General features: G+C 33.6%; 3 protein-coding genes across 4 annotated transcripts; 1 reads left to right on the forward strand and 2 right to left on the reverse strand.

The window, feature by feature from the left end:
- The first annotated feature begins 21,803 nt into the window (after positions 1-21,803).
- Positions 21,804-27,238, forward strand: LOC114757815 (spindle and kinetochore-associated protein 1 homolog). 2 transcript variants are annotated; one of them, XM_028946916.1, is made up of 9 exons: positions 21,804-21,918; positions 22,022-22,146; positions 22,922-23,034; positions 23,112-23,190; positions 24,247-24,314; positions 25,363-25,468; positions 25,547-25,576; positions 25,749-25,862; positions 26,842-27,238. In XM_028946916.1, the coding sequence occupies exons 1-9, from the start codon at positions 21,822-21,824 to the stop codon at positions 26,917-26,919; spliced, it is 810 nt and encodes a 269-aa protein (XP_028802749.1). In that variant the 5' UTR covers positions 21,804-21,821; the 3' UTR covers positions 26,920-27,238. The 2 variants fall into 2 exon arrangements, with proteins under 2 accessions (XP_028802749.1, XP_028802750.1); XM_028946917.1 differs by lacking the exon at positions 26,842-27,238 and having other exon boundaries at positions 25,547-25,655; positions 25,749-25,816.
- A 2,612-nt stretch (positions 27,239-29,850) lies between these two features.
- Positions 29,851-31,500, reverse strand: LOC114757814 (hydroquinone glucosyltransferase-like). The gene has a single exon (XM_028946915.1). The coding sequence runs from the start codon at positions 31,431-31,433 to the stop codon at positions 29,970-29,972; it is 1,464 nt and encodes a 487-aa protein (XP_028802748.1). The 5' UTR covers positions 31,434-31,500; the 3' UTR covers positions 29,851-29,969.
- An 8,612-nt stretch (positions 31,501-40,112) lies between these two features.
- Positions 40,113-112,230, reverse strand: LOC114757810 (uncharacterized). Its single transcript, XM_028946911.1, has 8 exons — positions 112,145-112,230; positions 41,886-41,939; positions 40,881-41,255; positions 40,733-40,771; positions 40,584-40,622; positions 40,435-40,473; positions 40,243-40,324; positions 40,113-40,181 (listed from the first exon to the last, which is right to left on the reverse strand). The coding sequence occupies exons 1-8, from the start codon at positions 112,228-112,230 to the stop codon at positions 40,113-40,115; spliced, it is 783 nt and encodes a 260-aa protein (XP_028802744.1).
- Between the last annotated feature and the right edge of the window lie 31,949 nt (positions 112,231-144,179).

Genomic DNA, 144,179 nt, shown 5'->3' on the forward strand with positions numbered 1-144,179 from the left:
GTCAGTATGTAGATGACACCTTATGGTACCGGGTAGTACTAGAGACACTACCTACTACTCAGGTTTGGCAGACCCAGATTTGACAGCTCTGCAAATCCTCTATGCCCAGTGATTTTGATCAGCTACTAGACGACCTAGAACTTTTTGTAGTTACCCTGTTTCCCTCTTCCTCTGGTGGGTTGTAAATATAGGATGAATATGTACTATGCTAACTGTGGTGGGCTGTGACCTTATTTTTTGTTAACCGTGCCGTTATATATATAACTGAAAAGGTAATACAAATAGTGTTTATGTAAATTGATGATTCTCTTCCTCTTGTGGTTGAGACGAAAACAAAATGTAAGAGGAAGACGAGGATTAAGAGATAGGAGACCTAGTACAAGGGGAGAGTCGTCAAGACCCCCTGTTGATCTAATTGAATAGATAATAGAAAGGTTAGAGGAATAGCAAAGGAATATGGCTGAGATACAAGCTACACAAGTTAGGCAAGAACAAGAGAGAGATGCTGCTATAGCTATTGTGGTAGCGACAACACTGGCATAGTTATAGGAGTCTAGGTAAGGAATAGTCGGGACAGCCCAACCCATACCACCACAGCAACCACAGGAAACTGCTCCTGTGAGAGGTCAACCTGCTGTAAAACCTGATATCCTACAGCAGTGGATTGCTGAGTTCGATAAACACAACCCTCCTGCTTTCGAGGGAATTTTTGATGTGCAAGTAGCCGAGGATTGGATAACCTGGCTAGAAAATATTTTTAACATTCTAGAATGTTTGTCTGAGATGAAGGCTCAGATAGCAATATACAAGCTAGAAGGGGAAGCAGACAGATGGTGGAAGAACACCAAGTTAGTCCTTCAGGCCAACAACACCCCGATTAGTTGGAAGGTGTTCAAGGACCAATTCTTCTTAAAATATTTTCCCCGATCTGTGAGGGACAAGAAAGAAGCAGAGTTCCTTATTATAAGGCAAGTAGTAAATGAACCCTTCGATGAGTACCTGGTGAGGTATATCAAGTTGTCAAGGTACTCCACTTATCTCCAGCACATGAATAACGAGCACTGGTTCACAGAGAAGATGATTAGGGGGCTGAAACCAGAGTTGAGAGAGAAGGTGGCCCCAAGACAGCTAGAAGTTTTGAACAAGGCAGTGAAAGTCTGTCGTATCACCGAGAATAGCCAGAATCATGCTGAGCTCGCTAGAGCAACCCCACAAGCCGAGAAGCCAAGGGTAAAAACGGGTCAGGAAGTTACTTCTTTCGGTAGCCAGAAGAGAAGGAGATTTAACTAGAACAAAAGGTCGAGGCGGGGAGCCCGACGAGGAGGCGCAGAGAATGTCCACTGGGGAGTGGAGAATGTTCGCCAAGGAAAGGAATGTGAATGTTATGACCGTAACCATGGAGACAGGCTGTGCATGATGGGTCAAAGCATGTGCTTTAGGTGCGGATGACCTGGACACTTTGCTAGGGAGTGCTCGTAAGGTGCCGATAGCATGGGAAGACCTCAGGCACAGGGTAGGGTGTTAGTCCTTAATTAAGTTGTCAAGGTACTCCACTTTATCACAATGCAAGTTGTTCTAATGCATAACAAGCCACCACAAACATCCAACCTTCATGATCATGGAGATTGTTATTATGTATAATGAGACACTGCAGAAGTTGCTCTTAATTAGAAGTAAGAGGTCAATATTTTTAAGTTAATTTTGTTGATTATACAATATTCACACAAGAATTCAAATTAACATTAGTAATGGATAAGAAGTAATAATAGAATATATAAAACTTGAATTTGGATGTAATGTGCTCAACCACAAAATTCCATAGATATAATGAAAGAAAGAAAGAAAATCTAGTTAGATGGATTTGTTTATTTATTATATCTCATTATGATAAAAGAAAGATATACAAGACTGGTTATAAATCACTTACATGCATTCTTCACATTGCTTTTAAAGATGGTATTGTTGTTTCTAATAAATGCTTCTCAAGTGATAGCATACCAAGAAGACCATAATATGGGGATCCTAAAGCCCAAGAAAAGCTCATCCAATTGCTCATTCAGTTAGAGGCCCAACCAGCCCTTCAAAGTGTTCAAAGAATTTGTAGGTTCAAAATGCTTAATGGAGAAGGAAATGGATCATTGCTTGGATAATGATATGGATAATTACAAATACAAAGCTTGAAGTGACATGTGATAGGCCACTCCTAAAGCCACCACGGCATATGAGTCATTGGAGTATGAATACTTGGACCTTAAGAAAAACAATAGCACGTTCTAAGAGCCCACAAGGAGAATTTAAAGCCAATTCCCATGTTATTAAAGGCCCAACACAATTATATGTGCATGGAGGAGTTCATTAGAGCTATAATCTTTTAAATTGGGGCCCAGATGCATTGTGTTATGGACCATGGGAGTTCTAGAACGTGATTTACCCATATTTAAGCCCAAATAGATGTCTAAAAGGCCCTACATGCTTATGAACGTTAATAGCATTTATAAAGATCCATTTGAAAGATCAAAGAAGAGTTGAGAAGCATCAAGAGTAATCTTATATGAAATTAAATAAGGCTTTATTTGTTTTAATTAGTTTCCTATTTTACAGTTTTCTATTTCGTATTGATTGCTTCTTGAAGGCAAAGACTTACCTAATCTGTATTTCATTAATTAGTAGAGTTAAATAAGATCCTTCTTATTAATGATGGGATCCTTTTAGATAGTGTGTGATCTAGATTATTCTATCTTGACAAGCAAGTTAGAGTATTCTAGAAGGTCTTTTGATTTTCCTAATGTTAATGTATTTTCGCATCTATTTTTGATGCATTTTATTTAGTTAGTGTTTTAGGCTCTAATAGCTTATAATGGGCTTTTAGGGCTTAGGTTGCTAATTAGGGTTTTGATACTAGGGTTTTCAAAAGTCTTAGTTTATAAATAATTCCATGTGTACTCTTTTTAGAGGGAGATGATTTAAATGATTAATAATATGAGAATTTTATTTCTTTCTCTTTGTGTGAGCATTGCTTGCATCCTCATATTCTCATAAGAACACTCAACAGTATCAAGGGAGGAATCATCCTTGTGGTGTTTTCATGGCTAGGGTTATAAGAGACAAGTTCTCTTAAGGTCCTACCTCGATTATTTGTCCGATTCATTGTGTTTAGAGTTATAAGAGGAAGGTTCTCTTGGAGTCTCATTCCATCCAATGCTTGTTTCTAGCAGGTCTATTACATCCCTTAATATCATCAAGTTTCAAAGTAATTGATATGCTTGACTTACACGTATTATTCAGATTGCTTTGAACAAGGAAATGATTATGAACCTTAAACACTTGTTCATATTTTTACTCTATTTATTTCCATAACAAAGGTAAAAGGCATGTATTAATCCAAATTTGGGAGACATAGAAGGGGCATGACTTAGGAGAGGTAACTCACATAATATGAACTAATGAAAATTCTTCATCAGCTTGTAGTCCAATATACTAGAAATAAGAGGGGGAACAAATATAAAATCAAATAAGATTGTATCAAATTTTCATGCTAATATCAGTTGTTCTAGTGGCCTGATTGTCCCACTAAAGAAGTATACACTGATAAAATATTAACAACAAAGTGATATCCCTTCATGAAGTTTTTATGAGTGCAAAAAGAAATGGAGGTTTTTGTTATACTTCAAAAACATTGTATTTGTATTGGCATGTCCGTTTAATTAACAGTAGTTAATAATAATTCAAAGGTAATTGTAGGGTAAGAAAAGGTAAGGCTATAATGGCTATTCATTTGAGGACATGTATGTAAGCTTATTGTGATCCAAACTAAAACAGTTCTACTCATCTTTCATCCTAGCACTATCTTTATACTCTTATTCTATTCCTCTTTTCATCTACGCCTTATTTAACCACAAACATGAACATTATATTAGGCTATTGACATTTGCCAAGGTGTAGTGAAAAATTGGTGCACAACCAATTTGGTAATGGAGACAGTAGTACTGAGTTAAAGTTAAGTTAAACTAGAATATTCCAGAATACAAAAAACAAAATATTGAGATGATACAAAATGAAGTGATAGACTACTCACGATGACAATGAATACCAGGACACTTTCAATGACTTTGGTGATGGTCTTCTTTGCAACTAATCTAGCGACAAGGATGACTTCAACTCGAGTAACAAAAGGAGATTTAATTTGAGGTTGTGAAGAGTGAAATAGTCAACATAACAGGGTTCCAAATTTCTTTTTAGTGATTTTTGTATCTTCATTAGCAAGGGCATGATAGTCTATTTATTTTTTTTATTACTACAATCAAGTCCCTTTGGGACTCTAGTACAATTAGCAAGTTTCAAGGGACCTTTATATGGTATTTTGTCTTTCATGGGATCTTGGTGTCATTTTCCTAATAAAAAATAGGTTGATGAAAAATATTACATTTGGTTGAATAAAAATAGCTTTGAAAATTAAGTAATTTTACCATATTACCCTTAGTAAAATAATATAATATTATTAAATAAAAATATGCTTTTTAATTAAAATGACCCCATATTGTAGCCCTTGTGGTTAACATTTGCCATTGAGATATCCCTTTGGGAGTCGATGATCAAGGATGATGATCAAGAATGAGTAGTCCTGGGATAAGTTTGAGATATAAGAGCCTTCTTAGGTTAGTCAACTGGCATAGAAAGAGTACCTTTGACTATTCTATAAACACCTTGATGTTAACTGGATCAAGCCTGATTTTGCCTATCAATAAAAGAAAAAAAAATAACGGTAAGAGTGAGGAGGTGAGAGCTGTAAGTCCTAAACAATATACATTCAGGCAAGCTAAACATGAAATGAGAATATGAAAGAAATGAGATAGGCTTGTAAGGTAAAGATGAGAATGACAGTGTGTATCGAAAGCACCTAATAAAGGCAGTGTTAGAGGAACATGAAATGCCATGTTATAGTGAAATATCATGAAGATAGATATACTGTTACGGAATTATTATGAAAGAATGTGCCTAAATCATAGAAAGAATACAAGCAATGACGATAAAATGCTTAAATGTGAGGACTATACTCATGTAAATGACAAAAAAGTATAGAATAATGGGACGAATAAACACAAATCCAGGATCAAAACTTGGTAATGAAGCACAATAAAAAGTTGAGAAGGCTAAAGTTGAGTATATGTGGAGATATTCTCCTTAGTTAACCTCTCATTAAGGGTAAGAATAGAAGTTTGACCTGGAAATTTTGAGGACGAAATTTCTTTTGAGAGGGGGAGAGTTGTAACATCTGAATTTTGGGCGTAGAAATACCAAAATTAGCCTAAATAGGTTGGCTACCAAACTTCTTTTAGCAAGAGTTCCAGAAGTTCCTTGGAATGACAAGAAGATTCCCAGGGGCTAAATTACAAAGTAAGAGTTTTTTAAGACCACATGACAGGTAAATTAGAGACCTCAATAAAGCCTCAGACTGAATTGGAGATGATTAAGGGCTAAAGGTTGTGAAGAAAACCTCAATGAGATGATTCTTAAGGCTAAACCCAAGCAGGAACCTAATTGTAAATTAGGAAAGTTTCGGGTTGGAAAGGGTAGTAATGGAAGATACGCTTGAAAATTTCACAAAAATTTCAAAAAAATCTAGAAAAAGGGAAAATGAGGTTTTGATGCCTGCATAGGATTAAAAATGACAAAAATATCCCTGGAGCAAATTGATGAAATTCCTAGGGCTTTGCTAATTCAAAATATTAGTTGAAATTGAATAATTTAAAACATGAGGAGGCCTTAGATAATTAGAGATTAAAAATGAGGTTTTGAGGACTGTATGGGATTTAAAATGACAAAAATATCCCTTGAGCAAATTGATGAAATTCCTAGGGCTTTGGCTAATTCTAAATATTACCTAAAATTGAATTATTTAAAATATGAGGAGGGCTAAGATAATTGGAGAAAAATAAGAAAGAATACTTGAAGACTTATCACAGGTTTTAAAAATGATTTTGTCTCTAGAAAGTAAAGAGGTTAGCTTTAAAAGAATTTCAAATCTATTTATGCACTATCTGTGAAAAGTCAAAATAAACAGTATGTGGGTTAACTTTTGACTTGAAAAAAATTATAAAAATTTCCTATGATAAAAAAGTAGTATTAGCACTAAGAGACAAATTCTCAGAGTCATAGGCCGATAGAAAGAATTAGGTCAATGTTTACTATGAAATAAATATTATTAAATGTTTTAATGAAAGAACAAATGGAAGAATACTACTCCCTCTTTAGGCATGTCATATGATTTCATGTGAAGTTAATTGAGATGAGAAAAAAGTGCTAGAATATGCCCCAAGGTTACTAGGTAAGTCAAGACCCGAAAAAGTACTCGATACAATGCAGAATGGCTAAGATAGGTAGAGGAATAGTTAGGGGCTGCATTTTGCATGAATTCCTCCCTATTTTAATGACAAAATGATGAAGGGACATGGATGGAATAATACGAATTTTCAAGGGGCATGTTTGAAGGAAATGGAATTATGTAATAAAATGTTACTTTTGATCACATATAGGATTATATGTCCCTTAAGATGGCATATGAGGTGGCTTTGGCATTGGTTATTGAGGACACTTAAGAGGGTTGTGCGGCAAAATCAAGAGGGAGGAATCATGAATGGTAGAGATCAAGCCACACACATAAGATCAAGGGCTAAGATTTAAGCAAATTTTTATAAATACTCCTTAACTCCTACATGGCCAAGATTTCTGGCCAACACAAGGAAAAGGGTGGGAGAAGCTGAAAATATGAAGCAAGAAAGGAGAAAAAGAAGATCAAAAGAGACCATACAAGATCAAGCTCCAAAACAAGGTATGTTCAGGTTTTTGATGTAGTTTCTATTAGCTTTATTGTTGTTGAGCTTGTTTATTGGTTTTGTTAGATTTTGGGATCTTGAAACCCTAAGGGGACATGCTCCATGAAATTGACAGGTTTACAGGAAGATGAAATTGATGTTAGAATAATGTTTAAAGGATTGAAAGGATGAGAATTATGTGGTTATTGTATGATTTATGAAAGATTTCATGGTTGTGTACCCAGGGATATATTTCGGCTAGAGCTAATTCCTAGGGCTAGAATTGGATTTTGATTATTTTGATACTTCCAATGTGTTTAAAATGAAAAATTGTGTGGGGTAAAGGTGAGAAAACAAGTTTAAAAGCATTGGAATTGAAAATGAAAATTTGAACCCTAAGACCTTATGTTTTGGCCAGATCAGTTTGAGTAGGGATAAGTTGGATTTTTTTTAATTTGAGTTTGAAAATGGATTCTACATGCAAAATTATATAGGAATAGCATTTGGGATTAATTTTAGATTGATTGGAAATAAAACTCAAAAGTTAAAGCTAAACTAGGTTCAAGAAAGAATTAAGGATGGAATGTGTTTGATATAGCCCAATTTTTACACATTTTATCCCACATTAATTTAGAATTTAAATGATAATTTTGAGTTTAATTGGATTTTTATGCATTATTGGATTAATTGGTTGATTTTTGGATTTTGCATAAAAATGGAGATTTTGGATTAAAAATATAGATATTTTGTGATTTCCTATTTTTGACTAGGAATTAATTTTTTTATTTCTTTGGAAACAAGTCTCATATTTTTAGAAAGATTATTTTTAAAAAGTTTTGCAATTTCTTGCCTAACTTTTGTGCATATTTGATATTTAATTTTTGATTATATTTTGATATAATCTACATTAACGGATGCACTTAAATTCTTATAGGTCAAGAAAGAGCATATAGGAAATCTAATGGTGCAAGATTGTTTCTTGGAATTCAAGCACTATCTAATAACTAATATCAAGTGGGTCAATTAATTACTAATGGGCTTAAGCTTTGGATTTATAAAAATTTTCTTTTCTCCCATTAAAATATTTTCCTTATTTGAGAGGACAATTCAACGCCATATATCCGATACATCCCCTCATATATTTGCTTGATTCGACGGTCACAAGAGAACAACACGTCCTTGACTTCCGAAACAATATTCCTCTAGTCTCACGTCTCTCATTTTCCATTTCATATTCATCCAACAATTATTCTCACCTCTCATCATCATCAATTAACGTCTTTTCCTTGGCCAAATTCTCATCTACACCTTATTGTTCATGGCTATGGCATCTAACAACTTTGAAGGAGGAGATATTTTGATGGCAGCTTAAGCTTATTTGGGAGGCAACTTGGGAGGAGCATGGAGGAGACTTGAGCCTTTGGCTAGCACTTGAAGACCATAAGGGAGTGATGTTCCATTTATCTTTTTAATTTAAGGACTTGAGATTATTTAGTTTTAAATAATTTTAAGTTGTAATTTTGTGAGACAATTTAGTTCTAGATTGCCATCTTTATGCTTGGATTTGATTGATATTTGGATTTTACTTGTGTTGAGACACTTGTTGGAATTTATGTTTAGAACCCTTGCATTGTTAATTGAATTTATAATTGAGTTTTCATTATGAGTTTAATTATCAATGTGGTTTGAATTGTAAAATTTGGATTCTTTTGCCTCTTAATTGTTTAATTAAGTTGGTTAATTTTCTGATTGTTTAATTGGATAATTTCAAACATAATTTTCAGAATTAATTGAGTTATTTTTCATTGGTTTTAATAAGCTTAATTAACTAACCTTATACTGTTATGAGTTCTCTAATAGTTTAAGAGTTTTTGAAATTGAGGGCTCCCTTTGTTTCAAGTAGGTAATTAAGTTTATTAATTCCACTCTCTTATCACTTCCCTTTGGTCTAATTAACTAATTAAGGTTATGAAGGTTAGATCCATGCAATCCTAAGTTGTCCCCTCTACCTTACTGAAGAGAACTTCTCAATTTTCACTTGTTAATTTTCTTTGCTCTTTAGTCAATTTTCTTCATTTATCATTTTAATTTCCTTTCTTCAACAAAAAAATCCCCCCAAAATTTACATTGCATTCATTTAGTTTAATTTAATTTTCATATAGATTTTAGGACATTTGCATCTTGCATTTAGAATTAGAATTTTGCATTTTAGTTTAGGTCCAATTTATTGCATTTTTTTTATCACCTAAATTTTTACCTAAAGAAACCCATAACTTGCTCCTTGGAAGTAGTGACCTAGGTCGATCCTAAACCACAAATCAATTAGGACCTAGTTTAATTGAGTACTTTAACGACAAAAGTATCATCAGATGTCATGGCTCTACTAAGCATATGGCATTATGTGTTGATATATTTAGGACCATGAAACATCAAGGAAAAAGAATAGTAAAAGTTGAGCAAGTAACCTCAAGGTTGGTAGCAAAAAAAAGCCAAAGAAGATAAAAGGAAGCTTAAAGTTACAAGATAGTGAACTTACCTTATTTGTGTACTTGAGATAGATGCATGTGTGTTGATGTTGCTTGATGATACTTTGATATATGCATGATAAAATGCTGCTCTGTTTCTTATACAATTCATGACCATGTATCTATGAAATATTGAGCATGAAAGTATAGCATTTTACAAGCATGAAAGCATGTCATTTTAATGCTAAGCATGTCATCCACCAAACAATTATCTTGTATATGTGTGGATAATTGTTTGCTACTGAGATTCTCCTAAATCTCACCCTCCCTTAACCACCCCTAATAGGTGATAATAAGCAAGCAAAAGAATGCATGAAGTGGAAGGAAGGAAAAAAGAAAAAGAATTAAGAAAATATATTATATTACATTGTGTAATTTATATGTTAATGTATAATGTGAATATGCTATTAATGTTCTGTGATGATAAATGAAGATGATGGCATATAAGATGGAACAGGGTGATGTATGGGAATGAATTATGCAATGTTGGCATGATTACAAGATAAAAAATAAATGAATATAAATTATTAATTCAAGTAAGGAGCATATATAAGTTGTCCCTAAATGAGCCACGAGATTGTGATAGAGTGAAAGTGAGACAAACAATGAAATATACCTATGAAATTTGCTTAAAGTACACATTTGGAGCTTTAAAACAAGTGGTAAATCACTTAAAATAGATGTGTGTACTAAAAGTTATGACTGCTCATAGTTAGAGTAAAGAAACTAGAAAGTATAGTTTTTTAACAAATGAATAATAAATTTTCACAAATTAACTATATGAATTGGCAAGGGTTATGTCCAAATTTATATTTTTTCCTGTAGAGAATTGAAATATCTCCAAAAATAATTTTATAGCACTCAATATGATTTTTTTAATTAGTTATGAATTTTCAAAATTGGACTAAAAATCTGAAATTTACCAATGAATAAATAGTAACCTAAGAAGCAAAATTTTAAAATTTCAATCTACGAACTTGTTTTGTGAACTGCTTGAAACGTAATGCTTCCAAACACGTATTAAAGAGGGTTTGAGAAGGATTTTTAATAAACCAACATTCCTATACCCATTTTTATAATCTTTTGAGCATATACTTCCTCCTATATTATTTTTTGCAACCCCCATTGCAAATATAAAAATTTCATATTTTTGAAAGTGCTAATACCACAAACAAACTCCAAATGCTACTCTCTCTCTATATATATATATATCATGTTCCCTCCTTTCCTTCCAACCGAAACCCAACGCCTAAAACCACTTAAACATGGAACCCAAAACCACCATCATGCAAGGCAACAACCTCTGTTTTGGCCAACCCAAAACAGAGCAGAGATCGCATATGCAATGATACCCACACCCTCACAAGCCCCAGATTTATATTTTGGTTGAGATTTTCCTATGATCACTTAGTTTTCTTTATTAAAACTAGATTTATTATTACCTTTACCACTCCAAACGTCCACCAATAAGGAAAAAGAAGATGCGCGAAGGATTAGGAGGCTCACCTTGACTGAAAACCAAGATTTACCACTCCAAACGTCCACCAATAAGGAAAAAGAAGATGCGCGAAGGATTAGGAGGCTCACCTTGACTGAAAACCAAGATTGCATGCACAATCTTCCCCTCCAATCACCTTTCTCCAGCGTTGCTTTTGGTTGTCTCTCAAACTCTCTCGGGTCCTCTCTTCTCACTTGATCGACAGAATGCAAATGAGGAAGGAGATGCATCTGATGGGTTGAGCAATGGGAGAGCACGTGCGGGATATGGGGCAGGAAATTTTCTGGCTAATTATGCCCCTCTAACAACTTACTTTCAACTTCATCCCTTCTTCATGCTTTTGAAACTATAAAACAAATTCAGAAATTAATCAATAATATTGTATATATTTTTTCTTTCTTGGTTTCTTTGACTCGTCAAATAATTTCTCCATAGTTTTCAAGTCAAAATTAACTCCTATATATATTTTTCTTGAATTTTTTAAGAAAATAATCCTTAATTTCATAAATTAATCCTTAACACATTATAAGAGTTTTATGCCTTACTTAGCTTTCCCAACTCATAAAATAATTATCCTAAAACTCTCAGTTCCAAAATGATCTTCTAGCTATTTTTTCTTGAATTTTCAAGCAAATAGGCCCTTTATCTCCTAAGATTAACTTTAAAATTATTTAAGTCATTTTTTGGAATAAAATTTTCTTTAAAACTTCTAAGCCCTCAAAATTAATATTCCATAATTTTTTCCATTTATTTAGGCTTTAAATAATTTAAATAATTTTTTTCTACTCTTCCTGAATGAGAAAATTCAGGATGTTACAACATGAAAAATCATATGAGAAAAACATATGGAAGTTATATTAAAAGAGGTGATGTAAAAATCCTAAAATTAAGGATCAAAGGAAAGACAAACATGAATCAAATAACATGGCATTCATTTACCACTAAAATTTTGTCAATACATTGGCTAGTTGTGAAAATTAGATGCCAAATTTGTCATTCATACTGAACCAAATTATCACTATCAAATGCAATATATATTATTGTCAATAGACATGAAATATACAAAACGGCCATATGCATGACTTGTCAATGAAGTTATAAGGAAGGCCATTGCTTTGTAATTAAATACAAAACAATTACTTCAAACTAAAATTCAAAGCTAGAACAGTGCAATTGGTGAGACCAAGAGCTTCAATAGCATCCTTTACGTTGGCTGTTGCTGCAGTATTTGGAAATTTTTGTTTCGGTTTCACAAGGCCCTGTATCAATTGGCAAAATGATTAAAATTCTAATGAAAGGTCAAGTGAAACTGGATAAATTTAGAAAGCATGAAAAGTCACCCAAAATATCTCATCGTCATCATCAATATCATTAGTCATGCAATTTGTTAACCTATGAACTTCAGCAATATGCTTAGTGCAGTGCTTCACTAAACTATCCAAAACTACTCAGGAACAACGATTATTAATGTTGAAATTGTGGCGTCATCAAGGCACCTGAAACTATGCCTTCCTTCAACTATATAGCACAAATTGGGTGTATAAGAATATTTAGAATTTATTCAACAATCAAATGGAAATATAGCACCCAAAAATGAGTTCAATCTCAATAATCTGAGGCACAAAAACATCATATAAAGAAGGCAAGTCACTGTTGTATAAACTAGGCAGGAAAATAGACCATCAACCATTTTTAATGAATTCCAAACATAACACATTCATTGAAGAACAACAAGGAAAGCTCCCACAAAGAGAAAACATTCTAAAACGAGGTAAAACTACTTATATTACAATTAGCTATCTTAACTTCTCAACTTGTACTCTATTTCCATCTACTTGTGGCCTTGCAGTGTTGGAGGAACCTTTACAACATAATATTCATCATATTGAGCATATTTAACTATTTGCTTTTAATCAAAATCCTCCTTTCCACATTTTAACAAACACTTGGAGTGCATCACTATTTAAACATTAGCATGAATCTTCAAAATCCTCCTCTTCAAAACATTTTATCAAACACTTTATGTGCATTCTAAAATTCAAATCACAGAATGAGTCCCAAGGTTCTTAAATCAATTGACAACATTCAGAAACCAATATATAAGACCATAAGGTTTCCAAATTTCATTCTCTACCAAGATTTAGATTAGAATGAATAATAATGCAAAATTTCAATCCCTCCCTTTGCTCTTTCAAAAATAAAAAATACAAGACAAAATTACCAACCCATAATAAGCTTTTCATTGACACATGCACATCTGTGATAGGAACAAGAATGAAGGAGGACGTAGATTGAGCATGATGGAAAATTTTCCAAAAACTTCCCTCCTCTAATTACTCTGCACATCGACGAAAAGGGGAGAATGGTGGGACTATAAAGCCTTTGAGACACTCTAATCCCAAAAGAAAAGTTTTAGTATTTGGATATCAATGGAAACTCTCTATTATCGCTTTAAAGAGGGGCAAAACTAATAGAGTAAAACAAGTCAAAATCATCGTCTTCTTCCAACAAAAACCATTTCTAGAGTTTTCCATGGAGACGGGATTCGATTAACATGGGAATAGGGCTCAGAGGAAAGTATGGAGGGTGTTGATTTTGCTACTCCTTGCTAGGGAATAGAGAGAGCATGATTTTGAAACGAAATAGGGCTTTTAGTGCATGATTTTCAATCACAAAAGGAAAGTTCTCAGCATCCAAATGTAACTGTCGCCCGGGGTCATAAGGTCCTTCTGGATTTCACTAAATTGCAACCAGGTCAACCAATTTTCTAGGAATTTTGTTGCTGTATTTTCTCTTTTACGAGACCTCAGTGCAATTTTTCTTTTTCATTCCAATGCCCATGGACCCTTAGGTTTTGATTATTTATTATTATGATGATATACTTAAAAAGTTATTTAATTATGATTTAGAATTTGAAGTGTTAAATCTATAGCGTTGGTGAGAAAAATTTGTATATTTTTTAAAGAAATATTTTGAGGTTAATCTTCAAACATTTAAAAATTAATAATGTGAATTTAGAAAAATATGAAACTTAGAAAAACATAAGAATAATAATTATATTAACAACTGATATAAATAATATCAACTAAATAATTTATTTTTTAAGATACAATAATATTTTTTCGCAAAAAGACAAAATAACATACATTAAAATATAAAAGATTTATAAAGTATCAAAGCAAATGAAACATAAACTACTGCGTAGACATTTTTTTCTGGGGCGATAATATTCAATTTATTTAACAAATTGATAAAACCAATACAAATAAAACTACCGAGTGATTTAGGACCAAATTGAAAGTTTAAAGTCTAAAATTAGAAACACATTACAGCACTCCTGCACAAACACATTACAAAAACTGATATAATAATAATGCTTGAAAAGGGTGGTCAATTGTTTAAATAAAAAAGATATTGACAAAAAAAAAATCATAATAACCCTTTAAGAAAATAAGATAATATTTATATCAAGTTTTTTATATCTATTATGTTAAGTTTTCTAATTAGACATGATCATGTGTCTTATTATCACAATACAATCGTTTAATTATAAATATACATAGAAAAAAATGACACATGACTATACATGATTAGAAAACTTGACATAATTAGAGCTGTCAATAAGGCCTGGCCCCTGATGGGCCAGGGCCTAAAAAAACTAACCCTTTTAAGCCTGCATGCTATAAATTTAGCATATTTTCAAAGCCTGAACCTTGACCACGCGGGCTCAGAGTTAGCCTGTGGGATTTTATGTCATTTTTTAAAATTTTAAACTTCTTTCAACCATTTTGAAATACAAAAAAATAAAACTTTAAATCTCCTATAATTCTTGATTCAAATAATAAATATTAGTAAAATAAAGTGTTAAATTATTCTTCAAATTGTTCAAAACTAATACAAATTAAACATGTCTATTAAAAAAACTCAAATCTTAACAAATTATCGTCCAAATAAAAAACTAAACTAAATGAAAATTTACACATAAAAAAAGATATAAATCAAGCAGCTAAACATGATTATTGTCTTCATCTTCATCACTGTTATCAAGATCAGCAATATTTGTCTATTCTTCACTACAAATAGACTCTTTTTTAGTAGCAAAAGTGTCAAAGTTTTCATCTTCATCACCATTATCTAAAGTAAAACCTTACAACTAATTATGAGCATATATGAGCGCCTCAACATTGGTTGGAAGAAGAAAATTTCTATACTTCGTTAGCACACCTGAACCAATGCTAAAAGCTGATTCACTAGCTACTGTAGTGATTGGAATGCTAAGAATATCAACTACTATTCTTGAAAGGATTGGAAATCGATTTTGATTGTTCTTCCACTAGTTCAATACATCTAAGTCTTTCCAATTATCAGGCTTAAGTACTAGTTCTTCCAAATAATTTTCTAATTCAGATTTGTCCATAAAAGATTGATCCATAATTATATAAATATCTTGATAATCCTATACCATTCAAAATTTCAAGTAAATATACTGCTATACTAGCTAAATAAAAATAAGCAAATTTAATTGACAAAAAATTTAAAGCATACATGCGTCAAATGCATCATCAAAGGAGAAGGTTGTTGAAATGCCTGAAGTGTGGGAAGAATGATGAGTTGTAAGTGTTGAAGCTTTAGAAGTTGATGTACCCCCATCTCCAAGATTAGTACACAATATCCCCATATTTTTATATTGATTAAAAATAAAATCTAACTTGCTCTTGATATTAGCAATCTTCTCATGGCAAATAAGAGAGTCAATCTTTGTATAGATATATTGTATTATATTAAATTTCCATTTAGGATCAAAAACCACTGCAAGTGCATGAATGACACTATAATTATACCAATACTTGTCAAACTTGTCTTTCATTCTTCTAACATCTCTTGAATGACAAGATCTTGATTCACCATATTTTCATCAAGCAACATCTTAACTTTTGATATTTGCATAAAATAAGAGTTTGTAGTTGGATATGATGACCCATAAATTAACCTTGTAATCTTCTCAAATGACCTTAAGGAATTACACATCGTCTCAACCTATATCATTCATCAGGTGATAAACCAAACTTATAATTTCTATCATTCAAAGCCAATGTTACAAAAGCACGACGACATTTAAACCCACTTTCAAGCATTGCATGAGTGGAGTTCCATCTAGTAGGCACATCTAATCGCAAGCCCATTGAAGTATCAATACCACCAACTTGTTCAACACATTGCTTGAATTGAGTCATCCTTGATTGAGATGCCTTCACATATTTAATACTCTCTCTAATATTATGAATAGCCAAACTTGTTACTTTCAAGCCCTCTTGAACTATCAGGTTAAGGATATGAGCACAACACCTCACATAAAAAAAAATTCCCTATTACAAATCAAGCTAAAGTTGTCTTGTAGAAGAAGCCTATCTTTTTAAAAAGTCTTGCATATTATCATTTGCAGATGCATTATCTAAAGTGATTGAAAATATTTTATTATCAATCCCTCATTCTATCGAGCGCTCATGGACTTTCCTAGCTAACTCTACCCTAGAATATGGAGGTTCCATTTTACAAAATGAAAGGATCTTACTATTTAGTTTCCACCTTTCATCTATAAAATGAGCTATCAAACATATATATCCTTCAGAAGTCACAACAATCCAACAATCAGATGTCAAACATATTCTACTTGGGATTCTTTGCAGTTTTTGTTTCAAAAGTTCTTTTTTTCCTTTTATGGAAGAATCTCATCACATCATCCACAACTGTATTTCTAGTAATGAGTCTCAGATCAGGATTAAATGTTGAAACTAATTCTTTAATTTGTCTATATTCAACAAATGAATAAGGAAGATCATGCTCAATTATGGTCATAGTTATAATCTTCCTAATATGCTTAGGATCAGTTTTTCTAGACCTAATATTGCTCTCTTTATCCATCATCATGATCCCTACATCATGGAATTTGTCTAGAACTTTGCAAGACTTGACATGCTGACCTAGATGCGAAGTTCCTTTAGACCCACCCATGGCTAATAAGGATTTACAACTATTACACTTTGCCTTAGGTATCCCATCAACATCAACCTTACTAAAATACTTCCAAATAGCAGATGTTAAACTTCTCTACCTTTTGAGCTTTGATTCACTTGTCTCTTCAAGTGATGCCTTATTTTGTGTTCTATCATCACTCATGGCTATGGGATTATTACTAGTCATATTGATTTCTTTACTTCTAGTTTGCGAGGAAGACATGCTGCCATCAAAGATCATACTAAAATAGTCAAATAAAGTAATATAAAATTCATTATAATATAAAACTATTGCATATTAATATATTACATTTTCATTTAAACTACTAAAATTTCTCCCTCTTGGCTTTTAATTCTTAAAAGCTATAAATATGTAATTAACTAATTATAAACTAGAGACAGAGCATGAGACAATAAGAATCATACTGAATTCAAGGATTCTGTAATAACAAACTTTGGGCACGTTGAGAGTTTGAGACGAATAGAACAAGAGCAAGAATGAGGTGTGAATATGTGGGAGAGAGTGAACTATAAATAGAATACAGGATATGGATAATTAAGGTTCTATCTATATAATATTTAGGATATCTTATTAAAATTATTTGAATAAGGATATTTGAAATATCTATTATATTAATTACGATTGATTTAGATATTTTATCTTTATCTTTCTTAATGTTGTTTTAAATAAAAAATGATATCTAAAATTAGCCAACTCTTCCTATCATTATCTTTTATATTAAGTTAGATTTAGATTTGAATTGGAATTTAAATTATTATTATCTATTATTTCCTAAAATCTAAAGTAGTGGGCTATTTAAATAATTTATTTATTTTTTTAAAAAAATAAATGGCTTAAAAAGGCTGGCCCTCAGCCCTCACGGGTTGGCCCTTTTAAGTCCAATTTCCTTCTGAATACCTTAAAATATAAGTCTGGCCCTTCACTTAAACGGACTTAAAAGGGCCGGCCTAATGAGTTTAGCCCGTTTTGACGACTCTAGACATAAAGGATACTATCTTCACTTCTTAATATAAGCACTAGATAACAAATATGCAAATATTAAAAAAATAGTTAAATTAAACATTTGTAATAAATTAATGCTATCTTTTTCAAAATACCCTTATTAATTATGTGCATTAAAACTACCTTTGATAAAAACACCTTATCATATGCAGTTATTATAGGCATTATTTAAGGGCAAAATGGATAAATAAGAGAGATAAAGTGGATTGATATATTATATTTAGGACTAAATTAAATATAACTAACTCTTATCTTAATGATTAAAGGCAGTATAGGAAGCCTGACTTAAATATTTTTTTAATAAAAAATATACTCGCCATGTAGGAATTAATTAGGAAGTTAGTTTGATATAAAACCTTAATTGATTTTATCTCTTATATTTATTTATTTTTTCTAAACTAATGTAGTGTACTTAATTAAATTATAATATTTGTATGGTCCTATTTATAAGTTACTTCATACATCTTTCACACAAATAAAAAAAAACTTTAAACTTTATTAACTCTCATTTAAAAGTCAACAATTTTCCAACTTTATCCCTATTTAATATACATTATATCTCATGTAAACTGTAACACCTTAATTTCTTACCTCTTTTCACATCAAATAGGAGCAATTGGAACCATTCAATAAGTCTTTAAGTTGGAAAATTTTAAATTTTAAAATAAACTTTCTTGGATTACTATTCATTGCAACCCTAAAAATTAGCAAAACTTTGAAAAATCATAACTAATTCTAAAAAAAATCAAAATGAGATGATTCCAAATTCTACTTAAAGCTTACAGAAAGCTATTTAGAGGAAAAATGTTTCCACATTGTGAATTCAACTCATGTCTGCCCAGTTTTCATGTCACTATGCATTGTTCATATAGTCAATTTTCTAATTTTCAAAATTTATGCCTAATTTTGGATAGACACAACTTTTTGTACAAAACTCTAATTTTAATGAATTAACACTCATTTTAAAGATAAAAATGAGATATATTGATAAGCCAAGTTTTATGATCAAATTCCTTCATTTGCTCAGAATCACATGGAGTCAAATATTGGTCCATTTTAGGTCAAATTCATGCTTTTCAATGTCAACTTGAAACAATTCTACCATAACAATTCAAGACATTCTTTTACCATAATTCATCATTTAAAAACCATTCTCTACTTATGTTACATACCATCAAATAGTCATCAAATCGTCAAAAATTATAATCATTACAACATTGTAACTTATTGTTCACGTAAGCATATTAATCCATTCCTCAAGCTAGGGCTAGTTCCTTGCCTTTTCCTTAAGCACTTGCAGCCCCCTAATGGTGTTAATTTGAGCATAAAGGAAGGTGAGATTTTATGAAAATCTCAGCAACAAAGAGTTACAATTACAATATCAATCAAGCAAGGCATGTCACATGTGATCTCACAAGGTATCAATCAACATTCATACCATGGAAAGGGAGCATTATACCATTCCAATAATCAACTCAATAATGCATATAAGCAAGGCATAAAATGCAAGGAGTTAAGAACATTACCATCTATCTGACTCTACCACACCATGTCATATAAACAAGGAATTATACATAGCAACAAACCAAGCAAGTTAACATCAAATTATAAGTTCTATGCCACCTCTTAATGCTCTTGATCAAATGGCCTAGCCTCTTGCTCTTGTCCTTGATCTCTCTCTTGCTCAACAATAATGCCTATTAAACAACAAGAATAATGGCATTCTAAATCAATTACATTATCCATTAAATACTTAACGCTAAAACCCTAACCCTTTAACCTTTATTTTAGGGTTTTTGTATTATCTTCTTTAACATAATTCCTATATACTTTTCCTCGATTACTTTTCATGTAGAATCCATATATGAATTTAGATTTATCAAAATCCAACTCTTTTCCTCACCTTTCATCTTGGCTGAGAGGTAGGTTTTAGGGTTCCAAAATTTCATTTTCAATTCTATGCTTCCAAACACATATTCTCCACATAACCCTACATAAATTTGCCTTCTAAACTCATTGGAAACATTAAAACAACAAAAATCAAACCCTAACATGGTGAACTAGCTCTGGTTCAACAATATTACATAATTACACAAGTTGAAATCTTTCAAATAAAGAGGTTTAATTACAATCAATTTACCATTTTCTATCCCCTAATCCATATATAAACTTAGAATCAATCATATTCCATCAATAGAAACCATCCTCAAGGTTTACCACCATCAAACTCCATCAAAACCATGTCTACAACTATCAATCTATAGAATATCATGGACTAGGAAGGATAGCCAAGCTTTTACCTTGATTTAGGACTTGAAACCATGTTGATTTGCCTTGTTCTTCTCCTCCTCCTTCTTCCTCCTTGCTTGGACGAATGGTCTACTCCTCCAAGCTCCAATGTTGGTTGAAAAAGTAACTAAAGAGAAGAGGAAGTGGTATATATAAACCTGGCCTTAAACAGTTACCATGCGGTAACCTAAATTATCATTTACTTTCACCACATCACACATCACTTCATCCTATCTCTTCATCCTCAAGAAAGTGACTAAAGAGAAGAGGAAGTGGTATATATAAACCTGGCCTTAAACAGTTACCATGCGGTAACCTAAATTATCATTTACTTTCACCACATCACACATCGCTTCATCCTATCTCTTCTTCCTCAAGATCACGCCACATACCCCCTTTAGGTGTCAAGAGACACATAAGTACACATGTGTAAAAATCTCTATTTTGATTCATAATTATAATCTTCTAATTTTATCCTTCAACAAAGTGTATTATTTCACTTAGGTCCTCTCCCTCCTTATTTGGCACCATCTTGACCAAAAAAATAAGGGAAAATTTTGCCCCACCAAGCTTATGGTTATTGCACTATATAATCTCATGATATCGGTTAAATTTTCTTGAATCCTGTTAAATTACTATCTCCAAAAATTTATTTCCTTAGGCTAATAGCTTCCTTTTGATGAGGAGAGGGTTCTATAATTTTCTTAGATTTTATTTTGCCTTATAACTCATTCAATTAAATTTTTCCTAAAATCATCCTTTTACCGATATAATTTAGCTTTAAATAATTTAAAGCTAACCTATGCATTTTCAGAGGTCGAGAATAATTTTAAAATTCATAATAACCTCTCAAATTTTTTTTTTAATTTTTCATAAATTATTGAGGCCACTATATATTTTAAATAATTTAATTTGGCCAATTTTGTTTTAATTAGCCAAAATTTCATGAAAATACAGAAAGTTTCATAATAAATTATTTTCATACTATTTTCATCTTTCATGCCTCAAATACTGTTTTTGGCCCTTCATTCTATTTTTTTTAATGATTTTTCAGAAATTTTCTAAAATTTTGGATACATTCCACTCTGTTCAATATTAATCGGATATTTTAAAAATGACAGTCTCGTCCCTGGTTTGGTTTTAGTTCAAAAGTTGTGCAGTCTATTTGTCTACTACCTTGCTTGATCCTTGGTCTATTTTATATTTCTCATTTCTAGGGTTAAAATTAATAGGATGTGATATAAACAAAATCAACACAATAATAAATGAAGGGTAAAATTGTACATCTATATAAATAATTTCTTTCAGTACCTTATAAATAGAACAAAAAACTGTCTTATTTTTTTGTCCTATAAATAGTACTAGAGGAATATAATATAGTATTATGTGATATTTAGGGAGATAATTAAGTAAAATTTTTCCATAGTCTTATCAAATTAATTAAATGCCTATTTCCAAGATACCAATAAACTTGAAAAATTTTGGTAAAAAAAAATGAACTTGAAAAATGGAACATTTTTTTTCCCATGAAAAAAAAAAGAAAGTGTTTTACTTTAGTCGCATTCCTGAACATTCCCGCCGAAGCTGATTGCAAGAGTTTAAATTACAGTCAGTCTGAAAAGAGTAACAGATGGGTCGAATTTGAATCACAGAGGAGAAATGGATGTGAAAAAAGCTGGGTCGTCTCTTGATTCGTTGATCTCTTCCTTCAACGCTCGGATTACCGAGCTTCAAGAGCTCGTAATTGGAAGAAACAGTGAGTGGTTCATTCACATTTCCTATAGTTGTGTGTTATTCGTTTTCCTTTTCTTTGAATAATGCATATATTTTACGCATTTTCTTATTTTTCATTTTTGTAGTGTATCCAGCGAGCAGTATCACCGATCTGTCGGCGGTGGATACTGCGCTGAAAACTCTGGAGCTTCAAGTGCAGGCCATCAAGGACCGGTTACGCGAAGAGGCAGAAGCTATTCCTAAAGCCAAGGCATCTCTACTTCTCACTCTGGTTTATTGACGGAATAGAAATAATTAGGGTTTGAATGAGACTATCTGTAAATATGATCAACTGAGGATAATCGTTTTCGCCATCAGGCATCGAATTTTCTTCGAATTTATCTTTTTCAACATATGCTTTAGATGCGCCTGTTTGTGGGATCGATTCTAGAACTCGGTTGACATTTTCTTTACTTTTTAATTGCTACTTTGAAGTGATGGGCCGAGAGCTCAGAGAAGCAGCACACTGCTTAATTGGATCTCGGTATTGCTTTTGATTAACTTCCTAAAAATGAGGAGAAATATTCATTGATGTAAATCTTGGAATAAGTGAGTCAACCTGCGTGCTATGATAGCATTAGTGACCGGGGAAAAAAACAAAAATTTGAAATATTTATTTCTTGATCTGTTCTGATAGTGATACAAGGAAAATTCATTTACCTAAATATTGCTTCATTTGGAGTTTATACTATTGGAGATTGAATTATTCCTCCAAAGCGGGTGTCAACCAAAAGTGAATGGAGCGCCGGAGCATAAAAGAACAAAGTAATCATAGTTCGTAAATGCACTATTTAACGGATTTTGCCTCTGATTAATCATTTTTCTTCCTATGGTTTGGAAAACAATAAAGCAAAAGGGATTATTTTGTTTAATTTGTGTTCTTTGCACTTCAATGTGGCAGAAGTCTGTAATTGAGTGACATTGATCAAATAGTTCCATGCTCTGAATTAATGACCACTACATTGGGTTTATCTACTTGATTGTAGAAACTCATCAACGCATCACTGAAGCAGCAAAAGAAATTGCAGAACATGTCTCTTCACGTTCCCTCACTTGTGCCAGATAGAGCAATAACGTCAAATTCGGAAACTAATAGATGGTAGCTGCATTTTTTCCTTTTTCTTATGATTTGTTAAAGTACATCTTACTTGAGGTCTCTAAAGTGTTGTTTGTCAGTTTATTTCCTGAAGTTTCTGGACAAGAGCCTGGAGTTGGGTCCCTAAAACTTGAAGAGGAGACTGCAGCATTACCTAAGGTAAATGAAATCTACTATTCCTATTTATAAAATGGGTTAATGACATAAGAAATAGTTGGTGCAAGATTGAAATATTTGGAGTGGTTGTTCAGTACCTCAAGTTGCCCCTACACTCTGGTGAAACCATTCTCTTTTCTTTCATAGTTCAAGAATGGTTTGTTTAAACACTCACATATACGTACAGGCATAAACACACGCATATCATGGCATAATGTGTATGCTGCTATGTCGTACATGATGTATGCTCTGTATGTATCTATCAGTTCTGTTGATGCTACTCCCATAACATTGAATAATATCAAATTAAATCAAACGAAAATAGGGAGTGGCTCAAATCAGTTCCACCTCTTGCAGTTTTTCACATCCAAAATGGTCCCTGTCCCTCATATTTCAAGACTCAGAAATTCTCAGTCTACATAAAATATGCCTTCTGCTTCGTTGTTCACATCAATTGTTTTATGTTATACTTCTACCTTCTTGTTTCTAATTACTGTTTGAGGCTAATCCATGGAACAACCATATTTTTCAGTTCCTTGTAAAAATCTTATTCGATGAGTAGCTTGAAATCCATAATTTACATTCGAAGAATGCATACCAATTTTATTCGTTGTTGCCTGCATAGGATTTTAAACTTGGTTATAGTCACTCTGACTTATTCATCTCACCGAGGGAACAGAACAACTATATGCATATGCAAGTGCTGTCCAATTGAAACGCATGACAGGAAATTATTATCAACATGAAATGTTAGAAACATAATTTTTTAACTACCACCTAATGTTTTAAGGCTTAAAGCTTTCTAATGGAACGAATTTGGACACAGTGGCAAAACCTCTTTGATGGCTTATGCATTTCTTTTCCACACTTCAATCCCCTCATCTATTCCCAAATATTATTAGTTCAAATTGCAAATATGCTCTTACTAATGCATGCCGTAATTTGTTCTTCCCTTTCTTATTACCATTTTGAAACTCTTTATTAACACGCTGTCTTTGCCTCTCCACTTGAAGTGAGATCTCATTTTTTTTTTTTGGTCTCGTTCTATCACCTTTTCAGGAGAAAAAGGGTCGAGGATCTCCACCATTGTGGCACATCACTGGAAGTGAACTAGATTCCTTGTCATCGTAAGTAACTAAGCTTATCTTTCATTCCGAAGTTTCAATTTTCAATACACCTTTGGTATGAATTCAGCCAGATAATATGTATATGCACCCTGTAAATGACTACTGATTTATATCTTCCACCATGATCGTAAAAATTAATGATTTGGCGTAATAATGGACTGTGAATAAAATAGCAAGAAAATGGCTGAGGAAAAAAAAAGTCTGTAGCAGTAATTTCTCTGATGTCCCTGGAACAGCCAAGGCCATTCCTTCATGCTTTCAGGGCGCTTGTTTCTTAAATTAATATTACTTTCAACACTCCGCAAGGATTGCAAGCTACATTGTTGTAAAATGTTGTCAAGAAGGGTATACTCCTGTTTACATTGGGGTCGGAAAGATCATAGAGCACCAGTGTATGTTTGGGATATTAGAGTATACTCCTGTATACATTGGGGTCCGAAAGATCATAGAGCACCAGTGTATGTTTGGGATATTAGAGGGGTAGGTAGAGATCCCAGAGAGTTTCCTGTGGGAACCATTTTGTTCTTGCATGGAGGCTTTTCAATTAGTCCTTGAATCCCTCGGAATCACCTTGAAAGGGTTGACCGCATAGTGAGACTACTATGCGAAGGGGGATTCAAACCCTCATGAGGACTGGGGACACGGTTTTTAATTAGTGGAGCAAAGTCCTTGGTGAAACTGTTGTACTACCTCAAGTCCTTAATATAAGACCTAGTTGATTAATTTGGAAAGATTAATAAAATTACTAAATTACTTTAAAATATTTATATTTAATATTTTTCTTCAAAATAATTTGCCTTACTTATAAAATGATATATAATATAATAATACACATAAATATTTTAGAGAGATCATGTAACATATGCTATAATTAAGTAATTTAATAACTTTTTTAATATTTTCAAATTAGTCAACTGGCTTTTGTATTAAGGATTGGAGGTAGCATGTTTTATTATATACATCTTCCATCTATTTTCATGATCATATATCTTGATGAAAGTAAAAATATGATTATCTCGATTTTGTGCCTAAATATCTGATAGTGCAGATACATGAGAGGTAGGCTTACTCTAGAAAAGGTGAATGCAGCAATTAATGATATGGCATCTTATGCTGAAGCAAATGCTCAACTTATTGTTGCCCCCAGAAAAAAGGTTGAGTTTCATTTTAGTTTTAAACTGTATTTGTCAAAATTTTCCATTGCACTGACAAATTTCTTTCTGGTGATGAAGTTGGCAGAAAATATTTTGGAGAAAGCCTTGGTGAGTGCAATATTAATTTCCATATCCCAACTCTACCTGAAGCAGTGGGCCAAGGGAAAAACCCACCTGAAACAATCATGTGCGGTTTCTAGGTCCATGCTTTGATGTTTTAACCATTGCAATTATGATTTGATTTATGCCAACTTTCAATTGTGATAAAAAAAAAATTCAGGAATTAAGAGATATTGCAGCTATGGAAGGAATAAAGGGGAAACACTTTTTCCTCGAGGCTGACATAAAAGGTCCAAATTTGAAGCTTGATAACACTGGAAAAGCAATTCTGACGGTGAATGTCTTGTCTCCATCCTGTGATTTTGTTGAAGATAAGCTTGTTTTGTAGCTAGCAAAATTATTTGAATGGGATTATCACGTGAATGTTGTGGAACTCTGATGGAACCTGCACTATAAGTATAGTCAACAGAACCAGTAAAATATGGAAAAAATCAATGTAGTGGTTGTTCAATGTTACAATGGAAGAAACAGACGAAAATGACAGCGGTGGCTGGATGATTCCCAAATATCTCTTTTCTACAGACTTGCTTACTTTTCCTGATTCGCCCTCCCTACTTCGCTAGATTCAGATTGGCTATTCTTCCTTTTTTCTCTTACCTTTAAGCCCATAAGCCTTGATGGTCTTGGTCCATAAAAGTCCTAATTTCTAGTTTCCATATATTTGAGGCTGAGTCGAGTCTAATACAGGGATCTAAAACTAACTAGAAACTGACGTGGACAAGTCTGCGTTTTTTACATGTTTATGCTTCGTAGGTCTTCTGTGTTTAATGCTAGACAATTTTGACATCATACTACCTCTGGTCCTAATTATAAGACCCAGTTGACTTATTTGAGGAGATTAAGGAAGCAAGTTGAGTTAGTTATTTGTCCTGAATAATTGTTGTCTTTCCTAAAAGATCCTTACTAATCAAGTGATTGACTAGAACTATTATTGTTAGAAGGGCTATTTTAGAAAAAAATATATAAATATGAGAGACAAAGTGGATTGGGGTCTTATAATTAGGACCAAACAAAAAGTCAAACGGGGTCTTATATTAAGGACCGGAGGTAGTATTAATCAAATGAGCTCAAGTTGATACTGCCAAATCTGATTGTTCTTTTAATTGTCATTATCCTCCCATCCCTCTACATATTTCAGTCTTTTCCAGGTAGATCTGCCTGTCATACCTGAATGTGGATCATTGGAAGTACTTAGTGGAATATGCTGTTATTTGAAAATAAATTTTATAAATGTGCTATTTGCCTTTATGCAGGTCCTTCGTCACCTTGGCCGTATCAGTGAGACTCGTATTGGGCATCATCGGGTCATTATTCTGCAGAAGCCACAGTAAAAGGTCTTGCTACTTCCATTAAACTTGTGTATGGATTTTGGGGGAAAAAAAAAGAAGAGAAAATAAGTGACATTAGACGGTTGCATAGATATCAAATTTGTTCAAATGTCTAGATACTTCGAAACAGAAGACGTTTGTTTGTGCAGCTAATCGCATCAAAAGCAATATTTGGGAATTTTGATGAGACCTACCCAAGTCGGTTTGAGCAGGGTAACAAAGATGTAACTAATGCAAGAACAATCTACAAGAAAGATTTATGTAAAATGCGAACAGTACAAAATCGCTTTCTTTAAGAAGGTTAAACAAGGTACTTACTTTTGCTTTCTTAGCTCTTTTAATTTATTTCTTTGCAGTTCTAACAGGAGATTAAGAAATAAGAAAACGGTAACTAGAGACTATCATAGTCATTAGATTTTAAAGACTGGACGAAAGGCTAACTTGATGAAGATTGGATACAATGAGCTTCTCAGTGGGAGCTCTCTTGTGTATCCGTCTATATATATACGTAGAGCCGGTAATACGGGTTGGGCTCACTGCCAGCTCGCCAAAAAAAGCGGGCTCGGGTTGGCGTTTTGCTAGCCTACCACGGTGTGGGCTACTCTAGTCCGTACTGCTTTTAGCCTGCGGATTGGCAGGCCAGCCTACTTTTTTTCTTCTGATTTTTTAATACATTAAATAATATAGTTAGAGGATTTTGACTTTCAAATTTCATATAGACATTACCTCATTTGTATCATTATATATATAATTAATTAAGCACTTTATATATATGTGTATGGTTATATAAAGAGCACCGTCCATTTTGTATTTTTATATCTATTTGTTGTTATTATACACGACTTCATAAGATTAGATGAACATGTAATTCTCATATAGTCATAAATACATATAAAAGATTTACTTAATTAATTTGGATAAGAAAACTAGTTAAATTAATTATTTATAAAAAAAATATATGTTAGTTTTTCCTAAATATCTTTTAAAATTATAAATTAATTCTCATATTTTTTTTTTATCATAACCCATTACTCAAGTTTAAGACTCGGAGCCTAATTTTAACATTTTAAACTAAGCCTAACTCATACTAATATAATAGATTTAAAAAAAAAAATTAGGCGAGTTGGCGGGCTGGTTCGAGCTACTTCGGTCAGCACCGCATTCGGCCTACATTGCGGTGGACTGGCCCGCATCCCCACTATCTCCACTGTTAGCCCGCTCTATGTATACATGTGTATGTATTATGTGTGTGCAAAACTTTTCGAGCCATGATTTTTCCATTATTTATATAATTCCAGATTTTGCTTTTAACAAGCTTAAAATCCATTTCAGCTCCGAAATAGCCTGAAATATGACATGGAAGTTTTGTTTTGGCTGAAAAAAGCATTAAGTTTGTAGTGTGTCCCTTGGGAAAGGTCACTTTACATGACATGTTCATTTACATATAATTCCAGGTTTTGCCTTTAACAAGCTTAAAATCTATTTCGTCACCGAAATAGTTCGAAATATGATACGGAAGTTTTACTTTGGCAGAAAAATGCATTAAGTTTGTAGTGGTGTGTCCCTTGGGAAAGGTCACTTTACATGACATGTTCATTTATATATAATGAGTTTAGAGCAAAATTAAAACAATCAAACATGTCATTGGTGTCCATTATCCCTCCAAGTACGGCCTTCTTTAATGCAAGCCTAATTCTTCGCCTTCAATCACACTAGCTAGCCCACTATCAATTGGGACTCTTAAACAATTGAGTGGTCTTGATGGATCTTACTTTAAAGCCCTATTGTCTTTAGGGTCTGAAACAAGTCAGTGGTCATTGAGCCTTCTACTTGCCTGCTGGGTCGCTGGATTTTTTGTCTTTTTTTGAGTGAATGTGTCACTAGAAATTAGATCGTGTTGTGGGATACCGCTTAGCGGCTTAGGATGCCACGGGGACAATTAATGCCGTGTGAGATGCCACTAGAAATGTCATATGGAATATCACTTTGGACTTCATTAGCTCTTTCTGTTTTTTTTTTTTTTAATTTTCTACAAATAAATACAAAAGCCGGAGCTTAAAATGTCAGTGATGCTATTAAGGCAATCTGTTGACTTTTTTACCAGTTATTGAACAGATCCTCTTAATTGTAGAAGTATGAATATATGAAAAATAAATATAAAGGTCATAACCAATTTTAATATGTGCTTTTGTGCCTCAAACAAGTTTTTCGATGGATGTTTTATTTAGAGCATTTTAATACATCATGTGCCTCGAATGATTTTGGCTATCGACTTTGCGTTTCAATAGTTAACTTAACAATTGTAATATTTTCCTTGTAAGCTATTGGTGGATTTTCTTTTTTCATCTTTGAAAAGAATGTTATCTTGATAAATAAGAAATTAAAATATTTATGTATAATCAAAGCATGGGTATTGAGAATAGAAATAAAAATGTTTAACAAGTTATCTAAATTCATATGTAACTTTATAATTAAACATACCCATTTTAGTAACTAACAATGACAATTAAAAAAAGCCATATTTCATAGATAAATTTATGATTCTACACAAGTATTTTAACAATTAATATTAACAAAATAAGTACCTCTAGAAAAATTTATAAATCCTAATTTACTCTGTAGGATTTTCTGAAAAAAATTTATAAGTGTTCATACATAAATTTACAAGTATATATATATATACACACACATTTTAATAATTAACAATAACAAAAATAATAAGTGTGATTAGAGAACTTAACTTATGAGAATAAGTAATTTGAACTAAATTTTATTCTTAAATATTTTATATTCTCTTATAAATGTTGATGTTATGAATAATATAAGAACTGATTATGAATTTAAAATCACAAAATCAAATTAGATATGCAGCCTTACCCAGATATATCTAAATACAAGCTTAATGTATTTTTATCAAAATAAAAATTTAGCCAAAAGTTAAACAGTTAATATGCAAAAAATTCAAAAATATCGTACTCATTAGAATTGGGACAAAAACTGAATGATTGAAAAGACACAAAAACAAAGATCCTTAACAAAAAAAAGGCGCAATTTCAATATTTCTGTTTTTGCCTCCAAAAAGTTTCAACTTGAATTTGATCAACAACTTGAGAAAGTGCCTTTGTAGAGGACCCATCCTTCTTCAAAGCAGAAGAAGCAGCATCTTTCAATTCCTCGATTCTTCTGCGAATCCCATTGCCTTCTTCTCTCCCCTCCATTAATCTTCTCACCATCTCAGCAATCTCCTCTTTCTCCACTATCCCTCTTTCATTCTCCTTTGGCCTCAAAGCTACCTTAAGCCCTTCTGTCAGCAAAACGGCGTTCATCTTCTGCTCTGCAAATAACGGCCACGTCATCATCGGCACCCCACACACAATGCTCTCCAGGATCGAATTCCAACCACAGTGTGTTAAGAACCCACCCGTTGAACTGTGTCTGAGAATCTCACTTTGTGGGGCCCACGATGACGCTACTAAACCTCGTTCTTTTGTTCTCTCTATGAATCCTGATGGCAAAAACTGCAATGAATCTTGTTTTTCGTCGCTCAAATAAGCAGAATTCGCTGATTCGCTTGGTTTTCTAACGACCCATAAGAACTTTTGACCACTCAATTCTAACCCCAAAGCTAACTCATTGAGCTGTTCCCCGCTCAGTGTCCCCCCACTTCCGAATGAAACATATAAAACAGATCGAGGGGTTTGATTTTCCAACCATTCCACACAACCCGACCCGTTTTCTGAAGTACTTGACCCGGCTTGAACAATCGGTCCGATGGGGAACACGTTTTGGAGAGCTGTTACTGTCCTGTGTTCCATTTCAAAGAAGGTGTTGACCAAGAAGCCATCGGCAAGAGGAAAGCGTTTACAACGTTGAAGGATAAGCTCGTAAGAGAGACTAGATCGATCTTGAAGATGCTCAGGAAGATCGAGACCGTTGATTGGAATACTACACCCCGGAAAGATCTCGATCGGATCCTTCAAATCTCTATACTCGCACGAAGTCTCTTGATCCAGCCTGGGCAAGTTCAAGAACAGAGAAAGCGTCATGGCGGAAGGAGGGAAGTACACGAAGGACAAGAGATCAAGCTCCTTGGCAATTTCAAGAACTTCATTAGCAAAAGGATCTGTGATTAATGCGACAAGTGGCGGTGGGGAAGACGGCGACGGCGACGACGAGCCGAAACGCAGCGATTTGAGGGCGTCGCAGAGAGAAGGAAGAGATCGAGAAACTGCGAGTTGGATCTGAACAGCAGGTGGGGGAGTACTGTTGTGTTGGGGATCGACAAGGTCGTGTTTGGAGATGGGAGGGAGGAAGATGCAGTGAATGGACGAAGGGAGAGTTTGAAGAATGGCGATGGTGGGATCAGGTGGAGAGTCAATGGTGGGAAAGATGCAGGTCACCTGTAAGTGAGGATGGAGATGAACTAGTCGTTTTGAGAATTGAAGAATGGAGGCTTGGTGGCTGAACGCTGGGATTGAGATGGCGGCGATGTGAATGGTTGGTTTGTGATGATCCATGGAATTAATAAGCAGTTAATATTATTTGCTTGAAATGGTTTGTGGAAGGAAGTCGTGTTAGCGTGTTTGGGTTTATATAGGCCATAGGCATTGCTTCAAAAGTTGGAGGGGAAAAAACACGCTTTTTTTTTTTTGGTACATAAGCACGACATTCTTGAATTGGAGATCCATGGAATTGGAATGTGAAGCAGCCTTTGATAGACTTTGTTTGAATAAAATGATTATAATTTGGACTTCCTGGACCGTCAATCACTGATGTTTTGATCACAGTAGAATTGAATTAACATATAAGAACTTATTAAAGATTGAATTTAGTTCTAAAGATAAGATATCAATGTTCTTTATTTCTAAAATTTATAATGTTTTTTTTTTCTGAAATATTGATGGCAAGGGTTCTCATTAAAAGATCGTTTTACTTTACATTATTAAAGATGGTAGTTTAAGAAAGTTAATACACATTTTAAACTTAACTAATTTATTTTAATATCTTTAAATTAGTTATATAGCTTTTACATTAAAGACGAGAGGTCATATTTAGAATATGAATTAAGTGCCCGACTTGTTATGATCATGTTACATCTATCTAATCATCCTCTGTTTTAAAATACAAATTAATCAGTGCCCTATAATTTGAGTTTGTATCTAATGGTGATATTTGTTGATGACGAATATATATAGTTCAGATCCTATGTAGGCGAAGATTCCAATTATTGTTAATGACGATGATATAGTTCGGGGTGATTTGTAAATATTTGTACAAGCTTTCTTAAATTTATGAGCATGATTCAGATTTTAGGTTAAATTTGTTAAATTTAATCATTATTGGGATTAGCATGAATTAATCGATCGATTGGAATATTTAATGTAATTTGTTTTTGACCAGGGATTTAATGTAGTTTTTTTAACTGATTAATCTTTTTATAATAAGAAGAAACTGAAGGATCGATTGGACACCAATCACGTTATGTATAGGAAACTCCCCGGTGAGGAAGGGTGTATGGCGAGAGAAGGGGGCGTAGAGAGACTGTTTTGCATACACTCGCCCAAAACTAAAACTCCCATATCTTATCCCATAATTCCCCTTACGGTTACTAGATAGTTTAAGAAAAAATACAAAAAAGGACCCTTAAAATAACAAAATTACAAAAATAAGTACTTGAATTAATAAAATTGCTCTTAAAAACCGGGTCTTAAATATAGATCATGAAATGTTAGGAAAAGTACCAGAATATTCCTCTTCTCTTTTTTTCCTTCACGCCATCTCTTTCTTCTCACCCGGAAGCTCTCGGCCATTGTCTTCCTCACCCCATCTCCTTCTCTTTCTTCCAATCCAGAAGCTCTCAACCATTGTCAGCGCACAAATACGTAGCTGAAGATTAAGCTCTTAAATATTGCAACAATTCCCCAGAGTAGCCCGACTACGTCTGAATTCCTCGCCTCTAATGGTTCACAGATTTTCCTGGTAATTATTGGCACCTGTCATAAACATCATAATTAACATGTTCGGCGTCATAAGCTTTCACAAACGAGGTAACATAAGAATGGAAAACCTCAGCGAGTTCAAGTTTCTCAAAGGTCAAACTTGTGCTGTCGATAGTTTTACCGAGAACTTTAAGTCCAAGCCGCATAACTTCCTCCCTTGTGATATCATCCTTGTAATCTTGCTTGAATATTGGCTATCCTGCCTGGTTATTTGCACCAATAGCTGCAGCTTTCCAACAACCATGATTTCCATAGGGTCACTCATGTAAAGTTGAAAGCCATAATTTTTGTCCCAGCCAGCAAAAAGAAATGAGACTCCAAATGGCCATGGACCACCGAGTTGTGTGTAACCTTGCTTAGTATCGCATAGACCTACAATTAGTAATTAAAAAAAAAAAAAAAGAACACAAACTTACCGATGGTATACCTAAGGAAACGGAGGTCAAAAGTGTTATCCTTTTAGTATCTAATTTGATTTAATTGAGATGCCTAAATTTCTGGCAAAGTAGGGCTAAGCGGAGCGAAAAGGGTTTTTTATGAGATGGCCGCAATGAAAACTATTAGCCCCACACTGGGAAAAACAATTAATAATACTAAATTGGTAATTTGACATTCACCACTTGTTATTTGGCATGCAAAAACTAAATAATACTAATTTATGCTAAAACTTAAGTTGTTGTAAATAGTTTTTCAAAACTATTTGGCATTCATGACTTGTTATTTGACATACTACATTTGTCATTAGCTAATGAAAATAATGTCATTTGTAGGTAAAATTTAAGTTAATATGAATTGCTTTTCATAACTTATTATTTCCCATACAATCATTAACTACCACATCTAGTAACTAACTAAGAACAACTCTATTAATACTTGTTATTTCAAACAAAAGCCTTGTTACTTCATTAACATTAGCTTGTTATTTCCAAACTTGAATTTGTTATTTTCAATTATGAATTTGTTATTTTCTATACAAAATTTGTCAATTTATATGACTCAATTTGTTATTCCCAATAACTCACCAAACTTGTTATTTCTAATTATGAACTTGTTATTTTCTATACAAAACTTGTTAATTCGTCTTACTCAACTTATTATTTTCAACTACTTAACAAACCTGTTATTTCTTATATAAAAACTTGTCAATTCATTATGCTCAACTTATCATTTCTAACAACTTACCAAACTTGTTATTTCCAATTATAAACTTATTATTTCCCATACAAAACTTGTCAATTCGTCTTACTCAACTTTTTATTCCTAACTATTTAGCAAACCTGTTATTTCCAATTATAAACTTGTTATTTTCTATATAAAACTTGTTGATTCGTCATACTCAAATTGTTATTCCCAACAACTTACTAAACTTATTGTTTCCAATTATAAATTTGTTATTTCCTATACAAAACTTGTTAATTTGTCTTACTCAGCTTGTTATTCCCAACCACTTAACAAATTTGTTATTTTCAATTATATAGTTATTATTTTCTATTATAAACATGTCAATTTCTCATATTTATATTGGTTTTTCCAATTACTTAACAAAGTTGATATTTCTATTACTAAACATGTTAAATCCCCATAGTGATGTTCTCATTTACTAGTGAATAGTGAGAGAAACATTTACGTAAATCCAATGAGAGAAAAAAACCATTTTGAAGTACCTTTTGTTATACAGGTGTTACCAATATTTTGCAAGCATCAATAAATAAGCACCCTTTTATCTTCTCAGGTTAGCAAAACTCAACTAAAGATCAAATAAGTTCATTTGACATTTCTCTTCCATATATGAATGGATGTGTTTGCCTTGATTACCAAACTGTCCAAAGAAACCACAAAAAAAGATGACGATGCGAGATTTCTTGGTAGCATTGCATCTATGTTCTACATCTATTTAGGATAAGGGTATTATCAATAATGTGGAATAAAATTAATGATATTGACAGCTTACTAATGTATGGCATCAGAATAGAGTTTAGATTTACGTCTAGATTTACTAATTATGTATGATAAAACAAAAAAATCTATCATACTCTACCATGATCAATCATGGGTCTGAAAGATGCCATCAAAGTTTGGTCATTCGAAGAAGTAGTTTCAGACTTTAAGTTTCTGTCAAATTTCTAAGGAAACAAGCTAGAGAATAAGGAAAAGCAATCATAACTTAAACAAAAAACAAACATGAAATTCTTAGCGGTAGTGGGGCAATATTTGCAAAGAGCTCCATCTTGTATCAACAATCTTTTCATAGAGGAAGAAGAGAGAATGAGAAAGTGGGAAGAGATGGGGTGGCATCGAAGAAGGGCTGGGGATGAGGAAGTGGGGTTAGGGGAGAAGGAGAGGAGAGGGAAAGAGAATGACGAAGAGAGAGAAAGGGAAAGAGAAGAAGAAAGGGAGAGGACGAGGTGGAACAAAGAAAAAAAGAAGAGGGTATCTTAGTCTTTTTCCTAACATTTTATAATTCATATTGAAGACCCGTTATCTGTCAGCAATTTTGTTCATTCAAGTGTTTATTTCATAATTTTGCTATTTCAAGAGTCTTTTTTACAATTTTTCCATAGTTTAATTAAATAAATTAATTTTTTTAATTTATCTTGGCAATTAAAAAAAAATATTCTCACCCATTTATTTAAATGGGCTTGAGCCTTAATCCAACAAAAATAAACTAGGTATAACTCAACATGTCATACTTATACTTCGTGAATTAGACTTCGTGAATTCAATTTCTTCCTCTTCCTACTTTTATACTAGGTGACATCTAACATTTATATCCAAACTCCACAAACAAACAAAAAATTGCTGAAATTGTTACATGGTAGAAAGTATTTACCAAAATACAATAATAAAAATCAACAAGTTTAAGATTTTTAAAGAAATCATTCATATAAATTATAAAAAAATAAGTTCTGCATTTGACACCTCTTTTTTAAATAAAAAAATTGAAATTGTTCAGCTTAAGAACAATTTTACCACCACAACAAAACTATCTTTTTCAGTAAAAATTACAAGTAAAAGTCCATTCCATTAATTGGTCCTCCTCCCTTCTAAATTTTGGAGAGAATTGCAATTGATTACCCCATCCCTTCTATATATTTTTTTTCATTTTTCCTTTATTTTAGGTTTCCTACCAAAAAAAAAGGGAAAATGACAGATAAAGCCACTCTAATATATACAATTCCAGTTTGGGTCCTGGAATTGTAGAAATGACAGATTGGGTCATTGACCCAATCTGTCATTTACATAATGAGGGCAAATGGACAAATTCGCCCTTATTTCAATTTTAAACAAGGACAAATTTGCGACGGCTGAGTGAAAATAGAAACAGAGCAAGAGGCGGGAAGCAACGAGACCGTGGAGGAAGCGATTTTTCTCTGTGAAGAAGGCAGATTTCAGGAAGGGAGAAAAGGGCTGCCAGTCGCATGTGGTAGAAGAAGCAAATCCGGTGGTAGAAGAAGAAGGGAAATTAGGGCATTGGCGCTCATTTCTTTCCTTCATTCAGTGGCTGTGAAAGAATTTATTCAGGTTCTCTCCGTTCATTTCTTTCTCGGCTCGAATAACATTGTTTCATTTCATTTGTAGTTAATCTGTTTTTCTGCGTATACTGTTATCGCGAGCGTTTGTTGATTCGGTTGGAAAAAATTTTGTTCCTGAAAAAATCTGAGAAAATGACACTAAGTTCTTTTAGCGGCAAGGTGGCGAGGTTGTTACAGAGGAAGTAATTTGAATATAGAGATTACAGAACTGATGTTGTGGGGATTCCGAACTTTTTCTGGCTATTGTTGATGAACTCACTCTTAAAGTGTTTTGATCATTACGAATGAGTTCTAATTTGCATTGTCTTGTGGGTATAATTTTTTCTGTTAAAGGTTGAACTATTTCGTTTGACATGAATATATATAATTGTTCAATTGCATCATTTTGCTTGGGCATCACTATTTTGGAAGTAGACAGACCCGTAGAACAGAGTATCTAAGGTCGTTCTTCTATGTCAAGCATGGCTGCTGAGTGAGGGTGGAGGGAAATAATGTATCCTTGATTATTAGAGTCCACTATTTCTATGCATGTTGCAAAAACAATCAGTTCAAGCAAAAAGATTGCTAATTGGGTCTGCTCCTTATTAAGTCATCGTAGATCATGTATTTGAATTGTTGAGGATTTATTTTTGTATCTGGAGCAAACGTCATTGAAATTGAACTGGTTTCCTGCATGTCTACAACTGGAGACGTTCGGTTTGTTCTCTTGTTATAGAAATGTTTGAAGGGATTAGGTGATGATGGTTGTTGATGAAAATTGATGGCTATTGCAGGATAACAAATATGTCAGCTGATGAACAAGGTCCATCTAAACCTGTGAGGAGCGGGTTGCTTCTGTTTAGAACTGAGTTTATGAATAAGTGTAAGAAGAAGTTCAAGAATGTGACCCAATGCACTAAAGCAGTGACAAAGGCATGGAAAGAACTGCCTGAATCAGAGAGACAAAGATATAAAGATGAGGCAAAGAAAACAAGGCCACCAAAGGCAACAACGAGCAACTACCAGCTTCCTTTTCATTGTCGTAGTGCACTAGGACAGTTCATTTCCTTGGCAGCGTATGTTAAGGACAACAAGGATCTGAAAGACGAGGTTCAAGCAATGGGGTTGTCAAGGTTGCTAGAGTTGAGACTTCGTAGACTCCCTCGAGACATTTGTGCTGCTATGATGCGTTCATATGATCCACCAACGCAGCAATTTCTCATTAGGGGAATGTCTAGAAAACTGGATGCAGTAGATGTGCAAATGCTCCTAGGCATACCCCATGTTGGGAGAAGGGAGGTGACATCTGAAGTTACTGAGGACGACCCTGCATTTATAAGCCTTAGGCTTAATTATTTCCAGAAGTCTTATACAGATATTTTGAAGGTGATAACATCTGGACAAAAGAAGGGTGATGAATTTAAAATGTTGTTTATGCTCCACACACTTGGAACTCTGTTATGCCCCACTTCTAGTGGAAGAGTAAGTGAGCGACTAATAAAGGTGGTGGCTGCAACAAAGGATTCATTTGTGGAATATGATTGGGCTACGTTTGTGGTGCAAGAGCTGTCGAAGGAGATGGAAGATTATTTGAGGGTTGTGAGGAAGCAGGATGGCAGCTGCAATGTTGGTGGATGCATATACCTGTTACTGGTATGCATTTTTTTTATTAGTTATTGTTTTGCCACTGTAACAGTGTTAATGTCATTTAATTGGTGATACAGCTATATTTGCTTGAGTATTTTCCTATAACTGAAAGTGCAAAGCATGACCACACTGAGGCCATATCATTCTGGACGGATAAGAGGGTCAACGAAATGAGTAATAAAGAAAGAAAGAGCCGTATTGGACTTCTCTATTCAGAAGGGCGTGCTAGAGTGCCTGATAATAAGGGAGGAAGCGAATCTGTACCTTATCTAGACCCGGTAAAGGCAACCTTGTTAAATAGTGATTTTGTTTATATTATTTAGTAATATGTCATGTTTACAAACTTCTGTAACCTTCTCAAATATTTTTGAAATAACAATACATACTGAAAATTTTTTTGGTTTCCTATAGGAGTTGAAGGATTTGCGTGAGAGGTTGGTGGGGATGATTAGAGAAAATAGCAACAAACTTGTGGCTATTGTTGACAATGAGCTGATGAAGGTACAGCTGGGAAGGGAGTACAGGCCGAAATCTAACAATAAAAGGCATGTACGGCCCCATGAGGAAGAACAACTTGAAGGTGAAGCTAATGGAGAAGATGATGGCGAGAAGGACAAGGATGGTGATGCAGAAGATGATGGCGAGAAGGACAAGGATGGTGATGCAGAAGATGATGGTGAGAAGGACAGGTATGGTGATGCAGAAGATGATGGTGCGAAGGACAGGGATGGTGATGGAGAAAATGAAGATTCTGAGCATGATATTGAGGAGGAAGAAGGTGAAGAGGAAGATATTGAACAAGTAGCATTGCAATTATCTCCTATCACCATCATTCACCCAGATGCTGAAGGAGGAGCATCGGATGAAGAGGAAGTACCGGACAAGGCAGAACAAGTAAGAAGATCGAAAAGGCCGATGAAGCCCGCCCCAAAACTACAGTCTCCCTGGGTTGTGCCAAAGGTTGTGAAGAGAACAAACCGGAAGATGGATGACAAGGAAAAATTTTTCATCACTGTCTCCAAAATGTGCAGTTCAGCTGATGGTGACAAGTAAGCCTTTTATTGCTATTAAATAAATGTGAATGAAACTTTTTGTGGCCTGTGTAAGCAAAATGACTACTTGATCTGCAGGAGGTTGGTTGAGTTGTATGACTTCCATGTAACTCGTGATGATCTAAGGTCATTGGGTGGAATGCATAGAGTTAGTAACCATGTAATGAAATCTCCACCTGATTAGCTATTGTGTATAACAGATGTTGTGCAAGCTGAAACTTAAAAATTTTCTCATGTGTCAAACAGGTCATGTCAATGGTGTGCCACATGCTGATGGGAGAAATAAAAGAGGGGGGTGGACAAGTTAGACGACACATATTTGATGCCTACTTGATGGTAAGATTGCTGTAATATTACTTAATTTCAGCAATAGTTTACGTCAATATGCTTATAGTGTCATATTTTGCAGTCCAAACTTTGTAGTCCAGGGTGGAGTGTTGCAGTGAGCAAGAAGGAACTACAAGAGGAACATGTTGGTTACAACATTGGGGATTGTGACTTGATTTTGGGACCAGCACTTGTAGACCAACACTGGTTCTGCTTTGTGCTGGAGCCGAAGGTCATGAACTTCTACGTGCTGGATTCACTGAACGTATATGTTAGTGGGCAGCCAAAGAAAAAGAACAAGCAGAAGGGAACAATTGTTGACGATATGGAAAAGTTCCACAACATCGATAATTATACAGGATGTCATATTAGATCTTGCACACTGTCTAACTTGCAAATTATCTTGGGCACTATGGACATGCTCATTAATGAATGTGGTGACACGAAGATATGGAACATTCTTCCCCAATGCACTTGCACATATTTTCCATGGACAACCTTCCACTTTGCAAATGACAGACATTCTCTCTTGCTGTTCCTCAAAAATTTAAGCTTAAAGTTATGTGCGATGCTAAACTTGTACAAATACTCCCTAAACAAACCAGCATGTGCAATTTTCTGCCCCACGCCTGTAAAAAGTTCCAACCATTTACTATAGTTCATCTCAGTAATTTGTGCCACTGCATTCCCTCCACTGGAGCTTGGGCCTTCATGCGGGCCATCACTGCCTACATGTGAGCCACTTGAGACTTGATAAGGAATGCATTCAGCAGTACTTTCATGACTCACATGCTCATAATCGTTTCCCAAACTGATATAAGATACAGCCATTTCCTGGCGTGACAATCCCAACCATCTTTCAATTTCGGATCTGCATACATAATAACTACAATTGTTAGCATATTGACAACATCTGTTCCTACATTCACTACATTATCACAGCAAATAGCAACTTACACCAGCAAAGATTTTTTTACTTACATTTGTGTATCAGTCATCTCATGTGGTTCTGTCTCAATTCTGCATGCACGATAACTACATTTGTTAGCATATTCACAACATCTGTTCTTACATTCACTACATTAGCACAGCAAATAGCAACTTACACCAGTAAAGATTTTTTTACTTACATTTGTGCATCAGTCATCTCATGTGGTTCTGTCTCAATTCTGCATGCACGATAACTACATTTGTTAGCATATTGACAACATTTGTTCTTACATTCACTACATTAGCACAGCAAATAGCAACTTACACCAGCAAAAAATTTTTTACTTACATTTGCGCATCAGTCATCTCATGTGGTTCTGTCTCAATTCTGCATACACGATAACTACAATTGTTAGCATATTAACAATATCTGTTCCCACATTAACTACATTAGCACAACAAATAACAACTTCAACCAGAAGAAATTTATAACTTACATTTCTTGATCATTGATTTTATGTCTTTCAGTCTCATTGCCTTTCAATGATACATACACATGCGCAATGATGTCATTATGCACAAAAAGATTTCTAACTCCGCTATCATCAACAAGATTAATTAATGTCCTCTCATCATACTTGACAGTATACTTCATGTCCCAACTGCTACCATCATAACCACTGCATTCTGATATAGTTGCCCTTAAATCTTCAAGTGTCATTCCATCTTTTATCGTTTCTGCATGTACTCTGCCTCCATGATATCTAACTTGACCTTCAGGACTAATAACAAATTCTCCATCTACATGAAAGTAACAAAATAATTCCTTCCCAGGAGTGGAGCCAATATTACAATTCATTGTGCAAGCCAAGCTGAAACAATTGAATAATCATTACGTTAGTTCACCGATAATGATATTTTCTCACTTCTTTAAATAAAGATAAATGACAGTACCTCTTCACTCATTAACAACTTTAGTTTATGCTTTCACACTTTAACATTAGCTATTAACTATAATATCTACCCTATCATAACTGTCATGCCTCAAACTTCAATGTCATGCAATCAGCTTCGACTTTCTCCCAAAAACAATCCTCCATTCCCCAACACTAATCACTGTAAACCCTACCAAAAAGCAACAAACCCCTATGGATAAATGCTTCAGCTCAGGCAAATAAAAATACGAACTTCACTATACCAACGAAACGCTATAAGTACGCATGCTTCGACCTTTGTACGTAACCCCATTTACTGTATCAGCTTCGTCGGAGAAAACGTTGATAGACCCATATTGATAAATGATCATGGTAGGGGATGAAAAGACGAAGATTGTGGTGCACAAAATTACTTCACTTGCTTTTTTCAACCTCATTTAGATTTCAAGACCAAGAACGTCTACCCAACCATACCCACAATCACAATACTTCAAAATGAAGAACAAAACCACCGTGATTAGACCCCAGGATGAATAGACGATAACTGTGGTGTGAGAAATTACTAACCTTGCTTGCTTCAACCACCTTCCAAGGTCCCACCGTCCAACGTTCTCCACCTTTCTGCATTATAATTCTACAGAGCCATAAGTGTCATCGACATTTCCTTGCTTCAGTATAATTCTTTTTGCTTTTACATCAGAAGGGCGAATTTGTCCATTTGCCCTCATTATACAAATGACAGATTGGGTCAATGACCCAATCTGTCATTTCTACAATTCCAGGACCCAAACTGGAATTGTATATATTGGAGTGGCTTTATCTGTCATTTTCCCAAAAAAAAATGTGAGGAAATTTTATAGAATGATTACTTTTTACAATGATAATTAAATTGAAAATAAATATATAAATTAAATTAAATAAATATAAAATCTACCCATATCTCTCTAGTCTGCAATTTAAGTTACTTTAATTAATTTATTAAGATAAAAAAAATGACAGTTAGCTCATTACATTTTTCTCAAATTGAATTTTCTTTTTCAGCTTTATCATATTAAATGATATTTTGAAGGAGAGAAAGAAAAGAGTCATATTTAGCATTAAATATACAGATGAAATTAACAAATAAGCATGAATTGTTTTCAAAATGGTGCCTATTCCTCTGGCCCTATATATAAAGCATTTTCAGTATATTTCACATAAACCAAGAAAAATGTTAAACTACATTAACTCTTCATTAAAATATAAAAAATTTTCAACTTTGCCCATAATTAATATATACATATTTCAAAAGAAATAATTATCTATATCATAATAAATGAAAGACATAATAGTACACTCCTATTAAAAATTTAATGAAGTAATTTATAAATAGGATTATGAAAAACTTTTTCTCCTTACCTTCTAAATATTGCAGACCGACAAATTCTACTAAGAGTGATTTAAGAAGCATCTTTAGTGGGATTATAGTGGAGTTTTTGTCCATGATCATTTCTCTCTAATACTCCGCTCTTCTCTCCTTGACTCATGTTTTTCCTTTGCGTTTCAGCTGCCGAAAAATGACCGACAACATTGGGAGATGGTGAACGTTTAAACTGGGATTATTAACCACGATTAATAATTTTTTTGGCACAAATTAATAATATTTTTTCACTAAGCACACGTATCTCTTTATTAGTAGAAATCTTCTTCAAGGTACTATCATGCATTAAATGTGAGCAAATTTTTTAGCAAGAATTTAAATCTTGGTTTAACGTGCAAATTAATAATTTTTTTTTTGCCACAAAATTTGATTCCACAAATATCTACCTTTCCTTATAACTTGGGGCAAGCAAATTGAACAACCGCTTCTGCAATTACTGATCATTAACCACGCCCTCGCCCTCATCAAATGGGCTTGGGCTTCATTTTTGTGACTTCTACTTTTATTGTAGGAATTTTGGGCCATTTCACGGCCTAACTAAAAATAAATTCCATAATTTATTCCCTAGGATATTTCTACAATATTTTAAAAGCCGAACTGAAAGTCGCACCAAAAAAGTTAGCGGATTACAGTTCAAACGGTTGAATTGGTCAAATCATTCAGTTCAATTGGTAACATAATTATTAATCTAAAAATAATGTTAAATATGGATAATAATACTATCTCCGGTTCTTAATATGAAAGTTAGTTGACTAATTTGAGTAGTTTAAGAAAGTTTATTAAGTTAGTTATTTGTCATAAATAGGTATCGTTTTTCATAGAATACTCTTGTTAATAATGTATATTAGCTAGAATTACCATTTGATGAAATTTTTAACATGTATAATTATTATAAAGACTACTTAAAAAATAAATAAATATGAGAGACAAAGTAAATTAAAATATTATATTTAGGATCAAACTAACTCTTATATTAAGGACTGAAGGTAGTATACATGTAAGAAATAAAATATCAAATTATTAGAATATTTTGAGAAATTTTTTTCTTGACAATTTTTAGAGAATTAAATAGTCTAATTATATATACAAATTTAAATTTATATTAGTCATTTAATATTTTGACAAAAAATATTTTACATAAAAATATGTAAATAAAATTTATATAAAAATAAAATTAAAAATATAAAAATTAAGATAAAAAAGAAAAATCGTAAATAAAAACCTTGAAATATAAATTGTAATTTGGGTTTTTTAATTCACAAAATTGTTGCTAAAGACCGAGTTTTAAATATGAATTATGAAATATTGGGGAAAAGATCAAAATACCCCATTTGATAAAAAAAAAAAAATTCTCTCATCATCTCTTTTTTCCTCTTCCTCTTCTCCCTCTCTTCCACTCCTCTCAGCTATTTAGCGTGGAAAATTGAGCCTGTGGCAGCATCAATCATTAGGTCTATTGGCTTTGCTTTTTAACTTGCATTTCTCTTGGCTTGCTTCATGTTTACCACCACAGGTACTACTAGTCGTTCTTAGAGTCAGTAATATGGGTTGCACCCATGGGTTCAACCCGCCAACCTGCCAAAAATGACAAGTTAGGGTTGGCTAAAAGCCAACCCGCCACTACCTTCAAAAATATAACCCGCACCGCCATAACCCGAACTCACGGGGGGTTGGGCCGACAACCTTGGGGCCAACCCGTGGGTTAACTCACCTTTTTTTTTAAAGAATAAATAATAAAGGCAAAAGTAAAGCAAAATTTCACTTAAAACTTCATTGGATAAAGAGGGTTATTCAATGTTGCTCATTGGTTTCATTGGAAAAAAATGTGTGAACTTGTGTATTATCATGTTAGGAAATTGGACAATCATATACTATTTGTATTTTATTGTGTTGTAATTTTTATTTGGATGTTTGTAATATTTTATATAATTTCTAGTGTTTTTATTTTTGATTATATATAACTACTAACATTTAAAAAAATAAGAAAATTTTTAAAATTTTTTAAAAAAAGCAAAAATAAAAATAAAAATTCTGGCGGGATGGGGCCAACCCATCTTGGTGGGTTAGGGTTGGCAAAATACCAACTCGCCAGAAAACGGGCCTTTTGAGCTTGCACCATGTAACTTGCAACCAGTCACGGGCCAACCCGCAACCCGTGGGTTGGCCCGTTTTACCAGCCCTAGTCGTTCTATGTAACACCTTACGTTTGCGACCTTATATTGTGTCAAGTTAAGATATTCGGAAGCGCAATTTAAGGTCACTGGGTTGAAAAATCTGAATTTGAAAATTTCTTTTCCCGCATTACTATTCATTGTAACCTTAAACTTGACATAACTTTGGAAAATCGTAACTAATTCTAGAAAAATCGAAATAAGGTCGTTCCAAGTCTCACTCGAAGCTCTTAACATCATATATCAAGGAAAAATGACCTCAGGTTCCACTTTAATCAGAAACGCATCCGTTTTTAATTTCGAAAAGTACTGTTTATTTGGTCATTTTTCTATTTTCCAGGATTTTTGCCTAACTTTGAACAGGCATAACTTCTTGTACAGAGATCCGATTGTGACGCTTTACCACTCATTTTAAAGGGAAAAATAAGATCTATTTTCATGCCAAATTTCAGGGAAAAAGTCAATCATTTGACCAGGGTCTTCGTTGGTCAAAGTTTGGTCAAATCTAGACCATTTTTATCCCCTTTTTCACTAATTCTAGCACCATTTCGTTTTTTACTATAAGCATACCATAACCACATATAAAGGTGCTCTACCATTAATATACATTCAAAAAGGTTATCATATCATGTGTTCATGATCAGAATATGCTTACATGGCTTGAAAGAGAAAGGTTCAAAACCGTATAATACAGTACATAACTAATAACTTTCTCAAGCCATGATTATTTCTTTTCCCTTATCCTTGGAAGTAGTGGCACCTAGAATATCATGTTGTAGGAGGAATGAGATTTCATAGAAATCCCAGTAGCATTGAACATACAACCATCAGGTTAACATGCATAAGATGTCATGCTACATGCAGTAAAATAACATTGCTAGTCTTTATGCCATGCCATAACCATTCTGTATCCATGTCATCATATCATAGAGCATATAATCATTCTGGTCAAAACTCAATCATGCAAGAGCCAAGGCATACATTGCAAGGAGTTCACATCATCTGGGCATAAACATTCTCATGGCACATAAACACACATAGCAGAAACACCAAATGCAGATCAACAAAATAATTGCAAGTTCACGCTACCTCAATTCCACGCTTAATGTTTCCTCCTTGTTCCCTTGCTTGAGATCCTCCTAGGTTTCCAGAAAATTGCCTATCAACCATACAGTAAGGGTATGGTAAATTCCATATCTAGTATACAATTCTTTCTCTATATAATGCTACCCTTGTGCCTTTCAATTTATAATTTCTGTATACCTTTCCTAATCCTTTGACTTTGGTTTGACCAAGCCTTAATCCTCAGTTAAGGTCTTGGAATTCTTCCTCAATCCATGATTAATCATGTTTTCTTGGTTAATCATTAACCCTTAATCCTTAATCCAATATTTAATTAAGGTCCTCAAGTCACATAGTCATTAGTACAACATAATCTTCTAAGATTAAGTCACTAATCCCTTATGGATTAACCATTAATCATTCTCTAATCAACATGATTAACCTTTAATCATTCCTTAATCAACATGATTAATCATGATTAATCATCCTTCAATTAGCATAACTAATCACTAATTACTAATTAATCAGGGTAGCTAACCTTAATTACTTACTAATCTTTAATCAAATAACATGATTAATCTTAGCTATCACTAAACCATAATTAATCAAGGTAACTAATCCTAATCTTCCTCAAATAAATAATTAACTAAAAATAATTAACACTTAGGGAGGTAAACGTACCTTAATTAGCTCTTAATCGGCGATTAGAGGTGTCTAACTTTGCTTTCTCCCTTTCTCTCTCTTCTTTCTTCCTTTCTCTCTCCTAGAACTCAAGAACACAACATTCCCTCTCATGCAAACCTCTTTGGCCGAATTGTTCATGAAAGGGGGTATTTATAGGCTTTGATTTTTCAAAATTCCAAAAATGCCCTTCGGGAAAAAGATGCGATCTCGGCCGTCCATTTTTTTCTACTTTACACATGGACAAATCTTAGGGCACACACCATAAGAAGTTGACACATGGATGGACACTTAATCACCATGTGATTTTCATGTGGAAATAAAATATTATTTTATTGTTTTGTCTCTTATTTCCCTTTATGCCCTTGAATAATTTGGAAAATTTCAACTTTGTCCTCCCCCTTTATTTTTGGCCAAAATATTACTCTAAATATTGGGAGAAAAATGACTCATCCGATATTCAGTGCAATCCATTGGTTATTTGTGTATTTTCGGTCCGATTTTCCAACAATCCTGTCCAATTTACTGTCACAAAATTTTGATTTCAACACCTCATTAAATTCCCCTCATTCCAAAGGTATTCCATGATTTTTCTCAAGTTTTACCTCCCTCTATAATTTTCTAAATTTTATTCCGTCAAAAATCACTATTCTACCGATAATAATTCGGTAATAAATATTCTTTAAGCTAACCTCTGCATATCCAAAGGTGGGAAGTAATTTTATAAATTAGGATAATATGTCATATAATTTATCCCTATTTTTCCTTGAATTTTTGAGGCCTCTATATATTTTAAATAATGGAAATTGGCTAATTTTTCCTTAATTAACCAAAAATTCCAATAATTACAAATAATTCCCTGATAAATTATTTTTAATCTTATATTCACCTTCTAGGCCTCAAACGTTATTCTGTATCCTCCTTTCTATTTTTCATGATTTTCTGGGAATTTTCAAGAATTTCGGACATTATTTCCAATACTGCCCTTTCTTAACCGATCTTTTCAAAAATGACCGTTATGTCCCTATCCTGATTTTTCTTCATAGCCTAGATCCTCTACCAGTCTTCTATACTATTTGGCCTTAGTCAATCACAAATCATTCATCAATTAGAATAAAATTATCAGGGTGTGACATTCTAGCTCTTTTTTTCTATTGGTTAAAATTGAGCCTATGTAGACTTGTTATTTGACATACTACACTTGTAATGTCTATATCCAGACTTGTTATTTAACATACTGCGCTTGTAATTTTCATATGTAGACTTGTTATTTGACATATCGCACTTATATTTTTATATCCAGACTTTTTATTTAATACAGTACACTTGTAATTTTTATATGTAGACTTATTATTTGACATACTACATTTGTAATTTTCATATCTAAACTTGCTATTTAACATACTATACTTATAATTTCTATATCCAGATTTGTTATTTGACTAAGAAACTTGTAATTTCATTACTAGACTTGTAATTTTCATATGAATACTTGTTATTTCACTTAGTGGAGTTGTAATTTTCATATCAATACTTGTTATTCCACTAACTAAACTTGAAGTTTAAATATATACATCCTAACTTATTATTATGCTGGCAAGGTTGAGAATTTCTTAGGACTGTCATGAGAAATAAATGACTAATGAAACATTCTTCCTTTAACCCCTTAGAGTATGCATTTGGAAGCGTTATAGTTCAAGCGATTCACAAAATAAGCCGGTAAATTTAATTTTGTGATTGGTTGTCGGGTTACTATTTACTGGTTAAATTCCATATTTTCAGTCCAACTTTGAGTAATCATAACTCTTAGCACGCACATCCGTTTTAAGTGATCTACCACTTGTTTTAAAGATCAGGATGTGTACTTTACTCATATCAAATTTTATGAGTAGAATCAATCATTTAGCTCACATCCACTTTGTTGCTAATTCGTGGCTCATTTAGGGACCTTCTATTCCCTTAGCTCAATTCAACATTTTCCAATAAATTCTTTCCTTATGATTTGCTATGCTATTTTTTTACATATAACATTACCATTCATCTTCTCACTTCATAAACTATTCCCATACATCATCATAGTCAATTACACATGCCATCATCATCATTTAACATCACATAACATAAGTGGCATGTTTATATCATACATTATCAAAGTGTATAATGTGATACAATAACTTTCTTCAATTGTTTTCCTCTTTCCTTGATTTCACTTCATGCATCCCTTGCTTGACATTATCACCTATTATGGTTGGTTAAGGAAGGGTGAGATTCGGAAGAATCTCAGTAGCAAACAGTAACCACCTAAACATACATGGCAAGCTTGACATTTATAACATGCTTGCAACTTGACATTTCACTACAAGAAAATGTAGAATTAGCAGCGGAACATTTCTAGCGGTTCAACAAAACCGCTAGAAATTCTAACATTTCTAGCGGTTTTTAGAAAAACCGCTGCAAATTACTGACGGTTTGACCATTGCCCGTACATTTCTAGCGGTTACCACCTAACCGCTAGAAATTTAGAGCTAGAAAATTTCCCGGGTTTTGGCGGGAACTTGGCGCCAAATTTGTAGCGTTTATTTTCTAGCGGTTCAGGCCAATAAACCGCTAGACACTGAAAATTTCTAGCAGTTGATGCATGAATCACTAGAAATATTTTTAATTCCCCGAGGAGTTTAGAAATTTCTAGCGGTTCGGGTAAAAACCGCTAGACTTTTCTAGCGGTTCGGGTAAAAACCGCTAGAAATTTCTAGTGGTTTTTACCCGAACCGCTAGAAATATCTGCCAATTCCCGAGGCACTTGTGACCGTTGGGATTTTCTAGCGGTTCTGTCCAAAACCGCTAGAAATTTCTAGCGGTTTTGTGGAAAACTGCTAGAAATTCTCGGTCTATATAACCCCCCCACTTTCACTTCTTCAATCGTTCTGGAAGCGAAGCTCTGCTGAATTTTCTCCACAAACATATTCGAGTTCTGATTCAGTTGCAGATCCTTATTTTCAGGTAAAAATAGTAATTTATTGATAAATAATTTTTATTTTATGTTTTATTTTATTTAATTTATTATGTTGTAGCTTATAAATAATTTTTCTTTTTATTTTATTTATAAATAGTTACTATTTGTTGTTATTAGGATGACTCGTCGGCACGGGAAAGACCTAGTTGATCCTGAGAGAGCTGGACCCAGTGAGGTTCATCATGATGCTGGTGAGCCATTCCCCAGCATTCATGACTATGATTTCAGCGAGGAGGATATCCTCAGTTTTATGGAGCAGGATGATGTTGAGCGGACTGAGGAGGCTCATTTTACTGGGGATGAGCAACCCCATGCTGATGCTGATGCTGCTGACGAGGAGGAGGAGGAGGAGCAGGATCAGGGGAATGAGTATCCCCAGGATGCGCAGCGTCCTGCTCCGAGACGTCAGGCTGGTTATGAGGTGGAATTTGTCGGTAAGTATTTATTTAACTTTTTAAAATTTTGATCAGTATTTAATTTATATAGAAATTGTATTAATTTATTGATATATAATTTATTTCTTAATTAAATTTTGCAGACACTGAGGGGAACAGGTCCTATTGGAGGCTGACAGCCAAAGAGCTGTCTATGATGACGAGCGGACGAGTGGTTGTGCCGCTCAATGAGTTGGGCCAACCGACGAAGAAAGGTGGCCAGTTGTACAACAAGTACGTGCGCCTCCTTGGTCAGCAGTGGACGCTGTTCCCCATCTACGTGCAGGACTGGAAGAAGATCACCTCAGACAAGAAGCAGCAAGGCTGGGAAATGATGAAGGTAATATAAAATTGTTATTTATAATTTTTTTAATTTAAATAAATGATTATATATTTTGTTTTCAAATAATTTAATTGTTTGATTATAATTTTTTATTTATTTAATTTGTTTGTTATTTATAATATTTTTAAAAGTAGTTAAATGAATATATATATTTTTTATTTAAATTATTTAAAAGTAGTTAAATGAAAAAAATTTGTTATTGATTTCATTAATTTATTACTTATAATAATTTTAAATTTAGTTGAGTAAAAATATTTTTTCATTTAAATTACTTAATTGTTTAATTATTATTTGTTTTTGATTAATTTATATTTTATTTATAATATTTTTAAATTAGTTAAAAACTAATTATTTGTTTTTGATTATTGAAATTGCTTAATTATTTGTTTATAATTTGTTATTTAGTTAATTTATTATTTTAATCATAGAGTAAATTTATTCTGGGGGAGGAGTTGAGGGTTGACACGATCAAGAGGCTTGGGATGGCATGGAAGAACAGGAGGGCCGACCTGTGGAGGGAGAAGAAAGGTGACGGGACGAGGCCCCTCCAGGAGATACTGGCAGATGTACCTGGTGGAGTCCCGGACCAAGACTGGTCCAGTTACGTCTATTTTAGGATGACGGCTGACCAGATGGTATGATAATGTTGTATTAATTATAATTTCTTTATTTTTTATCCGACTTGACTCATTTAATTTAATTTTTTTACATTTTGCTTCAGGCTCTTTCTAGGAGAAATGCTGGGAGCGTCAGGCATCAGACGATACGTCATAGGGCTGGATCCAGGAGCTTTGCGATCACTTATGACGAGATTGTGAGTACTTGAAATAAATTTATTAAATATGTATATGTATTTAATTTGTAACTAATTATTTCTTTGATTTCATTTACAGAGGGAAAAGATACGGCAGGAGCGGGGATACACGGCCACTTATGGCGAGATGTGGCCGATGGTGTATAGACCTCGAGACGGGCGTGCGTCGGATGAGGTTGAGGAGATAGCGGTAAGTAATAAATTAAATATTAATATAATATCACAGTGTAGATATCATTATATTATAATTAACTTCTTTATATTAATTTTGGTAGGCATGGATGACTCAGGTCGATTCCGAGTTGCGTGAGTCTCAGGGGTCTGCCTTGGATCCCACCGCCTCACTTTTAGCGGGTCGTGGCCGGCCGCAGCACCCTGGTCGAGTTAGCGGGCTTGGACTTGGACCTACACCGACTAGGTTGCCCCGCTCAAGTGGCGCTGGCCCTTCATATACTGCCGGGAGCTCTCATGCGAGTGCGAAGCGGCCGGGTTCCTCATCCTCAGAGGAATTGCGAGAGGAGCTCAGACAAGAGTTCGAGGCCAGGATGGAGGCCAGGATCGTGGAGCGTGATCGTCAGCTGCAGGAGCGTGATCATCAGCTGCAGGAGCGTGATCGTCAGCTCCAGACGCAGCTTGACCAGCTCTTGGCAGCTGCTACGGCTCTGCGTCATGTGGTGGTCAGTATAGCTCCAAACATCTTGATTCCTGAGATCCCCGACCTACACCTGCCACCAGTCCGGCCCCTACCCCCCCATCCGCCAGTCCAGTCCCAGCAGGTTGAGCGGCCTGCCCACCCCCAGCTGGAGGATCCAGCAGAGGATGATCACGATGATGCTGCTTCTGCCCCTCACCCATGATTTATCTTGCTTTCATTGTATGGGATTTTATTAGAATTTTGATTTTACGGTTTTATATACTATTTAGATATTTATTTAAATTTTATATTTATTTGTTTACTTTATTTATTTATTTCTATAATTTTATTTATGTCAAGTATTAATTAATATTGAAATATTTATTTATTTATTACAACATCAACATTACAATTTATTAAACACGTTAAACATGTTAATTAATCAAAATAATTCTATAATCATTTATTAATTTAATAAATATTTATTTTTGTAATGTTATTAATTTATTGTGTAGTATTTCTATTTAATATTTAAAAATAATATCATTTGTAGCGGTTCTAAAACCGTTAGAAAATTCAACTGAATTTTATTACATCGTGAAACTTTCTAGTGGTTTTATAAACCGCTAGAAAATTAGTAATTTTCTAGCGGTTTACAAAAAAACCGCTAGAAACTTACCTCATTTTCTAGCGGTTGATAAAAACCGCTAGAAAATTACCTAATTTTACGTAATTTTCTAGCGGTTTTATAACCGCTAGAAATTTCAAAACCGTTGGAGACAAAATTCCCGTTAAACCGCTATAAATTTGTAGCCAATATTTTGAATTTCTAGCGGTTAATAACCGCTGGAAAATGAAACTTTCTGTTAAAACCGCTACAAATTTGTAGCGGTTTTGTAACCGCTACAAAAAAATGACCGTTCCACCAGCCTCCTTTATAAGCTGAAGCACTCCAACTGAATTCCATTTTAACTTCTCTTTGAGCTTCCTGTGTCATATTTTCACGAAATTTGAGCATTATTAGTGATGGATAGGTCGTGGATCAACTTGCACCGGTCGACTCCGCAATACTTGGCTGGTCTAAACTATTTCTTGGATTTTGCTTTCGCCAATGCTGCCGTAAATGGTAAGATTCAGTGTCCCTGTCCTAAATGTAATTTCAAAAAGTGGCATCCTAAAGATATTGTTAGGGAACATTTAATCTTTAAGCCTTTTCCGCGAGAGTACGTATTTTGGCAACTACATGGGGAACGGCTAGATATGGGTGCTGAGTCAGTTCCAGTAGTTTCACGGATGGGAGTTCGAGTGGATGAAGCCGATGCCGTGAATGATGCTGTGCGTGATGCTTTTGGTGTTCACGAAAGCTCGAATCCCAACGAAGATGAAGTAGAGGGACCTCAACCGGAGTTTCTAAGAAACAAAACTGCTCGGGAATTTTTTGACCTCATGACCGAAGCTGACAAGCCTCTTTATTCTGGGTGCACAAAGTATTCGAAGTTGTCATTCTTGGTGAGGCTGTATCACATCAAATGCTTGTGCGGTATGACTGACAAGGCGATGTCCATGTTGCTGGAATTACTGGGAGATGCTTTCCCCCAAGCTGAATTCCCTCCATCTTTTTACGAAGCAAAAAAGATTATTAACAAGCTTGGCTTGAACTATAAGAAGATAGATGCATGCCCAAACGACTGTATGCTATACTGGGGAGATGATGCCAACAAAGAGATTTGTACGAGATGCAAGACGTCACGCTATAAGTCGGTACGGAAGGGCAAGAAGCAAAAGAAGAAACCGGCCAAAATTCTCAGGTATAAATTATTACAGCGTGTTACTTGTTCTGTCTCTAAATATTCGATATTTGAAATTCTTAAAACAATTGATTATGTCATCAATTTTTTTAAATTGAGTCAATATTTAGTATTTAAATATTCGGTATTTTAAATTTTTAATATATTATTTTCTTAGATACTTTCCTTTGAAACCACGGTTGCAAAGAATGTATATGTCATCAAAAATGGCTCAGCATATGAGGTGGCACGCACTGAGGAAAATCTAGATGGTAGGTTAAGGCACCCACGAGACTCGGAGGCGTGGAAAGCATTTGATGCGAAATTTTCAGACTTTGCCAATGATCCTAGAAATGTACGTCTTGCATTGGCAACCGATGGTTTCAATCCCTTCGGAAACATGAGCACAAGTTACAGTATCTGGCTGGTGGTGTTAATTCCATAAAATCTACCACCTTGGATGTGCATGAAGCAGAGCTCCTTTTTGCTTTCCATGATCATTCCTGGCAAGAAAGCACCAGGAAATGATATTGACGTATACCTGCAACCGTTGATACACGAATTGATCACCTATGGACGAATGGTGTTGAGGCATATGACTCACATGACAAGCAACTATTTAATCTCCGTGCAGCCTTGATGTGGACAATAAGTGATTTTCCTGGTTTGGGAACTTTGTCTGGCTGGAATGTTCATACTGGGTTGGCCTGTCTTGAGTGCAATTTTGATTCTGTGCCATGTCGCCTTCCACACAGTTGCAAGTGGTGCTTCATAGGACATCGATGGTTCCTTGATTCCAAGCACAGACTTAGATTGCAACGGATTCGCTTCGATGGGAAACAAGAGAAGAGAGATCCTCCTGTTACTTTGTCTGGTATGGATATTTTGCGGCAGTTAGAAGATGTTCATGTCGAGTTTGGTAAGAGTGTGGATCCCGAACGATTGGGACGACGATCTCGTGGGACATCTGATACGCAACCTATGCAATGGCGGAAGAGAAGCATATTTTTCACTCTTCCTTATTGGGAATCTAATTTGCTACGACACAGTTTGGATGTTATGCACATTGAAAAAAATGTGTGCGATAATGTGCTATATACGTTGCTCAATGAAGCTGGAAAGTCCAAAGACCATCTCGCAGCTAGAAAAGATTTACGGGCCTGGGGAATTCGTGAAGAGGCTTGGCCTGATGAAAACGACAAGTTTCAGCCAGCTAAATTCACCTTGACAAAGCATAACAAGGATATCTTCCTCTCGACGTTGAAGAACATAAAAGTACCAGATGGATATTCTAGCAACATCTCAAGGTGTATCGATCTGCAGGCTCGAAAGGTTACTGGGTTGAAAAGTCATGACTCTCATGTTCTTATGCAACAGTTACTTCCATTGGCCTTGAAAAACACACTTCCTTCTGATGTATCGGTGGTTTTGGTAGAATTATGTTCATTTTTCAAGAAGTTGTGTGCGAAGGTCTTGGTAGCGGAAGAGCTTGATCAGCTGCAAAATAAAATTATTCTTACACTTTGTCACTTGGAGATGATATTTCCTCCATCATTCTTTACTGTTATGGTTCACTTGACTGTCCACCTTGTTCGAGAAGCAAAGGTTGCTGGCCCAGTTCACTATCGATGGATGTACCCTATAGAGAGGTACTAGATTATCTTTTATTCCCGCCTCTTTAAATTTCACATTGTTCTTTCATTTACTCGTAATTATTAATGCAATTTTAACTTACAGGTACTTGGGAAAATTAAAATCATATGTTAGGAATAAGGCATGGCCTGAGGGGTCAATAGCAGAAGGTTATTCTGGAGATGAGGTCCTAACTTTCTGTTCGAGGTACTTTGATGACATGGAGACATCTTTTAACCGCCCGCGTCGCGTAGATGATTCTCCTCCTGGTCCTTCCACGTCAACTTTATTTCCTCCTGTTGGGAAACCAGTTGGAGGATATGAATTCTTCAGACTCACTCCTACAGAGAAACTCCAGGCACACAGACACGTTTTGATAAATTGCAGCCAAGTTGAACCCTTCATGCAGTAAGTATATATATCATATAAGCTCACTAGCTTTTACACTTTATATTTGTTTCTTACTGACTTTTCTAACAAATTACACTTTACTATAGTGAGTTTAGGAGTTATCTCAGGCGTCAGCTACGGGGCCGTGCGCGTTCTGCTGACATTGATAAAAGAGTCCACAAAGAGTTTCCCAGTTGGTTTACACGTCGAATATGTAATGACAACAGCCCATACACAGATGAATTCAAAGCTCTTTCTCTCAGTCCGTTAGACCATGCATGAAGGTTTACCACGTACAATGTCAACGGCTTCAAGTTCTGTACGGTTGGACGTGATCAGGGATTGCTCACACAAAACTCTGGAGTTTGCGGGACATTCGGAACGAGATGTTATGCTAGCAGTAGTGATGGCGATATGCGCTTTGGAGGCGTCACTTACTATGGAAAGCTAATTGACATTATTGAGTTGAGTTACCAGCTTTTCACCGTGACACTGTTCAAGTGCTCCTGGGCAAATACGACAACTTCACGGGGACTCGCTACTGACCATTTGGGCATCACCTTAGTTAATTTCTCTAGACTTATTCATACGGGGGCATCTGAAGATGATGAGCCATATATCCTTGCTTCTGAGGCACTCCAAATTTACTATGTCGAGGACGAGAAACATAAAGACTGGAATATGGTCGTTCACCTCAAGCCACGGGATCTTTATGATATGGGTGATGGTGACATTATTTACGACAGTGAACCCTTCCAACCCTCGAATTTTGAAGACTTCTTTCCTCAAGGAGATGATAATTTGCCAATTATCAGGTACACGTCTTTTCTTAAATTATTTAAATAATTAACTACTAATTACTAATTTTTTCCAAATACATTATAAATTTAACAAATTTTTTTAAAATGTGTCCTTTCAGGCCGGATGATGATGGAGAATAGCAGCATCCAAAATAAATTATTAAAAAAATTTTCCGTCCATAAATACATATGTATAAATTAAAATTCGTACAGTTTTTTTAAAAATAAAAAAAGTTTAATTTGTAGCGGTTAAATAACCGCTACAAATTTATTTCACAAAATTATAATTTGTCGCGTTATTAACCGCTACAAATACATATCTATAAATTAAAATTCGTTCAAATATTTAAAAATAAAAAAATTAAATTTGTAGCGGTTATTAACCGCTACAAATATATATCTATAAATTAAAATTCGTTCACATATTTAAAAATAAAAAAATTAAATTTGTAGCGATTATTAACCGCTACAAATATATATCTATAAATTAAAATTCGTTCAGCTTTTTAAAAATAAAAAAATTAAATTTGTAGCGGTTAATAACCGCTACAAATAAAACCGCTACAAAATACTAGCGGTTATATATACGCTAGAAAATGAATAACAGCTACAAAATGCAATGAAACGCTACAAAATCACCGCTACAAATGTGTCACTGATCTCTATAAATACCATATCTTCTCTACATTTATTTACTCCATCTCTTTTCTTTCCTCTCCTATTCTTCTTCATAATTCTCTCTTTTTTTCTTACTATCTCATATGGTGGTTTCTTTCTCTTTACTGTATGGTAAGTGAATTTTATTTTATAATTCATTGTATCTTTTATTTGTTTTTATTTAAAATTTACTAACATATTTATTTCTCCTTTTCTTTCAGATTTTTCTTCTCCACACTTGTCATGCCCTCCTCAACTGATTCAAATACTCCTCAACCTAACACTATAGGTTCAATATTACAAAATATATCATCTTCAATTCAACTATCTTATTAAATATTCAATTAAATTATCTTATTAAATTAAATTCACTTCTTTTGACACATTCATAATTTAATTACATATTGTTTATTACAAAATTTAAATATATAAAATGTAACATATAACTAATTATACAAATTAACAAAAATTCTTCAACATAATTTATTTAATGGTTTTTAAAATTATTATATGAAAAACCAAACATTTTTTTTTCTGGCATGGTAAACATTTCTAGCGGTTCTGAACCGCTAGAAATATTTCGTCAAATTTAAATTTTGTGCCAAAATTTCTAGCGGTTCAAACCGCTAGAAAATTTTTTTGCCGCCATTCCAGAAATTTAATTGGCGGGAAAATTTAATTTCCCAAACATTTCTAGCTGTTCTATAACCGTTAGAAATTTCCGCGCACTACTGAAATTATTTATTTCCCGGCAAAATTGATTTGGTTTAGCATGTTTCTAGCGGTTATAAAACCGCTAGAAATTTTATTCCGGGCACATTTTCTAGCGGTTTTATAACCGCTAGAAATGTTTTTCGTTTATATATTTTCTAGCGGTTATAAACCGCTAGAAAGTTTCTAACGTGTTGATCATAATGTGTAGCGGTTGCCATAACCGCTAAAATTTTTTTCTTGCGCCTGTTTTTCTAGCGGTTTTGTTAACCACTACAAATGTTATTTGTTGCGGTTAAAACCGCTAGAAATTTATCACTCTAACCGCTACAATTGACATATTTTTTTGTAGTGTTTCTATAACATAGTGACATGTTTGGAAATCATCACGCATTAATCATAAAACACATAGGCCTATGACACATTTTAAACATATTCACAATCACAATACATGAGTTCATAAAACCATATAAACACATAACATGTCATACATGCAAATAAATACCAAGCACATAAGAGTAGGGTAAAGTTTGCTAACTTGTGTCCTTAAGCTTTCTTCTTACTCTCTTTTTGTTTCCAACCATTAAAGTTGCTTGCTCAATCACATCTAAACCTTCTCTTGGATGCCTCAAGGTCCTAATCACATCCACAAGGGTCACATTACTCATCAGTACCAAGAATCACATAATATGGAAGACTTATATCCTTAAACTTAATCCCTTTTTCCTTAATTTATAATGTAGTGTTCTAGCTTTGTAAAAATTGTTCCCTTAGGCCAATCCTACACAATTTTGCCCAAAGAATCCAAATATGAGCTTAGATTCATCAAAATCCAATTCCTTCCCCTGGTTCTAGGCCAAAAACAAAATCTGCCACTAATTTTCAGTTTTGATTCCAATGCTTCCAACTTCATTCTTTCATCTTATCCCTACACAATTTTTCATTTTAAACACATTGGAAACATCAAAATCATCAAAATCAAATCCTAGGTACAAGAACCAGGTCTGGACGAAATAGTACTCAAGTTACACAATCATGAAATTCAACCAATTTCAGCATAAAACCACTTGATTCGTGTTCCTTCCAAGCCATTGAACATTAATCTGACATCAATTTCATCTCCCCTCACACTTAACAATTTCGTGCAGCACCTCTCCTAAGGGTTTCAAGCTCCCAAAAATCATTAAAATCCATAACCAAGCTCAACAACAATAAGAGTAGTGAAAACTACATCAAAAACCATGAACATACCTTGTTTAAGAGCTTGATCTTGCATGAGACTACTTGGCCTGTCTTTCTCTCTCTTCTTTCTCTCTTTAGAAACCATTTGCTAGAGCTTCCCCAAGGTTTTCATGGCTTAGGACGAAATGAGAGGGAGGGGAGGGGGTATTTATAGAAAATAAGACTGAATCTGGGTCGTTGATCTTAAAAATACATAGCTTGATCTGGACCGTCCATTTTCTCTTTTAATCTTATGGTGACAAGTGTCCCATGATATCATGCTTACCTCATCATGATGACATCATGCTTACATCATCAATCCACATGCTTCTAATCCAACCGTACACGTGCCATTCATTGACCGTACACGTGTCTTGCATCCAGCCGTACGCGTAATACCTTCTTTTCTCATCAAATCGTACACTTGTCTCTTCCATTTTCCTTCATCATTAAGGAATTAAAATAGGAAGGAAATTAATATAAATTCGTGCAAAATACCACCCTTAGGCATTCCTCTAACTATCTCCTCATTCTGTACCGTATAAGGTACTTTTTAAGGCTCTGACTTACCTGGAACCACTGGGACATGTTTTGATACTATTTTCTCTCCTCAAATAAATTTACATGGTATTATATAACATGCCCAAAGATAGAGTGATGCTCTTCCCTTGTTCTTCTATTAAAATAATTAAAATAATTAATAATATTTATTTCGGAGTGATCTTAACTGAATTCTTTCTACCGGTCTAAGATTCCGAAAATCTATCTCTAGGTACCAATACTATTTATTCATCACAAGGAATTCCTCTAATTCTTAAGTCAAAAGCCAACCTCTAAACATTTGACTTTGACTTTTCCCGGATGTAAATAAGCTTTAAATTCCATTAAAGCCAATCTCTTCACTTTTTGGGGACAGAATTATTTTTAAAACCTGTGATAATTCCTCAAGTATTCCCCCCTATTTTCTTCTAATTATTTGAGGCCTCCCTATACTTTAAATAATTCATTATCAATAATATTCAAAATCAGTCAAAACCCTGGGAATTCCACAATTTCCTTTTGGCGGCATTTTCATCATTTTTAGCCTAATATAGGCCTCTGAACCTTATTCCCATTTTTATGGAATTTTTTTGAAGTGTTTGAGCCTTAACCTATCATTTTGAAGTGTTTGAGCCTTAACCTATCATTTCCCATTTTTTAGGATTTTTTTGGGGATTTTCGGGCATAATTTCCATTTTTGCCTTTACTAGCCCAAAACTTTACGAAATTACAGTTTTGCCCCTGGTTGGCTTATCCTCAAAATTCACCTCATTGAGGCCTCCAACATAACTATTGGCCTACATTCATTTCTAGTTCTTATTTTTGGGCCTTGAGACTTCACTAGAGTCTCTAACTTTCTCTTTTCTCAGTCCCAGAAAACTTTTCATTTGCGATTTAGTCCCTGGGAATCCCTCTATCCTTCCAGGGAATCTCTGGGAGCTCTACCAAAAAGGATCTGGTAGCTTGCTCAATTCAGGCTAATTTTAGTACTTCTAGGGCTAGAATCCGGGATGTGACAACTAAGATGGGAGACCAAGAACTAGAGTTGGTAAAGTGGGCTGGCGGTGCAAATACAGGCCAGTCTATTGTGGTGCAGGTGCCAAGATGGGTTGGTAGGCTAGTGATAAAAAGCTATTATTATTGATATGAGTTGGGCTTAGTTTGAAATGTTAAAATTGGACTTGGAGTCTTGAATTTGAGTAGTCAGTTATAATAAAATAATGTGAAGATTAATTTATAATTTAAGAAGATATTTTAGAAAAAATAATACATATTTTTTAAAAATAATTAATTTAACTAGTTTTCTTATCCCAATTAATTAATTAGATCTTTTATGTGTATATATATAAGTATCACATGTTTATTTAATCTTATAAAGGCATGTATAGTAATGCAACAAATAGATGAAAAATAAAAGATGGATGATGCTCTTTATATAACTACACACATATATAAAAAGTACTTAATTATATATGAAATGATCTAAATGAGACAATGTCCATGTGAAATTTGAGAGTCAAAATCCTTCAACTATATTATATAACAACATGGAACATCTTTTTTTTTTTTTTTAAAATACGAGCTAGAGCTAGCTCGTGGCAGAGCGAACCCAGAATGGTGCGGGTTGGAGTAGCTCACACCTAGGCGGGTTGGCATTTTGCCAACTTAAGACAGGCCTAACCCGTATTACCGACTCTACCGAGAACTAAAAGGCAGGAATCACAATTCCAGAACATAAAAGTCTACTATTGTACTAGATGCCACTAATTTGGACACATAAAAAGGACTTGCAAAAATCCTAACCCATCTTAATGTGCACTTGTCACTGAATGTTGCAAAAAATGGTTGCTGTCAAATACATATTGGTTTTTTGTTGTGTCATATACTATTGATGTAATTTTCCATAGTAGTGTTGTAATTGTAGATTTGTTACATGATGATCTAGAAATGGTGGTATTTTGTTGATGGGTACAAGAATGTCCTCATTTTGTAATTATTAGTTGTTAATGGTAACAATGTAAATGTGTTACATTTTCTGAAGCACATAAAAAAGTTGTTGGATATCTTTAGTCTAAAGTTGTAATTTGGTATTGACAACTTGTTATTTGGCATATAAGATGAAACATCTTTTATTTAACCCCTCAGGATATGCATTTAGAAGTGTTACTGTCACATCCCAAAAATTTTCATCTAGCGATACTGGATCAAAAATTGGGATGGGGGTCAATGTAGGAACTAGACAGGGAGATGAAATAACTTTTGATATGAAACCCCAAAAAGGTGCGGACTAGTATTTTTGTAATTATCGGTGTAGGAAGGGCAAAACGGGAAAATTTGAGAAAAATTCTAGAAAATCCCCGAAAAATGAGAAAAGTGTAGAGTAGAGGTTTTGAAAACTTAGTTGAGGCCAAAAAGGTAGAATTTCGGTGAAAATGATTTATTATGGAATTTCCCGCAAACAAAGGTTTTTAGGAAATTATTGGAAAATTGAAGGAAAATAATTATTTTAATGGGTTAGAGGCCTCAATAAATTTGGGAGATTGATGAAAAATTAATCTAAATGTTTATTTGAATTTATAAAATTGATTTTAGGGCTTGGAAGCTCAAGAATTAATTTTAGAAAATTTATTTTCCCTCATATTTACCGATAAAGGCCTAATTGGAGAAAATTCAAAATAAATACCTAGAGGTGATGAAAAATTATGAAAATTTCCTGATCATATTCCCATATTAAAAGGTGAATTATCATGGAGAGAAATGAATTTTTGGAGGTCTGAAAAAATTATAGAATGTTACTAGTGAATAGTAACCGATAAAGTTTCCAATTGGTTTGAGATAGTGATTTGGTTTGTAGGCCATCTTTTTGGGCCAGTCCAAACCTTTTGTGGGGCCCAAATTGAGCTAATAAGGGTCCAATTTCGTGCACCTTCCAGGTTCCTCTATTTTTATTAAATAAAATGCAAAATTAAAGGATATTTGTGCAGAAAAATCTAGAGAAATGCCACATGGTGAGATCTGAAGTTTTGAGGCACTTGATGGCTGCCACATACACCTCCTTAGGTGTCTAATTTTATCTAAACCAGGGGGCAAGAGGGCAGATGGAATTTTTCTATAAATACCCCTTGAAAATAGATGAAAAATGCTAGAAAATTAGGAAAAATAAGGGAAATCTCTGCCACTGTTCATCCAGCCATCCTGCACAAAATTCTTGAGGATTTTTAGGCAAGAAATCATCCAACTTACTTCAAGGAAATACTAAGGTATGTCCAAGCATTAATATCTCTAAGTTTTACATTGATTAAACAAGGATTTTTGCTTGGGAAAATGCTGGAAATATGCTGGAAAATTTTGAGAAATTTAGTTGATGTGTGATGTTTATGGAAGGATAGAAACCTTAATAATCAAGTGGAATAAGGAAGATTAAGTGGTGTATGTATTGATTTTTGGATGAAATCAAAGTTAGGGTTTAAAGGAAGCAATTCGGTCAGCACTGTTCATGTAGATGCAATTTGATTTTGCTTGATTTGATGATTCCAATGGCTTTAAAACATGTTTTTGTGTAGGGATATGTTGTTGGAAAGTGTTTAAAATCATTGGAATCAAAAATGAAATTTTTGAAAGTTAAGAACCCCCTATTTGGCCAAGTAAATTTCATGGGGAAGGAGTATGAATTTTTAAAATCTGATTGCACCATTGGATTCCTCATGAGATGATTGATTTTAAAGGAGGAATCATATTGTTAAAAATCAAGGAAAAGGGGGGTGGAATTGTTGAATTAATGTTCAAGTATTGGAATTAAGGTTGTTTTGTGATTAATATGGCCTATGTTTATGCTTGGTTTAATAGGCATTGAGAGGAGGAATTATGGAGAAGCATTGCTTCTTGGAGGAATTAATTGGACAAGCTTTACAAAGATAGCTTTGAATTATAATTTGATTGTTTATCATGCTTGTTTAATGTGATGATGTTTGTTGCATGAATTGAGGAACTTATGTTGTGATCCTTGTGGATAGGATGACATTGGTTTATGCTTTGGCCAAAATACATTGAATTGTGTTAATGTGGAGTGTTGATGTTCCTCTCTTAGCATGATATTGGATATGATTTTATGTGGCTTGAAGATGTCTTAAAGTTATACAACATATCACATTTTAACTTGCTTGATTTACATGATCATTATAATTCATATGCTACTGGGATTTCTTTGAAATCTCATTCCCCCTATGTTAAATTATGTCTCAAATAGGGAATGATTCATCCGATGGCAAGGGCAAGGAAATGATTTTGGAATAGAGGAACATTATGGAAGTGATGCTATTATGTTATGTTGTGTAATATATTAATGAACTTTATGTTGAAAATGTAATGGATTATGAATGATATGTGATGTAAATTATATTTGTATGACATGCCCTTATGTTAAAATTATGAATGGTGCAATGTTAAAGGAGTGTAGGAAAGATAAAAATGAGAGATAAATTAAAGAAAGTGACATTGGGGGATAGAAATTCCCTAAAAAGTGTTAAACTTGTGGTACATAAAATAATAGGCAATTGTTAGAGTTTTGGCATGAAATTTTACAGGTAAATATATCTCATTTTTATCTTTAAAACAAGTGATAATTCATTAAATTTTGAGTTGTGTGCTAAGAGTTATGCCCTTCCAAAGTTGGGCAAAAATACTGGAAATTCAAAAATTTACCAAATAAACAGTATACTTTGACAAATTTTCTGGAATTATTTTGGATGGAATTGGACCTAATGACTATTTTTTCTCCATAGAACTCTTAGCAAGATTCATATAAAAATTAGAACCACATCTTTTTGATTTTTCTAGATTTAGTTGTGAATTTTCAAAGTTGACCTATTTTCAGATGAACAGTGTACGTATAGGATGAACAGTAAAATCCTGAATTTCAAAATTTTCATTCGGCAATGTTACGAAATGATTTATATTGGTTTCAATTAATGTATTATGGGTTATAAAGAGAGGTGTGATAGTTATAGTTCAAGCAATTCATAAAACAAGCTCATAAATTGAAACTCGCAATTGGCTCTCGGGTTACTATTCACTAGTTAAATTTCAGATTTTTGGTCCAACTTTAAAAAATCATAACTAATTATAGAAAAATTGTATTGAGATGATTCAAAATTTTATTTGAAGCTCTTTCAGTTCTCTATAGGGAAAAAATATAAAACTGGACTTAACCCTTTCCAATTCGTACAGTTTATTCGTTGAAGTTTATTGTTCATTTGGTCAAAACTGTGCATTTTAGTTTCTCTGCCCTAACTTTGATCAAGCATAACTCTTAACACACACATCCATTTTAGGTGATCTACCACTTGTTTTAAAGCTCAGGATGTGTACTTTAATCATACCAAATTTCACGGCAGAATAAATCATTTACCTTACTTACACTTTGTCACTATTTCGTGACTCCTTTAAAGATTCTTTATCTCCCTAACTTACATTAATAATTCATGATTAATTCTTTTCATGCATAGTACCATTCCATTCATGCATTAACCATTCCCATACACTATCTCATTCAGAAATACATGTCAATATCATACATTAACATACAAAATATACAATGTAATCTAATAAATTTTCTCAATTCTTTTCCTCTTTCCTTGCTTCCACTTCATGCATCCTTTGCTTAATCATTATTACCTATTATGGTTGGTTAAGGAAGGGTGAGATTTAGGAGAATCTCAATAGAAAACATTACCATCAATGCATGCAAGATGGATGCAAGTGTATAACATGCTTACTTCTAACATTTTCTCATGCTCAATGTTTCACATAAATATGCATGGCCATGGAAAACATCAATGAAACAGAGCATCATACTAGCATTAGCATCTCATATCATCATCAAACAATACAATGCATATCAACACACAAATATACACATCAAGCACATAAGAAAGGTAAATTCACTACCTCGTATCTTTAAGCTTTCTCCTTGTTCCCTTTTGTTTCCAACTATTAAGGTTGCCTGCTCAACCTTTACCATTTATCTTCCTCAATGTCTCATGGCCTTAAATGCATCAACAAATCATTTCCATTCATTCATTAGAGCTATGGTAATCAACAACATCAATACTTTGTTTTTCTTTGAGCTATATTGACTTCTAACTTTTGAGCTTGACTTCCAACCTTTCTAAAATTAATTCCACATGCTATTCCTACATAATTTTACATGTAGAATCTATTTTCAAGTTCAAAATAATCAAAATCAAACTCCTTCTCTATGAACTAGCCTTGAACGAAATATTACTCAAGTTACATAGTCATAAATTTCAACCAATTTCAATATAAAACCACTTGATTCTTGTTCCTTTCAAGTCTTTAAACATTATTCTAATATTAATTTCATCTTCCCTTATTCTTAAGAATTTCATGAAGCATGTCCTCTTAGGGTTTCAAGGTCCCAAAAACTATTAAAATCCATAACCAAGCTCAATAACAAGGGTAGTAAAAGCTACATCAAAAACCATGAACATACCCTGTTTTAGAGCTTGATCTTACATAGGGTCACTTGGCCTTTCTCTCTCCTTCTTCTTTTTCTCTCTAAAATTCATTTTACAAGATTTTTCTCATGGTTTCCTTGAGTTTAGGACAAAATAAGGGGGAGGGGGTATTTATAGAAAACAAGATTGAATCTTGGTCCTTGATCTTGAAAATATGTGGCTTAATCTTGACTGTCTATTTTTCTCTTTGTCTTGTGGTGACAAGTGTCCTCATGACACCATGCTTACACCATGCTTACATCATCAAATCACATGTCTTTAATCTAACTGTACACAAGTCTTGCATCCAACTATACACGTGTTTTACATCCAACCGTACATTTGTCTTTCATCTAATCATACACTTGTCTCTTCCATGTCCCTTCATCATGTTGGCATTAAGATAGGGAGAAAATTAATATAAAATTTGTTCAAAATACAACCTTTAGGTATTCCTCCACCTATCTTGCCATTCTGCACAGTATATGGTACTTTTTTGGGTCCTAACTTTCCTGGGACTATTGGGACATGTTATGGCACCATTTTCTCACTTTAAATAAATTCACATGGCATTATATAACATGACTAAAGAGAAAGTGATGTTCTTCCCTTGTCCTTCCATTAAGATAATTAATAATATTTATTTCAGAGTGAACTGGACTGAATTCTTTCTACTGGTCCACGACTTCGTGAATCTGTCTCTAGTACCAATACTATTTATTCATCACAGAAATTCTTCTAAGTTTTCTTAAGTAAAAAATGAATTGTCTAGTGGTTAACTTTGACTTTTTCCAGATAGTGTATAAATAGGCTTTAAATTCTATTAAAGCTAACCTCTTCGCTTTCTGGGGATGGAATTATCTTTGAAACTTGTGATAATTCTTCAAGTATTTTTCTCCATTTTTGTCCAATTATCTGAGGCCTCCCTATACATTAAATAATTCATTTTTCGATAATGTTCAAAATTAACTGAAACCCTTAGAATTCCACAAATTCCTTCTAAGGGAATTTTCATCATTTTTAGCCTTATACGGGCCTCTAGACTTTATTCCTATATTTCCGAAATTTTTCTAAGGTATTCATGCCTTAACCTACCATTTCCCATTTTCTGGGATTTTCTGGAATTTTTGGGCATAATTTCCATTTTTGCCTTTACCAGCTTAAAACTTTACAAAATTATGATTTTGCCCTTAGTTTGGCTTAACTCAAAATTCACCTCATTAAGGCCTCCAACATAATCTTTGGCCTATATTTCTCTCTATTTCTCATTCCTAGGCCCTGAAACCTAGTTCGAGTCTCTAACTTCCTTTTTTCTCAGTCCCAGAAAATTTTCCCTTTGCGATTTAGTCCTTAGAAATCTGTATGTCCTTCTAAGGAATCTCTGAGACCTCTGCCAAAAAAAGTCTAATAGCTTACCCATTTCAGGCTAATTCTGGTACTTCTAGGCCCAAAATTCAGGATGTGACATAAGACTTGTAATTGGCAACTAAAATATTTAAATAATGCCAATTTCTAGAATGTCCTCATTTTGTAATTTTCAGTTGTTAATGGTAACAATGTAAATGTGTTACATTTTATGAAGTACATAAAAAAGTTGTTGCATATCTTTAGTCTAAAGTTGTAATTTGGCATTGACAACTTGTTATTTGGCATATAAGACTTGTAATTGGCAACTAAAATATTTAAATAATGCCAATCTCTAGTACAATTTAAGTTAATATGAATAGTTTTTGATAACTTGTTATTTCTCTTACTACACTTGTTATCAACTAATCAAATATGAAAATAATGCCAATTTGAGGTTAAATTTAGGTTAATATAAATAGCTTCTCATAGCTTGTTATTTCTCATACAACACTTGTCATTTAGTAATCGAATGTGGAAATAAATCATACAAAATTTTTAATAACAATCCATAAGCTAAATAATAGTTAGTGTTAGAATGACAGAACACACAAGAGGGAGTGAATTGGGTGGTTCAAAAAATATTTAAACTTGAAAGCAAATAAGAAAGTGAGATAAGCTTGAGTTAGAAAAATATCACCAAATGAGAAAATAAAGAAAGAAGCAAATAGGGGAATCATATTGGTTTGATCCAAAGCACTTGACCTATGTCTAGTCATTAAAGTGTCTCTAAAAGTTCCACTATAATCCAAGATTTACAATGAGTTTTGGCACCTTAGTACAGCAATTGAATCACTTTCAATCGCTCCCCCTTACTTCTCGTAGGGTTACAATCCATTCCAGATTCCTACAATCTTGAGTAACTCTCAATAGAGTAATAAATGTTTAAGTATATATCTCTCTCAGAGTAATAAATGAACATAATGCACAGTTGATGAACTTAATAAAACAAAGTAATGTGCAATAAATTTGACAACATAGTTGTTCGTTTTCTTCTCTCTTGCTCCATTGAATGCTTTGTTTATTTATAGTTGATCCTGATTAACTATCCGTTAGACTTGAAACAGTGTTACTATTATAGAATAGTTGAAGATGATGGTGGCTTGTAATAGTTGAAGAGCATTTAATGTTTCTGACAAAAGTAGTTTGGTAACATTATTTTTTCGTCAGGCCATTCAAGCTTGCATTAACCTTTCTCAGACTTGTCATTAGTAATTCAAAGTAGTAAGGAAGGACAAAAGATGAGCAATAAACAAATTTCAAACAAGTTAATTTTAATTCATTTAAGGATCAGATAACTAAACTGAATAAGTCATTATCAATAATCTTATCAATAATCGCTTTTATCGATAATCTTATTGATAAACATCCAAAGGTATGAAAACTAAACTATGGGAAATAAAGAAATTCAAGGCCATTTTATTGCAAAACTTATCGATACATTTTGAAACGAAAAAAAATGTTTGTTGCAAAATTTGTTGAAAGCCTAAAGGTGGGAAATTTACAAAACATTTACATATATTGATAATCTTATCAATAAAGGTAAATATCGATAATCTTATCAATAAACATCACTATAAAACCACTTTAGAGATTAAGTTAAGCATGTTGTCGATAACCTTATCAATAATCACTATTGAAAAACTTTTAAGGTTGATTTTTGATATTATGGAAAAAAATTTGATTTATAAAATCTTATTGATAAAGAATTTACAAAGTCCACAAGATTAGACAAAATTAGAAACAAATTTACTGAACACCTTATTGCAAAAGAACTTCATTGATAACGTTATTGATAAGCCAAAGCATTTCTGTTGGGATCTATTAAAAAATTATTTTGAAATTTGAGAGCATTTATCGAAGCCCTTATTGATAATTAATGTTATCGATGAGCTCATCAATAAAAGTTAACCTACTTTGTCATCATTAAAATTTGAATACTAACATTCTCCCCCCTTTTGATGATGGAAAAACTTAGCCAAAAATAAATAAATAAATGAGGGACCATCCATTACTCCAAAAAAAGAGTTTTCACGGTGCTAATTTATGGTGTTTATCGGGCAAAATGCTGTAAAAAAATAATGATGGCATTTTTGTAATTATGTAAAAGTACAATTTACTTTTTACAGCGGTTATTTAGAACACTGCTATGCAAAGTATTTTTTAAGGCAATTTTTAAAAAATTGTCATGAAAGTTTTTTCACGCTGGTTTTTTAAAAAACTGCCTTAAAAAGTCTATCAAAATTTTAAAACCATTTCCATCACGTAATAGTTTTTCACTTGCACAGTCAAAGCTCATAGTCTCCCACTGTTGTCCCTACTTGATTTTTTCTCTCCTCCTACCTTTGTTGGCATTTTCCCCTTTCTTCTGTCATCTCTGCCATGTTCTTTTATCGTCATCGCTATTGCATCATCTTCTTCACCCTTATTTGTGAGTTTTTCATTCTTTCTCCACTATTATGGGTTTCATAGTTTTTGTAGCTTAGTCATTTAAAAAGATATGGGTAATGTTTTCTTTGATTGAAAAACATGATGTTTGTTATGAGTTTGAATAGATCTATTTTTTTGTTAGTCTCCTTGCTTAAACATACTTATGGAAGCTTGAATAGATCTAATTTTTCTTCTCCTCATTTCATAGATATGAGTTTGACAGCTTGAAATTCATGAGTTTCATTAGATTTGGGTGTTCAATTTTACCTTGATCAAATCTTAATGGCTTCAATCTGGGGGTTGAAGGCTTTGATGTTCTATTAGTAGTAAAGGACTTTAGGTATTGAGTAAAGCAAGAGGAGGAGAATTCAATGAATAATAAATAAACTTTTCACGATGGTTATTTATATAACCACTATAAAAAAAGTCACATACAGTGGCTTCTAAACCATCGTGAAATCCTCTACTTTTTTATGTTGATGTCATAGGTGGTACACTTAAACGCTTTGTGAAAAGCTCATTTTAACCACCGTAAAATACCTCTTTTGTAGTCATGATCAAAAGTATTACACTAATAAATTAACAGTTCAAAGAGGGTACAGATAAAGGAAGCAAAACAAAATAACTTTGTTTCAAAAACTTGTAAGAACAATAACAGTTAAAACAATAACAATCCTTAACAAAAATAGGAACAATGCCTAATCTACTTAAACTAACTCATCATTTTTATTGCTCTTATTCTCATTACTCTTCTCTATTTTTTTGTCATCATCAAAGGTAAGGGAAACAAGGTTGGGAGCTTAAGAAGAGGTAGAGGGTGGAATATGAGAGGGTAGAGTAGGAAGTAGTGAGGTGGTAACATAAAGAGGTGAGTGAATAGAGATAGATACTAGAATAGGTAAGGTTAGGGAAGGTAAAGGAGATTGAGGATTAAGCAATAAAGACTTGAGATATTGGTGGAAGAGGCACAGAGGTGGTCAGTGGAGAAGGTTTAATGTTAATTTGAGGAGGAGGAATAGTAGTGGATAGTGGAGGCTCTAAAGTGGAAACTGGAAGCGATAAAGTGAGAGATGTAACATCCCAGATTTTAGGTTTAGAAGTATGAGAATTAGCTTGAAATGGGTAAGCTATTAGACCCTTTTTGGTAGGAGTTTCAGAAGTCCCCTGAAGGGACAAAAGGATTCCCAAGGACTAAATAACAAAATAAAAGTTTTTTAGAATTACAAGATAGCCAAGTTAAAGACTTTGATGAAGTCTCGAGGGCTCAAGTATGTGAATTGGAGATGATTAAGGGCTGAAGGTTGTGCTACAAACCTTAGTGAGAGGATTTCTGAGGTTAAACCCAAGTAGGAACCTAATCATAAATTTAAAAAGTTTAGGGCCGGAAAGAGCAATGATGGAAAGTACGCACAAAAATTTTAGAAAATTCCAAAAAAGTGGGAAATGAGGTTTTGAGGCTTGTATGAGGTTAAAAATGACAAAAATACTGCTGGAGCAAATTGATGAAATTCCCAGTGTTTTGGCTAAGTATGAATATTAGCTGAAATTGAATTATTTAAAATATAAAGAGGCTTCAGATAGTTAGAGATAAATGGAGAATAAATGCTTAGAGAATTATCATAGGTTTTAAAAAATATTTTGTCCCCAGAAAGTGAAGAGGTCAGCTCTAACAAAATTCAAATCCTATTTATACACTATCTGAGAAAAATCAAAATAAACCACCTATAGGCTAACTTTTGACCTAAGAAAAAATCAGAGAAATTCCTTATGATGAAAAAGCAGTATTAGTACTCAGAGACAGATTCTCGAAGTCATGGACTGATAGAGAGAATTTGGTTAAGTTTACTCCAAAATAAATACTATTAAATGTTTAATAGAGAGACAAGGAGAAAAGTATTTCTCTTTATGTGCATGCATATATGCCATGTGAGGCTATTTATGATGAAAAAGGGTTCCAGAACATGTCACAGTGTTATCAGGTAAGTCAGGAGTCAAAAAAGTACCTGATACATTGTAATATTGTAAAATAGGGGGAGAAATAGTCAAGGATGAGAGGGAGCACGAATTTCTCCCTATTTTCCTCTCTATTTTAATGCAAATTTGATGAGGAGACATGGATGAAATTGTACAATTTGTCAAGGGACATGCCAGGAAGAAATAGGATTATTTAATAAAAAATTGTGTTTTATCACATGTGTGATTAGATGGCATGCAATGTGGCATCATCTTGAAGAGGGAAAATATGATCAAGATACCAAGCAAATTGCATGGCAACATCACAAAGGAGAGATCTAATTAGATGATAAGTGTTATGGTAAAGGTAAATTAGATTAACCAAGGTAAATGGTAACTTTGCAATTATAAATGCCCCTTTTCCCCTCCCATTTATGTGTTTGGATGGCCAAGAGAGGAAGAACAAGGGGAGCATAAAATTTTGGAGAGAAAAAGGAGAAGAAGAAGAGCTTTAAGTTTCATGCAAGACCAAGCTTCAAGACAAGGGTAAGATCATGATTTTTAATGTAGTTTATGATGCGTGATGCCTTGCAAAGGTTAGTTATGATTTTTGTTGATTTTTGGAAGCATTAAGCCCTAAGATAAGATGTCGTCCAAATGTGATTAAGGCATGAAAAAGATTGATTGAAGTTAGATTAATAATTAAGAAAAAGAAAAGAGTAGAAATTAAGTGATTTTGTGATGAAAATTGAATGAATCCAACTTCCTTTAATTCTATGTAATTTTTAGCCAGACCTAAGAATTGATTTAGATTTGAATTTTGATGATTTTAATGCTTTCAATGTGTTTAGAATAAAAATCGTGTTGGGTAAAGGCGAGAAAGTAAGTTTGAAAGCATTGGAATTAAAAATGAAAATTTTGCCCTAAAACGCTATATTTTTCGACAAGGCTTGTTCATGGGAAGGAGTTGGATTTTGTTTGATTTGAGCTTAGAAATAGATTCTAAATGTAAAATTATAGGAGAATAGCTTGTGAAATTTGTCACATCCAAAAAATTTGAACCCTGAAGGAAGTTAAATTGGTGATACTAGACTCCTATGGGCAAAACTGGAAATTTTGTAGAAATTCTCAAAAATTCCCCAAAAATAAAAAAGGTCAAATTAGAGGTTTTTGAGGCACCTATGATGTTTTGGGAGTAAAAATAGCCCAAAACAAATTATGGTGAAATTTCCCAAAAATAATTATTTTTCAGGAAAATAGTGAAATTTGAGGAAATATAATTATTTTAATTATGTAATGGCCTCAATAATTCAATAAAAAATATGAATAAATTCATTTAGAATATATGTGAATTTATAAAATTATTTCTAGGCATTGGAAATGAAGGGAATGATTTATGGGGAATTTACTTCTGAAATTCTATTGGTAAGAGCCCAATTTTAGAGAAAAATGTGAAATAAATAGTTAGAGGTTGTGAAAAATTCCCAATTTTCCAGATCATACTTTTAGGATAAGTGAGGATTTATCATGGAAGGAAATGAATTTTTGGAAGCCCTGAGCTATTTTTCCTAATATAGGGCTAAAAAGGGGTAAATTGGATGGAAGATTGTAATTGGAATTGAACCAAACCAACTCCGTTACTTCCCAACCAGATTTGGACATTTAGTTAGCCCATTTTGGTCAGGAAGGACGTGCTTCCTAGGGCCCAGAGACCACATGTCAATTTGTTGGAAAATTCTTGACCATTTGATTAAAAATTGCTTGGTGAGCAAGCAAGATCTTATGGCCCCTAATTTTTCTGCTTTTTGAACAAAAATTTGAGGGGTTTTGGACAGAAAAATAGCTTACCAAGGGCAGGTTTGGGTAGCTTATGGAGGTCTATAAATACCCCCTCTATTCCTTCACATTTTGGTCAAGTTAGGGAAATCTTGGGGAAGTACAGCCAAAATTTCTACTCACCTCTAATCACCTTCAAACCACTTCAAGTAAAGGCCAAGCTATCAAGTTTCCACCAATGATTTATCAAGGTATGTATAAACTTGATTTTTATGCCATTGGATTGGTAAAATCATGACTAATCTTAAGAGGAAACCATGCTTAAATTTCATCAAGCATAAGAAACTCTAGGTAAGGATAGAAACTTTGATTATAAGCTTGGATTGGTATGTTTGGATGTTGTTGGATTGATTCATGGAAGAAAATCAAGCTAGGGATTATGATACCCAATTCAGCCAACTCATGTTCATGGGAAAGGAATGTGATTTTGTGAAATCTAATTGGATATTTGGATTCTATATGAAAAATCATGTAGAAATGACCTAAGAGATTGATTGGAACAAAAGGAAAATAATTAGGTCAAAAATCCAAGAAAAAGGAGTTTAATGTTCAAGTGTTGTGCAATATGTTTGTGTCACACCTTACTATAATATTGACTTAGATTCCTTTCAAAATCATTTTTGACTACATTGGATAGTCTTGGGCTCACTTTTTACCATAAAAACGCTAATTTTCGGATTTTTACTATTCATCGGGTAAGAATCCAGTTTTTGTGGCCCAACTTCAAAAATTCATAACTTATTCTACAAAACTCCAATTGGGGTGGTTCAAAATTCTACTTAAATCTATTTAAGTCCTCTTTCAAGGAAAAATAATCTCATCGTCAAATTATTTATGAGAAAGCATCAGGTTTTTGAGAAAACAGCACTATCCATTTGCCAAAAACCCTGATGTCCAGATTCTGACCATTAATTTTAAAAAATCATTATAAATCGTATACTAGGCCATTTTTAACGTATTAGGTATCAATTTGAATCTCAGGATGTCATCTTTCATCATACCAAATTTCATGAACGCGTTTGGGAACATAATCAAAAAGTCACGTGAACCGGTCAGGGTCAGTGTGCTTCCAGCACTGTTAGTTTAATATGTACATGACCAAAATATTATCACGAAATTTTGTGGCTAAACTCCACAATTCAACCTTCAATCTGCAGCTCTCCCTTGGAGGATTCAGGTCCTAAAATGTTACATTATTTTTGGGGGATGAGATTTTTGAAAATCCCAGTAGCAAATTAACCAACTATAACACCAAGCAAGCATCATTATTATGCATGATCATATTAGCTACTATTGGTGAACTAACATGCTTATCATTTGGCAAACTCAAACATGCAAAGACCAAAGCAAGATACTATAAAGAGCAGCCACATAACAATCAAGAAAGCTCAACCACAATAATAGTAATTAACCATACAATAATCAACAATGCTAGTTAGTGGTAGTAGCTAGGTTTAACTTACTACCTTGTTCCAAAAGTCTTAGCCTTTCTTCCTTCTCCTCTTTCCCTTGGCAAATATCAAACCCTAACCATGTGATCCAACAAAAATGGCAGCAAGAATCATTATCCAACCATGAAAAAGCAAGAACATGCATCAAAATGATTCTTGAACCATAAAGTTCCCTCCTTTGTTCACTAGTTTTAGATTTGGTTCTCTTTAACCCTAAAAATCACTCCTTAACTTGTTCCTACATGGATTTTCATGTAGATTCCAAAAATGGGCTTAGATTTATGAAAATAAATTTGCTTCTTCCAGCCATACCTTGACCAAACCACTAGAGGTTTTGACCCAAAATTTTCAGCTTTGCTTTTAAGCTTCCAACACTTGTTTCTTCTAGTCTACCCTACACCATTCCTCATTTTAAGCATCATGGAAGCCTTAAAACAATGAAAAGCTCATCCTAGGGTCCAGTTCTTCACTTGGCCGAAAATAACTCTTACAACAACAACCATGAAAAATGCTTTAAAATCACTTAAACTCACTTGCCAACACTAGGATCTAGCTTGTGTTGTTGTGTCTTAGCAAGTGTTATGATCAAAACTTCTTTCCTCTTTTTATTAATCAGTTTGGTCCACATTAAGAGGGGGAAGAGACAGATTTTAAACCATAAAAATGAAAGAAAACAAAGTAAGAACACCTCTAGTACCAAGATCTACCTTGAAAGCTTGCTTGAATGACTAAAGGTGCCTCTTTTTCTTCTTGTTTCCTCTCAAGCTCTCTCTTTTGGACGAAATGGACATCTGAAAATGGGGGAGGAATGAGCTAATTATTGGCTCAAAATATCTCAACCACCTTTTTTAATGATAATCAAAGTGTCATTACCCTACTAAGTCTTGATTCCTCTCTCTTAATTAACATAATTCCAAATGAAATTATTTACTAAAGTCAAAATCCTCTCCATTCATGGAATGACACTTGGCTAATTCAAATCTTCTCCTTCAAGAGCTTGACACTTGGCTCATTAGGATCCCTTGGATTTGCAAGACAACAATCTTGCTTTAACAGTATACTTTAGGCTCTGAGTTTAACATCTTTTCTATAATTACAATAGATTAGCCTCTGTAATTATTTTCTGTCAGATCCTTAATTTATTCTCCTCATTATTATCTTCCCAAATTGCCCTCTTTGTCTCAAAATTAATTTCCTAATATTTAAATAAAAAGGAAAATTAATTTCCTTCTCTTTAGGGATTTTTCCACTTTTCACATTTATTTGGAAAAATCTTGGACACTTGAGGATTTCCATTTAATTCCATAATTCCTTATAATTCCTTGGGATTTCATAGGAATTTTCTTAGAATTTTATTCCTCTTAAAATATTTATTTGGAATTTTCCAAATAAAATCCCTCAATTAGCCTAAATCACCCTTAAATTCTCTTATAATTTCTTTAAGGGTAATTTGGTCATAAAACTAACTTTATAATTTCATATAACTCTCAAAGGATATTATCCCTATTTTTCCTTAATTTTCCATGGCTCGAAAATATTTTTCCTTATTTACGTTTGACCAATTTTCTTTAATTAGTCAATTTCCTATAATTGGCTTCGAAAATTACTGTAATTATTTTCCACCAAAATTCTTTGACTTTTCCTTATTATTTTTAATCCTCAATAATTTGAGAATATTTCTTATCTCTAATTATCATAATGCTGGATGTGACAGTTTAAATGGTTGGTAAATGATTGGAATTGATGTGTTTGCTACGTGCTTTGCCCAATTGTTAAGGAGATACCCTAAATCAAAAGGGGATAATTCACTAAGTACACAAGAGGTAGCATTGAATTATGATTAAAGTGCTTTATTGCTTACATTTATGTGTATGTGTGTATGTGCTATGAATGCCATGATGTGACTAAGCTATGCTGCTGAATTATGATTGCCATGTTTATGTTGAGCATGCTTTGGCATTATGTTACGTGAATATGAATGAGCTGGCTTACTTTCCATGGCATTTCACTATGCAAGAATAATAAAGTTGTGCACAAAAGCATGTCACATTATGTTTGCATGATTGCATGAAAATTATGAGTCTTTACTACTGGGATTTCTTTGAAATCTCACTTTCCCTATGTTTAAAGTAACCTTAGGAGGAGGATCAAGCAAGGATAAGGGCTAGGAAGTGGTGAATGATGGCATGTAAATGCTTAGTGGCATTTTAATGAATATTATGGAGTGTTATGTAATATATTTAATAAACCTTGTCATCATATTGTAATGGATTATGAATGATATTACGCTGTGTCTATGTTTGTACAATGTGCTTTAACACTGGAAATATGACTCATGGAATGCTTGATCGAGATGGCACCTGGAAAAAGGAAGAAAATTTAGGAAAAGTACAATTAGGGGATGAAGGTGCCTAAAATAGAGGCAATCCTATGCCACATGAAATAATGAGTAAATGGATGAATTTGGACTCAAAATTTAGTAAGCTTCTAGATCTCGTCTTTAGCTTTAAAACAAGTGGTAGATCATTGAATTTGGAGTTTTGTGCTAAGAGATATGCCCTTTCAAAGTTGGGCTAAAATACTGGAAAATTAGAAACTGACCATATGAATAGTGCAACTTGACGAATTCTCTGGTGTTGCTACATGATGATTTGATGCCAATGAGTATTTTTACCTTATAGTAGACATGACAAGATTTATATAGAAATTAGAACCACCTCATTTTGATTTTTCTATATTTAGTTATAAATTTTTAAAATTGGCAAAGATTTTAGTGAAATGTGAACAGTGATCGAGGCTCTCTGTGACCTCAAGTCACGACTTAGGAGGTTGAGGTCATGACCTGGAAGTGAAAATGGCCTCTGTGACCTTAAGTCACAACCTGGAAGTACCAAGTCACGACCTGGACCAAAATTTGAAAAAGTTTCAAAATTTTGAGCATTTTTCTCATATTTAAGGCTCATATAATGATCCTAAATGGTTCCAACTGTCATATAATGGGATAATAAAAGAGGTGTTATAAAATTAATTTTAGAAAGATTGAAAATCAAGCTCAAAAGTTAGAAGTCAATATGGCTTAGAGAAAGCAAAGTGTTGATGTTGATTGTGATGATAGCTCTAATAAGTGAATGACATTATGTGCTAATGTATTTAGGGCCATGAGACATCAAAGAAGAAGAATGGTAAGGTTGTCTAGGCAATCTTGTTGGTTGGAGGTAAAGAGAATAAAGGGGATGCTTAAAAGACACAGGGTAATGAACTTACCCTTATTGTGTGCTTATATTTTGATGTTGCTTGATGATGATTTAGAATATGAAAAACTAAATTTTGATCTATTTCTTGAGTATTCAATGGCCATGTGTGAATTGAATATTGTGTATTAGAGCATGTCATTTTACATGCACGAAAGCATGAGAGCATGTACCAAGCATGTCATCCATCTAGCATTTATCTTACATGCATAATAGGTAATGTTTGCTATTGAGATTCTATCGAATCTCACCCTTTCTTAACCAACCCTAATGGGTGTTAATGAGCAAGCAAGAGGATGCATGAAGTGGAAGTAAAGAAAAGAAGAGAAGGATTGAAGAAACGTGTTATATCACATTATGAAATTTCTATGTTATTATCTGTGTGGATAATGCTAATGATATTATGTAAAGTTAAATGATAATAACGGCATGGGTGATGGGGCATGTTAATGCATGATTATGAACATGCAAAAAATAAATATGAATTGTTAATTCAAAGTAAAAGGGATAAATGACCCTTAATGCACAATAAGTTGAGATAGAGCAAAAGTGAGTAACTGAATAAGTTTGTCCTTGAAGCTGGTACACATCCTAAGCTTAAAATAAGTAGTAGATTACATAAAATGGATGTGTGCGCTAAGAGATATGGTTGCTTAAAGTTAGGATAGAAAAGTTAGGGTGTACTGTTTGACCAAATGAATAGCATAACTTCATGTAATTAAGTATATGTATTGAGAAAGTTTAAGTTTAGAGAATTGAAAGAGCTTTATATAAAGACTTAAATCACCTTAATATGATTTTTCTAAAATTAGTTATGAATTTTCAAACTTAGACAAAAAATCTACAATTCACTAGTAAATAGTAACGTGAGAATTAAATTTTGAATTTTGAATCTACGGGCTTATTTCATGGTATGCTTAAATCGTAACGCTTCTGAATGCGTACTAAAGGGGGTAATTAGAAGGATGCTTCAAGAGAGGCTTTAGATAGAGTGGATGAAGAAGGATTAGAGGGACCAGGCACAACAGAAAAGGGTTGAAATATTAAAGGACTATAGAAAAGCTCTTTCAGAGTGAAAGATGGCTCCTAAAGTGATGAGGAGAAATGAATGATTTGGAGCCCTTTGATATCTAATAAGTGCTTTTCTATAGCATCAAACCTTGTCTCCGAAGAGTTCATCCTCTAATTCATATTATCTTTAAAAACTTTTATTGTTTTCATATGTAATGTGAGTATATCATTTATGATTCCTAAAACATCCTTTCTTTAACCCCTTAGAGTATATTTTTGGAAGCGTTATGGTTCAAGCAATTCATGAAACAAGCCCGTAGATTGCAAACTTGCAATTGGTTCTGGGTTACTATTCATTGGTTAAATTTCAGATTTTTGATCCAATTTTGAAAAATCATAACTAATTATAAAAAAATTATATTGAGGTGGTTCAAAATTTTATTTGAAGCTCTTTCACTTCTCTACAGGGAAAAGATATAAAACTGAATTTAACCTTGACCAATTCATGCAGTTTATTCATTAAACTTTACTGTTCATTTGGTAAATTTTGAAACTTTCAGATTCTATGCCTCAAATTTGAAAATTCATATCTCCTTGTGTACACATCCAATTAAGATTTTCTACCTCTCATTTTAAAGCTTGAGATATGTACTATAAGCCTATCAAATTTCATGGCTTAACTCATTCATTTGATAGGTCAAACTGGAGCCCAAAACTGACTGCTCCAGGACCTGCGTTTTATCCCTTAATCACTTACTTTAATTCTTTTTATTAATTTGGCATACATAACTTGGGCTTACTCTTTCCCATTCGTTCTCATACATTTTCATTCATGTCATAAACATTCTAAACAAATAGATGGTATCATTGGCATTCATATACATAATTTACATAACAGGAGAATTATACATAAATCCTTAACCAATTATTAACATCAATAATTCTCCACTTTCTTTTCCTTCCTTCTCATGCTCTCTTTCATACAATCATTGTGCATCATTGATTGACCTAAATGGTTGGCTAGGGAGGGGTGAGATTTGAGAGAATCTCAGTAGCAAACAATAACCATCTAAACATACATGGAAAGCTTGGCATTTATAATATGCTTGCAACTTAACACCTTTATAATATAATGACATGTTTGGAAATCATCAGGCATTTATCATAAAACACATAGGCCTATGGCATATTTCAAACATATTAACAATCTCAATGCATGAGTTCATAAAATCATGTAAACATGGGAACATGTCATACATGCAAGCAAATATCAGCACATAATAGTAGGGTAAAGTTTGCTACCTTGCACCATAAGTTTTCTATTGTTCTTCAACTTGCTCCCTAAGCTTCCCAACCATCTAGCTTTCGGTCAACCACATCTAAACCTTCTCTTAGATGTCTCAAGGTCCTAATTACCATAGCCACAAGGGTCACATTACTCACTAGAACCAAGAACTACACAATATGGAAGATTTAGGCCCTTAAACTTAATCTCTTTTTCTTAATTTATAATGTAGTGTTCTAGCATTATAAAAATTGTTCCCTTAGGCTAATCCTACACAATTTTTTCCAAATAATCCAAATATGGGCTTAGATTCATCAAAGTCCAACTCCTTCTCCTGGTTCTAGGCTAAAATCAAAATTTGCTACTTAAATTTCAGTTTTGATTCCAATGCTTCCAACGTCATTCTGTCATCTTGTTCCTACACAATTTTCCATTTTAAACACATTTAAAGTATCAAAATCATCAAAATCACATCCTAGGCATGAGAACTAGTCAAGCCATTATATCCTCTTTGGTTCTAAAGCCATACAATTCAATTAATACGAAGCTAGAACCACTTGATTCTTATTCCTTTCAAGCCTTTAAACATTAATCTAACATTAATTTCATCTCCCCTCACACCTAAAAATTTCATGTAGCATGCCCCCCAAGGGTTTTAAGCTTCCAAAAACCATTAAAATCCATAACCAAGCTCAACAACAATAAGGATAGTGAAAACTACATTAAAAACCATAAATATACCTTGTTTTGGAGTTTGATCTTGCATATGACCACTTGGCCTTTCTCTCTCCCTCTTCTTTCTCTCTCTAGAATCCATTTTGCAAGAGTTTTCCCATGGTTTCTGATGAAGCCTTAGGGTCTGTCAAAGAATTTACCAAATTGCAAGGATTGTATCACAATGATGCAACTTAGGTCGTGTTCACTTTTAGGAGCCTTTATTAATAAGCCAAACTAGCTAAATGCAATGAAATCATGTAATTGAAAAGGGGTAAAAGGTTTCTAGTTTAGAAAATCAGCTTGAACTATAACTAAATGAATGCGTGAAATTAAACCTAAGCTACTATATTTTTGGTATTTTTGGATAAAGTGTTGATGGAATGGAAATGGATGATAAGAAACCTCTTGAAAGTGGTTTTAATGGCAATCATAGTTCACTTAAGATATTGGGAGTTTTATAAAATCATTAGGTTTTCTTGAATAACAACCTCAATGACCATTGAGTCCAATGTTTAAATCAATGAACTTCATTAATGAAAACATTGTTAAGCTCTCCTAATATGCAATTTGAGAATGATTAATGCCATTAGTTCAATGCAACCCAAAATCAACTCAATATCAAAACACAACCATGCAAGATAAAAGAGAATCAAGAGGATTACAAGGAAACATATGTGCAACTACATATATTGAAGCACAAAATTCAACATTAACCAATCCAAACTATATATATAAATCATTAAACAATAATTACAGTGAAAATCCCAGTGTCTAACTAAGAATTTATAAACCCTAGACCTAGAAAGCCATAAATACATAGCTAAAAACTAGAGATTGTAGTTAAACTCCCCTTTAAAACTTAGAAACTCATACCACTCCACCATCTTCAAAAGCTGGAAAACCCTAGCTCACCATAGCCTTGAAAACAACTCCAACTAGAGTAGATTCACTAACCATAGTAGTTGGGAGTGAAGAAAAATGGAATGGGATGAAGAAAAAGTGAAGGAAATGGATGGGCAAGAAGATGAGAGAATAAGGTGTTGGAGATGAGAGAATGGAGTAATAGGTCGAAAATAGAGTTTGTAAGGGTTTAAGGGGTCAATCTGGGTCAGATTATATGAATGGGTGCTCTATTTTTGTGTTTTGATCCGAATCTGGAATTACTGATACCCATAGCCAATGCCGCAGCCAACTCGTCCTAAGAGTCTTCAACCTAGATGCAAATCGTTGGCTGTGGTAAACCCATAGCCAATGCCGTGGCCAACTCAGCCTGAGAGTCTTCAACTTGGATCCAAATTGTTGGCCGCAGTGAACCTACAACTTGTCACACCTTACTATTGGATCCACTTAGGGTTTAATTAAAACCATTTTAGACCACATTGGATGGTCTTGGGCTCAAAAATTCAACGCTGATTTTCGGATTTTTACTGTTCATCAGGAAAAAATCCAGTTTTTTGGTCCAATTTCAAAAATTCATAACTTATTCCACAAAAATCCAAATGGGGTGGTTCAAAATTCTATTTAAATCTCTTTAAGTCATATTTCAAGAAAAATTAATCTTATGATCCAATTCCTTAGGAAAAAGCGTCAGGTTTTTGTGAAATTCACCTCTGTCAATTTGGCCAAAATCCTTTTTTCAGATCCTGAATCTTAACTTTGAAAAATCATTAAAAATTGTATACTTGGCAATTTTTAACGTGATGCCTATCAATTTGAAGCTCAGGACATCAACTCTAACCATACCAAATTTTGTGTAGAAATTCGTTTGGTAACTAAATAAAATATGGCTCTAATCTAACATCTTGCTTAGGGTTTACAGCACCAACCATTGATATTTATACATAACCAAATGTCCACGAAAAATTATGGTATGACACCATAATTTAGCCTCCAATCTACAGCTTGTTCTTGGGAGTTTCAGGCCCTAAAATGTTACATTATATTTGGAGGATGAGATTTTGAGAAATCCCAATAGCAAGGTCAATCAACCAAAACATTACATGCATCAATTACAAGCATTTCAACCTTTTGCCATTAATAGGGAACTACTTTACCTCATACATGTAGTACTCTAACATGCAATAGCCAAGGCACATAAAGCAAGGAGTATAGCTACACAATCATGATCATCATCATCATTTAGTTCAACCACATAATAGCACATGAAATTGCATAGCAATTAATGCAACACTTAATATTAAGGTTAATTAAATCTTACTACCTTAATCCAATGCTCTTTGATTTTCTTGTTCTTCTTTCTTGCTTCCACAAATGCCAAATCCTAACATGGCAATCCACAAAAATGGCAGCAAGAATCATCAACCATTCCTTATAAAATCAATAACATAATTCAAGTAACTCCTAAACCCCCTTAAAGCTTCTATCTTTGTTCTTGAATTTTTAGAGTTGGTTTCCATAAACCCTAAAAATTTCCTCTTGACCTTTTCCTACATGGTTTTTCATGTAGATTTCAAATATCTACTTGGATTTAACAAAATAAATTTCTTTCCTTCAGTTTTGAATTGGCCGAACCCTTAGGGTTGATTATCCAAAAATTGTAACTTTGATTCTATGGTTTCCAACGCTTGTTCTTTATGTTTACCCTACACCATTTTTCATTTTGAACACAATGGAAGCCTCAAAATTTTAAAAAACTCATCCTAGGGTCCAGATCTAACCTTGGCCGAAATGAAGCTCAAGCAACATGGCAAGGAAAACACTTCAAAATCAACCTACAACCACTTGTAACCACTAGGATCTACCATAGTTTGAAGTGTTCCAGCAAGATTGAACCATAAAACTTCCTCCTCTACAATATATATTTTTTGGCCAACATCAAAGGAGAAGAGAAACTAGGATTTTTAACCATACAACTCAAGCAAACAAAGCAAGGAACAACTTATAACCGAAAACTTACCTTTGATCTCACTTGTATGCTTAAAGTTGATGCCTTCTCCTTGGTTCTCCCTTGAACTCTCTCTTTTCCCTTTCCTTTCTCACTTGGCCGAACCAATAACCAGAAAATGGGGGAGGAGGAGCTCATTAATGAACCAAAAATATCTCATCTACCACATTTAATGAGGAGCCAAGTGTCAAGTGCCTATTTAGTCTTGCATTTTCCCTTTAATTAACTTAATGACAATTGAAATTAATTTCAAAAGTCAAGATCCTCTTTATTGGTAGCTTGACACTTGGAAAGCTCTAATTACCACCCATTAAAGGCTTGACAAGTGGCAACTTGTGGGCCAAGCAAAGTGCAAGACTTCGATTAACACTTTGTCGGAGCACTTTTACTCTGGGTTTAACTTCTTTTCTATAATTATAGTGCTCTGGCCTTTGTAATTATTTTCTATCAGATCCATAAATTATTCTCCTCATTTTTATCTTCCCAAATTGCCCTCTTTGTCTCAAATTTAATTTCCCAATAATTAAATAAAAAGGGAAAACTATTTTCCTTCTCTTTAGTGATTTTTCCACTTTTCGGAGGAATTGGGAAAAATCTTGGATATTTGAGGGTCTTCTTTTAATTCCATAATCTCTTATAATTCCTTGGGACATCATAGGAATTTTCTTGGGATTTTATCCTCCTTAAAAATATTTCTTTGGAATTTTCCCAAATAAAGACCTTAAACTAGCTTAAATCGCCCTTAAATTCCTTTGTAATTTCTCTAAGGGTAATTTGGTCATAAAACTAATTTTATAATCCCATATAATTCTCAAGGAACATTGTCCTTATTTTTCCTTAATTTTCTGAGACTTGGAAATATTTTTCCATAATTATTCTTGACTAATTTTTCTTAATTAGTCAAACTTTTCATAATTGGCTTGGAAAATTATAATAATTATTTTCCACCATAATTCTTCTATTTCTCCGTGTCATTTTTAACCCTTAATTATTTAGGCCTAAATGTCATATTACTGGATGTGACACAGCTTATGCCACAACCAACTCATCCAGAATCAATACTCTTAGTTTTCATGTTGTGTAATCCCTTGGTCTTCAATCTTGGCTCCAATTCTCAAGTGTCCTATAGTGAAAAGCAGCAGTTTGAAGTATCAATTGTCCTAGAAATCAATTAAATACAATTAATAACCAATTATGACAATTTTATCCTTAAAAAGACACTAACTCAAAGCAAGAATTTGTAATCTCAGTTAAGCACATATATCATCAAAAAAGAACTAAAATCTATGATAAAAACCCTAAAAATGATATGAAATAACATAGAATAATTGGGTTTAATCTGTTTCATGAGCTTAAGACAAAATAAGAGGGAGGGGTGGGGGTATTTATAGAAAACAAGACTGAATCTGGGCCCTTGATCTTGAAAATATGTGGCTTGATCTTGACTGCCTATTTTTTCTCTTTGTCTTGTGGTGACAAGTGTCCTTATGATGTCATGCTTACATTATCTTGATGACATCACGCTTACATCATTAAGCCACATGTCTTTAATCCAACCGTACACGTGTCTTACATCCGACTGTACACGTGGTTTGATCCGACTGTACATGTGTCATTCATCCAACCTTACACTTGTCTCTTCCATGTCCCTTCATCATTATGCCATTAAGATAGGAAGAAAATTAATATAAAATTCGTGCAAAATGTAGCCCTTAAGTATTTCTCCACCTATCTTGTTATTCTACACCGTATCGGGTACTTTTTCAGGTCCTGACTTACCCTGTACCACTAGGACATGTTCTGGTGCCATTTTCTTATCTCAATTAAGTACACATATGGCGTCATCTCAGAGGAGCATAGAAGAAAATAATTAGCTCTAGTGACAGGCTACTTAGCCTTACTAAGCTACGTAGTAGAGATTTCACTATAATGGGTAGACAAAGGACTGTCTAAATGTACCCATACTGCATTCTGATTTTTATATTGTCCATAAATATTCCCTAATGACTCAGAACACTGACTTAGAGGTTTCATAATTGAACTTGGCAACTCAGCACGTTGACTCAGTGCTGTCATAAGGGCCTTTAGATATTTTCTTTGGTTTTGTTTCCTATTTAAGAGACAAAAATTATTTAATATTTGACTGGAGCATTTTATTCAATCTAAAACTCCAAAAATTTATTTAAAAATACCATAAAATTCCTCAAATTCTAAATAAAATATGTGAATTTTCTCAGTCCATAACTCGATCCATAGGCATTTCTTTTTGAATTTCCTGTAAATTGCTCTTTTTTAGCACATCTGGCTTTTAAATATTCTTAAAGCCATTTTGCTGGCCTTCTGGGGATGAGACTAATTTTATAATTTTTTGTAGCATCTCAACTCATGAATCTCTATTTTTACTTATATTTCTGAGGCCTCTCTATGGCTCAAATAATTAATTCTAGCTTTATACCTCAAAACAAGTCATAATTTTTAAAATTTATTTAAAGTCAATCCAAGGGTATTTTTGTTATTTTTCTTCATATAAAGGCCTTAACATTCCATTCCCATTTTCTGGGATTTTTCTGAAAATTTTAGGCTTAATTTCTATTTTGGCCATTATTAGCCCAAAATTTTACAAAATTATGATTTTGTCCCTAGTTCAGCTTAACCTCATAATTCACCTCATTGAGGCTTCTAACAAAAATTTTGACCTACACTTATCTCAATTTCTTATCCTTGGGGCTCAAGACTTCACTAGATTCTCTAACATTCTCTTTTCTTAGTCCTAGCAAACTTTCCATTTATAATTTAGTCCCTGGGAATCCTCTGTCCCTCCAGAGAATCTCTGGGACCTCTGCCAAAAAAAGTATTGTAGCCTACTCATTTTAGGTTAATTCTAGCACTTCTAGGCGTAAAATTTGGGATGTGACAATTCTAAATTTTCTATCGGCTATTTGTTCAACCTCTTTTCCTATTCAATACATTCTACCCCTAAAGTCCTGTAACTCAAGGAGAATCAGATTTTGTAGGGTGGCACCAGATGGTGTAGTGGATTGACTAGGTCCAGTAGAAGATTGAGCCTCATCTTGACCTCTTGAGGCACTAGTAACTGGTTGCTTCTTTTTTTCTTTGTTCGTTTGAGGTTTCTTTTGAGCAACTGTGAATGGCAATTGAATCCTCATTCTATGGATTTGAGTGCTCCCAAGAGGTGGAATTTTCTCTTTCTTGTCATCTTTTTATAGATATTGGATGTTAAATTGCTAGAGGAAATAAAAGAGTAGTTGAGGTTAGGGCAGAGAAGTTGCTCTTGTCTTGGATAAGCAAAAAGAGATAATCTCACTATAGATTAGAGCTCCAATATTTAATTTTTCACCTCCTATTATTCTTGCTAGTAACTTATAATCATCTTAAGTAAGGTGAGAGTAGCTTCTAGACTTGTTCACCTTATATCTCAATAGATATAATGGATTATCCTAAAATAATCACACATTTCTATAGGATTGAAAGAGAGATCTACAAGGAACTTGTCTATCTGTCTTAATATCATATAGGCCTTAGGGAGGGATATACCTTGAGACTTTTCATGTTGATTAGTTCCTAACAAGGCATTTATTAATCTTAGATTCAACTTAATTTGTCTCTCTATTAAACTAATAGTTAGATGACTCTTGATCAGGTTCCCATCCTTATCGAAGGTGTCATGAATTTCCATATTGCAATAAAATCTTTTGACAACACCCGGGCTATAGCATGTGTCTATGTTTAGCTAATTCTCATACTATTCCAAGGGATCTGTTAAATCTAACTTTATTTTTGCATCTCCTTTTAAGTAGTTCAAGTTCATAGAGATAACTAGACAGAACTTTTCGTGCATGAAATCAGATTTGAATTTCCCTATATCAACTCCTTCATTCATATTTCCTTCTAGATATTCACTCAAATTTCTAGGAATGTGAGACGGAATACTTTGTGTAGATTGGGCCTGAGGAGATTGAGGTATATTACACCTTACTATCGGATCAACTTAGAGGTCAATTACAACTATTTTCGACCATATTGGATGGTCTTAGGCTCAAAAATATGTTTAGGATGCTAGTTTTTGGATTTTTATTGCTCATATGGTAAAATCCAGTTTTCTGGTCCAATTTCAAAAATTCATAACTTAATCTAAAAAAATCAAAATGGAGTGTTCAAAATTATGTGAAAATTTCTTTGAATTCTCTTTCAAGAAAAAATAATCTTGTGAACCAATTCTATTTGATGAAGTGTCAAGTTTTTGTGGAAGTCACTACTGTCATTTTGGTAAAAATCCTTTTTTCATATTTTAAATCTTAAATTTGAAGAATAATTAAAAATCTTACAGTTGTCCATTTTTAACATACTACCATCAAAATGAAGCTCAGGACGTACTCTACATGCATACTAAATTTCATGATAAAATTCGTTCAGGAACTTAATCAAATCATAGCTTCAAGTTGATGGTTCAGTTAGGTTTACAGCACCAACCATGCATACTTATACATAACCAAAATATAATTATTTCTCATGGTTCCTCCACCACATTTACCCTTAAATTTGCAGTTTTCCTTTGGATGTTTCAGCTCCTAAAATGTTAGATTACATTTAGGGGATGAGATTTCAAAGAGATCTCGATGGCAAAATTAACCTACTATAACATCAAGCAAGCATCATCATTATCCATAACAATATTAGCTACTATTGAAGAACTAATACTCTTATAATTGGGTAATCTCAATCATATAAAAGCCAAGACAATAGAATGAAAGAAGCAACCACGTCATAATCATTATAGTTCACTCATATGATAGCAATCATCTATGCAATAATAAATAATGCAATGTCAATGTTGGTAGTTAGGTTGAACTTTGCTACCTTGCTCCAAATGCTTTTGCTTTCCTTGTTGTTCTTCCTTTCCTTCACAAATATCAAACCCTAACATAATAATCTACAAAAAGGACAACAAGATTACCAACCAACCATATAAAAAATCAACAACAAGCTCAAGTAACTTCTTAAGCCCCTTAAAGCTTCAATCTTTGTTCTTTAATTTTTGAGCTTTGATTCCTTAACCCTGCAAATCCTTTCTTGATTCATTTCTACATGATTTTTCATGTAGATTCCAAATATGCAATTATATTTAAGAAAATTAAACTCCTTCTTCCATATTCAAATTGACTGAACCTATAGGGTTCAATTATCTAAAAATTGCAACTTTGATTTTAAAGCTTCCAACACATGTTCTTCAGGTTTATCCTACACCATTTTTCATTTTGAACACTATGAAAGCATCAAAACATTGGAAAACTCATCCTAGGATCTAGTTATCATCTTGATCGAATAGTACCTCTTGAGAAACAACAAAGAAATCTCTTTAAAAACAACATACAACTACTTGAAACCACTTGGAATAACCAAGATTTGAAGTGTTTTAACAAGTTTGAACAACAAACTTCCTCCCTTACATAATAATCATTTTGGAAAACAACCAAGAAGAGGATAAATAGAATTTTTGAATTATACAACTCAAGAAAAGAAGGCAAGGAACAACTTGGAACCAAAAACTAACCTTGAATCTTAGTTGGATGATCAAAGTTGCTTACTTTTCTCTTGATTCCTCTTCAAGCTCTCTCTTTTCCTCTCCTTTCTCTCTTTGGCCAAACATGAATATGAAAATAGGGGGAGGAGAGCTCTCTTTAATGACAAAATATCTCAACCACCACATTTAATGTAAATCCAAGTGTCAATCCCCTCCTTAATCTTGCATTCTCTTTCTTAATTAACTGAATCCAAAACTAATTAATTACCAAAAGTCAAAATCCTCTCCACTTGAGGTGTGACACTTGGCAAATTCAAATACTTTTCATTAGGGGCTTGACACATAGCAAAATAGGGGCCATTTGAAGTACAAGACTATACTCTTCACTTTACTCCAGGTTTAAATTCTTTTCTATAATTACAATACTCTGGCCTCTGTAATTATTTTCTATCAAATTCATAATTTATTTTCCTTATTTTTATCTTCCTAAAATGCCCTCTTTGTCTCAAAATCAAATTCCCAATAATTAAATAAAAAGGAAAACTAATTTCCTTCTCATTAGTGATTTTTTCACTTTTCAAAGGAATTAGAAAAAATCTTGGATATTTAAGGGTCTCATTTTAATTCCATAATCTCTTATAATTATTTGAGATATCATAGGAATTTTTCTGGAATTTTATTCTCCTTAAAAGTATTTATTTGGAATTTTCCAAATAAAAGACCTTAAATTAGCCTAAATTAACCTTAAATTCCTTTGTAATTTTTTTAAGGGTTATTTGGTCATAACACCAACTATATAACCTCATATAATTGTCAAGGAATATTATCCTTATTTTTTCTTAATTTTTATGAGGCTTGTAAATATTTTTCCATAATTATTTTTAGCCAATTTTTCTTAATTAGTCAAATTCTCATAATTAACTTGGAAAATCCTTATTCCTAATTACCATATTACTGGATGTGACAAGGTATAAGTAGAGACTAAGCCTGCTGAGCAGTTTCTTCAGTCCTCTTCGATCTCTCTTGCCTTTGTTGGCGAGAAACAGGTAGGCTTATTTCCAAATCAATGACCCTTTGAAGATTCCTATCACTAAAGCTAGGATCAGACTCTATCTTAGAACTTTTAGAGATGATGGGAAGCTTGGAAGCATACCTTATTTTCATCTTGCTTGAAGTTTCCTATGAGGTGGTTTGAGATGAAGCTTGAGTTGGCCTTGCTTTCTCTGATTTTTAAAGTTCCTGACTTTTTCTTAGTAGTTTCATCTTTATTTTTTTTAACTTTAGGTTGATGTTTTTCTTATGAGTCATGGAGGTTTGATGAAGCTCCTCTTCTACTCCTCATTTAATAAAGCATTGCAATTGAAAATAAAATTTATGCATTCGACCAAGTTGACTTGAAGGAGAAGGATTTAAATTTTGTTTAATTAGAGCTTGAAAGTGGATTCTACATGTAAAAACATGGGGGAATAGCATGTGGAAGTAATTTTATAAAGATTAGAATCAAAGCTCAAAAGTTAGAGGTTAAAGTATGTTAAAGAGAAAAGTATAAATGTCATTGATTCTATGGCTTGAATAAATGAATACCAATGATGTGTTATTATGATTAGGGCTATGTGACATCAAGAAAGATGAATGTAAAAGGTTAATCAAGCAACCTTGATGGTTGGAAGCAAAGAGAGCAAGAGGAAAGATTGAATGTAAAAGACTAAAGGTAGCTAGCTATACCCTCCTTTTATGTGCTTAGTATTGCTTGCATGTGTGGCATGTCTGTATGTTTATGTAATTTTATGAACTCATGCATTGCAAATGTGAATATGTTTAAAGTATGCCATAAGCCTATGTGTTTTATGATAAATACATGATGATTTCGAAACACGCCATCATGTTACAAAGATATTAAGTTGAAAGCATGTTATGAATGCTAAGCTCACCATATATGTTTAGTTAGTTATTGTTTTCTATTGAGATTCTTCCAAATCTCATCCTCCCTTAACCAACCCTAATAGGTATTAACGAGAAAGCTAGAGGATGCATGAAGGGGAAGCAAAGAAAAGAAAAGAAGAATTGAGGAAATGTGTTATATCATATTATGCAATTTTTATGTTAATATATATATATATATATGGATAATGCCCATGATAATATGTAAGGTTAAATGATGATGATGGCATGAATGATAGAGCATGTTAATGGATGGTAATGAATTATACAATGATGGCATGATTATGAACATGCAAGAAATAAATATGAATTGTTAATGTAAAGTAAAAGGGGTAAATTGTCACATCCAGTAATATGGCATTTAGGAATAGGGATATTCCTAAATAATTAAGGATTAAAAAGGATAAGGAGAAATAGAAGATTTATGGTGGAAAATAATTATTATAGTTTTCCAAGGCAATTATGGAAATTTGACTAATTAAGAAAAATTGGTCAAGAATAATTATAAAAATTTTTTTCGAGTCTCAAAAAATTAAGAAAAAATAAGGACAATGTTCCTTGAAAATTATATGGGATTATAAAATTAGTTTTATAACCAAATTGCCCTTAGAGAGATTACAAAGGAATTTAAGGGCGATTTAAGCTAGTTTAAGGTCTTTTATTTGGAAAATTCCAAATAAATATTTTTAAGAAGGGTAAAATCCTAAAAAAATTCCTATGATATCCCAAGGAATTATAAGAGATTCCCTTAAGTCTTCAATATTTTTTCCAATTCCTTTGGAAAGTGGAAAAATCACTAAAGAGAAGGAAAATAGTTTTCCTATTTATTTAATTATTGGGAAATTAAATTTGAGACAAAGAGGGCAATTTGAGAAGATAAAAATGAGGAGAATAATTACAGAGGCCAGAGCACTATAATTATAGAAAAGAAGTTAACCCGGAGTGAAAGTGTACCGATAAAGTGAAGACTAGAGTCTTGCACTTTACTTGGCCAATAAGTTTCCACTTGTCAAGCCTCTAATGGATGGTAATTAAAGCTTTCCAAGTGTCAAGCTACCAATGGAGAGGATCTTGACTTTTGAAATTAATTTCATTTGGCATTAAGTTAATTAAGAGAGAGGATTAAGACTAGTAAGCATTTGACACATGGCATAGCATTAATGTTAGTTGGTGAGATATTTTTGGCCTTAATCAACACACTCCTCCCCCCATAATCAGATTTCATTTCGGCCTAGAGGGAAAAGAGAGAGAGCAAGAGTTATTTTTTGAAGGGATCAAGCAAAAGCAAGCATATTTGATCTTCCAACTAAGATTCAAGCTTGGTAAGTTATTCTAAGATGTGTCTTGCTTTGTTTTATTGAGTTATATGGTTGGAAAAATCACTTCTTGTCCCTTCTTGTTACTGGCCGAAATGGGTATAGTGTAGGTAAGGAGGTTCTGTTGTTAAACATAGTTAGGATACTATGACTCAAGGTGGTTTCAAGTGGTTTAGTGTTGTTTTGAAAAGTTTTTTATGGTTGAACTCCAAGAGGTATGGTTTAGCCACTTTCAAAACTGGACCCTAGGATGTGTTTTTCAAAGTTTTGAGGCTTCCATTATGTTCAAAATGGAAAATAGTGTAGGGTAAACCTAAAGAACAAGTGTTGGAGGCCATAGAATCAAAGTTGTAATTTTTGGATAATGAACCCTAATGGTTCGGTCAGTTCAAAACTGAAAGAGGGGGTTTTATTTTGTTAAATCTAAGTAGATATTTGGAATCTACATGAAAAATCATGTAGGAGTAAGTCAAGAGGGAATTTTTTTAGGGTTTAAGGAAACAAACTCTAAAATTTAAAGAACAAAGGTGGAAGCTTTAAGAGACAAAGGTTGTCCTTGAGTTATGTTATTGACTTTTATGAGGAATGGTTGATGATTCTTGCTGCCATTTTTGTGGATTACCATGTTAGGTTTTGACATTTGTGGAAGCAAGAAAGAAGAATAAGAAAATCAAAGAGCATTGAATCAAGGTAGTAAGATTTAATTAACCTTAATGTTGAGTGTTGCATTAATTGCTATGCAATTTCATGTGCTATTATGTGGTTGAACTAAATGATGATGATGATGATGATGATTGTGTAGCTATACTCCTTGCTTTATGTGCCTTGGCTATTACATGTTAGAGTGCTACATGTATGAGGTAAAGTAGTTCCCTGTTAATAGCAAAAGGTTGGAATGCTTGTAATTGATGCATGTTGATGTTTTGGTTGATTGATCTTGCTACTGGGATTTCATTGAAATCTCATCCTATAACACCTTACATTTGCGACCTTATATTATGCCAAGTTAAGATATTCGGAAGCGCAATCTCAGGTTACCGGGTTGAAAAATCTGAGTTTAAAAATTTCTTTTCCTGCATTACTATTCACTGTAACCTTAAACTTGGCATAACTTTGGAAAATCATAACTAATTCTAGAAAAATTGAAACAAGGTCGTTCCAAGTCTCTCTCGAAGCTCTTAACATCATATATCAAGGAAAAATGACCTCAGGTTCCTCTTTAATCAGAAATGCATCCGATTTTAATTTCAAAAAGTACTGTTCATTTGGTCATTTTTCTATTTTCCAGGATTTTTGCCTAACTTCGGAAAGGCATAACTTCTTACACAGAGCTCTGATTGTGACGCTTTACCACTCATTTTAAAGGGAAAAATAAGATCTATTTGCATGCCAAATTTCAGGAAAAAAGTCAACCATTTGACCAGGGTCTTAATTGGTCAAAGTTTGGTCAAATGTAGACCATTTTTATCCCCCTTTTTCACCAATTCTAGCACCTTTTCGTTTTTCACTATAAGCATACCATAATCGCATATAAAGGTACTCTACCATTAATATACATCCAAAAAGGGTATCATGTTATGTGTTAATGATCAGAACATGCTTACATGGCTTGGAAAAGTAAGGTTTAAAACCATATAATACAATACATAGATCATAATTTCCTCAAGCCATGATTACTTCTTTTCCCTTCTCCTTGGAAGTAGTGGCACCTAGGATATCATGTTATAGGAGGAATAAGATTTCATAGAAATCCCAGTAGCATTGAACATACAACCATCAGGTTAACATGCATAAATGTCATGCTACATGCAATAAAATAACATTGCTAGTCTTTATGCCATGCCATAACCATTCTGTATCCATGTCATCATATCATGGAGCATATAATCATTCTAGTCAAAACTCAATCATGCAAGAGCCAAGGCATACATTACAAGGAGTTCATATCATCTGGGCATAAACATTCTCATGGCACATAAACACACATAGCAGAAACACCAAATGCAGGTCAACAAAATAATTGCAAGTTCACGCTACCTCAGTTCCACGCTTAATGTTTCCTCCTTGTTTTCCTTGCTTGAGGTCCTCCTAGGTTTCCATAAATTGCCTATCAACCATACAGTAAGGGTATGGTAAATTCCTTATCCAGTATACAATTCTTTCTTAATATAATACTACCCTTGTGCCTTTCAATTTATAACTTCTGTATACCTTTCCTAATCCTTTGACTTTGGTTTGACCAAGCCTTAATCCTCAATTAAAGTCTTAGAATTCTTCCTTAATCCATGATTAATCATGCTTTCTTGGTTAATCACTAACCCTTAATCCTTAATCTAATATTTAATTAAGGTCCTCAACTCACATAGTCATTAGTACAACATAATCCTCTAAGATTAAGTCACTAATCCCTTATGGATTAACCATTAATTATTCTCTAATCAACATGATTAACCTTTAATCATTCCTTAATCAACATGATTAATCATAATTAATCATCCTTCAATTAGCATAACTAATCACTAATTACTAATTAATCAGGGTAGCTAACCTTAATTGCTTACTAATCTTTAATCAAATAACATGATTAATCTTAGCTATCACTAAACCATAATTAATCAAGGTAATTAATCCTAATCTTCCTCAAATAAATAATTAACTAAAAATAATTAACACTTAGGGAGGTAAACATACCTTAATTAGCCCTTAATCGGTGATTAGAGGTGTCTAACTTTGCTTTCTCCCTTTCTCTCTCTTCTTTCTTCCTTTCTCTCTCCTAGAACTCAAGAACACAACATTCCCTCACCAAGCAACCATCTTGGCCAAAAAGTTCATGAGAGGGGGGTATTTATAGGCTTTGATTTTTCAAAATTCCAAGAATGCCCTTCAGGAAAAAGATGCGATCTCGGCGTCATTTTTTTTCACTTTACACATGGACAAATCCTAGAGGACACACCACAAGAAGTTGACACATGGATGGACACCTATTCACCATGTGATTTTCATGTGGTAATAAAATATTATTTTAACGTTTTGTCTCTTATTTTCCTTTATGCCCTTGAACAATTTGGAAAATTCCAACTTTGTCCTCCCCCTTATTTTTGGCCGAAATATTACTCTAAATATTGGGAGAAAAATGACTCATCCAATATTCAGTGCAATCCACTAATTATTTATGTATTTTCGGTCCAATTTTCCAACAATTCTGTTCAATTTAGTGTCACAAAATTTTGATTTCAACACCTCCTTAAATTCCCCTCATTCCAAGGGTATTCCATGATTTTTCTCAAGTTTTACCTCCCTCTATAATTTTCTAAATTTTATTCCGTCAAAAATCAATATTCTACCGATAATAATTCGGTATTAAATATTCTTTAAGCTAACCTCTGTACATCCAAAGGTGGGAAGTAATTTTATAAATTAGGATAATATGTCACATAATTTATCCCTATTTTTCCTTGGATTTTTGAGGCCTCCATATATTTTAAATAATGGAAATTGGCTAATTTTCCTTAATTAACCAAAAATTCCAAAAATTACAAATAATTCCCTGATAAATTATTTTCTATCCTATATTCATCTTCTAAACCTCAAACATTATTCTGTACCCTCCTTTCTAGTTTTCATGATTTTCTAGGAATTTTCGGGAATTTCAGACATTATTTCCAATACTGCCCTTTCTTGACTGATCTTTTCAAAAATGACCGTTATGTCCCTATCCTGATTTTTCCTCATAGCCTAGATCCTCTACTAGTCTACTATACTATTTGACCTTAGTCAGTCTAAAATCATTCATCATTTAGGATAAAATTATCAGGGTGTGACACATCCCCCATATGTAACTAATATTTTAGGGATTGAATCATCAAAACAGAGGCTGCAAATCCAAGGATAAATATGGTGATGAACCATGAGGAAATATTTGTATTTGGTTATGTATAAGTATCAATGGTTGGTGCTGTAATCCCTAAGTAGGACGCCAGTTTAGAGCCACGTTTTGTTACGTTACCAAATGATTTTCTACACAAAATTTAGAATGCTTAAAGTTCACATCACGAGCTTCAAATTGATAGGCAGCACGTTAAAAATGGTCAACTACAAAATTTTTAATGATTTTTCAAATTTAAGGTTTAGAATCTGGAAAAAGGATATTTGCCAAATGGACAGAGGTAACTTTCACAAAAACCTGATACTTTTAAAAATGGAATTTGTTCATAAGATTATTTTTTCTTGAAATAAAATTCAAAGAGGTTTTTAAAGAATTTTGAACCACTCCATTTCAATTTTTCTAGATTAAGTTATGAATTTTTGAAGTTGGGCTAGAAAATTGGATTTTTACCTGATGAACAGTAAAAATCCTAAAATCAGCGTTTTCCATGGATTTTTAAGCCCAAGACCATTCAATGTAGTCTAAAATGGTTTTAATTAAACCCTAAGTGGATTCGATAGTAAGGTGTGACATAAATGATCCTTAATGTGCAGTAAAGTTAAGACAGAGAAAAAGTGAAGTAAATAAATGTGTTTGCCTTTGAAACTTTGTGAGCAATTAATACACATCCTAAGTTTTAAAACAAGTGGTAAATCACTTAAAATGGATGTGTGTTTTAAGAAATATGATTGCTCAAAATTAGGGTAGAGAATCTAGAAATGTACTACTTGACCAAATAAATAGTAAACTTCCAAGAATTAGCTATATGAATTGAAAGGGTCTAAGTTTAGATTTATATTTTTCTCTATAAATAATTGAAAGAAATTTAAATGGATGCTTAGATCACATCAAAACAATTTTTTATAATTAGTTACAAATTATTAAAGCTAGACTAAAAATTTGGAATTTATTAATAAATAGTAGCCTAGGAAACAAATTTCAAATTTTAAATTTACAGGCTTATTTCATATCTGGTTGAACCATAGCACTTCTAGAAATGAACTAAAAAGGATAAATAGAAATTTTTTTTATTTTGGTATTAGAGCCAAGGTTTTGGTAAAGGTTTAAACGAGACATTAGTTCATGTAAAGCCCAATATGAGAAAAACCTTATCTAGGAAAGAAATCGGTTATTAGGATTGGTCTAACTAAGGTTACAAGTTTAAGGTGACATTCCTAGGGAATTATGTATTGAGGAATATCCGAAGATTATGATAAGTTCTGAATGAGCTATAGATAGAAAGAAATGATGATGAAATAACAATGAGAAAGTGTATTGAGAGAGAGGTAGCCACCGGTTAGAGTTAAGAGACCCCCTCTCAAGAGTGAATTGAGTTAAGTAAGCCTAGAAGTGGTATGAGTCTATATCCTAATAAGGAAGCAGAGTGACAACCTAAGCCTCTGGTAATTGATGTTAGGTGCCTGATGAGAATGCCACATAGCGGAGGTGTTTGAATGATCTATGTGTCATACCCTATTAATTTTAATTGGGGAAATAAGGAAATTAGAATTGATTAAGGGCCGAGTAGTATAGTGGAAACTTAGACAGAATAACTTTTGAAATGAGATCAAATCCATGACTGGACTGTTAGTTTCCAAATATCCGATCAATATTGATCAGAGTAGGACGGTATACTTGGAACTCCTAAAAAATCATAAAAAGTAGAATAAAGGGCAAGGAATAGTATTTGAGGACTGAATGATGAAAATAGAATAAAATAATTTATTTTAGATTTTTCAATATTTTCTTGGAAATATGGCTAATTAAGGAAAAATTGGCCAAATTGAATGATTTAAAATACCTAGGGGCCTCAACAATTCATGAAAAATTTAGAAAAATTCCTTGATGAATTATTATAAATTTTAAAATTATTTTTGGCCTTAGGAAGTACAGAGGATAGCTTTAATAATATTTAAAACTTAATTTCTATCAATAGAAGGCTGATTTCAGGAAAATTTAATCTAAAGAGTTAGAGGTTGAAATAAATTCTGAAAAAAATTTGGGGAATCTCTCCTCATCAAAAGGAAACTATTGGTGTAAATAAATAAAGTTTTGAAAGCAGTGAATTTAACAAGATCTAAAAAAAATTCAACCTACCAAGCTTGGTGAGACAAAATTTCTCCCTAATTTTCTGATAAAATTGGCACCAAATAGAGAGAGGAAGGATCTAAGTGGAATAGTATAAATTGTTGAAGGGTAAACTTGGAAGAATGAATTATTGAATAAAAAATAGCAATTCTTGCATGTGTTAAACCAGGTGTCCTTATGAGTTGGCCTCTTGCATTTAATTAAGGGACACATAAGGGGGATTATATGGCTAAATCATGAAGAAAGATGGACCAAGATTGTGCCATGTGTTAGGGGTTAAAATATATGGTAAATGAGATAGTTACCAAGAGGTAAAACCTAGCCATTCTATAAACATGATCACTCCCCAAAATAAGACATTTTTTGGCCAAGAGAGAAAGGGAAGGAGAGAATTTTGGCCATCAAAGGAGGAAGTAGAGGGGAAGAAGATCAAACAACCTTAGGCTAAACCAAGTGCCAAATCAAGGTAAAAGCTTGGATTTCTCTTCTAGTTTAAGTGGCCTAGTAGTTTGATAGTTTAAAATGTAGTTTTGATGGAGTTTGAAGCATGAAATGGCTAGGGTTTGGTGCTATCCAATTTGGTATATGTTGAGCTATCAATGATTTGAAGGTTGTTTATGTATTAGAAGGTAGAAAATGATTGGATTATGGTGTTTAAACCTTGTTTTGGAAAGAATTGTAACTTGTGAAACCAAGGGACTATATTCGGCCAACTAGGGTTCTTGGTGATAGGGTTTGATTTTTGTTTATTTGATGCTTCTAATGAGTTTAAGTGGTGAAATTATGTAGGAATATGTGAAGAGTATGTGTTTAGAAGCATTAAAATTAAAAATAGAATTTTTAAACCTTAAGTACCCTATTCAGCGAAGAGAAGAAATGGTAGGAGGGATTGGATTTTGATAAATCTAAATTCATATTTGGATTCAACATGAAAAATCATGTAGAAAAAGCATATGGAAGTTAAATTAAAAAGAGTGATGCTAAAACCCTAAAATAAAGGTTAAGGGTTAGGGTTCTAGATTAAAGTGTTAATGAGGATCATTGAAGTGAATTGCAATGCTATTGTGTTGTTTGCTTGATAGGCTTTGGCATTGGACAAAGAGGAGTTCAAGAGCAAGAAAAGGAAATGAAGAAATCAAAGTTAGCAAAAGGTAGCAAGAACTTTCAATTTTAGTATTAAATTGTTCAGTTGTTTGTGTTATCTGTACGTGCTATGATGTGGTTGAGTTATGTATATAAGAATGTGGTTAACCCCTTGCATTGATGCCTTGGCAAATGTGTTTAGTTGAGTTATTAGATGGTATGATTTATGCTTCCTTTCCATGGCATATTGATGGTATGTTTATGGTTTGGTTAATGCTTGCATATAACATGAATTTACCTTGTATTTTAATGCTTTAATTGATGTTCTTTGCTACTAGGATTCTTTGGAATCTCACTCCATTATATTGAATTACAATCATTTAGGAGATGGAAGCTTCAAGGAAAAGGGCAAGAAGATGGCATAAATTTGAAGATCTTGGATATGTTTAGTATTTTGGAACTTTGTTTGTATAATGTGTTACTATGAATGGTTGACTCCTTGACAATTATGTGTTGTACAACTTGGTTAAAGTATGATTTTAAGTTGATTAGTATGATAGATAATTGTTTTGAGATGATAAAATGCTATGGTGCAAGAATTGGTATTGAATGGTTGAAGTTTGACCAATTTGTGCCTGAACTTTGATATGTGAAATTTTAAACAAATGAATGACTTAGGGTCTAAGACTTAACATTATAATAGATCTTATTCTTTCCTTTAAAATGAGTGGTAATTCATTGAAATTATAGTTTTGCGCAAAAATTTATGCCTTCCCAAAATTAGGCATAAATTCAGAAAAATTAAAAACAAAGACCAAATGAATAGTGCATTTTTGCGTGGAAACTGGGGATGCATGAGGAGAAATCATAACCTAGAAATATTTTTTTCTTAAAGATCTCTCTGAAAGCTTTGAATAGAACTTAGAACCACTTTATTTTAATTTTTCTAGAATTAGTTATGAATTTTTAAAATTAGTCAAATTTTAGGGTTATGTGACTCATAACTCGAGAAGAAAAGTTTTGAAATTTGAAATTTACCAACTTGAAAGCTTAATAAATGGTTCCATTTATTTCTAGTTGATATAAAAGGGGTTTAAAGTTAAGGTGTTACACTATGCCCATTGTGTAACGTTATTTATGATGATTAATGTATGACCATAGGAATGAATGGTTAAGAGATGAAAGAAGTTAGAAAAAGTCAGGCATTATCCCTTAAGGATAAAGATAAAGAGAAATAGATGAGGATATTATAGATGATGGTTGCATTGGAAACTAGAGTAAAGAAATGAATACGTTCCCTATGATGTCTAGTTCTTTTGTAATGCTTGGGACTGGATAGTATCCCTTAATGTCCCTAATGCACCTATGAGGAGTGTGATTATAACACTCAGGCCAGTGGGTAATCTAGGAGACAAGATTCTTATAGACGAATATCACTGCCAAGGTAATTGAATGAATCAGGTAGAGATGTTCCCTTAATAGGGATGCGACATGTAAAGAATGTGCTATGACAGAGATTGAGTAAGCCAAAAGGTCTTGGCCATAGAGTATCTCTCAAAAAAATGGGAGGTGGTTCTCCGACTCAAAGCTGACACTGCTCTACCAAGAGCAAGCTATCCTATGAAGGAAAAGAAGAGAAATAGCTACGATAGGGTTGACAATGCTTTGAAGAAAACAACATATCCTCTCAAAATAGTAGAGTTGACATCATACCAATACAAGCAATATATCCTCCACCAAGGGTAGAGAAAGTGGTTGAGTTGATATTGCTCCAATAAAAGTAATACATCCTCCCATAAGAAAAGGTAATCACAGCTGAGATAAGGCATACAGAGTTGATCTTACCTCAATGAGAGCATATTTGGTCAAGAGTGACCTAGGGATGAAATATCCCTTGAGTTAAATCGAGTATTAAAGAAAGTTAGAAGGCATGTTTCATAAGTCCTCTCCCTGTCCCATTCAAAATCAATAAGAAAAGTAAGAATAGTTAGATAAGAAAGAGAATTAGCAAGATAAAGCAGACTAGCATAAGTAAGATGGCAAGCTAAAAGGCTATAGAGATAAATCAATGGCCTACAGTATTAAAGAGGCATAGCAAAACTAAGAACTAAGGGCAAAGAAAATGCAGAAAGATGAATGATTTTAGAGTTAACAAAAAGGATTGAGTAAGGGCCTAAGAAGACAATGCTGACATCTGTGATTACTCTTCAGAATAATCAGTCAACTTGCCAGCCTAGTGGAGGGAGCTTATTTTATAACTTAGTCTTGTGGTCTGAAGGTTCTTAGAGATTGGAACATGGCTTGAACGAGTTACAATATTCTAGGGTCATAGTGGATCCTAAAGAGACTAGCGGTAGAGTGCAGTAGCTCCTGAAGTCGTAGTAAACCCAACCTAAGTAAAGTTGGTGAGAGGCTTATGGTAGAGTGCAGTAGCTCCTGAGGTTGCAGTCAACTATGCTTAAGGAAAATTGCTAACCCATAAGAATAAGGGTATTGTACCTCTTTAGGAATGAGAATAAGATGACATAAGATGAGTTTAAGATGTAGAAACCTTCTCATGTTGGTTAGCTAATATAGAGAGAGTACCCTTCACTTTTTCACAAATAGCTTTGTTGTTGATTAGACCAAGCTCAATTCTGTTCGAGTTAATGAAGGAAAGTGAGGAAACCAAAACTTGAAAGAACTGAGGGCTGTAAGTCCCAAACAGTATGCATTCAGGCAAGCTAAATATGAAATGAGAATGTGAAAGAAAAAAGATGGGCCCTTAAGGTAAAGATGAGAATAGCAGTGTATGCTGAAAAGACCTAATAAAGGCAATGTTAAAGGAACCTAAAATGTTATGGTAAAGTGAAATACCATAAAGACAAGTACACTATCACAACATCATCATGAAAAGATAAGCCTAAATAATAAAAAGAATATGCACAGTAACAATGAAATGCTTAAAGGTGAAGGCCGTGTTTGTTTAAATGACAGAAAAGTATGAAACGGTAAGCTAGGTAAGCATGGATTCCAGGAACAATTAGGCATAATGAAAAGTTAATGGTCAAAATAAAGTATAATTGAGGACATTCTCCTTAGTTAACCTTTCAAAGAAGGGTATAAGAAAATGATCAGTCTCAAAATTTCAAGGACGAAATTGTATTAAGAGGGAGAAAATTGTAACATCCTAGATTTTGGACCAAGAAGTACTAGAATTAGCCTAAAATGGGTAGACTATTAGATCTCTTTTGGCAGGAGTTCTAAAAGTTCCCTAGAAGGACGAGAGTATTCTCAAGGACTAAATTACAAAGAGCTTTTTAGAACTATGAGATAGGTAAGTTAGAGACTCTGATAAAGTCTCAAGAGCTTAAGTATGGGAATTAGAGATGATTAAGGGCCAAAGCTTATTTTGGAAACCTCAGTGAGATGATTTATGAGGCTAAACTTGAGCAGGGACCTAATTGCAAATTCAAAAAGTTTTAGGCCAAAAAAGGCAGTGATGAAAAGTATGCCTGAAAATTTTAAAAAATTCCCCAAAAAAGGGAAATGAGGTTTCAAGGCTTGTACAAGACTAAAAATGATGAAAATACCCCTGGAGCAAATTGATGAAATTCTTAGGGTTTTGGCTAACTATGGATACTAGACAAAATTGAATTATTTAAAATACAAGAAAGCTTAAGTTTATTGGAGACAAATGGAGAATAATACTTAAGGAACTATCATAGGTCTTAAAAGTGATTTCATCCCTAGAAAGCCTATTGATACACTATCCAAAAAAAAGTCAAAATAAACCGTCTATGGGTTGACTTTTGACCTAACAAAAATTAGAGAAATTCCCAATGATGAAAAGGCAGTATTAGTACCTAGAGACAAATTCTCAAAGTTATGGACCGATAAAAAGAATTTAGTCAAATTCACTCTAAAATAAATATTATTAAATATTTAATAGACATACAAGGAGAAAAGCATCTCTTTCTATGTACATGTATATATATATAATGCCATGTGAAGTTATTGGTAATGAGAAAATGGTGTCAGACCAGGATTACCGGATAAGTCAGCACCTGAAAAAATACCCAATATGGTGTAAAATTGTGAAATAGGTGAAGGAATAGTCAAGGGTGAGTGGGAGCACGAACTTTTTCCTATTTTCCTTCCTATTTTAATACAAATTTGATGAGAGGACATAGATATAATGATACAAATTGTTAAGGGATAAGCTTGGAAGAATGAAATGATTTAATAAAAAATTGTATTTTACCACATATGTGATTAGGTGGCATGCAATATGGCATCATCTTGAAGGGAGAAAATATGGTCAAGACACTTAGTAAATTATGTAGCAAGTGTAACATCCGACGTTTGCACCTAGAAGTACCAAAAATAGTCTGAATTAGATACACTACCAGACCTCTTTTAGTAGAGGTCCCAAAGATGAGAAAGGAAGTCAAAGCAGTTTCAGGGACTAAACTGCAAGTAAGAAAGTTGTTAAGGGGCAAACATGTAAGTAACATTGAGATTTCATAAGAGTCTCAAGGGCTCAGAAAGAGAAAAGAGGCTAGATACAGGTTAAAGATTAAGTTAGAAGGCTCAAAGAGATGTTTTATGAGATTAAGTCCAAGTAAGGACTAAAGCGTAAATTCATAAAGTTACGGCCAATAAGGGTAAAAATAGAAAGTATATAGAAATTTTCAAGAAAATCTCAGAAAATGAGAAATATTATTCTAAGACTCTTTTGTGAAGAAGAATAATGAAAATACCCCTGAGGGAGCTTAAATGCAAATTATAAGATTACAGCTAATAAAAAGTACACCATTTGAGGTAATTATTTAAAATAGCGAGAGACTTAAAAAAATGTATCCAAAAATAAGGTTGAATAGTTAAAAGGTTGAACTAATTTATAAAATTAGTTCCACTCTTAGAAGGCCAATGGAATGGCTTTAATAAAAATATAAAACTGATTATGCTTATTAAAAGGGCATTTTAAAGAATGATTTTTAAGTGGGGCCTACAGGATGAGTCATGGCTTGAGATAATTCATAGTTTCTCTCTAAAGGGAAAAGAAAGTTTTGGAGTAGACAGAATAATTTTCAAAGGTTCAAAAGCCAGGAAGAAATTCCAACAAGTGAGAGCTAAGTAAATAGAGAAAAATATCCCAGGAAAAGAGAAAAGTCATTATGGCTCATTAATGTACCATATGAGGTAATTTTGACACATTTGAAGGCATTAAAGAGGAGATAAGAGGTATTAGAATAAGACAAAAGTGATGTGACAAATATTTTGGTTCTCCAGGAGACCAGATTGAGAAAAGGGACTGGTAAAGTATACTCTTGTTTCTTTTACTTGGCTAGAAATGTGCCACATGTCAAGCTATGAATAGAAGGAATTTTGGTGCCACCTGTCAAGCCAAGAATGGAGAGGATTTTGACTTTGAAATTCAATTTCATTTGGATTTATTTTAAGGATGAAAATTAGTTCAAGAAGGCATAAGATGTTGACACCTAAGCATTGTAATTAGTAGGAACTTGGAGGGCATAATGGTCCATTCAAGGCATAAGTTTTGGCTATAAATACCCCTCTTTAGAACAGAATTTTGGCAAGCATTTGTAGAGAGAAAACTCTTCTAAAACGTAGGGTGAAGGCCGAGAAGAAGGAACAAGATTCAAGCTTTAAGATCAAGGTATATGATGATTCTACAACCTATCTTGATGCCTATTTCAATTAAGTTATTGTTTGTATCTGATTCTGAGATTTATCATAATTAAAGTACACTCTTTAAGCTTTAAATCCATAGGTATAACACTTCATTTGGATATGTGTATGATTTATGGTGATTTTTCAAATTTAGGGTTTAAAATCTGAAAACAGTTTTGACTACTAGAGCAATAGGAAAGTTCTGTACAATTTTGGTATTGTTTCACATAGAATTGTTCCTAAAACTATTTTTATTTTAAATATAACTTAAGTAGCTTTTATTTGGACTTAGAACCACTCAGTTTTGATTTTTATGGAATTAATTATGAATTTTCAAAGTTGAGCAAAAATTCTGAAATTTCTGTGTGAATAGTACCCGCGAAGCAAAAATTCTAGATTTGAACTTCTTGAATCTAAAGCCATCTAAAGTGGTCCCAATTGACAAGAAATGGACCTTAAGGATGGGAAATGATGAGATTTATGTTAGAAAAGCTAGAAAGAAAACCCTAAAATCAAGAGGAAGGATTGGGGTTCAAGAGAGTTAGTATTGAACATTGTATAATCTCTTGGTCCTAATGGATTGTGTGATCATTATGGTTAGTTTAGGACCTTAGAACATCCAAGAGGATGTTTGATGATGTTGAGCAAAAGACCTTATGGTTGGGAAGTTAACGAAGTCAAAGGAAAAGCAAGAGGAAAGCTTGAAGTACAAGGTAGTGAACTTACCCCTTTATGTGCTTGATGTGGTATGCTTATGTGTTGGTTTGTATTTGTTGACTATATGATGTTGTGACATGATGATTGTTGCTGTAAATGCTATTCTTAATATGTTTTCATGGCCATGCATTTTTATACCAAGCATAAAGCATGATGGTATGTCACTAGTTAACCTAAGTTTGTGGAAAACTACATACCATACATTAGCATTCATTTTGTGCGTGTATGTGGTAATGTTTCCTACTGAGATTCCCTAAATCTCTGCCCTCCCTTAACCAACCATAGTAGGTTAAATGATAAGGAGAGAGCATGCATGAAGAAGGGCAAAAAGATGGAAGCAAAGAAAGTGGAGAATTTACATGTGTTTTAATGTAAGGATTGAAGTCACTAGTAATGAAATTAATTATGGACATGTCAAGCATGAAATGCAATGTTTGATGTATGATGTTAATGGCATGCAACTCAAAGTATAAGAATAAATAGGGAACCACAAGGTTAGTTGATGCATGCTTGAATTAAGCGAGAGTTAAAGGTAAAAGGCTAATGAAAGATAAAACGTAGGTCTTGGGACAGTGAGTTTGTAGCTCTAGTTTGACCTAGTAAATGGTGGAATCTGATCATGAAATTTGGTGATCATATACTACACATCTAAAGCTTTAAAATGAGAGGTAATATACCTTAATTGGATATGTATACTAAGATATACGAATTTTCAAAGTTGAGACAAGAAATCTGAAAGTTCTAGAATTTACCAAATGAACAGTAAAGTTTAATGAATAAATTGTATGAATTGGTCAAGTATAAGTCCGGTTTGATATTTTTGACTCGTAGAGAATTGAAAGAGCTTCAAGTAGAATTTTGGAGCACCTTAATAAAATTTTTATAGAATTAGTTTTGAATTTTTGAATTTGGACCTATAATCTGGAATTTAAATAGTGAATAGTAACCAGAGTAATTATGTTGAAATTTTTAATTCACGAGCTTGTTTCATGATCCGCTTGAACCGTAATGCTTAAAAATGCATACTCTGAGGGGTACAAATAAGGACGTTATAGCAAGATCACAAGGGATATGATTTAATTAGATAACAAGTTTTATGGTAAGCCTAAATTAGATTAACTAAGACAAATGGTAACTCTTACATTGTAAACACCGCTTTGGTAATTCTTACATTATAAATACCCCTTTCTTCCTACCATTTGTATGTTTGGATGCCAAGAGAGGAAGAGAAAGGGAAACATGAAATTTCAAGTGAAAAAAGGAGAAGAAGAGGAGAATAAAGTCCTAGACAAATACAAGCTTTAAAATAAGGTAAGGTCATGGTTCTTGAAGTAGTTTAACTTGCTTTTTGACTTGTTGAGCTTGGCTATGGTTTTTGATAAGTTTTAGAAGCATAAAACCTTGAGGAAAGGTGCTTTCCAATATTGATTAATCCATATAAAAGAATGAATGATGATAGAATCATGTTTAAAAGTTAGAAAAGAGAAAGAATCAAGTGGTTTTGTGATGAAAATTGAACGAATCCAACTTCCCCCAATTCTATGAAATTTTTGGCTAGACCTAGGAAATGATTCAGAGTTGGATTTTGATGATTTTGATGCCTTTAATGTGTTTAGAATGAAAAATTATGTGGGGGTAAAGATGAGTAAGCAAGTTTCGAAGATTTAGAATTGAAAATGAAAATTTGAACCCCAAACCCTATGTATTTAGCCAAGTTAAGTTGAAGGGGAAGGAGTTGAATTTTGTTTAATTTTAGCTAAAAAGTGGATTCTTTATATACAAATATGGGGAAATAGTATGTAAAATTAATTTTAGGAAGATTGAAATTAAAGCTCAAAAGTTGAGGTTAAAGTATGTTAAAGAGCAAAGTATGAATGTCATTGACTCCATGGTTTATAAATGAATGTCAATGATGTGTTAATATGATTAGGGCCATGCGACATCAAGAAAGATGAGTGGAAAAGGTTGATCAAGCAACCTTGATGGTTAGAAGCAAATGGAGCAAAAGGAAAGATTGAACATAAAAGGCTAAAGGTGGCAAACTATACCCTATTCTTATATACTTGGTATTACTTGCATGTATGGCATATTTGTATGTTTATGTGATTTTATGAACTCATGCATTGTGAATGTGAATATGTTTAAAGTGTGTCATAGGCCTATGTGTTTTATGATAGATGCATGATGATTTCCAAACATGTTATTATATTATAAAGATGTTAAGTTCCAAGCATGTTATAAATGCCAAGCTTGCCGTGTATGTTTGGGTAGTTATTGTTTACTATTGAGATTCTCCTAAATCTTATCCTCCCTTAACCAATCTTAATAGGTGTTAATAAGCAGGTAAGAGGATGCATGAAGTAAAAGCAAAGAAAAGAAGAGAAGAATTGAGGAAATATGTTATGTTATATTATGCAATTTTTATATTAATGTATGATGGATAATGCCAATGATATTTTGTAAAGTTAAATGATGATGATAGCATAGATGATGGAGCATGTTAATGCATGAGAATGAGTTAAACAATGCTAGCCTGATTATGAATATGCAATAAATAAATATGAATTGTTAATGCAAAGTAAAAGGAATAAATGACCCTTAATATGCAATAAAGTTGAGATAGAGTAGACGTGAAGTAAATGAATGTGTTTGCCCTTGAAACTTTATGAGAAATTAGTACACATCAAGCTTTAAAACAAGTGGTAGATCTCTTAAAATGGATGTATGTGCTAAGAGATATGATTGCTCAAAATTAGAGTATAGAATATGAAAATGTACTATTTAACTAAATAAATAGTAAATTTTTGTAAATTAACTATATAAATTGAGAAGGTCTATTATATTTTTTTCCTCTATAGAGAATTGAAAGGGCTTTAAATAGAGACTTATATCACCTGTGCTATTTCTATAATTAGTTATGGATTTGCAAATTTGGACAAAAAATTTGAAATTTATTAGTGAATAGCAACCTAAGAAAAATATTTCAAATTTTCAATCTACGAGTTTATTACATGATCAGCTTGAATTGTGGCACTTCCAAACATGTGCTTAAGGGGTAAATATAATGATGTTTTACTTTCTGCTCTTGAGATGGTTAGGTCTTCTTCAAGAGACCTGTTTTGATATCAAATGTTAGAACGGCAGATCACCCAAGAGAGGGGTAAATTGTGTGATTTAAAAAATATTTGAACTCGAAAGAAAATAAGAAAGTAAGATAAGCTTGTGTTAGAAAAAATTACCGAAGGAGAAAATGAAGAAAGAAGCACACAATAAAGTTATACTGGTTCGGTCCTAACCACTTGACCTACATCCAATCCTTAGAGCATTCATGAGAGTTCCACTATAATCCAAGATCTATAATAGGCTTTTGGTGCCGTAGTGCAGCAATTGAATCACTCTCATCACTCCCCTTTACTTCCCCTGAGGTTACAACCTACTCAAGATTCCCACAATCTTGAGTAACTCTAGATGGAATAATAAATGTTTAAGTATGTCTCTCTCTCAGAGTAATAAATGAACACCGATGCACATTTGATGAACTTAATAAAATAGAGTAATGAGCAATAAATTTGATAGCATAGTTGTTTGTTTTCTTCTCTTTTGCTCTATTCAATGCTTTGTCTATTTATAGTTAATCCTTTTTAACTATCTGTTAGACTTGAAGCAATTTTACTGTTTTAGAAGTAGCTAAAGATGATGGTAGCTTGTAACAGTTGAAGAGCATTTAATGTTTCTAACAAAAGTAGTTTAATAACATCATTTTTTTGTTGAGCCATTTAATCTTGTATTAACTTTGCTCAAACTTGTCATTTGTAATTCAGAGTAGTAAGAAAGGGCAGAAGATGAGCAATAAACAAATTTCAAACAAGTTAACTTTAATTAGTTTAAGGATAGGATAACTAAACTAAATAAGTATTTATCGATAACCTTACCAATAACTACCATTATCGATAATCTTATCGATAAATGCCTAAAGATATGAAAATTAACTATAAGAAATAAAGAAGTTTAAGGCCATTTTATTGCAAAACTTGTCGATACATTTTGAAATGAAAAAGTGTTTATCACAAAATTTATCGAAAAGTCGAAGATAGGAAATTTACAAAACATTTACATTTGCAAATTCTTTATCAATAATTTTATCGTTAAACATCAAAAGAAAACAACTTTAAAGATTAAGTTAAGTATGTTATCGATTACCTTATTGATAAACTAGATTATCGATCAACAATCACTGCTGAAAAACTTTTAGGGATAATTTCTAATATTATGAAAAAAATTGATTTATAAAATCTTATTGATAAAGAATTTGCAAAGTCCACAAGATTAGACAATATTAGAAACAACTTTATCAAACACCTTATCGCAAACAAACTTTATTGATAACGTTATTGATAAGCCAAAATATTTTTGTTGGGATCCATCAAAACAACTATTTTGAAATTTGAGAGTATTTATCAAAGCCTTTGTCGATAGTTGGCATTACCAATGAGCTTATCGATAAAAGTCTCTTTTCTTAAAAGAAGAAGGTATTATCAATAATCTTATTGATAATTACAGAGTCAATTTTAGCAACCAAGTTTTAAATGAATGAACCAATTAACCTACTTTATCATCATCAAAACTGAATACTAACAGTTAGTACAAAGTAAAATATATTAAACCTATCTTAAAAGCAGCAATAATATGTACAATTTACCTCTATTTTCCCATTTTATTATCTATAGAGACTTCATCCTTTTTTTGGCTTTTCATTTTTTGTCTGGTTGTGCAATAAGCTTTAACCCATTCTCATGACATTCATTCTCATGGCATTCATTCTTTTCATGGCTGACTAACCACTGCATGTTAAATCCCCACAATGATCTTATCATTTATAAATAAAAAAAACGTTTGCTTTTTTAACAACCTACTTGTCATATCTAATCACAAACTTGTTACCTAACAAGTCAGCTTTCTTCAAATAATAGCTCATTATTATGAAATAACGACTCTTCCATTTGAAATAAAAAATCCTTAATTATAATTCACTACAAGGAAATATAATTTTTACCTGCCCCATTCATGTTTGCATACAAAAATGGAGGAGAAAAAAATGAGTATTCTTGTCTCTTTTGGTAAAATAGACAAGAATAGCCTAGATGTTCTCATCTGTTGTGTAAAACAGATGAGAACATCCAATTTCTTATCTGTTTATCTATAATAGATGAGAAGTTTCTCATCTGTTAGTGGTAATAGATGAGAGTTCTCGTTTATTATTAGTAAAACAGATGAGAACTACCCCTTCTCATCTGTTATTAATAAAACAGACAAGAAGGGGCCTAAAAGTTTTTTTAAAAAGATTGCATCCCTCGTTAAAGTTGAGTAGCCCATCATGAACAAACAGATCCCTTTCCATCTTCATTTCTGCATCGCCTCTTCCTCCTATCTCCACTGCTGCCCTCATGGCCACAATGATGGAGTCCATTGCCTCTTCCTCCCATCTCCATTGTGAAGCTTGTAGGAGCTACGCCTCCAGGCTTGCCTTTCTCCTCTGTAAGATGATGACGACGCCATGGTTCTCCCTCTCCAAGTCTGTCGTTCATTCTCCCTCTCTAAGTCGGCGACTCCACCAAACAAAGGAGCTCACCGTTGAAGCCACGGTCACTTGCATCGTCTCTTCTCCCCTCTAAGTTGACGCCAAATCTACATTCTTCCTTCTTTGATAGCTCTACTGAATAAGGTAAGTTCAAGGGCAATCTTCCTCCTTTTGGTTATTCTATATGTGCTGCAAATGGAATATGGGTTTGTGTAAATTGCTCTTAAATCTAGAATTGCATTTACAAAATTTTAAACTTGTATACATTGATTGGGTAATAGATTTAAAGCCTAAGAAATTTGTTAAACTTGTTTGAATATTCATGCACACAAGGTGTTTGTCAAAATGTCTAAGAGAGAATTTTCATATGTTGGTATTGCATTACAATGGTAATATAGTTATTATCATCTTGAAAGGTTTATTTAATAGCAAGTTGATATTTTTTTGGATGTGTTATCTCAAAAGGAAGCTTTGGCAAATTTCTTTTCAAAATGAGTAAACTTGAAAATTGTAGTTGGGATTGTAAAGTTGAAAATATTGGTAAGTTTTTTATATTTTGGATTGCTTTAAATTGTTGGATTAAATAATTGACCTTAATTAATTGGATTAAATTGTTATCATTAGTCTTGAATTTGCATTATTTTTGTTTGAATTGAGTTGAATTAGATTAAAGAGCTAAAATTAGTGTTAAATTGAATTGGTTTGAATTTGTTGGAGTTGGATTTGCTAATTGCTTTATTTTTATTAGGATTGAGTTGAATTAGATTAAATTGTTCAAAATTGCTTGTTGAATTTAGTTTTGAATTGGTTTGATTTTGTTGGAATTTAATTGAATTGTATTAAATTGTCATCATTAGTTTCGAATTGTTTTACTTTTTTTATTTCCTAAATTGAGTTGAATTAATCTTAAATTGTTCAAAATTCCTTGTTGAATTTAGTCTTGAATTAAATTTTTCAAAATTTATTAGGTAGTAACGCAATGGATCATAGTTGGATGACTGCTTTGAGAATGTGTGATAAATTGGATATATCCTAATGTAAATAGTTTGAATTAAAGTTCTTTCATTAATGACAATTATTTCATATATGCATAATGCATTGTACCATTTCCTTGTGATTTGCGGTGCCATAAGCAACAAGGGTCAATAGAGTGCGAATATTACATTATTCGTTATATGTTGGAAATTATTGAGAGTTGATGTACTAAAAAATTTGAAGGGGTAAGTAAATATAATTTTAGTTTTGTAATAGTTGTTGAATTTTTAAATTGAATTGTTACTTATTTTATTTTCTTCATATGTTCAAATTTGTTCATTGTCAATGTACATATTTTTTATAATGACTGCTCATACACCGCTCATGATATTGATTTTATCCGAGATCTTTTGGCTCAACAACTGCTTCAAGAATATAATGGTGGTCTAGGGATTGATATAGTTTTGTTTAGAGATAACCCAGTAGTATTAGGTTATCAATTTTGACTTTTGTAATTTGTTTTTTTGACTAGTTAGTATTGATGAAATCATGATCTTGATATATGTTGGTTGAAAATATTGACTGGTTTAAATGTCACACTATTTGAACTTTTTGGAAAGTGGCTATTGTGGATGTTCTTTTGACATGTTAATTACTGTATGGCAAGTGGTATTCAGGAAGTATATTCTTTTTAAAAAAATGAGTACATTTACGTTTGTTCCAAGAAAACAATAGTAAATAGGAAAACTTTTTACTTCTGTTGTGAAAAAACAGAAGTAAAACCTCACTACTATTTACTTCTATTTTGGAAAACAAAAGTAAAAAATCACATTTTTTACTTTTGTTTTATGCTAAAACAAAAGTAAAAGTTTGATTTTTTACTTTTGTTAATAACAGACGTAAATAACACTATTTTTCTCCTCTGTACAAAACAGGAGTAAAAGGTGGGGTATTTTTTATGTCCCTTCTTTTTATGTCCCCCCCCCAAACAGAAGTAAAAAGTCTCCATTATAGTAGTGATTAACAACTCTTCAAATCAATTTAGATTATAACAAGCCCATTATTATATGTGCTAAATGATTGATATGTAAGACATGGAAAATAAAGGAATCGTTGAGTGGGAAGAGAAGAAACTAAATGCCATTTTAGTTTCTTCAACATACTTCCAAACAAAACTGATCAGACCAGATTGTCGCCTTCTGGGTCATCAAGAAAGTGATTCCACTAGATAATGCAATATAGGGTGTAACCAGTCATTTTTCTCAAGGAGCATTTTATTGGTAATCCTAGTTGAGATTGGTTATCAAAAACATGTTAATTTGGGTAAAGAAAAGGGGGTTTGAATTATGAAACAGTAGTGCAAAATAGACAAAATGCAAAGTAGTAGATCTTTTTGGTCTTTTAAATAAATGAAGGAATGATTTGGATTAAGTGGGAAATTATAATGAAATATGTAACATCCCAATTTTTGAGCCTAGAAGTATCAGAAATAGCTTGAATGAGATAGGCTACTAGACCCTTTTTTAGTAGAGGTCCTAAAGATGAGAAAGGAAGTTAAAGCAGTTTCAGGGACTAAACTGCAAAGTGAAGGTTTTAAGGTGCTAAAGGGTAATCAAAATTAGAAGCTCCAGTAAAGTCTCGAAGGCCCAGAAAGAGAAAAGAGGCTAGATACAGACCAAAGGTTAAGTTAAAAGCCTCAAAGAGATGGTTTTATGATGTTGAGCCTAAGCAGGGGTAAATCCGTAAATTCAGAAAGTTACGGCCATCAGGGGTAAAAATGGAAAGTACTTAGAAAATTCTAAAAAAATCCCAAAAAATGGGAAATAATATTCTAAGGCTCTTTTGTTAAGAGAGATGATGAAAATACCCCTGAGGTAACTTAAAAGGAATTTATAAGTTTATGGCTCAATTTGAGATGTAGAGGTAGATTCAATTGTTTGAGTCGTAAGGAAACCTCAGAAAATTATGGTAAAATGGGGATGTATGATCTAAGAGACTATAGAAAATTATAAAATTAGTCTCATCCCCAGAAGACCAGCAAAATGGCTTTAATAATACTTAAAAGCCAGTTGTGCCGAAAAAGGGCATTTTAAAGAATGATTTTTAAGTGGGGCTACAGGTTGAGTTATGACCTGAGAAATTCACAGATTTTCTCTAGAACATGAGGAATTTTATGATATTTTTGGATGAATTTTTGAGCTCTGGATTGAATAAAATGCTCCAGTCAAATATTAAATAATTTTGTCCCCTAAATAGGAGACAAAACCAAAGAAAATATCTAAGAGCCATCATGACGATGCTGAGTCAGCAAGCGTAATCATGACACCTACGAGTCATCATGCTGAGTCACCAGAAGATATTTATGGACAGCATAAAAATCAGAACGCAGTACGGGAATATTTTAGATAGTCTTTTGTCTACCCGTTATAGTGAAATCTCTACTGCATGACTCAGTAAGGTTAATTAGCCTGTCAGTAGAGCTAATTATTTTCATCTATGCTCCTCTAAGATGGCACCATATATGTACTTTTTATTGGCCAGAATTTTAAGAAGAGGTTGTCCCAACGGTACAGGGTAAGTCAGGACCCGAAAAATATCCGTTACAGTGTAAGATTGGCTTGATAGGTGGAGAAATAATTAGGAAAATATTTTTGCACGAATTTTCCATTTATTTTCTCCCTATTTTAATGCCATAAATCATGAAAGGACATGAAAGTGACAAGTGTACGGTTAGATGAGAAAAAGAAAATATTACGTGTACGGCTAGATGGAAGACACGTGTACGGTCAGATGCAAGACACGTGTGCGGTCGGATTAAAGACATGTGGCTTGATGATGTAAGCATGATGTCATGATGATGAGGTAAGCATGATGTCATAGGACACTTGTCACCGTAAGATCAAAAGAGAAAATGGACGGTTCGGATCGAGCCACGTATTTTTAAGATCAACGGTCCAGATTCAGTCTGTTTTTCTATAAATACCCCCTCCCCTCCCTACCATTTCATCCAAGCATAAGGAATCCATGGGGAAGCTCTTGCAAAATGGTTTCTAGAAAGAGAAAGAAGAGGGAGAAAGAAAGGCCAAGTGGTTCCAAGCCAGATCAAACTCTAAAACAAGGTATGTGATGGTTATAGCACCTGATTTTATGCCTATTTCAGATTAGTTACTGTGCGTATCTGACTCTGAAATTTTTCATGCTTAAAGTAAACTCTGTGGGCTTTAAATCCATAGGTAGAACACTTCATTTGGATATGTGTACGATTTATTGTGATTTTTCAAAGTTAGGGTTTGAAATCTGGAAACAGTGTTGAACTTTTGGAAGAGTTTCGAGTTCCGTACAATTCCGGTGCTGTTCGGCATAGAATTGGTTCCTGAAACTATTTTTCCTTTAAAGTGAACTTAAGGAGCTTTCAGTGAGACTTAGAACCACTCAATTTTGATTTTTTTAGAATTAATTATGAATTTTCAAAGTTGAGCAAAAATTCTGGAAATTCTGTGTGAACAGTACCCGCGAAGCAAATTTTCCAGATTTGGTATTCTTGAATCTAAGGCCATCTAAAGTGGTCCTAATTGACAAGAAATGGATCTTAAGGATGGGAAATGATAAGATTTATGTTAGAAAAGTTAGAAAGAAAACCCTAAGACTAAGAGAAAAGGTTGAGGTTCAAGAAAGCTAGTCATGAACTTTATGTAATCTAGTGGTCCTAATGGATTGTATGATCATTATGGTTATGTTTAGGACCTTTGGAACATCCAAGAGGATGTTTGGTGATGTTGACCGAATGTCCACATGGTTGGAAAGACAAGGGAATCAAAGGAAAAGTAAGGGGAAAGCCATGTTACAAGGTAGTGAACTTACCTATACTGTGTGCTTGATATGTATGCTTGCATGATGTGATTGTGTTGCCATGATGTGACTAAGCTATGATGAAATGTTTGCAAAGTTACGTTTGCAAGTTTATGTTATGTTTTGCCTTGGCAATATGTTATGGAAGCATGAAATGCTTTAGCTTACTTTCCATGGCATTCATGTATTAATGTTATAACATGTCATGCATGTGCATTATGTCTTGCATGCTTATGGGTAGTGTTTGCTACTGAGATTCCCCTGAATCTCACCCCTCCCTAACCAACCATTTAGGTCAATCAATGATGGGCAATAATGGCATGAGAAGGAAGGAGAAGTAAGTGGAGAATTATTCTTGTTAATGGATGAGACTGTTGATAAATGTATAATTCTACTATTTTGTGAACTATGTTATGGATGCCAATGATGCCATGTATTTAATTATAATATTTATGGCATGAATGAAAGTGTGTGAGCATGAACGGGAAAGAGTAAGGCCATGTTATGTATGCCAAAGAAATAAAAAGAATTAAAGAGATGTTAAGGGATAAGACGTAGGGCCTGGAGCAGTGAGTTTGTAGCTCCAGTTTGACCTATCAAACGAGTGAGTTAGGTCATAATATTTGGCAAGCAAAGAGATCTGATGTTTCTATTTAAAATGAGGGGTAGTTTGCCCGATTCCGGTAACCGAGCAGAAAGTTATGCCTTTCCAAAGTTAGGCAAAAATACAGTAAAATCCGAAAATGACCAAATGAACAGTAACATTTTCAAAGGAAATTGAGCTCGAATTTCAAGGCAATCAGTTCAGAAACTATTTTTCCTCAAAATTTTATCCAAAGAGCTTTCTGTAGAACTTGGAATCACTCAATTTCAATTTTTCTACAATTAGTTACGAATTTTTGAAGTTTGTCACATTTTAAGGTGACAATGAATAGTAACCCGTAAGTGAAAATTTTCAAACTTGATTTTTCATCAATTGTAACCTTCAAAAGTGATTCCAAATGCTTCCGCAAGGAAAGTTAATTGATTTAAACATGAGGTGTTACAAAATAGACTCTTGATGATAAAGGCTTAGCTATCATTACTCTTAAATTGATATGGGAGTTTAGAAATCTCTAAGTTTGATAAAAACCCTAAGCAATCGTTTAGCTCTAATGTTTTAATTAATAAAAAGTCACTTTAATCAAAGTTAATTAACACTGTTTAAAACAGTGTTGAAACCACTTAGAGTATAAATGAATGGATGATGCAAATGCCCTTAAATTGCCAATCAACAATCACAGAATACCAAGTAAGCAAATCAATTATTAATGATCATTGACAATTAACTAACCACGAGGGTTCAAAATTGATATATTTATATAGATAATTCAACATTAAACAACATCTAATTCAATTACATTGCAGTAGTCTAAACATAAGATTTACAAATCATAAATTGAGTCGTACATAAGTGTAGAAATTTCTAAATTTAGAAATGTTCAACACAATTTTAAGCACATATTTAGACTAAAGAAAAACTCCCCTATTAAGTCCTTGAGCTCAAGCTTCATCCTCCATCGCCAAGAGGCCAATGATTTAGCCTCTCATGTCTTCAAACTGGTCACAATTGCTCTAGGTATGTTCAGCCATGAGTAATGCTAAAAAAGAGGTTGGAAAAATGGAGAAGAAGGTGGTTGGAGTGATTTAATCGGTTTAGAATCGCAGAAAGTGGTGGAGAAATGAGTAAAAATGGAAGTTTGAGATATGGGATCAATGGAGTCTTGAGAGAAAATGGTGGAGGCTTCTATCCTTGCAAATCTGCAGAATGGGGACTTCTCTCTTCTTGGTGGCTGCTTCCCTTAAGACTAGTTGCAGAATAAGCTATCCCAGAATGCGTAGCTCCATTAAATGTACTCAAGTCACGACCTCAGAAATCCATGTCGCAATCTCAAAAAGCCAGGTCGCGACCTTATAAAGCCATGTCGTGATTTGGGAACACAAATGGCATTCAGTCTTGACCTAGCTCCAAAACACGTAGCTTCACTGTAAAGGCATCTAGGTCACAACCTCAGAAGTGCAAGTCACGACCTGGGGACACAAAAACACTCCAGTCTTGTGTTTTGACTCTTATGAATTTGTGGCTCTGTCAATGCTTCATATTGGGCCTTAAATCCTCCTCTAAATTCCTGAAAACAACAGCAGCAAGCTTTGTAAAGATTAAACTGATTAAAGATCAAGGAAATTTTATTTTGGACGAGATAAATGACTCTTTTTACCCTTAAACAACAGAATGCAATGCATGAATCAATAAAATCAAAAGGATATAAATGCATGCATAATGATGGCAAAAATATTGCAAAACATCAGGAAATACTTAAGAAAACCATATAAATATTGGATTTTATCACTCTCTCACTTGAACCTTTGTACTCCTGGACAAAGACTTGAATCATTCCAAAGAAAGTACAAGCACGATTAAGGAAACTAGCATGCTCGAAAATGATCTTAAGAACCAATCAATCAACGTCCTTTAAGAAAACAAAAATGATAACATGAACAATGCCAAGTAATTAAATACAAGGTGCAATTGACTCCAAATGCATGAACACTAGAGATTTGGTCAAAGGGTATAAGTGTTTAACTCACTCATCTCTCCTCATTGGGGTTCTTTTCACTCAAAATTCAAGTAGCAAACATCCTACCATAAGCTTGTAATAACTCTAAAATCTCCACTACCATTTAGCATTCATGTAAAGAATCAAGAGGATTTTTAAGGTTGTAGCATTGGAAAGGCTAAGTGGAATAGAAATATGGTGAAATTGAGTGTCGAAGACTAAAATGATATTAGTCAATTATCATCTATTCTTAGACAAAGAAGTTCAAATATTAATCTTCTACCACAAAGGGAATACTTTATTCAACTTTATTTTGTTGCTATAGCTTTTTTTTTTTTGTGTACTTCTTTTCTTTTCTTCTTCTTCTTCTTCTTGTTTTTTTTTTCTCCTTTTGAATCAAAACTAAAATTCCTAATAAAAACCTGTGAAGCTTAGGAAATCTCAATTATCAAGATAAAATCAACTCAATTAAAATTATAGTTCGAACACTCGAGATGGTAAATGAAATAAAAGAAGTGAAGGATCAAAAGGGTTGAATAATGGATAGATTTTTGTGGATTGTGTTTGGCTAAAAAGGTGTAGAAAAGAATGCCTCTATCATATTCAAAATCATAAATGCACACATAATTTTGACCAAGAGTTAAAACAAGTTCTAGAGAATGTAAACCACATAAATAATCACTCAATTTAGGAATTAAGGCACAAGAATATCCTTCCAATAAGGGTTTCATATCTCAATTGCTTATACACAAAGTTTCAATCAGCATGCATAGTCACAAGGTATTAGGACACTTATCACAAAAGAAAACCTTCGGATGATGATTAAAAAGATCAAAATAATTACTTAAGAATATACTTGGATCTCAAAAGTACTCATAAAATCTTAGAGAAATCATTTTCAAAATCCTAAATTCTTAAAAACTCAAGGATGGGCATGGTTTTTGAGAAAATTGTTTAATACAATGAGGTTAGATTAAAAAGGCAATGATTTTACTTGAAAAACATGCAAAGATAGCTTAAAAAGGTTCCTTTTATACAACAATGCATAAAGCAAAGAGAAGGAAAAAAGGATGCACAAAAAAGGGACCCAGGTTGTGACCTCAGAAAGTCAGGTCATGACTTGAAATCACAAAGAGCACCTAGTCAGCAAAGGGGGTTGAGGTCATGACCTGAAGTCACAGAGAGCCTTCCCCTGTCAAAACCACATCTCAAGTCACGACTTGAAGTAGTGAGGTCACGACTTGGCTTCACAGAATGCTACCAACATGAAAATTTTCAAAGCAAAGCATATTAAGACAAGTAAAACCTTTTCAGCAAGCATCAACATAGTCAACATTAATCCAATTCATAGCAATTCATCATCCAAACCAAATCAAAACTAAAGATTGATGATGAAAGATTGGATTTCAAAAAATTTAGCAAAATTTTTTCCGAAAAATAAAGCTAACATAGGAGCAATGCAATAATTATCAAATAAATCCCTTTCCCATACTTAAACTTGGTAGTGTCCTCACTATCAAAGGGAAAGGGAAAAAGAATAGAAGCAACCACAAATATAAGCAAAAAGAACACAACCATTCATTGAAATAAAGTTTCAACACATCAAAAGATTGACTTTAAGTACAAAGTTTGGAGGACAGAGAAATAGAACTAAAAGAAAAACATAAAAACAAAAGATTCTCAGCGGCAGAACACTCAATCTTCCTCCTCTCTTCTTTCCTCTTCTGCTTCGACATCCTCTCCTCCCATCTCAGCAGCAGTAGCTGGGGTACTAGAGGACTGTCCTGGACCCTTATTGAAGTAGCTTGTGGCAAGAATAGAGTTTTGCCAAAAAGCTTGCTCAAAACCTACAGGAAAATTGACATTTTGAGCTTCGGCAATTTACAGCATCAAAGGATCCATGAACTTTTGCCTTCTACACTCATTAGACATAGAAAAAGCCCTTTGCTTTAGGAGTTCCTTGCTCAAACCAGTCACTTGTTGACTAAGAGCGACAATCTGCTCACTTAAGGAGGTGAGGGTAAAACTAGAGCCACCCTCAGCTGCCTCTTCCTTATGTTCCTCCTCTACTACCCTCTTTCCTCTCTTTCTACTTCTGTTGGTCTTCGAGGCAATGTAGTATCTAGTAGTGGTTGGTTCTAGGGTAAGGTCAGTTTTGAGTGTTAGTATCCCCTTTTTAGTGCATAAATCGGTTATTAAATATGGAAATACGAAAAGGGTTTGGACATTGTTAACACAATGTGAAGTCTGGTCAAGGGCTATGATAGGAATATCAACTTGCTGCTTGGTCATTAGAAGATACAGTAGAAGGGCGCCCTCTTTAGAGACATCAGAGATATGAGATGCTGGCATCACATTGTAAGACATGAAGTTCAACCAAATCCTAGCCTCATCGTTGATGTTCTTACGCTCAAAGCAGTTCCTCCCATTTTCCTTAGTGGTCCAGCCAGTTCCCTCTACTCCTATTGTTTAAAAGACCTCACTCTAAGGGACTTTATCAAGTCTGGTCTTGAAATGCTGGAATTGGTAGTACTCAGCCACAGCTCGACTAACATAACACTCGTTCCTTTTAAAGCTGATCCCCATACGCCTCTCCATAGCAGAACAAGTATAGATTTCCCTCACCATTGTCAGATTGACCTTATTCCTCTTTTTCATAAGCTCCCTAAAGCCTTGCTTCTTAACAAGCTTGTAAAAGTTATACTCATCAGTTTCCAGAAAATGTAATTCTTGTACCACCCCCTTGTTTGCAAACATGCATACTGTGTCTGCCCTAGAGACTTGGGACTCATCAAGGTTCTTCGTGCACAACTTCTAAACATAAAGCCAAACAACACACAACAAACAAACAAAACAAACACAAAACTAAGAAGAAACAACCTAAACTAAAGAAAACGAAGCCTAAAACTAAGCCTAGAAACCCTGTACTCCCCCAGAGACTCTAAATGATCAGCTAACCCCTAGACTCACCCTGGAAAAATCTTAATACTTGGAATTGAAAGAAATTCCATCTTAAAAACCATTAAAAAATCTTGTCAAAGTTCAAGTTTTCTAACTTTGTAATTGCCCAAAAGTGAGTTCTTCCAAAGCCATTTCATGTTAAAGTCAGAAACCATTAAAAAATTACAGTAGGCAGACAAAAAGGGTGGGTTCAGCAATTCAAAAGCAACACTGGGAATCCTAGTCGCGGCCTGAAATCAGTGAGGTTGTGACCTGGATGCCAGAATTTTGAAAAGTTCCTACGAATGCAAAGCATTACTACCTTAGAAAACCTTCCTAAAACCAAGAGCCAACGGGGTCAAGCAGTCCAGAGTTCCAAAACCAGTTCATTCAAAATCAATTTTATGCAGAACTTACAATCCAAAATAGTTTCAAACCCAATTTAAGAGTAGTCCAGGCAGTAATTCCATGCTCTACTCAATTAAAACCTAACCCTAAACAAAATAAATCCTATCTAAACCTACAAAACGTAGAAAACAAGAAGCTAAACTATAAAAATTGCAAAGAAACTAAAAATACCTTGAGGACAAGAGCAGATAAAGCAGTGGGCATGCAAGGAATGAGAAGGAAGAGAGTTCAAGTTGTAAGTATTGACTTTATAAAGGTAGAACAGGAATGGAGTCTTCAGATGTAGATAGGAGACTGGATTTGGAGAGGTATTACGAGTGTTTTGCTTGGGAGAAGAGGAAATGAGAGCAGGTTGCAAGATTCAGAGTAGTGGGTCACCACTGAAGGGAGGCAAAACAAAGAGAGCAATATCGCATGATGCACAGAATGGGAAGGAGAAAGGGGGTTTAAGGGTTTGGGTTGTGAAATTATAAAAGGGGTATTAGGATTTTAAACCCTTGAACAAATCTAGATGAGACCAAGGCAGGTTTAAAGGGTAAAATGGTAAATAGGATAAGAAAACTCAAGGGCAGAGAGGTGAATTCGCAAAAGAAATTTCTGATTTTTCATATCAGGTCACGACCTGAGAGTATCTAGGTCATGACTTCAGTAAACAGAGGGGATTTTAGGGCTTTAGCCAGGCTCTAGGTTGTGACTTCAGACAGCGAGGTCATGAGCTCAGTTCACAAAGAGACTTTGCTAGTTTTTTTCCCCAAGTCATGACCTGGAACAGTAAGGTCGTCACTTCAGAACACAGAGAGCTTATGTTCTTAACCCTTCTTCCAGGCCGCGATATGAAGACAATGACGTCGTGACTTGGATTCACAGAGAGCCCTTTTACCCTCTAAATCCTATTCAACCTCAATTCTAAGTTCCTATACCATTACCACTCACCAGAATAACTATCAAAACACCCCAACTTAGCAATCCATCACTAGATTTTCAACAATTCAATGCAAAACTCAAAAGCAAGTGATGGAAGATTGGGAAAACTTTCAAAAATTTTAAAATTTTTGAAAAATTTGGGCAAGTTTAGCAAGAACCACCCACAACAAGGAGTAACCCAATAAAACAAATCATAACACCTCTTTTAAACTCAATCAAAGATCCTCCCTCCCCCACACAACTCAAAGCAATATCCTTATTGCAGCACACAGTCACATACCAAAACGCAAAGCTCAAAAACAAAAACAACGAAGATGGAAATTGTGAAGTCTAATTCGAGATTGAAGTACAACACATCATCTTTCTAGGAAGAAAAAAAGAGCTAAAGTGCAAGGATGGGTAAACGAAAGAATACAATTGAGTGTGTGGTGGTGACAGAGACAGAAATACAGAACACAAATGGAAAATTATTCAAAACAAAGATAAACAACTAAAATTTAAAATTCTACTTCTACTGGGTACATCCCTTTCACAACTCAAAACAATCACATGTAAGATAATATCATCAAAGTAAAGAACATGTGAAAAGTAAAAGAGAATAGAAAGGGACGACCTGGCCTCATAGAGGCTGTGTGGGGTCTTCGTAGAACTTGAGAAGATAACTGTTGCTCGAGAACACTTTGCCCGTGGTCTCCTCCTTTAGCTTTATCATCCTGAAATCATACACCTTAATCATAATATAGGGTCCATCCCAACTTGTCTTGAATTTGAACTGGGTTGGTACTTGGTACCTAAATACTTTATCACGTTTCTTCAACCTCTTCCTCAAGATATTGGCATCATGAATCAGTTTGGTCTTCTGTTTGTAAATATCGAAGATATGGTAGGCATCTAACCGCATCTCTTATAGTTCTTGAATATGAAGAAGTCTGTTCAGACCAGCTTCCTCAAAATTAGTATTATAACTCTTAACTGCCCTATACAACTAATCCTCCAGTTCCACCAGTATATGACATGACTTCCCATAGATAATCCAGTACAGAGACATTCTAATTAGCATTTTGCAAGTGGTGTGGTATGCCCATAGTGCATCATCCAATTTCAAACCCCAGTCTTTGTTGGATAGCTTGACAATACACTCCAGAATGCACTTAATCTCTTTATTTGACACCTTAACTAGGCCATTAGCTTGGGGGTGGTATGGGGTGGACACTCTGTGGGAAACTTTATATTTAGCTAACAAGTTAGTGAGCAACTTGTTGCAGAAATGGGTTCCCTGATCACTGATTAAGACCTTGAGTACCCCAAATCTACTGAAGATATTAAACCTCAAAAACTTGGAAACTGTAGGTGCATAATCTTTTCTTATGGGAATTACTTCTACCCCCTAGAAAGGTAGTCTACGGTTAGTAGGATGTAAGTGTAACTGTGAGGAGGTAGAAATGGTCCCATGAAGTCCATCCCCAAAGCATTAAAGATCTCATAAAAAAGGATGGGTTGTGGTGGCATTTCATTCCTTCTACTTACCCCCCAAATCTTTGGCATTTATCACATGCCTTACAATAGGTGAAAGCATCTTTAAATAGGGTGGGCCAATAAAAACCAGTAGCCAATACTTTCCTAGCTGTTTTCTTAGTACTAAAGTGTCCCCTACACAAGGTATCATGGCAAGCTTCCAATATAACCCTAGCCTCAACTTCAGGAATGCATCTTCTGATTACTTGTTCAAAGCATATTCTCCATAAGTGTGGTGGATCCTAGATGTAGTAGGAAGTTTCACTCTTAAGCTTTTGAATCTGAAAGGTAGTCGAATGAGAAGGGGTTAGACCTGTAGCAAGATAGTTCACTAAATGAGCAAACCATGGTTGAGAAATAGACAAAGCATGTAAAGATTGATCAAGAAATGAATCACAAATAGCATCAGAATCTAATACTCCCCTAGTCTCTAGTAGTAGTCTGCTCAAGTGATCTGTATCATGGTTCACATTGCCAACTCTATCTTTCACCTGTACATCGAACTCTTGGAGTAGCAATATCCATCTCAAGAGCCTTGGCTTCAATTGAGGTTTGTCGAAAAGATACTTTATTGCTGCATGATCTGTGTATACAAACACTTTAGAATTTATGAGATAAGGTCTAAATTTGTTAAGTGTAAAGACAATAGCAAATAATTCCTTTTCAATAGTGGTGTAATTCTTTGAGCTGCATCTAGGACTTTAGAAGCATAGGCAATTACTTTAGAAACAGAACCATCCCTTTAACCTAACATTGCCTCCACACTTAGGTTTGAAGCATCAGAAGAAATTTCAAAAGGCAATTCCTAATTAGGAGAGATCAAAATGGGAGGAGTAACTAGCCTATTCTTCAATTCATCAAAAGCTAACTCACATTCATGATCAAATTAAAAATCAACATCCTTTTGCAACAGTTTAGAAAGAGATAGAGCAATTTTACTGAAGACTTTGATGAATCTTCTATAAAACCCTATATGTCCTAAAAAGGATCTCAACTCTTTCAAGTTGGTAGGATAGGGCAAAGAAGAAATCACCTCAATTTTGGCTTTATCTACCTTTATTCCTTTATCAGAAATCAAGTGACCTAGCAAGATGCCATGATTAACCCTAAAATGGCATTTTTCATAATTCAAAACAAGCTTTTTCTCAATACATCATGCTAGAATTTTGTCAAGGCTTTGTAAACACTCATCAAAAGAATTGCCATAGACAGTAAAATCATCCATGAACACATCTATGCATTTTTCAATAAACTTAGCAAAAATAGATAACATACAATGTTAGAATGTGCCAGGTGCATTAAAAAGACCAAAAAGCATTCTTTTATCAGCATAGGTTTTAAATAGACAAGTAAAAGTACTCTTATCTTGGTCTCTAGGGTCTATAGGGATTTGGAAATACCCAGAGTACCCATCTAGGAAACAGTAGTGACTATTCCCTGCTAACTATTCAAGCATTTGATCAATAAAGGGTAAGGGGAAGTAATCCTTCCTATAGTCAATGCAGACTCTCTGTGAGTTCTGTACCCTAGTTGGCATGAGCTCATTATTCTCATTTTTGATTACTGTGATCCACTCTTTTTTAGTACAACTTGTACTGGTGACACCTACTTGCTATCAGATATAGTGTATATGATTCCAGCTCTTAAAAGCTTATCAACTTCTTTCCTAACCACATCAGAAATTAGAGGATTCAGCTTCCTTTGATTTTGTTTAATTGGCTTGAAACCCTCGGTTAACAAAATCCTATGGGTGCAAATGGTAGAGTCTATCCCCTTAATATAAGCTAATTACCACCTAAAGCCTCCCTATTCCTACTAAGTACACTCATTAAACTAGACTCTTTACTTTTAGTCAAGAAACTAGAGATGACAACAGGCAATTTACTTTTAGCATCCAAATAAACATACTTAAGATTAAGGGGTAAATCTTTAAGTTCCACAGTTGGGGTTTGGATAATTGAGGGAATTAGAGTACGAACATCAATAAAGTTTGAGAAACTCCCTTTTATTGACTATTGGGAAGAGCACTTGCCAGCTTTACTTAGATCCATTACACTCGCCTTAGTTCCCTCAAATGTTGCACCAAGCTCAAGTTGGTCTACAAAAGCAACAATCTTAGGTTGGCTCACCTCCATGCCTACATCATTATTAGAGATTAGATCATTCAAGAATCATAAAGTATGGGGTGTAATTTTAGAGTGTGAATGATTAAAAGTTGGTTCAGAGAGTGTTGGCCCTTTAACCAAAGTATCCAAAACATGAGATGGTGGATCTATTGAAGTTTGAAATCTAGTTGTTATAGTAGGGGGCTCAGGTTGCGAACTTAATGTACCAAGTCGCAACCTCATATCACAAAGGCCACCTTCATGACAGGCTTGGTCTGAAGTCGTGACATGTGATTCCTCAGGTAGCGACCTCATGTACAGAGGCTAGTTTCCTTAAATTTTACTCTACTCTCAGCATTAATCATGTCTTGTATACCTGCAAAATTAGGTAAAGGATCCTTGCCACAGGTAATATCACTCGTGAATAAAGAAATAGAATCAAAACTTGAAGGAAAAGAAAAATCTTGGGAAATAGAAAGCATGCTATCAATTTCTGGAGAATTAATGCATGGCACCTCACTACCACAAGAGCTTGAGAATGAATAGAGAGAATAAAGGGAATTGAAATATTCATCATAGGCACTCAAAGATGAGTCTAGCTTAAAAGATTCATGTGATGATTCAGGAGAAGAAGCAATCAAATTAGGTAACCCCATGTTATACCCATCAAGCATATTTAGCTCATGTTCATCCCTTACTTGCTTAACAGCTAAATTAATAGCATTTAAACCCATAAATATAGAATTATCAAAGGGATACCACATAGCTTCACTCATATTAAAGGTTACAATATCATCTCCTACTTTTATTGTGATACAGCTATGTTTCATGCTTATGATAGTCTTAGAAGTCTGGAGGAAAGGTCTCCCTAAAATTAGAGTGCTTTCATTTACGAGCTTATTTGACTTGTCTAAAACATAAAAATCAGCAGGGAACATGTAACCCTTAGCTATAGACCATATTCGAGTTCATTTTACGTCAATTGGAACCACGTTGGATGGCTTACAGTGCAAGAAAACAAATATGGAATTTTTGCTTTCTCGGGTATTATTCATTTGGTAAATCCAGATTTTTCAGCCAATTTTGAAAATTCATAACTAATTCTAAACAAATCAAAATGAGGTGGTTCTAAGTCCCATTAAAAGCATTCAAAGAGATCTAAATTGTTGTGGAACAGTGCCATAACTATGCGGAATTAACACTGCTCATATGGTCAAAACTGTTTTCCAGATTTAAAGCACTGATTTTGAAAAATCACCATAATTTGCACACATCTCTAATTCCAGTGAATTACCCGTGGAATTAAAGCTCCAGATGTGTATTTTAAGCATACAAAATCTCATGGCCAAATCCATACAAAAACTACTTCAAAATATTTATCAAATTTTACAACTCCATAGGCAACAATTTCCAGCATCATTACATACATATGTCAAGTTCATACCATGGAATATAAAACTATGAAACTATTTTTCCATTATCCTCTTCCCTCTTTGGAGTGCCTCTGCCCCTACTTGAATCATGGTAAATTTGGAAGGAATGAGATTTCATAGAAATCCCAATAGCAAGATAAAATCAACTAAGCATTAATAAGCATCATCATCACACAACTTTACTAAAAGTCATTGTTAGGGAAATAATACTAACTCATACCTTGTGAAACTCTAACATGCAATAGCCAAGGCATAACATTGCAAGGAGCAACCACAAGTCATATGTAAACTATTATATAGCTCAACCATCCAAAGGCAATAACATAAATATAACAACAATGCAATGTTAACAACAAAGTTAATTAAATCTTGCTACCTCAAGTGAAGTAATCTTAACTCTCTCATCTTGTTCTTGGCTCCTTCCTTCACAAATGTCAAAGCCTATCCAACAAAGGGGCATAACCATTATATTCCACATTGTCACACCTCGAATTTTGGGCCTAAAAGTACTGAAATTAGCCTGAATTGGGCAAACTACCAAACTCCTTATGGCAGGAGTCCCAAAGGTTCCCTGGAAGGACAACAAGATTCCTAGGGACTAAATCGTAAAGGGAAAGTTTTTTGGGACTGAGAAAAGAGGAAATTAGAGACTCGGAAGAAGTGTCAGGGCCCAGGAATGAGAAATAGAGATAAATATAGGCCAAAGGTTATGTTGGAGGCCTCAATAAGGTGAATGTTGAGGTTAAGCCAAACAAGGGGCAAAATCATAATTTTGCAAAGTTTTAGGCTGATAAGGGCAAAAATAGAAATTATGCCTGAAAATCCTAGAAAATGGGACATAGTAGGTTAAGGCCTGAACACTTTAAAAAAAATCCAAAAAAATAGGAATAACGTTTAGAGGCCTGTATCAGGCTATAAATAACGAAAATGCCCCTAGAAGGAATTTGTGGAATTCCCAAGGTTTTGATTGATTTTGAATATTATTGAAAATGAATTATTTAAAGTATAGGGAGGCCTCAGATAATTGAAAGAAAATGAGAAAAGATACTTGAGGAATCATCATAGGTTTTAAAAATAATTTTGTCCCCAGAAAGCAAAGAGGTTGGCTTTAATGGAATTTAAAGCCTATTTACATATTATCCGGGGAAAGTCATAGTCAAATGTCCAGAGGTTGACTTTTGGCTTAAGAAAAATTAGAGAAATTCCTTGTGATGAATAAATAGTATTGGTACATAGAGACAGATTCTTGAAGTCATAGACCGATAGAAAGAATTCGGTTAAGTTCACTCCGAAATAGATATTATTAATTATTTAATTATTTTAATGGAAGAACAAGGGAAGAGCATCATTCTCTCTTTGGACATGTTATATAATGCCATGTGGATTTATTTAAGTTGAGAAAATAGTGCCAGAACATGTCACAGTGGTCCCGAGTAAGTCGGGACCTGAAAAAATACTTTATACGATGTAGAATGACAAGATAGGTGGAGGAATACCTAAGGGTTGTATTTTACATGAATTTTATATTAATTTCCTCCCTATTTTAATGCCAAAATGATGAAGGAATATAGAAGAGACAAGCGTACTATCAGATAAGGAAAAGATAGATGACACATGTAACGTTAGATACAAGACACGTGTACGGTCGGATGTAAGACACGTGTACGGTTGGATTGGGGACATGTGGCTTGATGATGTAAGCATGATGTCATCATGATGAGGTAATCATGATGTCATAGGACACTTGGCACCACAAGATTAAAAGAGAAAATGGACAGTCCAGATCAAGCCATGTATTTTTAAGATCAACGGCCCAGATTCAGTCCTGTTTTCTATAAATACCCCCTACCCACCCCTCATTTTCGTGCAAGCCATGTACCTATGGGGAAACTCTTGCAAAATGATTTCTAGAGAGAGAAAAAAGAGGGAGAAAGAAAGGCTAAGTGGTTCCATGCAAGATCAAGCTCTAAAACAAGGTATGTTCATGGTTTTTGATGTAGCTTTCACTATCCTTGTTGTTGAGCTTGGTTATGGATTTTAGTGATTTTTGGGAGCTTGAAATCCTAAGAGGACATGCTGTACAAAATTCTTAAGAGTAGGAGAAGATGAAATTGATGTTAGAATAATGTTTAAAGGCTTGAAAGGAACAAGAATCAAGTGGTTTTGCATTGAAATTGGTTGAATTTCTTGATTATGTAACTCGAGTAATATTTTAGCCAGGGCTGGTTCTTAGGGCTAGGATTGGATTTTGATGATTTTGATGCTTACAATGTGTTTAAAATGAAAAATTGTGTGGGGTAAAGGTGAGAAAACAGGTTTGGAAGCATTAGAATTGAAAGTAGAATGTTGAGCCCTAAGACCTTATGTTCAGCCAGATCAAGTTGAGTAGGGAGGAATTTGATTTTGATTATTTTGAGCTTGGAAATGGATTTTACATGCAAAATTATGTGGGAATAGTATGTGGAATTAATTTTGGAAAGGTTGGAAACCAAGCTCAAAAGTTAAAAGCTAATATAGCTCAAAGAAAACAAAGTATTGATGTTGTTGGTTACCATGGCTCTAATAAATGAATGGAAATGATATGTTGGTGCATTTAGGGCCATGAGACATCAAGGAAAAGGAACTACAAAGGTTGAGGAAGCAACTGTTAGTGGCAGTCTCACCCAAGAGGGGGGGAATTGGGTGAGATAGAAAAAATTGCGTAATTAAAAATGAATACTATCAAAAACAGAGAGTGAAGTTTAGGAAGGTTTCACCGTAGAGAGACAAATACAAGGTTTATACTGGTTCGGTCTTAACCACTTGACCTACGTCCAGTCCTCAGAATACCTCTGAGTATTCCACTATCTTCCAAGATTGATCGGGCTCTTGGCGCCTCAGTACAGTAATTGATTCACTCAATCACTCCCCCTTACTTCCCGTAAGGTTACAAACCCACACTCAAGAGTCCACACTCTTAAGTATCACACTAATGTAATCAATAATAATTGAGTAATCTCTCTTTCAGAGTGTATAGAAGATAAACACTGATGCTCAGTAAGATTGAAAGAACAGAGTATTGAATGGAGTAGTAAATGATCACAGACGGTAGCTCGGGTATTCAATTCTGTTCATTAATGCTTCTTCGTGCCTTTTATAGTTGAGGTTGTTAAGTAATCGTTAGATGGAAGAGCTTCTAGCTGTTGTGACTCTGTTTGCGTGTTTTCCCATTTACAACGGTTCTGCCATTAATGCTTCTGGGTTTCTGACACAGTAGGTTACAGGCTACGTAATCAACCGTTGAAGAGCCGTTGTGATTTCTCTTTGTAATCTGTAACAACACTTTTAACTTCAATAAGTTAATCTTTGCAATGTAGACCTTAAGGTAGAACTGAACAGATGATAGAATGATTGTTCATTGTATTCAGGTGGATTCAAAAAGACTGTTAAATATGCAGAATAACAATCTGGACATTCTTGATCGAAGTGCTGATCGATCACTTGTTGATCGATCTAGTTATTGATAATCAGAGTGAAAGCTTTTTGAATCAGTTGAATAAGATTATCGATCAAGTGATAGATCATTGATTTATCGATCAAGTGATCGATAAAATACAGCTGAGACACTTATGCTGATCAGAGTCATTTTGATTATAAATCACTTAGCAAAATGGCCAAAATGATCATGCATGCTAAAAATAGTTTGGAAGAAAAAGAGAGTTAAATTTGAGAACCATCATAGCTAATTGAGATAGAACTGGAAAAGTAACGTGATCGAACAGTTTATCGAATACTCATTGATCGATCAGATAATCGATAATTCAAGTGTTACTGAAATGAAACTTCAGTTCATGTTGATCGATCACATTATCGATAAATTTATGATTGATAATGTTATTGATAAATACCATGTGAAAATCACTTAGTGAAGAGTAAGGATAAATTGGATTTATCGAATAGGTGATCGATCATTGAGTGTTTGATCAGGTTATCTATAAATACCATGTGAAAATTACTTAGTGAAGAGTAAGGATAAATTGGGTTTATCGAATAGGTGATCGATCAGTGAGTGTTCGATCAGGTTATTGATAAATACGATGTGAAAATTACTTGGTGAAGAGTAAGGATAAAATGGGTTTATCGAATAGGTGATCGATCAGTGAGTGTTCGATCAGGTTATCAATAAACTGTGAAACGAAGATTTTGTTCTAAGCTATTTATCGATCATGTTATATGAAAAAGTACTATTTAGAAAGATTAGATTATCGATAATGTTAGCGATAACTTGGTTAAATAAGAGCAGATAAAATACTGATTATCGATCATGTGATCGATAACTTGGTGATTGATTACCAGCTATGATGAGTACCTGCATTCAGAGAGTCAGTGAGGAATGTTCGATCATATTATCGATAAACGGATGATCGATAATGTGATCGATAAATGGTGACAAAATCAATGTACAGAACGAGTATAGTGTATTACCATTTATCGGACTCTTTATCGATAACTAATTTATCAATCATGTGATCGATAAATGCACTCTGGCTTTGGTTCTCTTTATTTGTTACTTGTTCGATTATCTTATGTTATCGATCAAGTGATCGATAATTAACTGTAAACTTGTATAACTTCTATGTTAGCGATAATCGATCATTTTATCGATCAACGGATTATCAAACAACTTATCGATCAAAATCTCATTTAAATTACTGGTTTGCACTGACATTTTATCTGATAGCTTATTGATAAATACTTGATGGGTCAGATGATCGATCAACATACTGAACTACTTAAATCTAACTTTGTTATCATCAAAACCATATTCCTAACAACAACCTTAATGGTTGGAAGCAAAAAGGGGCAAATTAAAGAGCAAGAGAAGACTTATGATACAAGGTAGCGAACTTACTTTTCTTGTGTGCTTGATGTGTATGTGCTATGAATACCATGATGTGACTAAGCTATGCTACTGAATTATGATTGCTATGTTTATGTTAAGTATGCATTGGCATTATGCTTTGTGAATATGAATGAACTGGCTTACTTTCCATGGCATTTCACCATGCATGAACGATAAAGTTATGTGCACAAAAACATGCCATACACTTGCATCCATCTTGCATGCATTGATGGTAATGTTTGCTACTAAAATTCTCCTGAATCTCACCCTCCCTTAACCAACCATACTAGGTGTAAGAGGGTGGGAGAAGAAATTAAGAAGTGGAGCAAGAAAAAGAGGAAAAGAATTTAAGAAATGTATTTTCAGCCATAAACAACCTCTTAAACTAGTTCCCATCATCAAAATCATCCTCCACTATTCTTATATAATTTCAACCAGCACGAGGGGAAGAGAAAATCATGGATTTTTCAACCATAAAACCCAAGATTTCTAAGCATTAAACCAACTAGGATTAACTGCTAACCTTGGTTCCAAGTTTGGTTGGTTGATTTCTTGCCTTGTTCTTCTCCTTAGGCTTCAAGTTTTCAATTCTCAAGAGTTTCCCCTATGAGAACCAAAATGTGAGGGAGATAGGAGAGGAAGATGGGATTTTATAAAGGTCTTTGTACAATTTAGCCCTTAACCTTTTTCAAATTGCCAAAATTATGTGATTGGTTGATAATTGTTACATATGAGATCATAATTTCTAATGGCTTATGTGATGCACATCTTGAAACTTCTCCTTGCTTCTTTCACCTTCCAAGTGGCACCAAGAATAGCTTAGTCAAGAAGGAAGAAAATTTTTCACAATATATGCTATATAACTTTCTACCGGCGTAAATAACTTTTGTACTGGTAGTACCATAACTATCCCTGATATTTTTGACCACCTATCCTCATCTTTTACCATTTACTTTTGAGTTACCACCTTTTACTTTTGAGTCATCACCCCTCATAATGGTTTTCAAAAGAATAGAAATCCTTAGTAAAAAATAGTGGCTAAAATTATTACTTTTCCTTCCAAAAATGCTTTCTAGAGTTCCAGGACTCAAAAATTCCTCTGTTAGTTTTAATATCTCTCTTTAATTCTAAGAAAATTACATGAATTTTTCTAAAATTTAACTCCTTCTATAGATATTTCTTTTTGAATTTCTCGGATAGAAGCCCTAATTGGCTTAAATAAGCTTTAAATATTTTTAAAGCTAATCTGGGGCTAATTTGGGAATAAAATTACTTCTACAATGTTCTAAAACCCTTGAGGTATTTTATCCATATTTTTCCCAATTTTTTTGAGGCCTTGGAGTACATGAAATAATTAAATTTAACCAATTTTCCTTAATTAGTCAAATACTACGAAAATTACTAGAAAATTAATATTAATTAATTTCCTTCATATTTTTGACTTCTGGAATCATCATCCTATTCCAGAGAATTTTTTCTAATTTTTGGAGTTTTCTAGAAATTTTTAGAGCTTTCTGTCATATTTCTCTAATTTATACTAACTTACTCAAAATACTAAAAATTCCACTTTGGTCCTTATCCTGATTTCACATCAAAAGTTGTGCAATCTACATTAATACTAATATTTTGGCCCTTAACCATCTTTAGAGTAAGCATACTTTAGTCACAAAATACTGGATGTGATAGAACACTAGATCCTTGACTTGAACTAAAATGTCCTCTATGATTCCCTTGGGATAACAAATAAACCTATCTGCTAGTTGGAGTACTATACTTGTGTCCTTGAGGCTAGTTATCCCTAAAGCCAAGTAAACTAACTAAGACATGACATTTATAGTTGTTCCTAAATCTAACAATGCTCCTTTAATATGAACTTTTCCTATAGTGCATGGGATAGTGTAAGATCTGGGATCTTGACACTTAAATAGTAAGGGAAAATCATATTGGAGGTACTTATACTTTTTTTCAATTTTCAATTTGGTACCTATGTGTTTTTTGTTCTTAACTAAATCTTTATTTTTCCTCTATTAACATCATTAATCCCTATGTAGAGACTAAAAATATCAATAGAACAAAGTTATAAGAGCTAATGTTGCTAAAAAGATAAAATTAAATGTTTAATTAAAGGGAAAAAAACACATAGGGACCAAATTAAAAATTGAGAGAAAGTATAGGTACCTTCAATATGGTTTTCCCTAAATAGTAATTTAGCTTTGAAAAGGGATGACACATTAGCACTGACTTGAATCCTCTTAAGGGGCCTAAATCTTTACTTGTCATTACACAATTCTTTTAACAATTTAATATTTAGGGTTCCCTCTCAAGAATTAAATTATAGGGACATTAATTTCTAGTTTATTGAACAAAGTGTAAGCATCAGTAGCAAACTCAATATCAAACTTTTTCTTGCTAGAAAAGTAAGCTTTAAGAAAAGGAAGATCCTTAGTGCATACCTACTCACCTACAGGCTTAGAGGCTCCTTGTGTACTAGTCTTCGCCGTGTCTTCCTTTTGCTTACTCTTATAAGTTGAGCTTTCCACAGTGTTCTCATTTTCTTATGTAGCCTCATGGGGTACTTCATCATGTATTTGAGTCACCTTCCCTTCTGGGTCTTCTTGTGATCTTGTCCTCATCATGAGCTCCTCCTCTTTTGAACTCTCATATTTGCCCAATCTCATTGAGATAAGTGGAGGATTCTCTACCCCTTGCTCAGAATCATCTCTATCCAACTCAAGTCACGACTTGGGATATCTTGGTTACGACTTGAGTGCACAGAGAGCAATCCTGAACTAAAGAAAATTTGAGGTCACGACAAGCACAAGTCAGATTATGACTTGAACAGATAAGGTAGTGACTTGAGAAACTAAAGTCGTGAGTTGAAGTAACAAAGCTGTTCTCGCAAAAGCTTTGAAAAATTCACTACGTTTTTCAACCAAATGCTTTATAAACTATGCACAAAATTCAAAACCTTTAAGCAAGTGGCTAAACACTCAGGATCAAGTTTATACAAATGCAAAATGCTATGCAACAGTGCAAATGCAAAAGTATAGAAAAACAAGATATTTGTTTCTATTTCTCAAAAAATTTTATGCTATGAAATGCAAAATCTAAGGTTTAAAAATGAAAGCTTAACGAGAGTAACGTAAATCACAATGGTATTGAAAACCATTTACTAGGGAACCAATTTCTTGGCTCCCCAACAATAGTGCTATTGATTAGACCGGATTGTCGCCTTCCGAGTCGTTAAGAAAGTGATTGCACCAAATAATGCAATATAGGATGTAACCAATCGTTCTTCTCAAGGAGCATTTTATTGGTAATCCTAGTCTAGATTGGTTATCAAAAATATGTTAATTTGGATAAAGAAAAGGGGGTTTGAATTATAAAACAATGGTGCAAAATAGACGAAATGCAAAGCAATAGATCTTTTTGGTCTTTTAAATAAATAAAGGAATGATTTGGATTAAGTGGGAAAGTATAATGAAATAGACTCTTGATGATAAAGGCTTAGCTATCATTGCTCTTAAATTGATATCAGAGTTTAGAAATCTCTAAATCTGATGAAAACCCTAAGCAATCACTTGGGTCCAATGTTTTAATTAATGAAAACTCACTTTAATCAAAGTTAATTAACACCGTTTAAAATATTGTTGAAACCACTTAGAGTGTAAATGAATGGATGATACAAATGCCCTTAGATTGCTAATCAATAACCACAGAATACCAAGTAAACAATTCAATTATCAACGACCACTGACAATTAACTGACCACAAGGATTCAAAACTGATATATTTATATAGATAATTTAACATTAAATAACATCCAATCCAATTACATTGCAGTAGTCTAAACACAAGATTTACAAGTCATAAATTGAGTCTTACATAAGTGTAGAAATTCCTAAATCTAGAAATGTTCAACATAAGTTTAAACACAGATTTAGACTAAAGAAAAACTCCCTTGTTAAGTCCTTAGGCTCAAGCTTTGTCCTCCATAATCAAGAGGCTAATGATTTAGCCTCTCATGTCTTCAAACTGGTCATAATTGCTCCAGGTATGTCTAGCAATGAGTAATGCTAAAAAAGAGGTTCGAAAAATGGAGAAGAAGGTGGTTGGAGTGATTTAATCAATTCAGAATCACAGAAAGTGGTGGAGAAATGAGTAAAAATAGAAGTTTGAGGTATGGGATCAATGGAGTCTTGAGAGAAAACAATGGAGGCTTCTATCCTTGCAAATCTACAAAATGGAGACTTTTCTCTTTGTGGTGGTTGCTTCCCTTAAGACTAGTTGCAAAATAACAAATCCCAAAACACATAACTCCACTAAACGCACTCAGGTCGCGACCTCAGAAAGTCAGGTCGCGACCTCATAAAGCCATGTCACGACCTGGGAACACAGAGAGCATTCAGTCTTGACCTAGCTCCAAAACGCGTAGCTTCACTATAAAGGCATCTAGGTCATGACCTGGGGACACAGAAACACTCCAGTCTTGCATTTTGACTCTTATGGATTTGTGGCTCCATCAATGCTTCATCTTGGGTCTTAAATCCTCCTCCAAATGCTTGAAAACAATAGCAACGAGCTTTGTAAAGATTAAACTGATTAAAGATCAAGGAAGTTTCAGTTTGGACGAGATAAATGACCTTTTTTACTGTTAAATAGCAGAATACAATGCATGAATCGATAAAATCAAAAGCATATAAATGTATGCATAATGAAGGCAAAAGTATTATAAAACATCAGGAAACACTTAATAAAACAAATATTGGGTTTTATCAAAAACCCATGTGAGAATTCATTGATCACTGAAATAAAGAATAATATACAGGAAGATATGGCAAATATAGGAAAAAGTGTGATAAAAGTCATATAATACTAGTTATATGCATCAGGAGTAGTAATTTGAATGCTATTTTAGAAGGAATAGAATAGGATATAGCCATGCGAGCACTTATGTGAACTAGAGCTATTCTTTGATTGCGAAGTTTTTGCATGAAGAATTAGAGTCACATTCACATCATAACAGTGCTATATATAAAATAAACAAGTAATAGTAGAAATAGACAAATGTAAAGTAAAAACTCTACCGGGGTCTTAGAAAGCAGGATCAGAACTTAAGGGTTTCCGACACAAGTTTGAAAGGCAAATGAATATGAAAGCTTTAAATATAGATTGGTCAAATAAGAAATGTAAGACGGAGACTAGTTTCCTAGAGTCATGTGATAAATTTTTGATATGATGGTAATAATACTAGCCTATGACGCCTAGACATTATTGGGAAACAGTCATTTTATGGCCACTGGAATTATTGGAGGTCAACCAAACAAGCTGTTATATGTTTTGGAATGAGTAAATCCGAGAATAACAAGATTAGAGTTGGGGTAAATTCATGAATCAGTTAATTGATTGAATAATCAAACATATAAAATATATGAAGAAGAAAGTATTTATAAAGCTATTCGTTTGTAATCATTTTAACAAAATCACCCTCTCATTCTTAAGGCAGATATAAACCAAAGTAAGCATGAAAATACAAAAGAAAAATAAGAGTCAGGGAAGAAAAACTCATAAATGGTGAAATCAAATCTCATGACCATAGTTGGAGAAAAGATGAGAGAAGATGATCATTGACTAAAGTAGTCCACAGAATGAGTAAAGCAAAACCCCGAAGAGTGAGACATGAGCAAAGGCAGAACCAAATGTGAAGCAAAGATAGAGGATTGGAGAAGAGGTGATGCTTAGAGAGGAGGTTGAAGTAGCGAGCAACGACAGAACCAAATGAAAGCTTCGCATCCTCCCCTGTTCGACAGCTTTGTCTCTTCTTTCAGCTTCCTGGCAACCTCCAGAAGAACAATAGAAGTGGAAGATGAGACGGAAGAAAGAAAATAAGAAGAGTTTTTTGGTCTTTTAGGCTTGATTTCATAATTTCAATTTAAGACCTGGTCACTAGCAACAATTTTATTAATTCAAGCACCTATTTCACAATTTCATAATTTTAAGGGTTTTGATTTGCGATTTTTTCTATAAAAAATCAATATATAAATATATAAATGGGTGATCTGAACATCTAATTGTAAGAAATGAAAAGTCTTGTCAACCTCCCCGTGTCATGAAGTAAAAGTAAATTTGAAAGTTATTTCATTGTCTCCAATGAGTAGCCAAAAACATAGCTCGTAGATTTGCACATTTTTTCTACTATTACTTCTTCTCACTGTCAAAGTAAAACTCCGCAACTTTTTTCCTTCTCTAACCAGTGGATTTTGCAGCCTCTCAAACGCTATGGATGAAATTTGCAGCAACTATAGAGATAAGAAGTGGAAGAAAATATGGTTGGCATGATTTATTTGGCATTGTTCTTCATTTCCTCCATCTTTGCTATTTTCTCTCTCTTCTTGTTTTTTTCATGGTTACTTCTCTGTGAGTGTGGAACCAGAGGGGCAAATGGAATAGTCAGATCTGTTCAGTTCTCCTAAAACCGCTCCGAATTTTGGCTTGACTATGGTTCAAGGCGGTTTAAAACGCCCCAATCCTATGGACAGTCCAAACTTGTGAGACAAGCTGGTAAAGTAAACAGCAGCAATCGATCCGGTCCGGATTTCCAAACCTTGCTTCTAAGCAATAAAACTAGCACAATGCTTCCAAAAATTTCCTACATTCATATACTAATTTTACATGCATTTACTAGGTCCAATTTGGCTCCCAAATAATTTTGCATCGATTTGGAAGAATGATAATTTTCTAGGCCTAATAACAAGTAGAAACTTAAAACTTGAGGACCAACTTTTTCATTAATTCATAGCAGTCCTTAAATAATTATTCTCTACCACCATTTAATTATTTAAGGCTTTACATAATTTTAAATTACGTAATTTTGGCTAAACACTCAAATAATTAGCTAAAAATAGACTTTTTAGGTCAACATATTTTCTTGAGGCATTCCCGCCTTTAATATCTCAAATAGGCTTTAAATATCACTTAGGAGCTTTTCCATATTTTTCTTGAGCTCTTGTAATTGTTTTCTAAATTTACATACAACTTCCATAATTACACTTAAGCTAAAGTATACATTTGGTCTTTTAATTTTATACATTTCAATTCAATCTCTTAACTATTGAAAAATATATTTTTGGTCTTTAACTCAAAAATTATTAAATAATGATTTTTTATATCAATCATAGTTGTTTTGAAAATTAAACTTAATATCTTAGCATTTAAGAATATTTTGTTAACATATAAGATTTCAATATCTTCATTTTTTGTTAATAATTTTAGAGTTAAATGATTAAAAATATACTTTTTAAAGTTAAGGAATCAAATTAAAACTCTACATAAGATTGAAGCATTAAATGGATAATTTAACTTTACATTTAAGACTCTATACTTTCAGAAATTATGCTTATAATCTCGATATAACTTGTTATTTATATAATCTTCTTTAATATCTCTTGGCGCCATCCAAGCATTTTCATCAATTAGCAGTTAATTGGATCTATTATGAAATTTGATAATATTTATGTACACTTTAGCACCTTTAACTTTCAATAATTATAATTTGGTCCCTATAGACTTTTCATCCACATGTTTTTCCCCCACTTTTTTAAATTTGGGCCTTTTCGTCTTTCATATTTAAGTCTCAAATCTCTTTCGTTTTAGCCCATGAATATTTTCCCCAATAATTAGCCAAAAATAGGCATTTTAGCTTGACATATTGTCTTGAGTCATTCCCACCTATAATATCTCAAGTAGGTCTTAAATATCACTTAGGAACCTTTTTCCTTTTTTTTTTTTTTTGAATTTTCGTAATTATTTTTCTAAATTTCCATACAACTTTTCATGATTACACTTAAGACTCAATACTTTCAGAAATTACACTCATGATCCTAGCATAACTTGTTATTTATATAGATTTCTTTGCCATTTTTGGAATTTTGTATTTCTTTAGCTGTAATTATGTAACCATAATTTTTTTTAAAAAATGTTTTTGCCTCAATTCAGGACTGTAGTAATATATGTTATCTTAGGGTGTATTTGGACCTTGACTAGTTCTTAATCATATGTTTGGCTTTTAAATGTTAAATGTAGGACCTAGGTTTAATTAAGTAATTTTTTGGTTCCTTTCCCTTTTTTCCCCTTTTCTTTTCCTATTTTAGGGTAATTAAAATATATTCAAAGGACATATTAATTTCCTGTATAAGATAATCGTTATTATAAATTGATGCTATTAGACGTCTAATATTTTTCCTACACACAATCAACTCTGAAATTCTAGGGTTTCACTAACCATATTTTTATAAAAATGTTTTAAAAGTTATTCTCCAAAAATTTTGGTCACAACTCCCATTTTTTCCTCTATTTTGAGGAGACTATGATCCAGACATGACAGCTAGTATTTTTTTTCCTCATGTATGTTTTTGGTTAGTGATACTTTAAAGAAAATGTTTCAGGAAATTTGGGGATAATCTCTCATTACAAATTTAATTGGCAAATGGTCCCTAGGATAATTGATTGCACAAGGAAAGATTAGTTGCACACAAGTAAAGGTAAGTTGCACCAAGAGAAAATGGTTTGCACAAAAATATTCGGATATAAGGGATTAGTTTGTACATAGAGAAGATGACATGCACATAAGAGAATTTCATTTGCACAACTGAAAATTGAGTTGTACACCACACAAAGGAAGATTATTGCATACGAGAAAAGACAATTTGCACACAAGAAGTTAAATTACATACAAAGGAAGTTAAGTTGTACACAATAGAAGTTAAGTTGTACAAAGCCTTTAGATCCCATTTGCTAATTGAATTTTTAATAAGAAATTTATCCCTAATTTTTCCAAATGTTCCAGATAACAGTGAAATAACTTTGGACTAGTTACCATCTTTACGATCTAGGCATTTCTTTCTCTCTTTTTCTTTGTTTTTTTTTTGGGTCACATGGACTAATATACCAACATCATAACGACAAAACGGAGTGAGCTGTATGTAATACAGATGATATTTTTGTAAAAGTTAATTATTACTTCCAATTATAATTATAAGACCTTGTTTGTAGAGGAATGAGTTATATGTAAAGTATAGATGATTTTTTTTAAAGGTTAATTACTATCTTCGATACTAATTATAAAACCTTATTTATAAATTATAAACAACATTTTATAATTAAGACAAGAGATAGTATTTTACTACTAACGTGCAAGGAACCTCATTCTTATTCACGAGTTAAGCTCCAATTGTAGATATAAAAGGTTACTAAAAACGACAAGAAGAAACGACAATGGTTGAAGGCCAACAAACGGGCAAGGAAGATACGCACGGCTAATGTTGTGACTTTTCTTTGGCCAGTCATTCTCTCTCTCTCTCTCTCTCTATCTAACAAAAAGATCAAATATCTTCAGCCAATCATTGGATGCTGTACCTTAATTATTACCGACATTTTATGAAAGTGAAAATTCCAAGTGATAGATAATTAAACAGTCCGGCACATTAATAATTAAACAGTCTAGCACATTGATTTTCGCAACCTTTTTTAGACCTTAGAGGTTAAATCAAAATTTTTATCCAAGAATTGCACTATAAGGTGCAACCTCGGGTCGTTTCACTTAAACGGAGTTTTAATGAAATGGACCTAAGTTAACTTAAATGTCATGCAATACAAACTTGAACATAAACGGGGCGTTTTGGTTTTTCGAAAACATTAAGTTAATTGAACTGAATGATAAACAAAATATTTTTGGATTTTAGGGAAATGAATAATGAATGATGATAAACAGATAACCAAACAATGATGAAGATCCTCTTGAAAGTGTGCTCAAGCTATCATAATTCAAAATCAATTGATATAGGAGTAGAAATCACTAAGTTTCAAAATGATAAACCTTAAAGTACTTTTTAAATCCAAAATCTTAATCAATGAACTTCATTTCTCAAGATCCTGTGAAGTGCTCTTAGTGTGTGTAGAAAAATTGATTAATGCAACAGGTCAAATGCAATTCAATATCAAGACATAACTGTGCAAGAGTAGAGAGAATCAAAAGGTCACAACTGATATACATGATACTTCATATATTTAAGCTCAAAAGTTCTATAATAACCAGTCCACTACACAAATGAATATCCAAAACTAATTACTACTATAATCAGGTAGTTCAACTATAAATTACAAATCTTAAACCTAGAAATTAATAAATTCATAGCTAAACTAGGATTAAACTACTCCCCTTCTTAACTCATTGAACTCTAGCCATTGCTACACCTTCGAAAAGAAGAAAAATGCCTAGCCACGCATAGAAATCTGAAGCAT

The sequence above is a fragment of the Neltuma alba genome, unplaced genomic scaffold, assembly GCF_004799145.2.
Source record: "Neltuma alba isolate B1F8T4 unplaced genomic scaffold, ASM479914v2 tig00010645_pilon, whole genome shotgun sequence".
Taxonomy (NCBI): Eukaryota; Viridiplantae; Streptophyta; class Magnoliopsida; order Fabales; family Fabaceae; genus Neltuma; species Neltuma alba.

What these genes read in the sequence shown, in the direction of transcription:
- LOC114757815 (XM_028946916.1), top strand. Translation starts at nt 21,822, where the DNA reads ATGGATGTGAAAAAAGCTGGGTCGTCTCTTGATTCGTTGATCTCTTCC. An exon ending in GAACTAGATTCCTTGTCATC is followed by an intron (nt 24,315 to 25,362) that starts GTAAGTAACTAA and finishes CTGATAGTGCAG; the next exon opens with ATACATGAGAGGTAGGCTTA. An exon ending in TTGTTGCCCCCAGAAAAAAG is followed by an intron (nt 25,469 to 25,546) that starts GTTGAGTTTCAT and finishes CTGGTGATGAAG; the next exon opens with TTGGCAGAAAATATTTTGGA.
- LOC114757814 (XM_028946915.1), bottom strand. Translation starts at nt 31,433, where the DNA reads ATGGATCATCACAAACCAACCATTCACATCGCCGCCATCTCAATCCCA.
- LOC114757810 (XM_028946911.1), bottom strand. Translation starts at nt 112,230, where the DNA reads ATGGCGTCGTCATCATCTTACAGAGGAGAAAGGCAAGCCTGGAGGCGT. An exon ending in AAAATCAATGATCAAGAAAT is followed by an intron (nt 40,772 to 40,880) that starts GTAAGTTATAAA and finishes TCGTGTATGCAG; the next exon opens with AATTGAGACAGAACCACATG. An exon ending in GAGATGACTGATACACAAAT is followed by an intron (nt 40,325 to 40,434) that starts GTAAGTAAAAAA and finishes TTATGTATGCAG; the next exon opens with ATCCGAAATTGAAAGATGGT.